This window comes from Calonectris borealis, chromosome 5 (genome assembly GCF_964195595.1).
Source record: "Calonectris borealis chromosome 5, bCalBor7.hap1.2, whole genome shotgun sequence".
Taxonomy (NCBI): Eukaryota; Metazoa; Chordata; class Aves; order Procellariiformes; family Procellariidae; genus Calonectris; species Calonectris borealis.
In genome coordinates, this window is record NC_134316.1 from 51,465,085 (window position 1) to 51,609,263 (window position 144,179).

General features: G+C 48.3%; 1 protein-coding gene and 3 pseudogenes across 1 annotated transcript; 3 read left to right on the plus strand and 1 right to left on the minus strand.

Annotated features, from left to right (window-relative positions):
- Positions 1 to 13,546: 13,546 nt before the first annotated feature.
- LOC142083287 (olfactory receptor 14A16-like) lies at positions 13,547 to 14,459 on the plus strand (annotated as a pseudogene).
- Positions 14,460 to 43,190: 28,731 nt separating this feature from the next.
- LOC142083288 (olfactory receptor 14A16-like) lies at positions 43,191 to 44,398 on the plus strand (annotated as a pseudogene).
- Positions 44,399 to 55,577: 11,179 nt separating this feature from the next.
- LOC142083308 (olfactory receptor 14C36-like) lies at positions 55,578 to 56,549 on the plus strand. The gene has a single exon (XM_075152545.1). The coding sequence runs from the start codon at positions 55,593 to 55,595 to the stop codon at positions 56,547 to 56,549; it is 957 nt and encodes a 318-aa protein (XP_075008646.1). The 5' UTR covers positions 55,578 to 55,592.
- Positions 56,550 to 75,536: 18,987 nt separating this feature from the next.
- Positions 75,537 to 77,010, minus strand: LOC142083309 (olfactory receptor 14A16-like; annotated as a pseudogene).
- Positions 77,011 to 144,179: the final 67,169 nt, after the last annotated feature.

A 144,179-nucleotide genomic window follows, 5' to 3' on the forward strand; every position in this document is an offset into this window, starting at 1 on the left:
GCTGCGGCATGCTGGGAGGTGCCATCCCAGGGGTGAAGGAAGGCAGCCTTGTCTCTCCCCCGGGTCAGGCACTGGTGGGACTGTCCCCTCTGGCGTGCCCAAATGGCCTCCAAGGCCCGGAAAGGCCTGAGGGAAGGGCCGGACCCAACTTAGTTTAGTAAAACTAAATTAGTAAACGCAAACTGAGGCTTTGGACCCTAAAAATTAGGCTTGGTACCCTAAAAGGAGGATTAAGACCCAACAAATGAAGCTTTGGACACCGAAAATGAAAGTTAAAATGCTACAAATGAGTCTTTGGATTCTAAAAATGAAGATTTGGAACTGGTTTTACATTTTCTCGACTGTTTTCTAGCCAAAAGCTGTGTCTTAAACAATTGAAACAGGCTGAATTACTGGGTATTTTTCATCCCTACACAATTCTGTATTGCTATGGACTTTCCCAGGTGTAGTCATGGGCTCTGGGCCTGTCTTGTAGTGAGGTCAAAGCAGGTATTCAGAAAATAAGAAGTGTGTTTTTCCAAAACGCTTACAAGATAGAAGGCAACAGCTGGCTGTAGGTAGGTGTGAATACACAGAAACGGGCACTGTAACTCAGCGTGAGGAGCAGTGATATGGGTACAGCCGTAGTGTGACAGTTCTCATAGCCTTGAGCAACACAGCAGGAATTTTCAGGCAGCAAGGCAGAGGAGAAGACAGTGCTGTTCCTGTTGGTGTGTAGCAGGGGACAGTCAGTCCTGGCTGCTCTCAGGGCCTGTAATTAGGAGCTGGTACTTGGTGGGAAAAAACATGAGGGAGGAGGCTAAGTCATGGGGGCTCACATTAACTGTATGTGTGAAGTGACGGAAACAGCTTCAGGGTCTTAAGGAGACCGTTAGTTGTGATTGAGGCAGTAAGTGAGACGATCCTTGTAGGAGCTTTCTGAGTGGGTCAGAATGGGGCAAGACTGCACGTAAGGACAGAAGAGGCTGTGGCAGTAATTGAGCTGATCTGCCCAAATCTGATCTGATTTGGGCAATATATAGGGAAGGCAGCATCTTCTATGTGTTGCACAGACTGCGTAACACTTGACCGCTGGCAATGAGGACACTCAGAAGGGTTCAAGGTAAATGGGCAGGTGTTAATGAGCACGAGGGTAATCTTGTGCTGTGCAGTGATTAAAAAAACCCAACAAAACCCTTGCAACTTCCTCTGAAATTAAAGGTGGGTGAGAGACATCAAATTTTTTGCCTTTTCCGCTATCTTCCTTTCTCTTGAGATGTGCTTGTATCGTTATTCTAAATTCTTTCACTAGAGCCAAGATAACATGAAATTATTTTTTTTTTGTGACAGATCATCTCCTGTCAGGCAGAGATATCCATGTAGACGTGCTCCATCGCATAGGGCTTGCTGCAAAAGGACTAACAGATGGGTGTGTGGTTAGTGATGGTTCTCCCTTATCCACAGTGCTCCCTTATCCAAGTGCCACAGATCGGCGGCAATTACAGAATAATACCATAATTATTACTGTGATAGTCTGAGGGTATGAGGGAAACAAAGATTTGGGGAAGAGAGGATACTTTTAATCAGCAGTTAGATTTTTTTTCAACACAGCTTTTGTGGGTCAATAACCGTAACCATGGATGTGGTGGCTGAGATTGTGTAATGGAAATTCTTTTGTTTTGGAAATTGAAGCCCAAGTAGCTCTCTAACAGTCTTAGACTACTGAATCTGGAAATATAGGGTTTCTTTTCTCAGAACTGAGGATAATTCAGTTAGAGGGAGAGCCTGTTTGGAGGTTTTAGTAGTTTGGCGGCAGAGACCAGTTGGGGGCTGGGGGCCTTAGGGGTGGGGAATGTTTCTGCCCTGTGCCCTTGGTCTGGCACTCACAGATGGGAACGGACTTTCCCAAATCCTGCGGGAAGGAGCCAGACGTGCCCACCCCCTGGCATGGCCGCAGGGTCTGCTGCCAACCTGCCTTCAAATCAGCTCTTCCCAGCGGGACATTGTCCAGGAGTTAGTTTGCGTGTTGCTGGTCTCCTTCAGGAGAACGCATTTTTCTGTTCAAGGGTCAGTGTATTGCCCGTGTTGTCCCCGGTCGCTTACCTTCTGTCCGGCAGAGAAGCAATTGTGGTGCACCCAATGAGCTTCCTTTCAGCTCCTCAAAGATCGGTCGGGCTATGTCAACCAAGCTTCATGCCCCACTTTGGGCGCCACTTGTGGCATATTGTTCAAAAGTAATCAGCGCAACGCTCCATGGAAGTAGCAAAAGATCTTTACTCTTGCCCATCCGCACAGCTTATATACTACTATCTACTTGTCGTCTACGTGCTACAATACTGTCTATGTGTTAGCCCTTGTTACAATTTTTTGCATCTCATGACAAGCAGCCAATCTTTGCATTACTTTATTTCCAAGGCATCAGTCACGGGGGTTTCGGCCACCTGCCTCACTGTTTCCATTTTGGTTTCAGGATCAGCAATATTCACTCCCTTCTTGCTGTTCTCGGTGCCAGCAAGGCTTCAGCGCTTGGCCAAGGTCTTTCAATGATACAAAGTCAAAACCATCCACTGTTACTCTTATCCCTACTGCCACAGAAAGAGGGACCACAACTTATTACATCAGTCTCTTTCCCAGTAGGTTCCCCTGGAGCCCCAGGGACACCCAGAGGGAGCCCCGAGGGGGCAGAGAAAGTGTTGCCTTGGGCTGGTCCTCTGCTGCTGAGCTGGGCTGGGCTCCTGGGATGGAGGGAGCTCATAGCAAGTGGTCGGCGCTGCAGAGAGACAGCCCTGCCCAGGAGCAGCTCCTCTGCAAAGCGCAGCACAGCTGAGGGCACTGCCTGCAGGCCCCGAGGGGAGAGGATGAGGCAGAGAAAGGTTAGAGGCAGTGTGGAGTGGGAAGATGTTGAGAATTAACAGGAGGAGAAATCTTCACAGCCCTTAACATGGTAAGTCTCCAGCTGCAGGGCAAAGAAGCTGCAGTTCCTGGAGAGATCTCCAAAAACTGGCACATCCCACAGCCTATGGGACATTTCAGAAGATCTCTCACACCTTCTCTGGTGTGGAGGAGGAGGACATGCTTTGGAGGAGGGCTTCCCTTCTGTAGCATTCGAGGGACAGAGCGTGTTGGCTGCCTTCTCCTGCAGGTGTGTGAAGGTGGGTGTGCAGCCAGGGGTGCCCAGGGCTGTCCTTCTGAGCAGGGTCCCTGCACCCCAGGGGCTGTGTGCTGGGGCAGGGACTCTGCTGACTGCCAGGGTCAGCACTCAGCCTGCCCGGGGAGCTCCCCACAGTGCTGTGATGAGAAGCTGGGGGTGGAAGGAGCGACCCCGGCAGGGCAGGGTCCTTCTGCTGTCGAGATGGTGCTGCGTGGGTCAGGTTTGCTCACAGCTCCAGCTCACGTCCAGGCATTTCCAAGGGGACTTTTCAAGATGGAGTTCCCTGTAAGGGAAGGTGTCTGTCTTTTGAGGTTTCTCATCTTGGTTGGCTGGGTGGGCAGTGGGACATTTCCAAGGGGACTTTTCAACTGGAAGGTCAAAGGAGGGATCACTGTATGGATAAGGAGCTTTCCTGAGTTTGTGTTTTCAGTTTCCAGCTCTGGGGGCTACAGAAAGCACCAACATCCCCTTTCCAGTCTCATTAGGGATTGTGTGACATGCTCTTTAGGCCCTGCACACATGGAGAGGCTGCAGGGCAGAGCCGGGCACGCAGGGGCTGAGACGACGTCTCTGAGCTCTGGCAGGGAAGAGACGTGGGGCCAGAGAAACAGCTCCTGGCAGGGACAGCTCCAGGCAGGAGAGATGGGCAGGAAAGGAAGGAAGTGCTAATGGAAGCCCTGTTGCAAGGGAGATATGGGCACCTCCTGGCCACCCCTGCAGTGCAGATGCCTTCCCTGAGCAACCCCCTTCATCTCTCCCACCCACCACAGCCCTTGGCCCTCATGGCCCATGGGGTCTAGGGTGGGAGTCACCTCTCTGTCCAGCAGACCAGCAGAAGAGGTGAAGGGCATCCCTCCTGCCGCGTGCTCATTTCCCGCTGATCAGCAATCGGCCTGAGGGCAACTGTCCTGCATTATCACTGTCTGGGAGGTGGCATGCACAGCTGGGTAAGGATAATGCTGTCCTGAGTGCCCAGCTGCCACTCCCCTTGCCTCGCTCAGCCAGACTCTCATTGTATTTTTCCTTGTTTCTCCACTCGCCTGTTTTAAAGTTATCCTTTTATTGCTGTCAGACTCCCTGGGGATGGGAATTTCAGCTGCAGAGTCACACACTGATCTTGTTCATCCATTCATGCGGGCATGTCGACGGGAACAAGTGTCCCAGATTTCCTCTACCCTGTGGGGCTGTGGGCAATGCAGCCTGTGGGGCTGGGAAATGAGTCAATTTTCTTTTACTGAGATGCCAACATTAGGACACTTGGCTATCTCCTTGGGGTGTCCTTCCAAGCTGTGAGCTGCCTTCCAGCATGCAAACCTGTCCCATAGCACCGTTGTGTTATCTGAAAGCCCCATGGAGAAATGCAGGGACTCTATGCCTGAGGAAATGCTGTTGGGTTGGTGTATACGGAAGGGTTAAAAGATGGGATTTTGGTCCATGGATGGACACTGGGTGAGAAATAGATAGCTAAGAAAACCGTAGTCAGCATAGAAAATAGACGGTTTATTGTCTATTGTGTGGAAATGCTGAATACAGGAGGATAAGGAAGGTTGAGAAAATGTTAGGGGAGGATGTGAAGGATGTGAGAGACATGCAATAATGAAGAAATATAAACTACAATGTATAATTTTGCTTGCTTTGTTACATTGTGCTGTTGGCATGAGTATAGGTTAATACGTAAATGTTGGACTATGGTAATATGTTGCGTGAACAAGGCCTACGAACCAATAGACGGGGTGGCTACAGCTTGTGCAGCGCGCCTGATCAGCGAGCTCAGGTGCTATAGGCTCCCTATGTTCCAATCGAGGCGCGTTTCGGCACCCGCTGGCCACGTGTGTCGGAACCCGTTTCCTTTGCAAATGTATAAATACCGGGATTTTCCCGAAGAACAGTGGGCCGGTGTACAGCGAGGTCACCGTTGCCTCCGTGGGGACGCCCACGTAAAGCTGGCACCTACCAACTGCTGGGCTGAGTTCGTGGCACAAGACGATACAAGAATGTACAGATGGTTCATCTTTCTTCTGGGCCTCGGGTTGGTAAGACAATCGCTTTGCTAAATACCCTTAGTGTAATGCATGATTATATTTAATAAAGTGCTTGCTTTTTTCCCCTTCCTTATAGTCTGTCTATGTGTGCTCACCTTCTAAAGGAATCCTCGAAACCCACTCTAAAACATAAATTGGCGACGAGGATGGGATTCCTGTGTTGAAGGAGGCACATAGACAAGTGGGTGGGACGCGGATAGTGGAGTCGATAGCTATCTGTCGGTTGCACCACTCAGATGCGGGAGGGTCGGTTGAATGGGATGTTTTCTGCATGAATCTGCAGAGTTAAAATTTGTTAACAAGGCTCACCGCTAGATGGAGTTTTTGTTGTTTGTATAGAATTGTCCGTGCTTTGTTAATTTATATTGTGGTTTATACAGGTGGTAATTTAGTGAATGAGCGACCGTTCAAAAGTTTGATGATAAGGTCTATTGCTGGTCCTTGTTCTTTTGTGTAAATAGTGTGTGTGTTTTGTTAAGTAGTGTAGGAGACACCTTTTGCCCCGAGACTTGAGACTAGATAAAGTCTTGGATTTCTTTTGTGATTTTTTTTTTTGTCTGTTTGCTGTGGGATGGTTCCTATTGCCTTAGGCACGATTAGCATACTATTATTGTAATTTCTACTGAAAGTCAATTTTTTTTTTTTGACTACCCGGTATGGCTACTTTTTGGAAATCTGGATCAGGGACAGGTGGGTCCTCACAGGCACCCCCAGTTGAGCGATCAGGTTGGACCCTGGAACCTTGGAATACTCTTTGGGATAAGTGGGAAACCTGTACTAAAGTAAGCCCAGAACCATGGACCAATGAATCTCCTATGGAGGTTTTAAAGTATTGGGAAGGGTTCATAGAAACTTCACATACAAAAAGGAAGGACCGCCTTAAGCATGCTGGGCGAATGGGGGGAGCCCTCTTATCTGCTTATAAAGTACAATGGGGGTGAACACAGGAATTAGAGGCAGAAGTTACACAGCTGAAGAATCAGTTGTGGGAGCTTAAAGCGACTACAGTCGTACAACAACAAGCTCTCCTTAGTGAAACAAATCAGCGGGAGGAGTTGGTGCAAAAATGTGCCAATCTTGCTACCCGTTTTGCGGTGCGAGTAGCCCGACGGAAGAAAAAAGGATCCTGAAAGCAGAAGGGTGGTCCTCATGTCCGGGCGATTGTAACTGACCCCGGGTGGGATCCAGAGACATGGGATGGAAATATATGGGGAAGTAGTGATGATGATTCCACAGAAACCGAGGGGAAGGAGGCAGTGCCCTCAACCCCTGCAGTACCAGAGTTAGGGAAGCGAGCTGCCCCCGTAGTAAAACGAAAGGCGGTGGCTGACCCTACCGGTGTATTTATCCGGCAGGACCAGATGGAAGATTATTCCCCTGAGGATGTTAAAAACCTTTTAGAGAAATATAAACAGAAGTCAGGAGAAAAACCACAAAACTGGCTAGTACGACTTATGGAAGAAGGGGGAGATACAGTATTGTTAGACCACGAGGATGCTAGAAAATTTTTGGGGCTTACCACCGACTCCTATGTCCAATCGGCTTTACACCGTATTCCTCCGGGAAATAATGTGTCCCTGGTTGCAGTAGTGGCCGAGGGGTTGGGAGACCGACACACTAATGATGGAGCCTGGCCCCTGGGAGCAAAGAGCTGGGCTACCTTACAACAAGCTCCTGCTTTACTAAAAGCAGAAGGAATGAAACTAGCAGTATCTATGGGGGATCCCCGTCTATATCTTGATCAGCCCTTGCTCCCAGGCAGCCGTAATGCTCTCCTTGAAGGATGTCCGACATGTTGGAAACCCTATTTGATTCCTCTTTTAATGTCAGAGCAAGGAAATCCCATATCGCAGGTAATAGAGAAACTGAGCCAAATGGGGGACCTGCCAGGTATTGTGACAACAGAGAATAATACTCCCCGACCAAACAGGCGAGACTCTCGTCCTGAACAAGGACAGCCGGGAGAACGAAATCGTTTATTTAAACAGCTGTTGGAGCAAGGTGTTTCTAAAACAGAGATAGATGGACAGCCTCTATCTGTGTTATGACGCCTGGCCAACCAAGGAAACCAGCAGCAAGTCCATAAACTCCAGAGTAATATGCCTGGTTTTGATGATCAACCCCATCCCGAACTCGGGCCTTCACTGGCTCCACAATATCCATGGAAGGATTTAGACAAAACCGTAGCCCAGTTCCACCCACAATCCGAATGAGGGTCAGACCAAGCCCCGGGTCTGTGTTGCCTTGTACAGCGTCATGACCCGCGTCCCTTTGTAGCTTGCACAATTTGGTGGTCCCCTACAAATAAACAGCAAGTGCGAGCTCTAGTGGACACCGGGGCAGAGGTCACGATTATGCATGGCAACCCAGACAAACATAAAGGGGAAACAAGCCCCGTATGGGGTTTGGGAGATCAAGCAGTTATTGGACGCTTAACGCATGTAAAATTGCAAATTGGGGAATGGCCCCCCAGGTCTTTTAAAATCATGATAGCTCAAATTGGAGAATATATTATTGGTATGGACATACTCCGGGGCCAAATTCTAGATTTACCCGATGGTCTGTGGGCTTTTGGTTCTGCACGACGACTGCATATTCGGGCTATCCAAGTAGGAAAGATCCCTGATGAGGCAAATATACCTGTGGCTCACACAGTGGTACACTTAAAGCAATACAGAATTCCGGGAGGGAAGGTTGAAATTGAACAAACAATACAAGATCTGCTACAAGCAGGTGTAGTGCGTTATACGCACTCTCCATTTAATAGTCCTATCTGGCCAGTAAAAAAGTCAGATGGAAGCTGGAGAATGACTGTAGATTATAGAGGGGTAAATAAAGTATCCCCACCGATAACCGCTGCTGTTCCAGAAGTAGCCAAATTGGTGCATCAGATCCAGGTGCACCCAGGCACCTGGTACGCTGTAATTGATGTGGCCAATGCCTTTTTCACTGTTCCTATTCCTGTAACCGCTCAGGAGCAGTTTGCCTTTACCTGGGACGGGACCCAGTACACTTTTACCAGATTACCCCAGGGGTATATACACAGCCCAACATTTTGTCACCAAGCTATTCACAGAACCCTAAAACAGGCCAGTAGGGAACCTGAAACCCAAGTAGTACAATATATTGATGACATTTTGATTCTTGGGACCATCCCAAGAGCAAGTGCAACAACAGCTTGATTGTATCCTAGACAGACTGAAACAAGATGGGTGGGTGGTGAACCCCAAGAAAGTCCAAGGACCCTCAGACACTGTTAAATACTTAGGTATTATGTGGCATCAAGGGAAACAACAAATTCCTGAATCTGTGTTGAAAACCATACAGGAATGGCCACAGCCAACCACTAAAAAACAGGTGCAACAATTTTTAGGGGTATTTGGCTTCTGGCGATCATACTTGCCTCGCCTAGCTGTTATATTGAAGCCCCTGTATGTTGTGACCCGGAAGAAGGCCCATTTTCAGTGAGAACAAGCACAACAGGAGGCTTTTGAGCAAGCAAAACACATAGTCCAAGAACATTTGGAATTACACCCTGTCCAAGACGGGCCTGTCGAGCTACATGTTTCACTAGGGCGAGATGTGGCTCTCTGGAGCTTATGGCAGCTACAGGATGGTCGCAGACGACTTTGGGGTTTTGGTCCTGCCGGCTTACTGGGGCCGAATTGCGGTACACTATATTTGAAAAACAACTAGTTGCTGTATATTGGGCCCTTCTCCATACTGAAGCCAGGACCCTTGGACACGATGTCTTAGTTCGGACTGAAACACCTGTAATAGCTTGGGCAATCACCCCATCCACAACACATAAAATTGGTCATGCACAGGAAGCCACAATTATAAAAATGCGGTGGTATCTACAGGAGAGAGCCAAGCCAGGTCCAAAGGGTACACACCAACTTCATGAAGCAGTGAGCAATGGGGTGTTCGAGGAAGGGAAAACCGCTAACGATGTGGTAAATTATCAGCTGGGTTTGTGGGGTGGGCCATATGAAGAGCTCACAAGAGAACAGAAAGAGTTAGCCTGGTTTACTGATGGCAGCTGTTCTGCAAAAGGCCACTGGAGGGCCATCGCCTACATCCCTGCCACTGGCACGACTCTCAGTACTGAGGGTGAAACAGGCAGTGCTCAGCTTGCAGAATTAATAGCAGCTTGGCAAGCTATAGATGCCACCCCACCCAATCATATCTGTTATCTTTATACTGACTCTTGGGCTGTAGCCCAGGGACTTGTACATTGGTTGCCCAAGTGGCATGCCGATCAGTGGCACATTAGAAGTAAGGACGTATGGGGCCGTCCTTACTGGGAGCGCATTTGGGCTCTCCTTCAGGATAGAGATGTCCGTGTGTTTCATGTGGATGCACATACAAAAGAACAGTCTGAGACACATTTGGGGAATGCACAAGCCAATGCCCTTGCAAAGGTTCAGGCAGTAAAACTAGAGGAACAGAGTAATGCTGCATTGGCACGGTGGGCTCACGAAAAAGCTGGCCATGGGGGAAGGGATGCCACCTTAGCATGGGCTAAGGCTCGAGGTGTTCAGCTATCAGCCAAAGATGTTCAAACGTGTATTGCCCAATGCGAAACCTGTCAGTTACCGAAGAAACATCCTTATTTAGATCAGCCAGTAGGGCGCATACGACGAGGCACAAATGGAGGTGAAGTATGGCAGATCGACTATGTTGGACCGTTACGGGAACATAGGCGACAACGTTATATCTGTGTAGCTGTAGATACATATTCAGGACTCGTGGTAGCAGTTCCTAGCCGCTATAGCAATGCATACACCACAATTAGATGTCTAGAAATAATAGAACTCTATTATGGTACCCCTGTAGAGATCCAATCTGATAACGGGACGCATTTTAAAAATGTCAGGCTAGCGCAGTGGGCCAGTGACCGAGGAATTACATGGACATGGCATCTCCCTTACCACCCCCAGGGTGCAGGATTAGTAGAGTGCACTAATGGATTATTAAAGGAGCAGCTAAAACGCTTGGGAGGTGGCACATTCACGAGGTGGGTAGACCATCTGACTGAAGCAGTACGCATCGTAAATAATCGTATCATTGGTCAGAGCTCGACTCCCATCTTACGCATGAAACAAGGGCAGATCAGAACCACAAAAGTGGCAAATCCAGGAATACCCATCTTACAAGGGACGGCCTATACGTATCCAAGGAGGTGGATACGCGGTGCAAAGAACTACAGATATAACCATGGCTAGTCAGGAGACGCGGTGGTTTCGTACTGATGTCACGCTGTATCCAGCCTCCGGCAACTGTCTGCGTTTACTGTGCTTAACCCCAGGGCTCCTGGCCCAGGGCCTTGTATTACTAAACCCAACTCAGGAATCGGGACAACGACCACTCATATTTGGGATTAAAAATACCTCCTTGCGGGCGGTGGTCTTGCCTGCCGCTCCATGGGTTTTAGTATATCATGTCCTGAGTACACCACCGGTACAGAGACCACGCGGTGGTTTGCTGGAGCGCGGGTATGGTATCGACCCCCGTTGGGACAGCCAGTTGCGGCTGAAGTTATAGCCGCTGATGACTCACAAGCTGTAACTATTGTAGTGCAGGGAGAATCTGCGTGGCGGCGTGTGCCAGCACAGCATTTATCGAGGCGGGAGTAGGGTATAGTGTTTTTCGCCCCCCCCTCTTGTGTTCACAGATGGACGCAGTCAGGAATACTGCCGCAACCCAATGAAAACGTCTGGGTAACCCTGGCTAACGTGACCGGACAAAATTCCTTGTGTCTCAGTACCGCAACACCAAACAACCCCTTTTCCACGTGCCTAATAGGAGTTCCGTTATCATCAAAGGAGTTCAAAGGTTTGTCAACAACTGCCGTACGAATAACCATAAATTCGATGGATTGAAATGCCTGGTTCTCACGAATCAGACACTCGCCTTCATTGTCGCCCCAGGAACTGCAAACTTTAGGATCCATGAATGCAGATTGGTGTACCTATTTCAGGAACGCCAAAGAGGAGGGTGAGTCGTGGTGGGTTAATGCCACCCTACCAGGATATTCCAACGCGTCACGATGGTGTAACACCACCTCCAAGACTGTTACGAGGAGCTTTTCCACGCATATGTCTTTGCCATCAGGACTGTTTCTGATATGTGGTGACTGAGCTTGGCCAGGGATACCACGGGCCATCAAAGGTGGACCCTGTACCCTGGGCCGACTCACCTTACTAGCCCCGAACATCACCCTTGCGATTTGGATGCAGAAAAACTGTAATCGGAAAACATGGCAAATACATGCTTTTGCTCCTAACTGCAAGGACAACGTGGAGTTTTGGAAGGCTCCACAGATTATTGCAGCATCTATATTCTCACCTAGAGTAGCAACTGCTGCAGCTCTATCTCAACTAAACAAACTGGGATGTTGGCTAGCCAAATATAGTAATGCCACTAGTTTAGCATTATCTGACTTATTGTTAGATGTAGACAGCATTAGACATGCAACCTTACAAAACAGAGCTGCAATCGACTTTTTATTACTTGTTAATGGACATGGTTGCCAAGACTTTGACGGACTCTGTTGCATGAACCTGAGTGATCACTCCAAATCTATTCATGCACACATATAGGAGCTACAAAGACTGAATCACCAACTTGTTGGACAAACAGGTTGGAACCCCTTTGCTGGATGGACATGGGGTGGCCATGGTTACGACAACTCATTTTAGGTTTTGTTATTTTATGTCTTGTGTTTCTATGTATCATGTGTTTTGTCCCTTGCATTATCCAACTAATACGACAAATGATTGATGCCTTGCTGCACCAACATGTAGTACAAATGGTAGAATATCGTCATGTTCCCACCACGGACCACGCGGTGGCATGTATACGGAAGGGTTAAAAGATGGGATTTTGGTCCATGGATGGACACTGGGTGAGAAATAGATAGCTAAGAAAACTGTAGTCAGCATAGAAAATAGACGGTTTATTATCTATTGTGTGGAAATGCTGAATACAGGAGGATAAGGAAGGTTGAGAAAATGTTAGGGGAGGACATGAAGGATGTGAGAGACATGCAATAATGAAGAAATATAAACTACAATGTATAATTTTGCTTGCTTTGTTACATTGTGCTGTTGGCATGAGTATAGGTTAATACGTAAATGTTGGACTATGGTAATATGTTGCGTGAACAAGGCCTACGAACCAATAGACGGGGTGGCTACAGCTTGTGCAGCGCGTCTGATCAGCGAGCTCAGGTGCTATAGGCTCCCTATGTTCCAATCGAGGCGCGTTTCGGCACCTGCTGGCCACGTAAGTCGGAACCCGTTTCCTTTGCAAATGTATAAATACTGGGATTTTCCCGAAGAACAGTGGGCCAGTGTACAGCGAGGTCACCGTTGCCTCCGTGGGGACGCCCACGTAAAGCTGGCACCTACCAACTGCTGGGCTGAGTTCGTGGCACAAGACGATACAAGAATGTACAGATGGTTCATCTTTCTTCTGGGCCTCGGGTTGGTAAGACAATCGCTTTGCTAAATACCCTTAGTGTAATGCATGATTATATTTAATAAAGTGCTTGCTTTTTTCCCCTTCCTTATAGTCTGTCTATGTGTGCTCACCTTCTAAAGGAATCCTCGAAACCCACTCTAAAACAGTTGGTGAAATGAGCCATGAGTGTCCTGGGCTAGAAGTGGGGTGCTGAGATCTTGAGAAAGGGTGACACATTCAGTGGTCTGCACTGGATCCCTTTGCTCTCAGCAGTGTCTGGTTGCATAACAGAACATAAGAATGTGATCACCCTCCATCTCGTAAAGGTGCAAGCCCAAGACAGCTGGGAACAAGACTGGGGGACAAACCAGCTCCCCTCACTCCGCTCTAAGCCACAGGCAATCCTCTTGCCTTGTAGGACTCACTCTGTTCTCCTTGAGTGCAGCAGAAATGCTGAGGGTTTCTGACATCCAAGAACAGTCCGCTGGGGAGATGGGGGGAACTGTCAAAAACCCCAAGGCTCTCAAACTGCCTTCTGCCATCTCAGTTCCTTAGCATGGGGAGTGCAGATGCTGACAGGCGCTTCTGCGTTACGAGCGGTTTCATCTGACAAAGTCAAACCCCAGGACTGGCTCCTGCCCCCACTGTTCCCATGAACCCACTGCTGCAGAGCAGGGCTGACTCCTCAGCAGCCAGTGGGCAGAGGCCCTGCTCCTCATGGCACATTCAGCCAGCACCCACCAGAGCTCCAGCCATGGAGCTGAGGAAGATTTCCTGGAAAATGAAAAGGGGGTGTGTGCAGCAGGGGCAGAGTCTATGGGAAATGGCTTTGATTTTGCTCAGAGAAGTTTCCCCTAACTTCTTGTGTCTTCCTCCCCGAACAGGTTCCCATGCCCAGAGGGACCAAATGTCCAACAGCAGCTCCATCACCCAGTTCCTCCTCCTGCAGCTTGCAGACATGCAGGAGCTGCAACTCTTGCACTTCTGGCTCTTCCTGGGCATCTACCTGGCTGCCCTCCTGGGAAATGGCCTCATCATCACCGCTGTAGCCTGTGACCACCACCTGCACACCCCCATGTACTTCTTCCTACTCAACCTGGGCTCCATCTCAACCACTGTCCCCAAAGCCATGGCCAATTCCCTGTGCGACAGCAGGGCCATCTCCTACTTGGGATGTGCTGCACAGTTTGGTTTTTTTTCTTCTTGATCATAGCAGAGTATTCTCTCCTCACTATCATGGCTTATGACCGCTATATTGCCATCTGCAAACCCCTGCACTACAGGACCCTCCTAGGCAGCAGAGCTTGTGTCCACATGGCAGCAGCTGCCTGGGCAGTGGGTTTCTCACCGCTGTGCTGCACACTGCCAGTACATTTTGCATACCACTCTGCCAAGGCAATGCTCTGGACAAGTTCTTCTGTGAAATCCCCCAGATCCTCAAGCTCTCCTGCTCACACTCCTACTTCAGGGAAGTTGGGCTTATTGTGGTTGGTGTCTGTTTAGCATGTGGGTGTTTTGTTTTCATTGTGGTGTCATATGTGCAGATCTTCAGGGCCGTGCTGAGGATCCCCTCTGAGCAGGGACAGCACAAAGCCTTTTCCATGTACCTCCCTCACCTGGCCATGGTCTCTGTGTATGTCAGCATTGGCATATTTACCTACCTGAAGCCCCCCTCCATCTCCTACCCAGTTCCAAATCTGGTGGTATCATTTCTGTAGGCAGTGGTGCTTCCAACAGTGAACCCCCTCTTGTACAGCATGAGGAATCAGGAGCTCAAGGATGCCCTATGGAAACTGACCCAATGGACACTGTTACACTGACAATAACCTGCCTTCTGTTCTCTGCACATTTCACAGAGTTTCTCACAACAAGCAGAATTGTGAGATAAAAATATTAAAGACCATTCCTCTCACACTTTCTCCCAGGCTCAAGTTACTCCATTGTTCCCAATTCATCTACCCACCCATACCCCAAGAGGAGCAGGGGGGATGGTGAAGAGGGTGTTAACAGTCAGTAAAGAACATTTCTGCTGCTCCTTCCTCCTCACACTTCTCCCCTGCTCCAGTTTGGGTCCTCTCCATGGGATCCCACCATATTTGCAGTCAAGGCTATGTGTTGTTCATTTCTTTCTGTTTTACATTTCTCCTTTATACTCAGAGAATCACAGAAATGTTGAGATTGGAAGGGACCTCTGGACAACATCTAGTTCAACCCCCCAGCTGAGGCAGGGTCAGCTAGAGCAGGTTGCTCAGCAGCTTGTTGAGGTGGCTTTCGAATATCTCCATGGATGGACACTCCACAACCTCTCCGGGCAACCTCCTTCTAGTGATTGACCACCCTCACAGTCAAAAAGTGTTTTCTTGAGTTCACATGGAATTTTGTATACATTAATAAGATCCCTCCAAAACTTTTCTTCTCCAGATTGAACAGTCCCAGGTCTCAGCCTTTACTGCTATGAAAGATGCTGCAGTCCCTTAAACCAGCTTTGTGGCCCTTTGCTGGACTTGCTTAAGTAGGTCAACAACTTTCTTGCACTGGGCAGCCCAGCACTGGACTCAGCACTCCAGATGTGGCCTCACCAGTGCTGAGGAAGGGTCACCTCCCTCCATCTGCCAGCAATGCTTTTCCTACTGCAGCCCAGGACGCTGTTGGCCTTTGCCATGAGGGTGCATTGCTGGCTCATGCTCAGCTGCTTGTCCTCTGGGATCCCAAGATGCTTTTCTGCAGAGCTGCTATCTAGCCGATTATCGTGGTTTAACCCCAGCAAGCAACTAAACACCACACAGCCACTCACTCACACACACACACACACACCCAGCAGGATGGGGGAGAGAATCAGAAGAGTAAAAGGGAGAAAACTCGTGGGCTGAGATAAAAACAGTTTAATAGGTAAAGCAAAATCTGCACATGCAAGCAAAGCAAAACAAGGAATTCATTCACTACTTCCCATTGGCAGGCAGGTGTTCAGCCATCTCCAGGAAAGCAGGGCTCCATCACGCTTAACTGTTACTTGGGAAGACAAATGCCATAACTCCAAATGTCCTCCCTTCCTTCTTCTTCCCCTAGCTTTATGTTGCTGAGCATGACGTTATATCCCTTCGGTCAGTTGGGGTCAGCTGTCCTGGCTGTGTCACGTCCCAAATTCTTCTGCACACCCAGGCTACTCGTTGGCAGGGTAGTATGAGAAGCAGAAAAGGCCTTGACTCTATGTAAGCACTGCTCAGCAATAATGAAAACATCCCTGTATTCTCAACACTGTTTTCAGCACAAATGTCCTTCACGGAGATCAGCTCCACCTCTCTCAGAGGCCCCACAGTGCTGCAGAGTCACCTGGGACACAAACCCCTCTCCCGCCAGGGCTGCACAGCCCAGGCCTGTTTTCCTCTGGCCTTGGGGACTGCAGCTTTTGCTCTCTTTGTGGGAACCTCATTCATCATTCCCAAGTAACTAGTGATAGCATGAGAGGAAATGGCCTCAAGTTGTGCCAGGGAAGGTTTAGATTGGACATTAGGAAAAATTTCTTTACTGAAGGAGTGGTCAAACATTGGAACAGGCTGCCCAGGGAAGTGGTTGAGTCACCATCCCTGTAAGTATTTAAAAGACGTGTAGATGTGGTGCTTAGGGACATGGTTTATTGGGCATGGTGGTGTCGGGTTGACGGTTGGACTCGATGATCTTAGAGGTCTTTTACAACCTTAATGATTCTATGATTCTATGATAATTATGTTGCCACCTGCCATCCACTTCAGCATGCCTCTGCTGGGAAACAAAGCCTTTCCACACCAGGGGTCCAATCTCTTTTTACTAGGTTTCCATGTGACAAGTCTGCCCTTGGCCCTGGTGCCTCCTCTGAGGTGCTGCAGCCCAAATGGGCACCAAAACCCACAGCCTGGGGCACAGACAACAAGAGCCCCATTTGCCACAGAGCTGTGACATGAGTAGAATAAGAGCTGAGGTGGGGAAGGACAACTCCCACAGCTTATTTGGTGGATGGAGATACAACTTCTTTAGGAGAGACTGACAGGGAAAATGAGAAGTGGGGAATGCATTGTGTGATGTCAGGGCAGCTTAGATATATGGAGGGTCTCTATGGGACACATAAAAGTATAGATGGCGGCTTGTGCGTGGGTCAGCTTCTAAATGGGCCACCCAGTCTTCTGCTCACCTGGATCTGGTACTCCCAAAGGAGGAAGAGCTGGTCAGGGATGTGTCAGCCTTGGCCGTAGTGACCATGAAATTGTGGTGTCCCAGATCCCCAGGGACATGGGGAAGGACAGTAGGAGAGGGCAGACCCTGGACATCAGGGAATGAGAATTTGGCCCAGTGAGGGCACTGGCAGATGGGGTCTAATATGGCAGTGTCAGGGCCCTGAGAACATCCATAGGCCTTCATGGCCCTGAGCAGCATCACCTGGGGCCTCCACCTGCATCTCTGTCCATAAGCCCAGGAGACCATTGAAGCCCAGGCCTGAGTTTCAGCCTCAGCTTGATCTATGCTGCTGTACAGGTCTCCAGACAGTGTCATAGACACAGCCTTGCCTGTCCATGGACTTTGTTGATTCAGACTTGCAGAGTCATTCCCCAGCTTGATTCTTTATGGGGTGTCCAATGAAATGACACCACCACCCTCCAGATGCCAGACCCCAGCTGATTCTGCTGCCTTTCCTCCCATTACTTGGTCAGGTTTTGGGAGGAGAGGAAGGAAAAGCAGCTGAGGTTTCTGGGTGCCAATGATTGAAAGGGGGGAGCAGAGCCCTCACATGTGAAATGATCTAAAGGCTATGCTAGTTCAAAACTGTTATCTTCAGCTCCTTTCTCAGAAGCCTTAAATCTTCCGCAGGAACCTGGAAATGCTGAGATCCCTCCATCTCCCTCTCTTGTAGCAATTAAGTTGATAGTACTCAAGTCAGAGGCTTTCTTCCAATTCTTTTTACAGCCTAAAGCACCCCATGGTCTTGAGATATGCCAGGAAACTTGCAGAAGAATCCCACTCCTCTGGACAAGATGGTGGATGATCCCAGGAATCTCAGGAGGCATGGTGTCCCCATAGCTGTGTTCAGAGAGCTGGTCAAACACCTCATCTCCATTTCCATAATGGTGGCTTAGATGCCTGGTTCATGTGTAAACTCTCTCTGTGGATGCTGACATTTACTGAGTAACCTGGTCTGACCTCAGAGATTGCCCTGCTTTTTGCTAGGTGTTGGACTTGAGACATCCTGAGCTCCCTTCTACCTTGAATTGTCCTATGAGCATATGATGTAGAGACTCTCACCTCCAGCTTAATGTTTTCTCATAGGACACGTGGGCAAGGCACAGGCTCATGGAAGGACTGGTGGGAAACAGACTGCTGAGTCTCTAGTCCAGCCTCCAGGCTGGCTGTGACTTTGCAGAGCAAAGGAGAGCTCCAAAGGTGGAGATCAGAGCAACACTCCTCCTAGGCCATTTTATTTTTCCTAAGGCTCAGCCTAAAGCTTCCAAGAGGCAATTTGTGTCTGTTGCCTCTGTCATATCATTGGCCACTGCAGAAGAGAGCTTGGCCCCATTCCATCATCTCTCCAGGTAGGTTTAGGCTCTTACTAGGTTGCCCCATGCCTCCTTTAGCAGCCTAGAGAGGCCTAGTTCCCTCAGACCCTCCTCACAGCTCGTGCTTTAGCCCCCTCACTCCATCTTGGCAGACCTTCTCCAGCCTCTCTCCAGTTTCTCCACCTTCCTTTTGAAAGGTAAGGCTCACTGGCTCATATGGCATCGTCACGGTACACAGGTCTTTCTCCTCACGGCACTCCTTAGCTGGCCAGGTCTCTACCCATGCTGCTGCATGCAGTTGTTGTGCAGCTTGTGTGTTGAGATAAAAGCAGATAATAAGGGAAAGAAAAAAGATAAAAACAAACATAAACTAAAACCAACAGGCGACACAAAGGAAATCACTTACCACCTCCCACAAGCAGACTGATGCCCAGCCAGTCCCCCAGCAATAGACACCTTGAACAACAAAAAAATCCTCCTTCTTCCTCTGCCCCAGCTTTTATTGCTGAGCATGATGCCATATGGTATGGAATATCCCTCTGGTCAGTCACGGTCAGTTCTGGCTGTGTCCCGTCGCCAACTTCTTGCCCACTCCCAGCCTACTCACTGGGAGGGAGCAGAGTGAGAAACAGAGAAGCCCTCGACACTGTGCAAACACTGCTCAGCCAAAACACCGGTGTGTTATCAACAGTGTTTTAGGCACAAATGCAAAACATAGCACCATGGGCGCTGCTCTGAAGGAAGTTAACCCCCTCCCAGCAAGAGCCAGAACACTTGATCCAGGGGCCCAGAAATGGACACAGTAGTGTACTGGTGGCCTAACAAATGATGAGCAGGGGGAGACAATCACTTCCCTCACTCTTTTGGCGAGGCTCCTCTTTACACACTACAAGACACTGCTGGCCGCCTGTGTCACCAGGTCACGCAACTGGATTTTGTTTTGCCTTCTGTCCCCTACACCACTAGGGCCTTTTACGCAGGGCTAATCCCCAGCCAGGCAGTCCCCTTCCCCTGCCACTGCAGGGTGTCAGTCTATCCCAGGTGCAGGACCTGGTCTTTGTCCTTTGTCTATTTCATGAAGTTCCTGACAGGACAGTCCTTCCGCCTGTCAGGTTTCCCCTGAAAGACATCCCTAAGGCACAGGAATGGTCCTCTCAAATTAGTATCATTGAAAAATGTGGTGAGAGTTGCCTCCTCCATGTCATGGATACAGGTGTTAAACTGCACAGGGCTCAGGAGGGTCCCCTGTGCCACCTCATCAAAACCCAGTATGTCCTCTGCCCTCCAGGGGCCATACACGGCCCCTTCACCACTGCTTTCTCAGCCTCATCATCCAACTGGTAGTTTACCCATCCGTTTGTCTACCCGTCCAGACTGTAATGGCCTACTTGGGTACAAGAATATTGAGGGAGACCATGCCAAAAGTCTTGCTGAAGTGGAGGTAAATGACATCAACTCTTGTCCTCTCATGCACAAATGCAGCTAGTTCATCATGAAGGCAACCCGGTTGGTGAGGCATGATTTACCTTGGTAAGTCCACACTGATGCTCTTCTCTTTTAGGTGCCCAGAAATGTCACCCAAGAGCACTCATTCAATGGCTCACTCCTCACCAAAGTGAGCTTGTGCAGCCTGTGGTTCCCTGGGTTGCACTTTTGTCCACTTCCAAAGATGAGTGCAACACTTGCCTGTCCTCACTCACAAGAGACCTCTACCAGTCCAATGATCTTTCAAAAGGGATATTTCAAAGAAATTTCAATCTTGCCCTGTAACTTCTTCCTGTTATATGGTGTATTTAATTTCTTTAATCTTTCATATAATTTCACCTGTCATATAATGTCATCTTTGCAGATGCAGACTCTCTAGACAAAGGCCCATTCCATTATTTGCCAATTTTCTCCTCCCATTATTCTTTGTTCATTCAGATAACTCTCACCTACCCAGTTGCTACTTTGAGCTTCAGGGAGTTAAAAGCTTGCCTGTCTTTCAGTAGTCTAATTATCTCTTTAGCCAATTCTTTAATTATGTTTAGATCTAACTTTTTTTGTATCTATCTAAAACATTTCTCATAAGATTATCCCTGTAGAAAGGCAACCTCATTATTAACAGCTTGTACTTAACATATGGTTGAGGAGTGTATTTTACTGTTTACAAAACTTTATCATAGTTTTCTTTTCTTTGCTTGCAAATGGGAAAAATTCTTATGTGGGCTGTGTGCAGCCAGTCCTCTAAGGAAAACAGGTGGGGTTTGGTGCAATGGAGCTGTAACATTCAGCTCCAGAGTTCAGTGAAGTCTGATGTAAGAAAAACTGATGCAAGTCCCACGGGGCCAATGAGAAAAATGGTGGGGTTGGAGAGGTGAGGAGCAGAGTTGTTGATACTGTGTCAGACCTCAAAGAACTGCTTTTCCTAGCTGCCCAGACCTCCTGAGGAGATCCTCTGCATCAATATCACTTGGAGAATGCTTCTATCACCTCTTCTCTAAACTGGAATGTAATAAAATAGAAACTTTAAATTTAAAAATAATTTTTATTAGATGCACTTTGAAATCTTTCTCTTTAACTACACTATGAAATTACTCCAATTAGCTATACAAGCCTGGAAGACCTGAAGAAAACTACAGGAAGAGAAATAGCTCGTTAAGGCTTTCTGTATTTTAATGAGACCCATGTGTATTTGGTGCTGAGTCCTTGAACCTCCCATGAACAAACCTCTCAAGAAGTCAAAGTCAGAAGCAAAACTCAGAGTACCTTGAAGTACTAATGGGTCCCACTGAGGACCATTACTGACAAAACTTCCCCATGGACTCGTTAGGGCAGATCATTGGAGGCCATGATTGCAGGTAGGCAAAGGCACTGTGCAGGTGGCTGAGAAAACCCTTGGTTTTTTTCAAAAAGAAGAAAGGCCAAGCCCTCACCCCCAGGCCCTGAAAAGGCAGACCCTTTCCCTCATGCATGGCTCAGGGCTCTTCCTGGGGGCAGTGGGGTGTGAAGCTGAGCAATGCCAAGTGTAGAAAAATTGTATAACACCTCCCAGCCCCCCCAAGCAGGGGAAAGGAAGAAATGAAGTCCAGAGTCTCAAAAGAAAGTTACTCCTTGTAGGCCTCCATGGTAGAGACAACTGCCAAGGGAACAAAGACCTCAGTCTTGATGGGCCTTTCAGCCGTGCCAGTGGCCGAGGCCATCTTTACTGCAGGCTGTCCTACACTGTCCCATATCTGCACCTCTTCCTCTTCAGGCTGTTGACACCCTTCTTGCTTTCCCACCTAGCTCTTACCCCAGCATTTCTATATCTTCACTGATGTCTCTCCACCCATCACTGGCTTTTCCTTGAAACACAAAGCCATGTCATGATCCAGACTCCCTCTGGGTGACCTCTTGCACAACAAGGCTACCCTTTGAGTGAGACTTGCTTTTTCCTCACCTCCAGTCTGAACCTTCCAAGCTGCACTTTGTGGAGTTTTCCTTCTCTTCCCACTACAAAGAAGAGCTCTGAACGTCTACTTCACCAGGCTGAAGAACCCCAGGTCCCTCAGCCTCTCCACAGAGGCCCCAAACCACATGCTGGCAGATGTCCTCTGGGGCCGCTCCAGTTCTTCTCCATTCCTCCAGACCAGGGAATTTTCCATTTCTTTTATCCAAGAAGAAATTCTTTTCCTTCCTTTCCTTTCCTTTCCTTTCCTTTCCTTCCCTTCCCTTCCCTTCCCTTTCCTTTCCTTTCCTTTCCTTTCCTTTCCTTTCCTTTCCTTTCCTTTCCTTTCCTTTCCTTTCCTTTCCTTTCCTTTCCTTTCCTTTCCTTTCCTTTCCTTTCCTTTCCTTTCCTTTCCTTTCCTTTCCTTTCCTTTCCTTTCCTTTCCTTTCCTTTCCTTTCCTTTCCTTTCCTTTCCTTTCCTTTCCTTTCCTTTCCTTTCCTTTCCTTCCCTTCCCTTCCCTTCCCTTCCCTTCCCTTCCCTTCCCTTCCCTTCCCTTCCCTTCCCTTCCCTTCCCTTCCCTTCCCTTCCCCTCCCCTCCCCTTCCCTTCCTTTCCCTTCCCCTCCCCTCCCCTCCCCCTTCCCCTTCCCCTTCCCCTCCCCCTTCCCCTTCCCCTTCCCCTCCCCCTTCCCCTCCCCCTTCCTCTCCCCCTTCCCCTTCCCCTTCCCCTTCCCCTTCCCCTTCCCCTTCCCCTTCCCCTTCCCTTTCCCTTCCCTTTCCTTTTCCATTTTCTTCTAGCCAGGAATATATGGGAATACTGTAATTGCGTCTTCCCAAAGCCTTCTCTTCTCCTGCCTTTTCACCAAAGGCAAACAACGGCATCCTGGGCTGCATTACGAAGAGCACTGCCAGCAGGTGGGTGGAGGTGATCCTTCCTCTCTACACAGCCCTGCTACAATTTGTCTTGCTTACTTCCTTCAAGGTTTTCTACATTACCACAACACTCACACTACAGCCAAAGCTGCCCTCCACATATTCCACCAGTTCTGCCTTGCCTTCTTGTGAAAAACAAGTCCAGGAGAGCATCCCCCCATGCCGGGTCAGGGATTACCTTCCACCTTCCCTCTAAGTGAGGTCTTCTATCAGAGGTCCGTGGTCCTCAAAGTCCCCAGTGACTACCAGGTCCTAAAATTGTGTCCATTCTTCCAGTTGTCTAAACGAGAATTCATCCTTTTCCTAACCTTCCTCAGGCAGTTCAGGTGTCCTGACCATAAGAGCATTGTACATGGAAGAGTTAGTGATCCAGATAACAGTAAACCTGAGTAGGCTCAAGCCTGTACTGTGCTGTGCTGTGCTGTGCTCCATGTACAGCTTGGTCTTCAGGTTGTGTTGTGCTGTGTGGTGATGCATTTCCCCCTGCTCTCCTGGGCCACTTGTTGATCTCAGAAATTCCCGTGAAACCACAGCCTTGGTGTACTGAGTCTGGCGGTTGAGCGCTCCTTGGCCGTATCAGAAACTCTGCAATAGCTGAGGCTGGGAACATGCTCCTACTGCCTGGCCCCTCCGAAGAGGCCTGAGGAACTGCACCCTTTAAGTTCCTCTTATGAACACCTCCATGTGTTCAGGAGAGAAAAGCTGATGCCTGTTTGTGGCCTTTTAGAGACATAGGAGTGGATTTAGGAGTCACCAGTCGGAGTCTAGTGACAGGTGAGATGGTGAGTGTAATTGAGGGACACACCCAGAGCTTTCCCATGGGTAACACTGAAGACATCCATCCTCTAAGACAAGAATCTGGAGCTGTCTGGAGCGCACAGTGGTTCTCCAGGGTCAGCATGTTCCAGGGGTTGTGTTGGGATGGAAGAGGTCGGCAAAGATGGGGTTTGGGGCCTTAAATACAGGACATGTGCAGACCTCCTCCTGGCACTCTCCAGTTCCTCCCTACCTGTCTAGAGCAGGAATTCCCACAGAGGGACACACTAGTCCAAGTGTGGCCACACCATGGCTCACGGAGCCCCCCACCACAGAGGGGGATGAAAACTCAAGATGTCTAGGTGGCCATGCTCCTCATAATATATCCACCTGTGCAGCTGGCCTTGTTCGTGGTGAGCATGCACCACTGGCTCATATGGTGTCCTTCGTAGTGCCCAGACCATTGTCATCAGAGTCACTGCTCAGCTGGTCAGGTTCCCTGATATATGAGTTATTCTTCCCCCCCGATGCAGGAATAGCCACTTCTCCTTGTAAAGAGGTTTTTGTTGGCCAAACCCCAGATTTTCCAAAGGTCCCCCTAGATTGAAGTTCCATTTTGTCAGCTGTTAATGTTTGCATGCAGGCGGCTCACCGTGGTTGTGATGCTCCATCACCACAAGATAACAGCATGAGAAGTTGCAGGACGCTGCAGCTAATTGAAGGAGTTACTAGTTTTGTACTGACCAACATAGGAATCAGCATGACAACCCTCTTAGAAACACTATACGAGGGCACAAAGCAAGTTAAGCCAGGGCCAGTGGGGAAAGAGCAGTGTTGGGCTGTTTGTAGAGGAATGGATGAGGATGATTAAAGAGAAGAACTTGGGAGGGGGAAAGGGGGAAAAGGAAAACCAAAAGTTCAACTCAGGATATGATGCTGGTTTGGGGTAACCTGCCTATCCGCCTTGAGTCAATTAATTGAGTGGAACAAAAAAGCCACACTTGAGTGGATCAAACTTATGTCTGCTTACTTCTATGGTCCTGGGGAACCTGAGTGTTCTCCCTATCATCATCGAGGGAAGACCATGACGGAAGGAAATGCACAATCACTCATCCTGGAGGGATCTCGGGAGGTCTCTAGGCCAAGCCAAATCACAGTCTGTGGAGAAAGGGAAATGAAGGTTGGGCTGTTTACATGCTAAGCTTTGTTAGCGTAAGATGGATACATCTTGTGTATAGACATATGTCCTGGTCTCGGCTGGGATAAGAGTTAAATTTCTTCCTAGTGCTGTGTTTTGGATTTAGTATGAGAAGAATGCTGATAACACACTGTTGTTTTTATTTGTTGCTAAGTACCCTGCTAGTCAAGGACTTTCAGCTTCCATGCTCTGCCAAATGCCCAAGAGGCTGGGAGGGAGCATAGCCAGGACAGCTAGCCCAACTGGCCAACGGGGTATTCCATACCATGTGATGTCATGCTCAATATATGAATGGTAGGCGTGTTCCAGGAAGTAGAGATCTCTGGGTTTTTTGGGGCATTTTTCAGTGAGTGGTGAGCAATTGCATTGTGCATCACTCATTTTGTATATTCTGTCATTATTTTTTTTCCCCCCCTTCCTTTTCTGTTCTATTAAACTGTCTTTATCTCAACCCATGTGTTTTTCTCACTCTTACCTTTCCAATTGCCTCCCTGTCCCACTGGGGGGGGTGGAGGGCGGAGAGTGAGCAAGCGTCTGTGTGGTGTTTGGCTGCCTGCCAGATTAAACCACGACAACACACACAGACAATACAGATCCCTCCAGGAGCTGGTCTTTGACCTTCCATCTGTCTAGGAGCTGGCCTCAAGATTGCCTCATCCCTCCAGTTCCCCCATTCACAGACAAGCACACACACACACAAATGGCTCTCTCCAGCACAGAATCACAGAAGCGGAGGCTGGAAGGCAGCCAGCTTCCCCCTTCTCTGTGCTTCCTCTTCATGCTTGATGTTAGTCAGGAGCTCCTTTCTCGTCCATGCCATTCTCTTGCCACCTTGGTGTGACTTCCTGCATGTTGGAAGCAGAACCGTTCTGGATCATGAAGAGTTGATCCTTGACCATCAAATAGCTCTCTGCAGAATCCACCTGGCCACAAACACACCCTGGTCCAAGGTTATGAAAATTTCCCTCCCTAACTCTTATGCCAATTAGTCTTTATGGGATGAAAATGTATTAACTTAAGATAGCTGACATTGTATACTGATTTATCATGATTGACTAAGCAAACTAAAGGACATCAGCTCATCACAAGGACCAGAAGAACAGCCCTGCCCTGGAAATAAGGACTTTGATTCTTGGAATCTCAGAGCTGTCCATGAAGGATGAAAGATACCCCTGGACAACAAAGATAACACCAGGATTCTAGTCCCTCTAACACATCTTTGAAACTCTCCCAGTGTCTAGCATCATAGATAAGTAACTATCAATAGACGAACTCCAGAGATGGCTGGATCAATAGATAAGCAGCGAGAATGCTCATGGCTGATGACGCTGCAGAAATACAGTTGCTTTGCGAAGTTTTACTGTCATAGTACTGTATGTGTTAACTAGCGATTAGTCAAGTCATGTTGTACCTGAATGCTTGAACGGTATAAGAACCCCATGTAAAACCACATTTGATGTACCCCAACTTAGCTCGGACACCTCATATGCACGAATAAATACTTATCCTTGTAATTCTGTACTTTGTGTCCTAGCCTCTCTCCTCAGCACGGGCCAGTTGCAAATTTTCATAACACAGGTGACTGATTGCCACCACTGCAGTGTGGCAAGGTCTCTCCATTCTCCATGCAGTAGATGTAGGGCAGTCCAGGAACACAAGGCACATCTCACCGGGGTCTCCAGTCATGTGCCTACACTCTCAAACTGCTGTTTTTTCTCTTCCCCAACCTTTACTCGCCCCCTAGATAATGCAGTCAAGGAACAGACAATTTTCATAAGAGGCCTGACAGCAGCACCTTGTTGTTCATGGAGATCGCCTTCACCTTCGTCAAAGGCCTCAGGGGCAGCAGAGACACCACTGACAAAAAAACCATTTCTTGCCAGGGCTGCCCTTCCCAGCCCTGTTTCTCTCTGGCCTTGGGGACAGCAGGATTTGCTCACTCTCTTGGCATCCAATTTCAGCTTTAAGTTTCCAGATGCCGTCCACTTGGCCATGTCTCTGCTCTGAAGCAAAGCCTTTGCACACAGAAGGACTTCGACACTTGGTACGAAGTTTCCTTTAAGACAAGTCAGAGCTTGGCCTGGAGCTACACCTGAGGTGCCACAGCCCCAATGTGCACCGATGCCCTCAACCAGTGGAACAGGCAAGTTGACTAAGAGCCTGTGCTTTTTGACATGGATAGAGTAACAGCCAGGCGTGGTGGGACAAGTCACACAGCTTGGAGTGCCGCAATGGATGGGTATCAGCTTTTCAGGAGAGACAGGCTGGAAGGATCAGGAGTGGGATTCCTGAAAGTGAGACTTTCACTAGATGTGTGGAGCTCCTCTGTGGGGCAGGTGAAGTGTTTGGTGAGCCCTTGTGAGGGAGGGTCAGAGGAGAGGCCAGTAAAAATGGCCTCTCATGGTGGGAGATAAGAACCTGCAGTGAATGACCAGGCAAGATTCCCGTCCCTGGACTGGTGAAGCAGAAAGTCAGAAGGATGGGTTACAGGTGGAAAATCAAATGTGGAGGTGGCTTTGAAAACCTTTGATGCATTTCATCAATCAAGAGAGCAAAGCCCTGACCCCTGTTGTCTGCGAAAAGGGATTCTTCCCTCATGGGAGTCTCAGGACTTTTCCTGGGGGCAGTGACAGGTGGGGGTGTGTAATGTTGAGTGCAGGACAGTGGTAGGACACCTCCCAGCCTCTATGGAGATGAGGAGGCCTCAAGGCACTGGGAACATCAGGAACTGCTGTCCTCTCATGGCCGCAGTGGAAAAGACAGGAGCCATAGCTGAGAGGACATGGATCTCAGTTCTGTTGGGGGGGTGTGCCAGTGTCACCATGGCCCTTGGCTGTCCTCACCACCGGCTGTCCTACACTGTCCTATACCTGTGCCTGTTTCCTTGAAAACTTTAACCACCCCTTTGGTTCCCTGCCTCACTCTGATGCGGGATTTCTCAAGCTTTACTGCTGTCCCTCTATCCTCACTGGTTATGTCTCCAAACACAAAGTTTTCTTTGGATTTGCCAGTGCCTGTGAGTTTCCAACAAGTCACTCAGCTTCTTGCAAAACCCTGCTAATGCTCCCCTAGCACCCAAGCTGTCCTAGCCCACAGACTTTCTTGGATCTTTACTCCATATGCCAGCACTGACCTGCACATCCTCCTTCTGCTGCCTCAAATTAAAAAAATCAACTTATTTCAATTCAGCATGACTCCCCCGTCCCTTACTCATGGTTGTGCACACCTGAACTGAGGCAAGTGGAATCCCACCTCCTGTGGGTTGTGGTCTGCTTGGGAGGGACATGAGACCCCCTTCTAGCCCCAGGACTACATATCCATGATGAGATGTCTCAATTGACTCTGCTGAATCCCTTCCCTCAGCAGGAGTAAAAGAGATCCTTCCCTGTCACTGTCTGGGTATCCTGCCTAATGGCAGGACAAGAAAAAGTGATTACAGGATCTAAATCTGTCTCTGGTAAGAGAAATGACACAGCTGGAAAGATGTGTCTCTCCCTAGCTGAGGGAGGGAGCATTAGTGACTCCTTCAGCCTGTTTCACAGCAGGTTCCCCTGGAGCCCCAGGGACACCCAGAGGGAGCCCCGAGGGGGCAGAGAAAGTGCTGCCTTGGGCTGGTCCTCTGCTGCTGAGCTGGGCTGGGCTCCTGGGATGGAGGGAGCTCATGGCAAGCGGGCAGTGCTGCAGAGAGACAGCCCTGCCCAGGAGCAGCTCCTCTGCAAGGCACAGCAGGGCTGAGGGCACTGCCTGCAGGCACCAAGGGGAGAGGAGTGAGGCAGAGAGAGAAGGCAATCTGGAGTGGGAGGAGAGCTCAGTGTTCACTGTGGGAGAAATGTTCACAGCCCTTAACACAGTAAATCTCTGGCTACAGGGCAACACAGCTGCAGTTCCTGGAAAGATCTCCTAAAGCTGGCACATAACCACAGCTTATGGAATCTTTCAGGAGGACTCTCAGTATTTCTCTAGCAGAGATGAGGAGGATGTGTTCCAGAGCAGGGCTTGCCTGCTGCACTGTCAGAGGAACAGTGCATGACGTTTCCCTTCTCCCAGGGATGGCTGCAGAGGTGCAAAGCTGGGTGTGCAGCCATGGGTGCCCAGGGCTGTCCTTCAGAGCAGGGTCTCTGCACCCAAGGGAGCTGTGTGCCAGGGCAAGGGACTCTGCCGCCTGCCAGGGTCAGCACTCAGCCTGCTCGGGGAGTTCCCCATGGCGCTGCAGGGAGAAGTTGTGGGTGGAAGGAGTGACCCCTGGCACAGCAGGGTCCTTGTGCTGTTGAGAAGGTGCTGCATGGGTCAGAGCGGCTCACAGCTCCAGATCATTTCTAAGGCATTTCCGAGGAGACTTTCAAGGATGACATCAAAGCCCCTTTCCTGAAAGGGAAGGAATGGTTTTGGCTGGAATTCAGGAAAAAAAAAGGAGAGTTTATGAACATTGGAAGAAGGGGCAGGCAATTCAGGAGGACTACAAGGACGTCGTGAGATTATGCAGGGAGAAAATTAGAAGGGCCAAAGCCCTAGAGCTTAATATGGCTACTTCCATAAAAGACAATAAAAAAATGTTTCTATAAATACATTGCAAGAAAAGGAGGGCTAAGGAGAATCTCCATCCTTTATTGGATGTTGGGGGAAACATAGTGACAAAGGATGAGGAAAAGGCTGAGGTACTTAATGCCTTCTTTGCCTCAGTTTTTAACAGTAAGACCAGTTGTTATCTGGGTACCCAGACCACTGAGCTGGAAGACAGGGATGGGGAGCAGAATGAAACCCCCATAATCCAAGGGGAAATGGTTTGCAACTTGCTATATCACTTAGACACAAAAGTATGTGGGGCTGGATGGGATCCACCCAAGGGTACTGAGGGAGCTGGGAGAAGTGCTCACCAAGCCACTTACTGTTGGAGTGACCCGGGGTCGGAATAGGAGAGCGTTCCCGGAGTAATGAGGAGTCCCAATGTGGGTATGGTCATTCTCCTTTATTTCAAGATATTGTGCTACTTTTATAAGCTAGCCACACTAACACGCTCACCTACGAATTGTCTATTGGTTTACAGTCAGCAAGCACACAAATCTTAACATACACAGATTGGTCAAAAGCAGGTGTCCACGCGAACGCTTCCTGCGCCTGCATTCCGTTACATAATCTACTGATATTTACATTCCTCAGCCTGTTTTTCTCTATTCTACTATCACTTCATAGACTCTAAAACTACAATTGCTCTTTAGCAGCCTTATACTATAACTAACAAATCCTCAGTGCTTGGAATGTTCATAGGATGACCATTATTTAATAAAAATCCCTCCACAAATTCCCCCTTTTTGTTTTTGAACAATCCAAGCCTGATTTACTACTTTCGATACAGCCTTTTTTATACAACTAAAAGCAATACAAAAGCATACACACAATATTAAGATGATAATCAATATACGCAAGCCTTCTTTTAACAAAGCTATCAGCCATTGCAGCAACTCTCTAAAAATATTCATGAGCCATTCATCTAAAATGCCATGATTTTGTGGTATCATGCTTACATGGTTTTTTAACCATTGTAATTGTTTATGTGTACACTCACCATGATTGGATAGGTTCATGCAACACATAAACTCTCCTACCCAGAAACCAGGCACACCAAACAGGTTCTGAAAGGCTCAGTTGCCGTAGCAAGAGACAAAACAAAACGCAGATTGATCTGTTTTGTTTGCCCAGGTAACCTCTTCTTGTGAGAGTGCAGGCTTCACCGCTCGGCTAGGCACCCATATTGGTCCCTTATCTGTGGAAACACACATGTATCCTCTTCCATTAAATATTACCGAAACTGGGCCCAGCCACATGCCAGTGATTGGGTCTCGATACATTACTTTTAGTTTCAGAAGTGTTGGGTGATGTATTATAATCGATGGCTCTTCTCTGTCTCCCATCAGACACAAATAATTTAGGGTAAATAGTACTTTATGCAGTCTCATTTGCGGGTCCTTTTCTTCCTCCTTTTGCTTTGTTAGATAGTCCTTCAATACCTGATGCGTGCTGTTGGAGAAAGTTAGCCAGACTAGGCCGCGGTGGGAAAATTCTGAGTCATGCTGACAAGGGAGAAAAGAAAGTTATGCTGACCTTGCTCTGTGCAGATAAGCAACTTTGAGAAAGTACAGTATAAGGAAAACAGGATGGAACCCGGACCACGTAGCAGTAACCGAAAGTAGGAGGAATATGATAATGTAATTTTTAGAGCTAAGCCAATGATTGTGAGACAAGTATGCATAAGGTAGAACTTAGTGTATAAATATGTGTAGGGTTTTACAATAAAGTGGAAGCTGGCCTTATCACTCACATTGAGTCGACTGCCTGCCTTCCCTCGCTCGTCGCAAGTGGCGCCCGAACAGGGACCCCCCATCCCTGTTTTCCACCGGACAGCGAGATCGGAGAAGCACTGGTAGCAGCGACCAGGGAGCAGAAGATCAGTAGACGCTGTCGCGGCGTGCCTGATCCGTGCTTGAACCCAGGATAATTAAGAAGGGGTTCGCCGTCCGATAGAAGGCTACCCGTGGGAAAAGGCTGCAAACGACCGGATAATTAAGAGGGTCAGGAGAAGCGCGCAATGGAAGTAGAGGTAGCCTTCGATATTTTAAAATGCTTTTTAGAAAAGCGGGGAGTAAGCCAATTAAAAGACCTGGCTGGTTTAATTGCGTTAGGAAAAGCGAAAGGGTTTTTTAAAGACCCTGAAAGTATGTTTGAAGTAGACGAGTGGCGTTCTTATGGAGATTGTTTGTGGGATCTAGTAATTGATGATGATAAATCAGCAAGAAAATTAATGAAATCTTGGAGAGATGTTATTAATTGTATAAAAAGATATTAAACTGAAAGGCGAATAGCTACAGCCGCCTCAGATCGGCTTGAGCAGTCCGATCCTGCCGCTGGACGTCTCACAGCAGGGGGTGACTACTTTTCACCTCCGCCTTCGGGAATTCTTGTTCCCGTTGTTCGCCGACCCTCTCGTCCCCCTCCTGATCCGCCGACAGAAAGGGCTTGTCCCTCCGCACCGCCGGGGGAAAGGGAGGGGGAGGGTCCAAGTGAAAATGAGAGGGTAGACGGTAGTGGACAGGAGACTGCTCAAGCTGAAAGTCTTCTAAAGGCCTCACCCCCCCCCCACCCCCCCACCCCTCACCCCCCCCACCCCCCCGCCCCCACCCCCCCCACCCCCCCCACCCCCCACCCCCCCCCCGTCCCAAGCTTATCAACAGCCGCGTTTAGTGCGGGTTGGTTGGGACAAAATAGCACGAGAAGCTGTTGAGCAAAAAGATTTTGATTTATTAGATCAAATTAGCCCTCAAGCCTTCCCGGTAATCTACCAGGTAGATAACGCGGGGGCTATGACTGGGGTGCATCAGGCCCTAGATTGGAAAATATTAAATCAATTGCGAAACACGGTTAATGAATCGGGAGTGCATAGTGAGCCTGCAAGGCAAATGCTAAACTATATCTGGGGTAGCGAAATGCTATGTCCAGAAGATATTAAGAACATAATGAGGCTTATTTTGAAGCAATCACAACAATTACTTTGGCAAGCTCACTGGCAAAGACTTTGTGAAATATCTGCGCACTCGCCCCGAGCCCCAAATGATCGTTTAGCTGGAGTAACTGTAGAACAACTAATGGGTATAGGTCCTTTTGCCTCTGTAGAAATGCAGATGCAAACTGGCCCAGACGTGTTGTTAGAATCTATGAAATTAGCACGAGAAGCCTTGCAGAAAGTTAAAACTACACCAGCTCCTCCCTCATATATGTCAATTAAACAAGGAAGAGAGGAGCCTTTTGCATCTTTTGTAGATAGAGTCACAGACACTATTGACCACGCAGATATGGCAGATTTTATGAAAGGACCTTTGCTGAGACAGTGTGTATTAGAGAATTGTAATACTTATACGAAGGGCATCCTTGTCACCTTACCCTTAGACACCACCATAGAAGTCATGTTAGAGCGAATGAGTAGAGTTCCTGTAGGAGCTCAAGCCACGTTAGTTGAAACAACCAGAGAACTAGGGGAAAAATTACTCAAGGCGCAGGGACAGGCGTTTGCAGCTCTTGCCCCACTGAAGCCTCCGGATGCCCACCAAAGTAAGACGACTGGCCGACGAGAGTATAAGTGCTTCCGATGTGGCTACCCAGGACATCTGCGTCGACAATGTCGGGAGCTGCCAGAACTGTCAAATGAATAATCATAATACTACGGTCTGCCGGCATTCGGGAAACGGGAAACCGAGCGCCAAAAGCCGCAGCGCGCCGACACCAATCGCGGCTCCGGTCACCTTCAGACCAACGGCAGCCCCCAACCAAATGACAGTGCAGAGATACCAGACGCCATTGCCCAGCTTCGACCAGCAACCCAACTTCGACCAGCAACCAGGGGGAGCCTCGGACTGGATCTGGCAACAGCAGTAGATGTCACGCTAATTGACGACCGGCCGTGAAAAATTGCTACAGGAATTAAAGGGCCCATAGTTATCAATGGACAATCTCATGGAGCGTTGTTGTTGGGGCGATCATCCAGTGGTCTCTAAGGACTTTTTATATTACGAGGACTTATCGATTGTGATTCAAAAACTCAGTACCCACATCGTTGACCGAGCAGTGGATCGTATTGACCCTGACTTACCTGTGGAATTAACCGTTTTGCACGGCCCCACACATTTTATTGGTGCACTCACGCAGTGCAAAAAGAAAAAGGGGGAGACTGTGAGAGTATTAGAATGGATATTTACTGGAATGCAACCAAAGACTACAATTCAAGATAACGACACGTTTGATTGGAATGTGCTAGATTGAATTTATAGCTGTTACTGCTGTTTAGCTATTAATTCGCAGGCTCTTGTGCTTGCCATGGGGCTTGCTTGCCTTAATGTGTATTAGAGTCTTGTGCTCATTAGTGGCTGCTTTTTTGCTCTTGCTGCTTGCTGTACTGCTGCACTGCTTATCGTCTTACTGTGCTGTGCCTGGGAACACTCTGATAACAGCAATGGGGATGCGCCTGGGCCGGCAGATGGCCAGGGCATCGCTGCTGCTTCTGTGCTGCTGTGCTGGACAGGCTGGAACTGCAGCGTGAACTCGAATCAAAGGGACTGTGACCTGTGGCTGAGTCCATGCGGGACAGGACGCCCCGAGGCGTCTGTGACTGTGGATAAGCCCATGCCCAAGCAGCAGGAACCACCTGAACCAACGGAGGACAAACTTTACAAGAAGGAGCGCAAGTGCAGCAGTGACCCGACCTGAGCCGGCTTTGGTGCCCAGTAACTCCACGCAACGCACCACCTCTGCTGACCTGAGTGACCACCATAACAGATGGAACCCAAAGTCATGGACTAAATGAATGCAGTGGACATTTTGTGTACATTTATGGATATTTTATGGACATTTTACAGGGGATTGTGCGGGCCTGTCCTACGTGTAGCCACCATGGGCCTGGTCTCGGAATCGGCGTGAATCCCAGGGGACTCGAGGCCAGAGAATTGTGGCAAGTGGATGTGACTCACGTTGCTGACTTTGGCAGACTGAGATATATACATGTTACGGTTGACACCTATAGCAAATTTATATGGGCCACGGCACAAACAGGAGAACGAGCACTCCACGTAATGCGACATTTGACTAGTTGTTTTGCAGTTATGGGAGTGCCACAAACGATAAAAACTGACAATGGCCCTGCATACACAAGCGCCAAAGTGAAACGTTTTTTCCAAACATGGGGAGTGCGACATACTGCTGGTATTCCGCACTCACCCACGGGACAAGCTATCATTGAAAGGGCGCATCAAACGCTGAAACAATATTTGCAAAAATTTAGGGAAATCTCAGATGTACAAGAAAGACTTGTTAAGACTCTTTTTGTGCTAAATCATTTACGTATTTTTGCAGATCAGAAAGAGCCACCAGCATGGGTGCATGGTTATCCTAAAGAAAATAAGGATGACAAGCCAGTTTTCGTTATGTATAGAGATCCAGCAACCGGACTGTGGAAAGGTCCAGCAGAAGTGAAGTATATGGGTAGAGGTTATATGTGTGTACTTACTCCCACAGGGCCGAAGTGGATTCCAAGCCGCTGGACCAAAGCTGCTGTTGCTGATGATGATCAATGCAGCTCTGTCTGTACTGATCCCAGCGATGCCGTTGCCCAGCCGTGCGAACTTATGGGTGGTGTGGGCGAATAAAACTGGGACGACAGACTTTTGCCTGAGTTCAGCTACGGCAACTGAGCCCTTTAAAACATGTCTGATAGGCTTTCCTGAAATTATTGCCAGAGATTTTGATAATTGGACGTCTGTAACAGTTAATTGTATAAATGTTACTGTAGCAGATTGCTCGGTACAACTAATAAGAGCCCTAAATCACACTCTCCCTTGGGACCCCCAAGAAATTGACCTTTTGGGGTCAGAAAAAATTGGACATGCAACTGATAATGTTACTACTCAGACATGTTTTGTGTTTGGCAGCTTTAGCCGCTTTGCCGCACAGGCCCAGACCTTTCAGTCATTGATCGGCATAAGCAGCCGCACTGATGATAACAACCCTTTTGTTAATACCACCGGTTGGACTGTTGTTTCACCTTTTACGAAAGGATTCGAAATAGGCCAATATTGTGGGAATTATAACGCTTCCAAAACATTCAGTGCCTGTGGACGGAGTATGAAGGGAACCAATAACTCTTTGTGGAACAATGATATGGCCAAAGCTCTTCCCCCCGGATATTTTTTGATCTGTGGGGATCGAGCATGGCCTGGCATTCCAAAGAACGCCTTTGGAGGGCCTTGTTATGTAGGTAAATTAACTCTGCTCACAGTTAGCCGACAAAGTTGGCTTAATATAACTACAGTAGCGACAAATCGACACAAAAGGTCTATACATCAATTGCAGGCAGATTGTAACGACAATATAGAATTATGGTCAACCACAGCCAATGAATTTGCTTCCCTAGTGCCTAACATAGGCACTGCGCAAGCGCTGGCTTGGTATTTTATTAACCATTATAGTTATAGTAAAAATAGCATATCACTTTATTTTAGATAATGTTGTAAAAATGAACCACAATGTATTGGTGGTCCAAAAAGAAAAAGGGGGAAATGTTGGAGAAAGTTAGCCAGACTAGGCCGCGGTGGGAAAATTCTGAGTCATGCTGACAAGGGAGAAAAGAAAGTTATGCTGACCTTGCTCTGTGCAGATAAGCAACTTTGAGAAAGTACAGTATAAGGAAAACAGGATGGAACCCGGACCACGTAGCAGTAACCGAAAGTAGGAGGAATATGATAATGTAATTTTTAGAGCTAAGCCAATGATTGTGAGACAAGTATGCATAAGGTAGAACTTAGTGTATAAATATGTGTAGGGTTTTACAATAAAGTGGAAGCTGGCCTTATCACTCACATTGAGTCGACTGCCTGCCTTCCCTCGCTCGTCGCAGCGTGCGTTCTACAAGGCTCTGCCCCGTCGGTGAGTGTGGGATGCCAGTAATATGCTTGACCCCCCATCTCATCAGAAAGGTTCTCAACTTCTGACTGGTGTAAGCAGGGCCATTGTCTGTTTTCAGTTGTTCTGGCACACCCAACACCGCGAAGCAAACAAGGAGGTGCTTACACACATGATGAGCCTTCTCACCCAATAAAGCCGTGGCCCATATTACTTTAGAAAAGGTATCTATGGTGACATGCACATATTTGAGCTGTCCAAATTCAGCAATGTGAGTGACGTCAGTCTGCCAGAGCTCTAAAGCCTTGAGACCTTTTGGATTAACACCCAGTCCTATTCCAGGTCCATGATTTCCACACTTGGGACAGGCCTGTATGATAGAGCGAGCTTCGTTTTCTGATAACCCATATTGCCTTCTTAAACCCTTTGAGTTTTGATGAAATATTTCATGACCCTGCCTAGCTTGTAAAAATTTATCTACAGGTGGTACATGACACGCTGGACTGACAAGATTGTCCGCTATCTGATTGCCTTGTCCTAAACCCAACTCCCATTGATGGCTACGGATATGAATGACACAACACGGAGCCACTCGCTGAGAGATGGTTGATCTTAATTGAATAAATAGTTTCCCTAGCGGAGGATTATTTGTTTCCCTAATCAGTGCATCTTGAATTCTTGGTATAAGCCCAGCTACATATAGAGAATCAGTCACCACATTCAAAGGATGATCAGGCCAGTTCCCTAATGCCCATACCACCGCCATTAATTCTAAAGTCTGTAAGGTATCTCCAGCTTGCCCTTGCAAAATCTTTTTGCACCATTGATCTGTTTCCCACCATACGCATGCAGCTTGTCTAGAGCGTTTTCCCGCATCTGTGTATACCGTCAATCCCTCGAGTATCGGGCTATCAACCACTTTAGGTTTTTCTAGCCACTGATTTCGTTTTAGAATCTGCCACAATTTCCCTTGAGGTTGCTGAGAGTGCACCTTTCCGCTAAATCCTAACAAAGATTCTTGAATGGCCAACATGTGGCGTATCCACCACTCTAAATCTACAGGGTTAACAGGAATACTGATGTCTGCTGGTTCCTGTCCTGTCAGCTCTATAATTCGCGTTCTCCCTTTTCGGATTAATTCCCCTACGGCTTCAGGATGAGTTTGTATACTGAAACGTGGTTGTACCCATAAGAAAACCCATTCCAAAATTTGAAAAAGGGAGGAATTTGGCAAGTTATCATTACTCTTGTTGTCAATGGCGATCACGGAGTTCATTCCCTGTTGTCCCTTCATCTCCCCCTTCTTGTTTTACCATTGACATATAATGGCAAAAGGTGATTCTTCGGTGTTACAGATAAGCAAAGAAAGTGGCAGTTCAAGAATTCTTCTTGCAGTCCAGGCTATAGTAAGTTTGTTTATAATGTGCTGTAAGGCTACGTGGTGTTTGTCCGTCATATGAATTTCAGCTGCAGGCTGAGTGCCACGCAGTAATTCAATTAGTGGTTTAATGTCTGCATTGGTAATGCCAGCGCAATTGCGAACCCATTGGATGTCGCCTAAGACCGTTTGCACATCAGCCAATGTTTTAAGAGGAGTTTTTAGTGCTATTTTTTGAGGACGAATTTTTGCCTGTTCAATGATCCATCCTAGGTATTTCCAAGGTGGAGACCTTTGGATCTTTTCTGGTGCAATTACAAGTCCCTTGTCTGCTAGCATGGTTGTTAATTGTTGTATATGATGCACTTCAAAAGGAACTTGTTGACAACACAAAATATCATCCATATAATGATAGATGATAGTGTCAGGCCATTTTTCTCTTATCGGTTGCAGTGCCCAGGCGACATATAATTGACACAATGTAGGAGAGTTTTTCATCCCTTGTGGATGAAATACCGCTCTGCTGGTGCTGCTTTATTTATCGAGGGTATGGAAAATGCAAATCTCTGAGTGTCCTGAGGGTGCAGTGGGATTGTGAAAAAACAGTTCTTTAAATCAACTATAAGTATATGCGAATTTTCAGGTAACATATTAGGTGATGGCATTCCAGGTTGTAAGGCTCCCATAGGCAACATTTGGTCATTTATTTTCCTCAAATCACGTAGTAAACGCCACTTCCCACTTTTCTTAGGGATGACAAAAATAGGAGTATTCCATGGACTGACAGATGGTTTGATATGTCCCTCTATAAGTTGTTCGGATACCAATTGTTTAGTTATTTGCAATCGCTCTTTAGTCATGGGCCACTGGTCAACCCAAACAGGGTCATTGGAGATCCATGTTAACGGTGGGTTGGGCGATTGCTCCCCAGTGCCCATGACTAAAAATGCTTTGTAGTCAGCATTGCCCCGATCTGACTGAGAACATCACGTCCAATTAATGCTTCCAAATTTCCAGGGAGTGACAAAACATGGACCTTCAGTGTTGCCCTCTGGCCTTCTGGAAAACTCACTTGAACCGGTTTACTACTTATATATGAGGCTGAGTTCCCTCCCACTCCTGCGATTAATGCCTTTGGGGTTTCTATTTCCCACTGCAACGGCCAATTTGCTTGATTTATAATAGTTATGTCGGCCCCAGTGTCTAACATTGCATTTATTCTTATTGAAAGGTTATCCTGAGTCAAAGTCACAGTTTCGAGTGGGCGATGGTCTAATTTTGTAGTGAAACATACAGCAGGTCCAGTAGAACCAAATCCTTTACACCCACGTTCTTCCCAATCTTGGTTTGATTGACTTAAAGGATTTTTAAAAGCTAATATATGGGCTATCCGACTGCCTTTTGGGATGAAGAGAGGAGGACTTATTGTATAGGCCATAATATGAATTTGACCAGTATAGTCTGCATCAATCACTCCAGGAATTACGATCAATCCTTTTATTCCTGCAGAAGATCGACCTAAAAGGATTCCACCTATCCTATTACTATCAGCTACTAAAGGCCCTACTGCATTGCTAGGGATTTTGCACACTTCTGTATTGGTTAAAGTGAAATCTATTGTTGTTTCCAGGTCGACTCCCAAACTTCCTTTGGTGGCAGCCGAGTGTTTTTGTAAAAACCCTGATTGCTGCTGTTGTTCTGAGGGGGCATTTGTTTCTGCACGTGGCCTCTCCCCGCGCTCGATTTGTAGTTTCCCGAACAGGCCTTAGTAGCATGGGTATTTTTTTGACACCTATCACACCATACGGGAGCACGACAATTTCGCTTGCTATGCCCCTGTTCCCCGCAACGATAGCAGATGCCTTTAAAGGGCTGAACTATTCCTGGAGAGTATTTTCGCCTAACAACAGCTGCCAATGGTTGTACTACTTCTTTGACAGCACTTTGCAGCACAGCTGCCATCGACTCATTTTGTTGTTGAACTCCTGCTCTTTCCACCCAAGAAAGCATTTCTTCCACTCCTGCCCCTTTGGGCAGACTGGCTAGAATGGCCCTGGTAGTGTTATTGGCGTTATCAAAGGCTAAAATTCTAAACATTTGTTGTTTATTGTTCTCTCCCAAATCTGGGTGGTTCATTACTGCATCCCAAAGCCTATCAATAAAGTTGCTATACTTCTCAGTTGCACCTTGCGTCACCGAGCTGAAAGAAGGGCCTTCCGATCCTGGTAAGGAAAGAAACGCATCTAAAGCAAGCTTAGAAGATAACTGTAACATATTGACAGGAAAAGTTAGTTGAACATTTATATCCGCATAACGTCCCCCACCAATGAGCATTTCTGCTGTGATCCCATATAATGGATCCCCTGGCTGTTGATGTTGGGCAGCAGCATTCACTGCCCTCTGAGACCATGACGATCCCCACGACAAAAACTGTGTAGGTGTCAACAGAAGTCTCATCAGACTTTGGCAATCATGGGGACACATCAAATCAGCAGAAAAAATCCAAATAACAATTTGTCGCGAGGCTTCCGATTTAACACCATACTGCGATATAGTATTTTTAGCTTGTTGTAGAATCTTCCAATCATGCGGTTCCCATTTTCCTTGACCGTTGTACTGTACCACCGGAAAAGCCATGGGGCCAATGTTGGATGCAACTCCCCACTGTCCATCCAAAATAGCATCCCGAACAACTCCACTCCATCGGCCAGGATGGTAGCCGCGGTAGGTCTGGAGAAACAGGGTGGCAAATTGTCTCTCGAACCGGCGGTTGACCAAGGTTCTCCTTTTTGCTGAGTCTGTGTAGTCAAGTCCTTTAGTTGTTGCACAACGTCTTTTAACAGCTGATTAATACTTTCTGTTGAATTTTTCTTTTTTCCGCTAGATGGCGGTGTGGCAGCACCGGAGGAATCATTGGAGAGTGGCAAGGGCGGGTAGAGAGGAGGGGCAGAGGGAGGAGGGCGGCACCTTTCCCCGCCTTGAATCGGGGGAGTGGGAGTAGCTGGCCACTCCTCCCCCTTCATGCCCAGCGGTTGCTCTTCCGCTTTTGCCTCACACTGCTGCTGTGCTTTAGCCCCGGCAACTTCCGGCTGCTGTGGCGCAGATGATATTGTCGGGCAAGATGGCGAACATAGACTGTCGGGCGTTTTTAAGTCCTGCTCAACTTTATCGCGCAACTCGGCAACAGTCTTACAGGTGGACCCCGTCATACCCTTCACAGCAGGCAGCCCAAAAAATCGCGCGATCGGTCCCGCCTTGGATTCCATGCTCTTAGACTGTTCCGGCATGGGGTCCGGAGCCAGCATCTGAACAGCCGCACACGCCACCTCCCGTTCAGCTTTCATAGCTTTTAAAGTGTCTAGTACATCTCCCCACAAGTCTGACACAGACTTAATGTCCTTCTCAAATTTTTTATCACCTCCAGTAAGCTTCTGCCACATTAGTTCTCCCAGCTCCCGCCATTCAAGCACAGAAAACAATGTGTGAGTGTCTTTAAAATGTCCCAAACGTTGTCCTAACTTAATTAGCTTGATAAGCTGTTTCACCGTTGTCTCGATCCCTCTCTTAGAGAGTAGTCCTGTGAGCAACGTAGCTGCTGCCTCATTCTCCGTAATAGCAGTGCACCCTCTGGGAGGCAGTTGGCCACTCTGCACCGTTATCTATTCTATTTAAGCGACAGAATAGTACAACTCCCAGTCGCTGGTTTCCCACTCCCCTTCTCTCGCTGCGCTTACCGCAGTCTCGAAGAATTGTAGTCTCTGCTACCAGACCTCTGGGTTACGAGCCCAGCATGTTTCCGCATCCTCTGCTACCAGATGTTGGAGTGACCCGGGGTCGGAATAGGAGCGCGTTCCCGGAGTAATGAGGAGTCCCAATGTGGGTATGGTCATTCTCCTTTATTTCAAGATATTGTGCTACTTTTATAAGCTAGCCACACTAACACGCGCACCTACGAATCGTCTATTGGTTTACAGTCAGCAAGCACACAAATCTTAACATACACAGATTGGTCAAAAGCAGGTGTCCACGCGAACGCTTCCTGCGCCTGCATTCCGTTACATAATCTACTGATATTTACATTCCTCAGCCTGTTTTTCTCTATTCTACTATCACTTCATAGACTCTAAAACTACAATTGCTCTTTAGCAGCCTTATACTATAACTAACAAATCCTCAGTGCTTGGAATGTTCATAGGATGACCGTTATTTAATAAAAATCCCTCCACAACTTACCATCATTTCTCAGCAGTCCTGGCAAACCGAGGAGCTCCCAGTTGATTGGAGGTTAGCAAATGTGACGCCCGTCTACAAGAAGGGCCAGAAGGAGGATCCTGGGGACTACTGGCCTGTCAGTCTGACCTTGGTGCCAGGGAAGAATATGGAATAGATCATCTTGAGTGCCATCACGTGGCACATACAGGACAACCAGGTGATCAGGTCCAGTCAGCATGGCTTTATGAAAGGCAGGTCCTGCTTGACTAACCTGATCTCCTTCTATGACAAAGTGACCCTCTTAGCGGATGAGAGAAAGGCTGTGGATGTTGTTTACCTAGACTTTAGTAAAGCCTTTGACACTGTTTCCTACAGCATTCTCCTGGAGAAATTAGTTGCACATGGCTAGGATGGGTGTATGCTTCACTGGGTTAAAAACTGGCTGGATGGCTGAGCCCAAAGAGTTGTGGTGAATAAAGTTAAATCCAGGTCACAAGTGGTGTTCCCCAGGGCTCAGCATTGAGGCCAGTTCTGTTTAATATCTTGATCAATGATCTGGACGAGGGGATCGAGTGCACCCTCAGTAAGTCTGCAGATGACACCAATCTGGGCAGGAGTGTTGCTCTGCTGGAGGGTACGAAGGCTCTACAGAGGGATCTGGACAGGCTGGATCGATGGGCTGAGGCCAATTGGATGAGGTTCAACAAGGCTCAGTGCTGGGTCCTGCACCTGGGTCACAACAACCCCATTGCAATGCTACAGACTTGGGCAAGAGTGGCTGGAAAGCTGCCCAGAGGAAAAGGACCTGGGGGTGTTGGTCGACAGCTGGCTGAATATGAGCCAGCAGTGTGCCCAGGTGGCCAAGAAAGCCAACAGCATCCTGGCTTGTATCAGAAATAGTGTGGCCAGCAGGACTAGGGAAGTGATTCTCCCCCTGCACTCAGCGCTGGTGAGGCCACACCTCGAATATTGTGTTCAGTTTTGGGCCCCTTACTACAAGAAAGACATTGAGGTGCTGGAGCACATCCAAAGAAGAGCAACGAAGCTGGTGAAGGGTCTAGAGCACAAGTCTTATGAGAAGCGGCTGAGGGAACTGGGGTTGTTTAGCCTGGAGAAAAGGAGGCTGATGGGAGACCTTACCACTCTCTACCTGAAAGGAGGTTGTAGCAAGGTGGGTGTCAGTCTCTTTTCCCAAGTAACAAGTGATAGGACGAGAGGAAACGGCCTCAAGTTGTGCCAGGGGAGGTTTAGATTGGATATTAGGAAAAATGTCTTCACCAAAGGGTTGTCAAGCATTGGAACAGGCTGCCCAGGGAAGTGGTTGAGTCCCCATCCCTAGAGGTATTTAAAAGACGTGTAGAGGTGGTGTTTAGGGTCATGGTTTAGTGGTGGACTTGGCAGTGTTAGGTTAACAGTTGGACTTGATAATCTTAAAGGTCTTTTCCAACCTAAACAATTCTATGATTCTATGAAGCTGTGCTTTCAGTTTTCCCCTCTTCGTGGGCTGGGTGGGCAGTAGGAAATGAGAATCTATTTCTCCACTCTGGAGACCCCAGTTCTGGTTAGGACTTTTCTGAGCTGCTCCTTAGATCCTGCACACACAGAGATGCCCCTGGCTGGTGCTCTGCTGCCAAGAGGGGTCTGCAGGGCAGAGCTGAGCAACAGCAGGTTGGATGGAGTCTGTGAGCACTGACAGGGATGAGACATGGGGACAGAGAAACAGCTCCTGGCACTGACAACTCCCGGCAGCAGATATGGGCAGGGAGTGAGACGGGAGCTGCTCCCAGAAAAGCCGGGGGAAGGTGGATTAGGGCACCTCCCTGCCATCCCTTGCCGTGCCCTGCCATGCCAGAAACCTTCCCCGGTGTAAGCCCCTGGTCTCCTCTCCCACACAGCAGAGCTCTAGGAAAAATAGCATAGATTTTGTCCAGAGTAGCCAAATGTAAAAAGTTTACTGTCTTTTCCTCCACGGACAGTGCTGATGCCCAGCAGGACCAGATCTCCAACGGCAACTCCATCACCCAGTTCCTCCTCCTGGCATTCACAGATACGCAGGAGCTGCAAATCTTGCACTTCTGGCTCTTCCTGGGAATCTACCTGGCTGCCCTCTTGGGAAACAGCCTCATCATCACTGCCATAACCTGTGACCACCACGTCCACACCCCCATGTACTTCTTCCTACTCAACCTCTCCCTCCTTGACCTGGGCTCCTTCTCCATCCCCAAAGCCATGGCCAATTCCCTGTGGGACGTCAGGGCCATCTCCTACTTGGGATGTGCTGCACAGGTCTTTCTGTTTGTCTTTTTTATGTCTGCAGAATTGTACCTTCTTACTGTCATGGCCTATGACTGCTGTGTTGCCATCTGCAAACCCCTGCACTATGGGACTCTCCTGGGGAGCAGAGCTTGTGTCCACATGGCAGCAACTGCCTGGCATTGGGTTTCTCAATGCTCTCTTGCACACTGCCAATACATTTTCACTACTGCTTGGCAAGGGCAATGCTGTGGGCCAGTTATTCTGTGAAGTTCCCCAGATCCTCAAGCTCTCTTGCTCAGACTCCTACCTCAGGGAAGTTGGTGGTGTTGTGGTTAGTGTCTGTTTAGCATTTGGGTGTTCTGTTTTCATTGTGCTGTCCTATGTGCAGATCTTCAGGGCCATGCTGAGGATCCCCTCTAAACAGGGATGGCACAAAACCTTTTCCACATGCCACCCTCACCTGGCCGTGGTCTCTGTGTATGTCAGCACTGGTATATTTGCCTACCTGAAACCCCCCTCCATCTCCTCCCCAATTCTAAATCTGGTAGTATCATTTCTGTATTTAGTGATGCCTCCATCAGTGAGCCCCCTCATCTACAGCATGAGGAACATGAATTCGAGGATTCCCTGAAGAAACTTGTGACTCGATGTTTTTAAGCAGCAATAAACTGCCCATCTTCTTCTGCACATTTTGTTGCACTCGTAATGTAACTCATTATAGACTGAGACTTTCTTTGGTAGCTTGTTTTTAGCTTTTCCTAGTTGTAATAATGCTGTCCACAAAAAAAGTGTCCTTCTTCATGCTGCTTCTGTTTCAGTATCCACCTGTTTTTTATGATCCATGGACTGTGTAAATGAGGAGCCGTGCTCTGTGTGTTTAAACAAAATAAAGGACCCTGCAGTGACTTGTTTGTCTGAGATCCTTCCCCTGAGACCTTTGTAAAGCTGCAGGTGAAGAACCTTGGTGCAGATGTGGAGAGGAAAAACAGCTCTGGCACAGCAGCACTGCCAGGGAGCACCAGTTTCTGGTCTTTCTCAAGCTGCTCTCTTTCCACTCCCACACTCTTCTTCTTAGCCCTTCTGTTGTTTGTCTGAGTGCTCTGGGAGCTTGGTAACAGTCCTGTGGGGTGGCAGTCCTGTGACCACAGGCAGGGACAGGCAATGGGCATTTCTGTGACAGAGCTGGCCTCCATAACAGCATTTCCATCATCAAAATGGATCTTCTCAGGGCAGTGCCTGAAGGCTTAGGTCTTTTTTCGCCCAGAAAATTGCCCAAGAGAGGAAAACACTTGTGAACAGCTAAAGTGTGTGAGTGTGCAGGTTTGGGGCACACAGCAGTGTCATGGACGTTCATGGGAGAGTTCAATCATTGGCACCCAAGAATGTCTCCTTGCACAGCCAGGCCTCCTAGGAGAGACATGAAGGACCAGCAGAGCAGGGTCTGCTCTGTGCCCATGTGCACTGGACACCCATCCAAAGCACACACCATATGCTGCTATGAAGAAAATTAACTCTATCCCAGCCACACCCAGTACACCGAATCTCCCCTCCCACGGCATTCCTGGTAGCAGTTCCATCTCATTCCCTGCCCAGTGCAGACCAACTGTTTGCAATACAACTGTGGTCACCAAATGAACTCCTCCCGAGCCTTGCACAAGCATCAAAGAGTGAAGAGGTGACTCAGGGAGGTCCTTCCCTCACACACCTTGATGTGCTTCCTCAGCCGGTCTTTTTTGGATCCATGAATAGTGAATGGTGAAACATGGTCATCCTCTGAGGATGAGATGGAAAGCCTTGAGAGCTTCTTAACTTAATAAATACTACTTATTATTTTTATGCTAACAAATCTAAACAAATTGAATACGATGTAAATATTTTTCAAGAACATGTCCATATCTTACACCAAATAGCTCAAGAGCAATCTCTGCTCAGGGGTCTGTCAGCTGACTGGTCATGGCTATGGTCTTAGGTACCAGGTCTTGGAGCTTGGGCATAGCACAGTTTAGTGATACTAGCTGTGATGAAAGGGTAAACTGCTGAGCCTAGATTGCCAGATAAAAATCCCGAGAAGAGACATGAGCAGGATGCTCTAAGGAGAAGGAGAATAAAAATTAACCTGTGTTTGGCAAACAGAGAGGAATATCTGGACCTTGCGCCCTTGGGGCCAGCATCAGCCCTGGGGCTGGTGGGGAAGCTGACCCCCCTCTCTGCCCCCCCAGGAGCTGCTGTGCCCTTCAGAGGGCTGGGGCTGTGGTTGAGTGCCCAAAGCTCTGCAACACCCTGCAGTGGACACTACCATGGGGTCCAGGAGGTGGAGAGATCTGGGAAGGGGCTAGGCTGGGCAGGAAAAGGCCTGGAAGAGGAAATGCTGAGAGCTAATCTGTGTGAGTGTGCAGGGTGGGGGCACATAGCAGCATGCTCAAGGTGCAGAGCCAGACGTCATGGTGAAGGAAGCAAGTCACCAAAGGTGCAGAAGAGAGGGGCCTGGTCTGTGCCATATTACCTTGACATCCCAAGGAAACTGCCTCAGGGAAATTGTCCCAGACCAGTCCCACACACCAGCCATTTCCATCTCTGCCATAGGTCATGGGTCAAGATAAGGACAGGGAGATCACTTACTGATTACTGTCACAGACAAAGAAGACGTGACATTTATTGCCAATTAAAAGAATTTGGATAGCGAGAAAAGGTAACAAAAATATTAAAGACCATTGCCCCACACCACTCCTTTTCCCCAGGCTCAAATTACTCCTTCATTCCCAATTCTTCTACCCACCCCAACCTTAAGAGGCACAGGAGGGGTGGGAAATGGGGGGTTTCAGTCAGTACATAACGGTTCATCTCTGTCACTCCTTCCTCCCCATACTTCTCCCCTGTTCCAACGTGGGTCCTCTCCACAGGATCCCGCTGTATTTGCAGTCAGGGCTACATGTTGTTCACTTCTTTCTGTCTTACTTTTCTCCTTTATGCTCACAGAATCACAGAAATACTGAGGTTGGAAGAGACCTCTGGACTTTCCCTTTCCCTTTGTGAACCCATGTCAAAGAAAAGTCCTGTTTAACTAATTTGATATCCTTCTATGATAAGGTCACCCACCCAGTGCATGAAGGGAAGGTAGTAGATCTAGTTTTTCTGACTTTTAGTAAGGTTTTTGATAGTGTCCCTCACAACATCCTTCTGGACAAGTTGTCCAACTGTGGGATGAGCGGGTTCACAGTGCACTGGGTGAAGAACTGGCTGAAAGGCAGAGTTCAAAGGGTTGTAGTGAATGGGGTTACATATGGCTGGCGACCGGTCACCAGTGGTGTTCCTCAGGGCTCAATCCTAGTCCCAGTTCTGTTCAATATATTTATCAATGACCTGGATGCAGGAGTTATGCATTAGCAAGAAGACCTGGATGGACCATTAGCAAGTTTGCTGATGATACCAAAATGGGAGGTGCTGTGTACTGTCTGGAGGGACAAGACACCTTGCAGAGGGATCTAGATAGATTGGAGCATTGGGCTATGATTAATGGGATGAAATTTAATGAGTAAAAAATGCCAGATTCTGGACCTAGGCACAAATATAAATTGGGAGAGGAATGGATGGGGAGCAGCCCTGCAGAAAGGGATCTGGGGGTGCTGGTGAGCAGCAGACTCAATATAAGTCAGCAGCGTGCCCTGGCAGCCAAGAGGGCAAATCGCATCCTGGGGTGCATCAAGCACAGCATAGCCAGCCGGTCAAAAGAGGGGATTATCCCACAGTATTCAGTGTTGGTGCGGCCTCACCTTGAATACTGTGTGCAGTTCTGGGCCCCACAATTTAAGAAGGATGCTAAGGTCCTTGGATGTGTCCAGAGGAGGGCAACAAAGCTGGTGACAGGGCTGGAAGGCATGTCCTCTGAGGAGCAGCTAAGGACTCTGGCCTTGTCTAGGAGGCTGAGGAGCAACCTCATTGCTCTCTACAGCTTCCTGAGGAAGGGACGTGGAGAGGGAGGTGCTGATCTCTTCTCCCTGGGATCCAGTGGTAGGATGCATGGGAATGGTTCAAAGCTGCGCCAGAGGACAGTCAGACTAGATATTAGGGAACATTTCTTTACTGAGAGGTTGTTCAAACCCTGGAACAGGCTTCCTAGAGAGGTGGTCAATGCCCCAAGCCTGTCAGCGTTTAAGAGGCATTTGGACAATGCCATTGATAACATGCTTTAACTTTTGGTCAGCCCTGAAGTGGTCAGGCAGTTGGACTAGATAGGCATTGTAGGTCCTTTCCAACTGAACTATTCTGTTCTGTTCTGTTTTATGCTATGCTATGCTATGCAATGCTATCCTATGCTATGCTATGGTATTCTACTAATTTAATCCAAAACCATCACAGTTCTGTGACAAGACATGGACCTACAGCTCTCCCTGGCTGTGCACATTTGGGCTGCAGCACCTCAGCTGTGGCACCAGGGTAGAGGACAGCCTTCTCACAGGGAAACCTGAGCAGTTAGTGCTGTGCTGCACGTACAGTGTGGTTTTCACGCCTGTGCTGTGCTGCACAGATCACTTGGCCGCAGGACAACCTCAGCAGCTCATTGTCCCAGAGGAGCTGCAGGCAGCTCACACTCTGTACTGGCCATTATGCCACCTGCCTGGCTTTGCCTGTACCTAACAGTGAAGCAACAAGTTCTCATGAGAAGATTGTTTCTGTTGGACTGTAGAAAGGATAAATCATAGAATAGTTTGGATTGGAAGGGACCTTTAAAAGTCATCTAGTCCAAACTGCCTGCTGTGGGCAGGGACATCTTCAACTAGATCAGGGTGCTCAGAGCCCCATCCAGCCTGACCTTGAATATTCCTAGGGATGGGGCATCTACCACCTCTCTGGGCAACCTGTGCCAGTGTTTCACCACCCTCATTGTAAAAAATTTCTTCCTTATATCTAGTCTAAATCTACTCTCCTTTAGTTTAAAACCATTCCCCTTGTCCTGTCGCAACAGGCCCTGCTAAAAAGTTTGTCCCCATCTTTCTTATAAGCCCCCTTTAAGTACTGAAAGGCTGCAATAAGGTCTCCCCGAAGCCTTCTCTTCTCCAGGCTGAACTGGTGACAACTCTCAGCCTTTCCTCATAGGAGAGGCGTTCCATCCCACTGATCATTTTTGTGGCCCTCCTCTGGACCCTCTCCAACAGGTCCATCTCTTCCTTGTGCTGAGGGCTCCAGAGCTGGATGCAGGACTCCAGGTGGGTCTCATCAGAGCAGAGCAGAGGGGCAGAATCACCTCCCTCGACCTGCTGGCCACGCTTCTTTTGATGTAGCCCAGGAGACGGTTGGCCTTCTGGGCTGCGAGCGCACATTGTCAGTCATGTCCAGCTTTTCATCCACCAGTACCTGCAAGTCCTTCTCGGCAGGGCTGCTCTCAATCCCTTCATCCCCCATATTGTATTGATACCGGGGGTTGTCCTGACCCAGGTGCAGGACCCTGCACTTGGCCTTGTTGAACCTCATGAGGTTCACACGGGCCCACTTCTTGAGCTTGTCCAGGTCCCTCTGGATGGCATCCCGTCCCTCAGGCGTGTCAACTTGCACCACTCAGCTTGGTGTCGTCTGCAAACTTGCTGAGTGTGCACTCGATCCCACTGTCTATGTCATTGAAGAAGATATTAAACAGTACTGGTCCCAATATGGACCCCTGTGGGACACCACTTTTCACCTATCTCCATCTGGACATTGAGCTATTGACCACTACCCTCTGGATGTGACCATCCAACCAATTCCTCATCCACCGGACAGTCCACCCATCAAATCCCTCTCTCTCCAGTTTAGAGAGAAGAATGTTGTGGCGGACCGTGTCAAAAGGCCTTACAGAAGTCCAGATAGATGACATCTGCAGCTCTTCCCATGTCCACCGATGTAGTCACTTCATCAAAGAAGGCCACTAGGTGGGTCAGGCAGGACTTGCCCTTGGTGAAGCCATCCTGGCTGTCTCAAATCACCTCCCTGTCCTCCATGTGCCTTAGCATAGCTTCTAGGAGGATCTGTTCCATGACCTTCCCAGGCACAGAGATGAGACTGAGTGGCCTCTAGTCCCCCGAGTCTTTCTTTTTTCCCTTTTTAACAATGGGCATTATGTTTCCTCTTTTCCAGTCAGCAAGAACTTCACGGGACTGCCACGACTTCTCAAATATGATGGACAATGGCTTAGCAACTTCATCCACCAGTTCCCTCAGGACCTGCAGATGGATCTCATCAGGTCCCATGGACTTGTGCACCTTCAGGTTCCTTAGGTGGTGTCGAACCTGGTCTTCTCCTACAGTGGGCGGCTCTTCATTCTCCCAGTGCCTGCCTTTGCCTTCTGTGGCTTGGGCAGTGAGGCTTGAGCACTTGCCGGTGAAGACCGAGGCAAAAAAGTCATTGAGTACCTCAGCCTTATCCGTATCCCAGGTCTCCCGTTTCGTTCTGGAGGGGACCCACATTTTCCCTAGTCTTCCTTTTATCTCCAACATACCTATAAAAGCTTTTCTTATTGCCCTTGACGTCCCTGGCCAGATTTAATTCTATCAGGGCTTTAGCTTTCCTAACCTGATCCCTGTCTGTTCAGACAATTTCTCTGTATTCCTCCCAGGCTACCTGTCCTTGCTTCCACCCTCTGTAGGCTTCCTCTTTGTGTTTGAGTGTGTCCAGGAGCTCCTTGTCCATTCATCCAGGCCTCCAGGCGTTTTTGCCCAATTTCCTTTTTGTTGGGATGCATTGTTCCTGAGCCTGGAGAAGGTGATCCTTGAATACTACCCAGCTTTCTTGGGCCCCTCTTCCCTCCAGGGATTTGTCCCATGGCACTCTACCCAGCAGATCCCTGGAGAGGCCAAAGTCTGCTCTCCTGAAGTCCAGGGTAGTGAGCTTGCTGTGCGCCCTCCTTGGTGCCCTAAGGATCTTGAACTCCACCATTTCATGGTCACTGCAGCCAAGGCTGCCCTTGAGCTTCACATTCTCCACCAGCCCCTCCTTGTTGGTGAGAATAACGTCCAGCATAGCACCTCTACTCGTTGGCTTCTCTACCACTTGGAGAAGGAAATTATCATCGACGCATTCCAGGAACCTCCCAGAATGCTTACACCCTGCCGTGTTGTTCCTCCAATAGATATCGGGGTGGTTGAAGTCCCCCATGAGGACCAGGGCTTGTGAATGTGAGGCTACTCCTATCCGTCTATAGAGGCCCTCATCCGCTTGGTTTTCCTGGTCAGGTGGCCTGTAGCAGACCCCCACCGTAATGTCACCTATCCCTGCCCTCCTTTGAATCCTGACCCATGAGCTCTCAGTCAGCTCCTCATCCATCCCCAGGCAGAGCTCCATGCACTCCAGCTGGTCATTGACATAAAGGGTGACACCCTCTCCTCGTTTCCCCTGCCTGTCCTTCCTAAAGAGTCAGTTTGTTATAGTATTCTTTCCATGTAAGAATCCTATAGTACCTCGAACTACCAAACCAGGAGACTATTCTATGGATAGGGTCTGCATACTATGCTGTGTGTGGTCGGCAGCCCATTCAATGCTACACCACCTGGGGTTTCCACCATTTAGAAGGACATAAGATTAGCTATATAATTCTCTCTTTATGGTGTTAGCACTAACGAACAGCATTTTAAAAGATGCCTTACAGAGTCTGAGGGCCTTTCTTACTGGGATCATAACAGACCAGCACCTCCTGGTGAAAACCTCTCTCAGCACCCTTGGATACAGCCCCTCTGGTCCCATGGATTGATAAGGGTGTAGTTTGCTCAAGTAACCCCTGGTTTGATCCCCATCCACCGCTGGATTTTCCCATCCTGAGTCCTGCCTCAAAGCACAAAGGCCTGCGAGACCTCTCTGGTGGTAACTGAGATCTACCTACACCTACTCTTTCTAAATTTAGCAGTGGTCCCACAGTATCTCTGTTTCTTCTTTAGCTGTTCCTGAAGTACCAAAAGCTCATCTTGGTGCCTTTGAATTCCCTTTCAAGTTTCAATTGAGTTTTGATATGGACTGTTGCTGTGCTTGTAGGATGTCATCCTTGAAGACAAGATGTATCCAGGCATACTGTGAAAATGATTGGTGTGTTCCTTGACTGTATCATCAAGGGAGTGAGTAAAGACCCCAGTGTGATGTGCTTTGTGTTCATGCAGTGCCTGCAGCTGTTGGGTAGAGAAGGGACAGACCTTGCCTCTCTGATGGCATCTGATGACTGATGCCTCTGACGGATGGCATCAGTCAATGGCACACAGGCACCAAATCACACTGTCTGCGATGCCATCTGGGATGTCTATCACGCAATCACCTGAATGGGAATTGCTTTCCTGTAGGTCCTGTGCTGTCCCTGCCAGCCCTGGCACCTCATGCAGGTCTGTGGGCCTGGATTTGAACATGAAATGGAGTAGATACCCTGAATTCTGTAAGTCAATATGGGGCTGAACATGAGGCAACTGCCAATGTAGTCAGTGAAGATCTAGTAAATACAGTAGAAGGAGAAGAGAAAGACTGAGCTCTCCCTATGGCACATGACTCGAATCATTTGGGTGAATAATTCTATAGGCCACCCTGAACATAATGACTGGGGACAGGTTCAGTTGCCCTCATTTTGGGCATCAGCTGTCATTTCAGTTGGCCAAAGGAAATTCCCAACAGCCTCCAAGAGGATGCCCACAGATATTGCCCTGTCACTATGAACTGGAATTTGAGTTTGCAGGTACTTGCACATACCTTTAGACCACCATTGGCATCTCACATGTCACCAGACATTTGCACCTGAACACCTCCCTCCTGGCCTCCATCTCCAGTTATTACCATGGGACCTTAGAAAAGGAGCTCACATGCAGGTCCCTATTTTGTGCCCACCTGAAGTGAGGCAAGAGGAATCCCACCTCCTGTGGGTTTGTGGCAGGCATGGGAGGGAGGTGAATCCCTTTCAGGCCCCAGGACTACAAACCCAGGATGAGATGCCTCGACTGACACAGGTGAATTCCTTCCCTCAACAGGGGTAAAGGAGATCCCTGCCTGTCCTGATCTGGCTGTCCTGCCTAAAGACGGGCCAAGAAAAAGTGATTCTTGGAGCCAACTCTTTTCCTGATTGGAGAAATGTCACTGCTGAAATGAAGCGTCTCTCCCCAGCTGAGTGATTCCTTCAGCCTGTTTCACAGCAGGTTCCCCTGGAGCCCCAGGGACACTCAGAAGGAGCCCCGAGGGGGCAGAGAAAGTGCTGCCTTGGGCTGGTCCTCTGCTGCTGAGCTGGGCTGGGCTCCTGGGATGGAGGGAGCTCATAGTAAGCGGGCAACGGTACAGAGAGACAGCCCTGCCCAGGAGCAGCTCCTCTGCAAAGCACAGCGGGGCTGAGGACACTGCCTGCAGGCACCGAGGGGAGAGGATGAGGCAGAGAGAGGTTAGAGGCAGCCTGCGGGGGGAGAATGCTGAGAGTTGACTGGAGGAGAAACCTTCACAGCCCTTGACACGGTGAGTTTCTGGCCGTAGGGATCTCCTAAAGCTTATACATCCCACAGTTTACAGGATCTGTCACGTCTCTCACAGTTTCTCTGTTGTAGAGGAGAAGAACATGCTCCAGAGCAGGGATGCCCTGCTGCACTGTCAGAGAGACAGGGCATGACAGCTGCCTTCTACTGGGGATGGCTGCAGGGGTGTGCAGCTAGGGGTGCCCAGGGCTGTCCTTCGAGCAGGGTCCCTGCACCCCAGGGGCTGTGTGCTGGGGCAGGGACTTTGCCGCCTGCCAGGGACAGCATCTCAGCCTGCCCGGGGAGCTCCCCATGGCGCAGCAAGGAGAAGTTGTGGGTGGAAGGAGTGACCCCTGGCAAGGAAGGACAGGGTCCTTTTGCTGTTGAGAGGGTGCTGTGTGGGTCAGGGCTACTCACAGCTCCAGATCATCATGAGGAACCTTCCAAGGGGATGTTTCAAGGGGAAGGTGACGGCAGGGTTTACTATAAAGATAAGGAGATTCCATGAGTCTGTGTTTTCAGTTTCCTACTCTGAGGGCAGGGGAGAGAAGAGGCGCAGTGGGGGAGGGAAAGGGAAATAGAGAAGGACCTGTCAAGATTGAACAAGTCATTGAGACTCCTGAACTGTATCTCTGAGTGGTCAGTAGGTCTGCTAATAGCCTCCTAAAGTGCTTTCAGCCACTCCCCTGCCTATGGACAGCACCAGCATCACCTTTGCTGGACCCATCAAGCTGTTCTGACCTTTGAACCTCCAAACAGGAACATGTGCCTGGCCAGTGCCCTGCAAACAGGCAGGTTTCTGTAGGGCTGAGGTGAGGGCACAGAGGTTGCCATGGGGTCTGTTAGCAGGGAAAAGACATGGGACAGGGAAACACCTCCCAGGAGAAAAATCTCCCAGCAGCAGGGATATAATCAGGGAATGAGAGGAAACTAAACCAAGAAATATTGTGGGAGGGGGAATGCAGAAATCTCCTTATCATCCCCTCCAATTCAGACCCCTTCCTCTGAGCTAGCCCTCTTGCCTCTTCTCCCACCCAGCAAAACCTCTGCCCTCAGGGCAGTGGGGTCCAAGGCATGAACCACCTCCTCTACAGCCAGAGCTCCAGCAGAGCTGCAGTGCTGCTCTCCAGCCACGTGCCCAGATCCCTCTGCAGAGCACAGGGGCTGACAGCAGCTGCCCAGCAATTTTGGTGTCTGGGAGGTGGCGTGCACAACTGGGTAAGGGTAACGCTGTCCTGAGTGCCCGTCTGCCTCTGCCCTTGCCTCTCTCAGCCAGACCCTCACTGTATTTTTCCTTGTTTCTCCACTGTGTTATTGTTATTGTTATCTTGTTCTTGCTGTCAGGCTCTCTGGGGATGGGAGTTTTAGCTGCAGAGTCACACACTGAACTTGTGGGTCCTTTCATGCAGGTGTGTCCATGGGAACAAGAGTCCCAGCTTTCCTCTAACCTGTGGGGTTGTGGGCAATGCTGTCTGTGGGGTTGGGGAATGAGCTGATTTTTCCCTTACAGAGATGCCATCATTAGGACACGTGGCTATCTCCTCAGAGTGGCCTTCCAAGCTGTCAGCTGCCCTCCAGGATGCAAACCTGTCCCGTAGCAGCTTTGTATTATCTGAAAGTCCCATGGAGAAGGCAAAGACTCTGCGACTGAGGAAATGCTGTTGGGTTGGTGAAATGAGCCATGTTTGTCCTTGGCTAGAAGTGGGGTTCTGAGACCTTGAGAAAGGGTGAGACATTTCGTGGTCCGTAGTGCATCTCTCTGCTCTCAGCAGTGTCTGGTGGCTTTTCAGGGTAACATGGGAGTGTGATCACCCTCCATCTCTGAAAGGTGTAAGCAGAGGAAAACTGGGAGCTAGGTGGAGGGGCAGACCACATCCCCTCACTCTGCACTAAGCCGCAGGCAATCCTCTTGCCTTGAAGGACTTGCTCTGTTCTCCCTGAGTGCAGCAGAAATGCTGGGGGTTTCTGACATCCAAGAAATCTCCCCAGGGGAGATGGAGGGGGAGTTGTAAAAAAAAAATAGAACTTTTAAACTGCCTTTACCATCCCGGTTCCTTAGCACTGGCAGTGAAGATGCTGACAGGCCCTTCTGCGTTAGGAGCAGTTTCATCTGACAAAGTCAAAAGCCAGGACTGGCCCCTGTCCCCACCTTTCCTATGAACCCATTGCTGCAGAGCAGGGCTGATTTATGAAGAGCCCATGGGCAGAGGCCCTGCTCTTCATCACACGCTTGGCCAGCATCAAGCAGGGCTCCAGCTACAGACCTGAAGGAAGGTTTCCTAGAAAAAGAAAAGGGTCTGTGTTTGTGAAAGGAGGAGGGCCCATGGGAAATGGCTTTGGTATTGTTCAGAGTAGTCTCCTCTAACTTGTCACTGTCTTTTTCTCCCATGACAGTGCCCCATGCCCAGAGGAGGAAAATGTCCAACAGCAGCTCCATCACCCAGTTCCTCCTCCTGGCATTTGCAGACACGCGAGAGCTGCAGCTCTTGCACTTCTGGCTCTTCCTGGGCATCTACCTGGCTGCCCTCCTGAGCAATGGCCTCATCATCACAGCCATAGCCTGTGACCACCGCCTGCACACCCCCATGTACTTCTTCCTCCTCAACCTCTCCCTCCTCGACCTGGGCTCCATCTCAACCACTGTCCCCAAAGCCATGGCCAATTCCCTGTGGGACACCAGAGCCATCTCCTACTTGGGATGTGCTGCACAGCTCTTTCTGTTTGTCTTTTTTATCGCAGCAGAATTTTATATTCTTACTGTCATGGCCTACGACCGCTATGTTGCCATCTGCAAACCCCTGCACTATGGGACCCTCCTGGGGAGCAGAGCTTGTGTCCACATGGCAGCAGCTGCCTGTGGCATTGGGTTTCTCACTGCTGTGCTGCACACTGCCAATACATTTTCACTACCCCTCTGCAAAGGCAATGCTGTGGACCAGTTCTTTTGTGAAATCCCCCAGATCCTCAAGCTCTCCTGCTCAGAATCCTACCTCGGGGAAGGTGTGGCAGTTGTTTTTAGTGCCTGTTTTTCATTTGGATGTTTTGCTTTCATTGTGCTGTCCTATGTGCAGATCTTCAGGGCCGTGCTGAGGATCCCCTCTGAGCAGGGACGGCACAAAGCCTTTTCCACGTGCCTCCCTCACCTGGCCGTGGTCTCCCTATTTGTCAGCACTGCAGCATTTGCCCACCTGAAGCCCCCCTCCATCTCCTTCCCATTTCTGGACCTGGTGGTGGCAGTTCCATACACGGTGGTGCCTCCGGCAGTGAACCCTCTCTTGTACAGCATGAGGAACCAGGAGCTCAAGGATGCCCTGAGGAAAATGATGACTGGATATTTTTCAGAAGCAATAAACAACCTATTTTCTTCTGCATAGCATTCATAATGTAACTTATTGCAGCCCCAGCCTGCATTCTAAATTTTTGGTGGTGGGGGTGGTGGTGGGGTTTCCTTGTTTTTCTTGTGATAATGTTGGGCACATGAAAGGTTATTATTCATTCCACTTCTAATTTACTGTCTACCTGTTACAGACTGTGTAAATGAGGAACCGTGCTCTCTGTGCATTTAAACAAAATTAAGGACCCTGCAGCAACTTGTTTGTCTGTGACCCTTCCTCTGAGACCTTCTCTGGAGCTGCAGGGCAATTCTTGTATGCAGAGGTTGCTGTTGTGTACTCGGTGGTGCCTCCAGCAGTGAACCCCGTCATCTACAGCATGAGGTACAAGGATCTCAAGGATGCAGTGTGGAAACTGGTGACTGGATGGGTTTAAGCAGCAATAAACTGCCCATCTTCTTCTGCATATCACTCACAATGTAATTCACTATAGGACGAGCCTGTCTTTGGTAGTCGGTTTTGTTTGGTTTGGTTTGGTTTTTAGCTTTTCTTAGTTGTAAAAATGTTGTCCACAAAGAAATGTCAGTATTCATACCATTCCTAATTCAGTATCTACCTGTCTTGTGTGGCCCAGAGATTGCATAATGACGAGCTGTGCTCTCTGTGTTTTACAACAAAATAAAGGACCCTGCAGTGACTTGTTTGTCCAAGATGCTTTCTCCAAGACCTTCTCCGGAGCTGCAGGGGTAGTGCAGGTGTGCAGAGGTGGAGGGGAAAAGAGTCCCAGTACAGCAACACTGTCAGAGAGCACCAGCACTTGGTCTTTCCCGAGTGCTCACTTTTCACCTCCACACTCTCCTTCTGAGCCTTTGTGTTGGTGTAAGGCCCGCAAGCACCGGCAGCTTGATCATAGTCCTGCTCTGTGTGGCAGTTTGTGCCGGTAGGCAGGGACAAGCAATGGGCACTTCTGTGACAGAGCTGACATCCAAAACAGCATTTCCATCACGAAAGGGGATCTTCTAAGGGCAGTGCCTGAAGGCTTAGGTCTGCTTCTAATGTTGTTCTCAAGAACATGCCCAGGAAAATACCACGGAGACAAAACACTTGTGAACAGCTAAAGTGTGTGAGTGTGTAGGGTGGGGGCACACGGCAGTGTCCTTTCATAGCCAGGCTTCCTAGGAGAGACGTGAAGGACCAGCAGAGCAGGATCTGCTCTGTGCCAGTGTTCGCTGGGCACCTGGAGGAAGCTGCCCCAGAGCAATTGTCACTGACCAGCCATTAACAACCACCATTTCCAGCACTGGCCTCTCACCCCAGCTCAGAGAGGTTATTTGTCCCTCCATGGCGGGACACTGAATGACTAGGTCAGAAGTCCGTGCTTGCATTGTGCAGATAAGACTTAAGTATGCACATCATGTACATGTGTTGAGATGAACCCAAATGAGGACTGAATGCCATCAGCTATTCCTAGTGTTGCCGTGAAGGCCTGTGGGACAGACAGTGTCTTGAGGTCATTTTATTTTGAGAGTAACGTCCTCTGGAAAACCACCTGAATGCAGCACTGTGATGTGCTTCCTTGAACCGAGGTCCCCGTGTCCATTCTTCAAGGGGCAAGGGGCCAAGGGGCATCTCAGATGAGTGCAGAGCAGGGCGACACCCCACAGGGCTGAGGTGCCTCCCAGCCTCTGGGAGTGGCAAGAGGAGGCCAGAGAGACACTATGATTGCTGCATTTCACTGCCTCTGTGTGTGCAAGGGAAGGGCTCCTGCCTCTGAACAGCCCAGTGTGTAAGATGAGTGCACAAGGCCAGCTCAGCTGTGGACAACTGACAGAACCCTGGCATTTCTGTGTGCGACTCCAGGAACAACCCCCACTGTCCCAGTGAATTTTCTCTCACCCACTTTTGACAGGTTCATTAGAAATGCTCCTGTCTGCTTCCTTGGCTTTCTGGCCTATCCCTTTCATTACACACTATGAAAGAAGCATACCTGTGGAGCATCTCACCAGTGCAGTCAGAAGGGGTTCTGCAACCATGAGGTACACTGCTCTCTGGAAGGTGGCATTTCTCACCTTTCACAAAAGACAGAGAACATTGAGGGTGTTTGTTTGAATGCACTCAGAACCAGACGCACCTCCATGTTTCATCTCTCTGAACTTCCTTCACAATGTCTTTAAGCAACTACCAAAGAAACAAATGTTCTTTCTTGCAGGTGTCCTACAAGGAGAGAGGGGACAAGAAGGACCTAAAACCTTCTGTGGAGAAAGGGCAATGGAACAATCAGAGATCGTCGGTGGAGTTTCCCTTACTGCAAATGGGGAATGTCTCTAACTCTTAGACAAATCTCTTCCTCCTCTCTCTCATGACCTGCCCTGTGATTGGGCTTGGGAACATCCTCATCATTATGCTGGAGGCGGAACACTTGAACACTTGAACACTTGCTACAGCTCCACCACCATGCCCCAGCTGCTGGCCAACTTCCTATCTGGGGACAGCACCATCTCTGCTCACAGAAGTGTTAGTACTATTTTCTGCACCTTTTGCAGGTACGGCATTTCTCCTGCTGGTGGCCACATTCTACGATCAGTACTGGGCTGTGTGTTACCCACTTCTCTTTTTGCAAGACGCATGAACTGGAAGGTCTGTCTCCAGAAGGCAGCTACACTTTTGTTGGGGGATTTTTCTCATCAACAGTGATCACTTCATTCTTGTCCCAGACACAGTTCTGTGTCCCCAGCGGAGTGGACCACTACTTCTTTGATTCCACTGGAGCTCTCCTGCAGTGACACTGACACTCATGCTCTTTGCTTTCATAACCTGCTTTTTAGAGCCAGTCCTTCCCTTCCTGTTCACACTGGTATCCTGTGTGTGCATCAGAGCTTCCACCCTGGGCCAGCTCTTCTGTCCGTTGTGGGCAGGCAGGCGGCCTCTTCCACCTGCTCTTCTCCCCTATTTAGTGTTACTGTTTTCTACAGCACCCTCATCCTTGTCTGTCTGTGTGATGCCCAGAACAACCCTCCTGAGAAAGTTTGATAAAGCCCTTTTTCTACACCATCCTCAGGCCCCCTCATCTACAGCCTGAGGACCAGAAAGTTTGGGGGCAGGCAGCACTGAGAAAAATGCTCAGGAAAGCTGTGAGCTGCACAGTGGGGCCATTGAAGTTTTGGGCCTGCAGGAAGAAATCACTTCTGGTTCTCTTCTGAACAGGCCCTGGACAGGAGTGTGCTGCATCCAAGGCACTCTTCTGGAAGTGTGGGATATAGAGGAGGCTTTTGGTGTGGGAAGGAGTAGAGATGTGCTGGTGTAGCTGGCCAGTGTCATCATGAGACCTCTCTCAAACATCTTGGAAAAGCCAGAGCGATCAGGGAAGTTCCAAGGTCCTTGGAAAAGAAAAATATCAAACCCATCTTCAAGAAGGGCAAGAAAGAGGATTGGGAGAATTACAGGCTGGTCAGCTTCACCTCAGTCCCTGGGAAGGTGATGGGGCAAGTCCTCCTGCAGCCATCTCCAGGTACTTGAAGGAAAAGAAGAACATTGCTGAACCCACGTGGAAGGGGAAAGTGGGCAATGTTGTGTGCCTAGATTTTAACAAAACTTTAGACATGGTCTGCTTTAGTCTCCTTATAGCCAGGTTAGTGATATCAGGACTGAAAAAGTAGATGATGAGGTGGGTGGGACTTATGTTGGATGAACAGGCTCAGATGACATCAGTGGTATGGAGTCCTCCCGTCACTTTTGGCATTCATCTGTGACCAGCACTTGGGCCAACACTGTTGAACATCTTTATTATGTCCCTGTATGATGGGATGGAGCTCCTTTGTAGATGAGGGCAAGCTGAGGGGAGCCTTTGAGATACCTCATCTAGGTCACTCTGCCTCGAGCAGGAGAGTTGGACAAGATGATGTTCAGTTCTCTTCCAACATGAGTTATTCTGTCATTCAATGAGTCTTTCCCTTGGAGAGCTCACTGAAGATAGAATAGGCAGAGGAAGGAGAAAAGACACAGAGGCAGAAGTAAAGAGAGAAAATGTGCCAATATAAATACAATAGTTCCTCTGAGCAATATTTCTTCATTTGAACCATCAGTAAGAAAATTTATTTTGATAAGTGGCTGCAAAAAACTATTCACGTAGTGAGAAAGAGCATAATCAGCTAGCTAGTACATACCCTTGGTGCTGTTAACAAAAAACTATAAAAAACATTCATGAAAAGTCATAAGAATTTAGCAATGCTGGAAATGAAGACTTTCAAAGAGTTCTTTTCTGCAGAGGTTTCAAGTTTGTCCTAGAATCTAGATTGAGGGCTTGCTTCAGTTATGCACACAGAGGTGGCCACTGCCTCCAGGATGCTCTGGGGTAGCTGAAGCACCCATGTGGGAAATGTGTCCCAGGAGATATGGGAGCCCTTCTGGAGCATGAGCTGGTATGCAGGCAGGGTACCTCAGGGGTAGTGGAGGGCATTACCTACCTCCAGTACTGCTGGAGTGGCTGAGCAGAGACCTCTTCAGCACAGCAGCACATCGTGTCCCCTTGGGTGCTGGCTGTGAGGTCACTCTGACTCACCAGCAATGGGGAGACAGATATTTGGAGGTCTTGAAAGCCATTACAATCCTGCCCCCAACAAGATGAAAGATTTGGGGAGGTCAGAGGTAGCTAGGACAAGGGAGATGGCAGATTTGGGGGAGGAAAGAGGAGCCTGGCCAAAAGAAATAAAGATTTTGAAGAGGTAAGATCCATTCAGGTTATTTTGATGCCACTGTGACACTGACTGTGAAAACATTCGTGATAGGCCTTTACCCTATTTCTAACCAGTAACCTTAAGTCCTAACCCTACCCGCAAATGCTACCTCTCACCCTGAAAGAATCCACTACTCTAATCCCTCATCTCAAAATTTGGACCAATGTCCAAACACATAACCCCTTACCCGTACTCTTATCCTATTGATCACCTTAATCCCTTGCCCATACCCCTAGCATTAAAATGTTGGCCTTAACCATAGACCTCACTGCAGCCCTAAACAAAACCCTAATCCACAAAGGTAGCCCATACCCTAAACACTAACGAGACAGCCTCAGCAGAACACCAAACCTACCCTATAAACCTTTACCTCATTCCTAATCGTGAAAGGCGAGCTCTAATTCCTAAACGTTAACCTGAGCACCAAAGCCCCGAAGCCCGTCTTTCCTGTGCTCTAATCCCCTCACCTTCAACCCTTTCGTAACCCTAACTTAAGCTGTTTGGCCCCTTGGGGCAGGAGAGGGACCGTGAGGTCCCAGAAGAGTCGCATGGCATTGGAAGAGGAATGTGAGGTTACTCATCAACTCGCAGGCCACAAGGAGGAGATGGGCGGGAATGCTGTGGTGAGGTCAGTTGTGCCTCAGGATCTCATGGGACAGCAGGAGGTACAAGGCCATGAAGGTGGCAATGATTTCACTTCTGTCTCTGGAGTTGATAGGCCAGTAGCAGAAACTTGGCTGGGAAAGGGACTGTGAGGTCACTTCTTTCTGAGGTAGTTGATAGGTCAGCCCTTGAATCATGGCTGGGATATATGCTTTTAGGCTCACATCTGCCAGTGTCTCTGATAGGCTGGCAGAAGGCACATGGTTGGCAAGCTGATTGTGGGAATTCCTTTCCCTAAGTACCTGGTAGGCCCATCCAGGAAGAGGGCTTGGATATGGGTTGTCATGTTCTTTCCATCTGAGTACCTGATGGGACAGCAGCACGTACACGATTTGGCTGTGTTTATCCGAGAAGCTGAAAGGCCAGCAGTGGGCATGTGGCTTGGAAGATCACAGTGAGGTTATTTCTGTCTAGTCAGCTGGTGCAGCAAGTCTTGCAGATCCTGTCTGTAGAAGGGTTATCTCATTTTTCTATTGTGATCACTTTCAGTGTTTTCTTAGAAGGAAGAAAATTCAAGTCATCATTTCTACTGCCCCCAACAGAGGCTGTTCACATGTGAATTTGTTATGGCAGTTTCAGATAAACATAAGGACATGCAGTTGGCCTAATCACTGGTACCTGCAGACTTCTCATTACAATCAAGTTTATCCTGCAACCCAGGAACATGCTCAGCACAACACAATCTGAAGGCCAAGCTGTATGTGGAGCACAGCACAGCACAGCACAAGCCTGGGTCTACAGGTTTACTATTACATGGATTACTAACTCCTTGATGTACAATGGTCTTCTGGTCAGGATCACTGAAGTGCCTGAGGAAGGTTGGGAAGAGCATGAGTTGTCCTCTAGACAGCTGGAGGAAGGGACACAGTTTTAGGCTGTGGTAATCAATGGGGACTTTGAAGACTGTGGACCTCTGCTAGAAGACCTTGTTTAGAGGGAAGGTGGAAGGTAATCCCTGACATGGGGGTGGCTCTCCTGGACTTGTTTTTCACAAGAAGAGAAGGCAGGACTGGTGGAAGATGTGGAGGGCAGCTTTGGCTACAATATGAGTGAGGTGGTAATGTAGAAAACCCTGAGGGAAGTCAGCAAGACAAATTGTAGCAGGGCTGAGTAAAGAGGAAGTATGACCTCCCCCAACCTCTTGGCAGTGCTCTTCCTAATGCAGCCCAGCATGCCATTGTCCTCCTTTGCTGCAAAGGTGCAAAGTCAGGAGAAAAGAAGGCTTTGGGGAAACCTAATAACAGCCTTTCCATATCTTCTTGGGTATCGGAAAGAAAATGGAGCCAGACTCTTCACTATTGTGCATGATGGGAGGATGAGGGCCAATGGGCATCAGCTGAAACAAGGGAGTAAAAATTTTCTCCCCATCAAGACACTCAGGCACTGAAGGAGATTTCCCAGAGAGCTTGTGTCATCTCCATCCTTGGAGCTTTTCAAGCCCAAAATGAATAAACTCCTGAGCAACCTGCTCTGACCTCATAGCTGACCCTGTTGAGAGCAGGAGGTTGGCCTAGAGACTTCCTGAGGTCCCTTCCAGCATGAATGATTCTGCATTTCCATCCACAACAGATCTTCCCTTCATGATGGGCAGCAAAACACTCAGGTTACTGGTGACCACTGAAGTCAGACAGAAAAAAGTTTGGTAAGATGATCTGTGACTTTCTTGTCCTACTCCAGGCATTGTTGCTCAGATGCAGGGCTGCTTGGCAGGCACCCCCGAAAGACCCTGATTCTTTCCTTTGCTTCACCTTTTCTTTCCTTTTTCCCTCTTTTCCCACTCACAATTTCTTCCCTTTGACCATCCCTGTACCTTCCCATGCAAACAGCACATCTCCGTTTACCCTTCCCTCCCTGGCCCTAGTTTGCCTTCCTTTGTACCTTCATTTGGTGTTTCTGAGCTTGTCACCAGGGCAATTCCTACCTTGGTCAGCAATTCCATTAGACTAGTACCTCCTTCTATTATCTGTAGTGTCCTGCAATTCCTCATGCTGTTATCTTGTCAGAGGCACCACAAATCTGGTGGGCCACCTGTACGCACACATTAACAGCTGTACAAACAGAGCTTCGCTCCAGGGGCACCTTGAGAAACTCTGGGATTTGGCAATCCCATTTAAGCAAGTGGAAACCTAAATGATGTAGTGGTCTACATCAAGGTCTGCCCTTGATGACAATAGGGAAAGTTCTCAGGTTCCTCGTGACTATGGAAGTAAGTAAGTCAGGTGTTAGTACATTGGACTAGCTGCAGCTTTCTTGTCTTGCTCCAGGCAGTGTTGCTCAGATGCAGGCCTGCTTGACAGGTATCCTCAAACAGCCCTGATCATTTCCTTGGCTTCACCATTCATCCTCTTTTCATTATTTCCCCACCTCTCCAGTCCAACTCTTTAACCATACTTATCCTCTTCTATGCAAAAAACCAATCCCTTTTAACCATTTCCTCACAGGCCCTGCACTCACTCACTTTGTACCTTCCTTTGGTGTTTCTGAGATGGTTATCATGGTGCTTTCCACCTTGATTACCAACTACATTACACTAGTACTCTTTCTCATCTATAGTGTCCTGTAGCTACTTAAGTTATCGCCTTGTTAGAGGTACCATGGCTCAGGATGAACAGCAGCACACATACTTTCAGTGCTGGACTGTTGGAGGTTCAGTCCAGAGGGACCTTGACATACCTGGGGATTTGGCCAACAGAAACTTGAAGGTTTAGAGGAGAAGCTGCAGAGCAACTCCATGCCGCAGCATGGGCAGTGACCTGAGGAGAAGGGCCTGGGAGTAATGATGGCTGCCATATGAGCCAGTGGGCTTTGCATTTCAAAAGGAAAATTGGGAAAATGGAGAGCATCCAGAGGTCTGCCAAGATGGAGTGAGGAGCCTAAAGCACGAGCTGTGAGGAGAGTCAGAGGGAACTGGGCCTCTCTGCTGAAGGGAAGGCATAGGGCAACCTAATAAGAGCCTACACCTACCTGGAGAGATGATGGAGCCAAGCTCTCTTCTGCAGTGGCCAATGATATGACAGAGGGAACAGCCACAAACTACCTCTTGGGAGCTTTAGGCTGAGCCTTAGGAAAAATGAAATGGACTAGGAGGACCATTACTATGACCTCCACCTTTGGAGCTCTTCAGGTTTCAGTTCCACAAAGCAACAGCCAACCTGGAGACTGGACTAGAGTCACCCAGCAGTCTTTTTTCCACCCTTCCAGGAGCCTGGGCCTTGACCATGTGCCCTATGAGAAAACATTAAGCTGGAGTTGACGGTCTCTACATCATATGCTCATAGGACAATTGAGGGTGGAAGGGAGCTCAGGATGTCTCAAATCCAATGCCCAGCTCAAAGCAGGGCCAGCTCTGACGTCAGACCAGGTTACTCAGTAAATGTCAGAGAGAGTTTACACATGAACCAGGCATCTAGGCCGCCGTTACGGAAACAGAGACAAAGTGTTTGACCAGCTCTCTGAACACAGCTATGGGGACACCATGCCTCCTGAGATTCCTGGGATCATCCACCATCTTGTCCAGAGGAGTGGGATCCTTCTGCAAGTTTCCTGGCATATCTCAAGACCATGGGGTGCTTTAGGCTGTAAACAGAATTGGAAGAAAGCCTCTGACTTGGGTACTATCAACTTAATTGCTACAAGAGAGGGAGATGGAGGGATCTCAGCATTTCCAGGTTCCTGCGGAAGATTTAAGGCTTCTGAGAAAGGAGCTGAAGATAACAGTTTTGAACTAGCATAGCCTTTAGATCATTTCACATGTGAGGGCTCTGCTCCCCCCTTTCAATCATTGGCACCCAGAAACCTCAGCTGCTTTTCCTTCCTCTCCTCCCAAAACCTGACCAAGTGATGGGAGGAAAGGCAGCAGAATCAGCTGGGGTCTGGCATCTGGAGGGTGGTGGTGTCATTTCATTGGACACCCCATAAAGAATCAAGCTGTGAAGTGCATCTCCAAGTCTGAATCAACAAGGTGAATGGACAGGCAAGGCTGTGTCTATGGCTGTGACTAGAGACCAGTACACCTACAGCATAGATCAAGCTGGGCTGAAACTGGGCATAAAAGGTCTCTTGGGCCCATGGACAGAGGTGTGGGTGGAGGCTGCAGGTGATGCTGGTCAGGGACATGAAAACCTATGGATGCTCTCAGGGCCCTGACACTGCCCCCGTGGGTTCCCAACTGCCAGTGCCCTCACTAGGCCAAATTCTCATTCCTTGATGTGCAGAGTCTGTGCTCTGTTATTCTCCTTCCCCATTTCCCTGGGGATCTGGGACACCACAATTTCATGGTCATTACAGCCAAGGCTGGCACGGGTCTTCACATCCCTGGCTGCTCTTCCTCTTTTAGGAGTACCAGTTTCAGGTGAGGAGAAGACTGCGTGACCCATTTAGAAGCTGACACACACACAAGCCCCCACCTAACCTGTTGCATGACTGAGCCAAAGGCAACATATTGTATCTCCACCAGCTCTTGCTAAATTATGCAGTGGCCCCACACAGTCTTTCTTTCTTCTTTAACTGTAACTTCAGTATTAACAGCTCATCTTGGTGCCATTAAATTCCCTTATGAGAGTCAACTGAATATCCCCATGGACCACTGCTGTACTTGCAGGAGGTTGTCCTCAAAGACCAGCTGTGCTGAGCTCTGCTACCTATGAGTACTCCTGCTCATGAGATCCCTTCTGAAGGTCCCCATAACAGGCCAAAGTCTGCCTCTCTGAGATCCCAAGAGCCCATATATGCGAAGGCTTTTCTTCATAGCAGAGACGTGCTTGGAGTATATGGTAGATGGCAATGTAAATGATGATATCAGATGTAGATGTAGATGATGAGGTAGGTGACATGACGTGCCCACAGAATGAGCAAAGCCTGCTCTCACCAATGCCAGAGATAAGCAGGGCTGTGCAGCCCTGACAGGAGACAATGAGACATTATAGTCAGTGCAGATCTAGGAAATACAGCTGATGGAGAAGAGAAAGAAAGAGACTTAGCCCTCCCTATGGCACATGGCTCAATTTGGTCAGATGAATATCTCTATAGGCTACCCTGAACATACTCATCATGGACAGGATTCTTTGTACTAAATGTCAGCATCTGCTGTCATTTTAGTCGGCCAAAGGAATTCCTCAACAGCCTCCAAGATGGTGCCCCCAGGTGCTGCCTTGTCCCTCACAATTGTTCCATTACAGCTTGCAGTCACCTGCACATGCCTGGCACCATCTGTGGCACCTCAAATTACACCAGGTGTTTCCACCTGAGCGACCCACTCCTGGCCTCCATCTCCATTAACTAGCATGGCAACTTAGACATAGAGCTCATACCTATTTTGTCCATGTTGAGCTGAGGCAAGAAGAATCCCACCTCATGTGGGTCTGTGGGGTGCACGGGAGAAGCTGAATCCCCCTGCAGCTTTAGGGTTACGGGTGAGAGCTGAGATGCCTAAGTCAGCTGAATCCCTGCCCCACACAGGTGGCAATGATCCTCTGCCTGTCACTGCTGACCTGTCCTGCCTGACAGAAATAGAAGTTTCCAGAAGGGAACATTGACACCTCCCATAGACCCGCACACCCTGGTAGAGCAATTTCCATTGCAGGAATCAGGCTGTCCAGTGTTTAGAGAGGGACAATCAGTGATTACTACAGAGCACTTCAAATTGTGTTCCCCATGTGGGACCCTGCTGCCTTTCAGGAGCTGTCAGCCCTGGAGAACCAGGAATATCTCCAGGGAGCCAAGAGGGGACAGGGAGGGGGCAGAGAAAGTGCTGCCTTGGGCTGGTCCTCTGCTGCTGAGCTGGGCTGGGCTCCTGGGATGGAGGGAGCTCATGGCAAGTGGTCAGCGCTGCAGAGAGACAGCCCTGCCCAGGAGCAGCTCCTCTGCAAGGCACAGCAGGGCTGAGGGCACTGCCTGCAGGCACTGAGGGGAGAGGAGCGAGGCAGAGAGAGGTTAGAGGCAGTCTGGTGTGTGAGGAAATTTGAGAGCTCACTGGAGGAGAAACCTTCACAGCCTTTCACATGGTAAGTGTCTGCATGAAGGGCAATGTATCTGTAGTTCCTGGGAAGATCTAAAGCTGGCACTTACCACAGCCTACGGGATCTTTCAGGAGGACTCTCACAGTTTCTCTAGTGTAGAGAAGTGTGATGTGCTCCAGAGCAGGGCTTCGCTGCTGCACTGTCAGAGGGACAGAGAATGATGGCTGCCTTCTGCGGATGGCTGCAGGGGTGTGCAGCCGGGTGTGCAGCCAGGGGTTTCCAGGGCTAGCCTTTAGAGCAGGGTCCCTGAGCCCCAGGAGGCTGTGTGCTGGGACAGTTCCTGTGTGCAGAGGTGGAGGGGAAGAGAGTCCTGGCATGGCAGCACTGCCAGGGAGCACCAGCGCTTGGTCTTCCAGAGCTGCTCTCTTTCCATTTCCACACTCTCCTTCTGAGCCCTTGTGTTGGTGTAAGGTCTGAGTGCTCTGACAGCTTGGTCACAGTCCTTCATTGTGGCAGTCCTGTGATTACAGGCAGGGACAGGCAATGGGCACTTCTGTGAGAGAGCTGGCCTCCATAACAGTGTTTCCGTAAAGAAAGATGATCTCCTCAAGGCAGTGCCTGAGGTCTTAGGTCTTCTTCCAAAATTACTCTCAAGAACATACTCAGGAAAGTGGCCCACAGATGAAAACACCAGTGTACAGCTAAACAGTGTGAGTGTGCAGGGTTGGGGCGTGCAGCAGTGTCCTTGTACAGCCAGGCCTCCTGGGAGAGACCTGAAGGACCAGCAGAACAGGGTCTGCTCTGTGCCTGTGTTCACTGGACACCCTGGGGAAGCTGCCCCAGGGCAATCACCACAGACTAGCCCCTCACAACCACCATTTCCAGCACTGACTTATCACTGCAGCTGGGAGAGGTTCTTTGACCCTCCACAGAGAAACACTGAATTACTAGGTCAAAAGTCCATGTTTGCCGTGTGTGGGTGAGATATAAGCATGCACATCACGTGCATGAGGTGAGATGAACCTGAGTGAGCACAAACGCCATCAGCTATTTGTAAGGTTTCCCTGCAGGCCTGTGAGACAGACAGCATCTTGAGGTCACTTCACGTTGGGAAAAACATCTCCTGGGAAACTACTCGAATGCAGCACGGGGATGTGCTTCCTTGAACTGAGGTCCCTTTGTCCATTTTTCTTGCCTTGGGGCATCCCAGGCGAGCATAGAGCAGGGCGACACACCACAGGGCTGAGGTGCCTGCCAGCTTCTGGGAGTGGCAAGTGGAGGCCAGAGAGACACTGTGACTCCCGCAAGTGCACTGCCTCTGCGTGTAAAAGGGAAAGAAAAGGGAAAGACTGTCTCTGAACACCCCTGTGTGCATAAGGAGTGCACAAGGCCAGCTCAGATGTGCACCCCTGACAGAACCTTGACATTTCTGTGTGTGACTCCAGAAACAAACCCCACTGGCCTAGTGAGATTCATCTCAGCTGTCTTGGATGGGTTCATTGCAAGTGCTCCTGTTTGCTACGTCACCCTTGCCTGTGATTCTGGATTGTGCCCTCAAAAGTGCCAGAGCAATCAGAGAGGTTTTGGCGTCCATGGAAAAGGCAGATGTCAAACCCATCTTCAGGAAGGGCAGGAACGAGAATTGGGAGAATGACAGACTGGTCAGCCTATCTCCATCCCTGGGAAGGAGATCTCTCAGGTGACAATTCCAGGCACTTGAAGGACAAGAAAGGGATTGCTGAACCAAAATGGGCAGGAGAAGGAAGGGCATGTTGAGTACATGGAATTTTGCAAGGCCTTTGACATGGTCTACCGTCGTGTCCTTTTAGCCAGATTGGTGCTATCTGGGCTGAAGAAGTAGACGTTATGGTAGGCGTGAAGTTGGCTGGATGATCAAACCCAAATGTCATCAGTGGTACAAAGTCCTCTGTGCAGCCAGTTACTAGCGGCATCCCTCAGTGACCAGCACTTGGGCCAACACTGTTGAATGTCTTTATTATCCTCATGTATGATGTGATGGAGTGCACTTTCAGCTCCTTTGTGGATGAAGCAAAGCTGGGTGGAGGCCTCGAACAACCTCATCTAGTTCAACCTGCCTTGAGCAGGAGAGTGAGACAAGATGATGTTCAGGGCTCTCTTCCAACCTGAGTTATTCTGTGATTCAATGAATCTTTCCCTTGAAGAGATTTTTGAAGACAGAATAGGCTGAGGAAAAGTTAAAAAAAAGGAGACAGAAGAGGAGATATAAAATCTGCCAACAGAAATACATCAGTTCCTGTGAAGAATGTTTCTCCACTCAAATAATTGGTAGGAAATATATTTGATAAATTTGATAAAACAAACATACTTTTATCCAGTCTGGTCCTGGGCCATAAGAAGGGTGATGGATGGGTACAGTATTGTGAGGTTGATTGTGTCTCAGAAAATGATAATCCAGCAGGAAGTATATGGCTGTGAAGGGGACTGTAAGGTCAGTTCTGTCTCTGGACTTGATAAGCCAGCAGCAGGAACATGGCTGGGAAAGTACCTCTGCCAAAGTACCCCATAGGCCCTATCCAGAAAGAGGGCTTGGATAGGGGTTGTCATGTCCATTTCACCTGAGTACGTGATGGGACAGCAGCAGGTACATGGTCGTATCTATCCGAGAAGCTGAAAGGCCAGCAGCAGTCCTGTGGTTTAGAAGATTATGACAAGGTTACTTCTCTCTGGTCAGGTGAAAGACCACAAGAAGGCTAATGGGTTGGGTTCCCTGCTTGATGGGTAGCTTCTGAGATGGTCGAGCTTTCCTTGTTAGTAGGAAAAAGCAGGAGAGAGAAAAAAATGTTGCAAAGTGCAACTTGGAAAGTGGAGACTGGATATCAGGAAGAAGAAATGTCACTCGAAGGGTAGTGCCATGGTGCAAGAGGTCACACAGAGGGAGTCTGGATCAGCCCATGGCTTTGTGTTTCAAGGAACAGCCAGTGAGGGTGGAGACACATCAGTGAAGGTATGGAAATGCTGGCATGAAAGCAAGGTGGGGAAGCAAGATGGGTCCCTCAGCCTGCAGGGAAACAGAGGCAGCTGTAGGACAGTGTATGAGTGTCCGTGGTGGAAATGGCAAAGGGAACTGACAAGGCTGGAAGGCACCAACAGTACCTAAGTCTTTGTCCCTTTGGCTGCGGCAGTTGTCTCTGCCACCGAGGCCTATGAGAAGGCATGTTGTCCTCACGGCACTGCGGCCTCATTGCCTCCTCGCAACTCCCATGGGGAAGCTGGAAGTTGCTGTGCCATTGCTGTCCTTTACTTGGCCTTGCACACCCCATGTCCCAGGAAAAGCCCTGAGCCATGCGTGAGGGACAGGACCCTCCTCCCTATGGGCTGGAGGTCATGGCTTGGTCTTTCTGCTTCATAAAACAAACCAAAGGGTTTTCTCAGCATTACAACTGCCTGCACAGTGCCTTTGCCTACCTGCAATCACAGCCTCCAATTATCTGCTCTAATGAGTCCATGGGGTCAGTAATGGCCCTCAGTGGGGCCCATTTATACTTCAAGGAACTTTGGGTTTTTGCTTTTGCCTTTGACTGCTTGAGAGGTTTGTTCAGTCTCTTCTCAGTACCTGTGTTCATGGACTTAGCCTCAAATACACCATGGGCTCATTAAAATGCCAAAAGCCCTAGCAAGCCATGACTCTTCCACCATTTCTTCAAGTATTGAAGACTTGTATAGCTACTTAAAGAGGTTTCAAGAGAGTAGGTAAAGAGGAGGTTTCCAATGAGCACTTTGAAGAAGCAGTACAAGAATTCTCCAGTTGATATTGATGCAGAATGTCTCCTAAGGAGGTGTGGACAGATAGGAAAAGCAGTCGCTTGAGGCTAGACATGGTATGGACAACCTTGCTCCTCACCTCTCCAATCTCATTATTGCTGTCATTGGCCCCCTGGGAATTACATAATTTTTCTTTACATCAGACTTCTCCACTGAAGGCTGCATCTGGTTGTTACAGCTTCTTTGCAGCAATTCCTACCCGCTTTCCTTAGAGAACTGGATGTAAACAGGCCCAGAGGGTGTTTTTTTTTAATTGGGCAAAAGAAAAAAAGAAGAAATAGTAAAACACAATAGAACTTAATCAACAATGAAATACACTTCTCAACTGTGTGGTTAGTTTAAGCAACTTCCAATGAGGGCCACTGCCACAATTGAAGAGTTGTCTAGAGGGAGTATGAGAGAGACTACGGAAAGACAATCAAGCTTTATCTCCCTGAAGCTCAAAGCAGGGTGATAGGTGAGAGGGATCTGAATGACCAAAGAGTAAGAGGAGGAAGACCTCTGGGAACAAGGGAAAGTGTATATGTCTAGACAGGCTTCTGAAGAGATGACTGCAGACATGGTGAGTTTAATAAGAACAGGTAGAAACACCTGGAAGGTTAGGGAGATTAAATACACAGCATGATAGACAGAGTACTGGCAAGGCAAGCACAGGGGAAGGTCAACACTTCTCCCACAGTTAATACACATTCTGAAAAATCATATTTTGGCAGGGTAGAAATTCCATGGACATTTTATTGAAAGTATTGAATCATTTCAGCTGATGAAAAAGTGGTTGTTTTGGTTTTTTTTTTTAAGTACCGAGAGCAGTTCTCAGGTTTCCAGGCAGAGGTCCGTGGTCTGACCGCAAGCACCCAGTGCAAACCTCTAGAGGCCCCTCGTGTATCTATCTGAGGTATTTGCCTGGGACTGGCAGTTATCAGAGAAGACTGATAGAGTCATGTCTTTTCCATCATTTACATCTAGTCTTCAAGACTTGTACACTTAATTAGATAAGTTTCAAGAGTGTAGTTAAACAGGAAGGTATGTAAAGAGCACTTGGAAGAAGTGATAGAAGAATTATCCAATTGATATAGATGCAGAGTGTCTCCTTAGGAGACGTGGACAGGTAGGAAAAGCAATCTCCTTGAGGTCCATCACTGTGTGGACAACCTTGCTCCTCACCTCCCCAACCCTGCCATGTGTTTCTGTTTGTATGGTTAGCTATGTTAGTGGGAAATCTATATTTATATGACACACATAGAGTTTAGATCCCTCCCAGAGCAGGTCTTAGATTTGCAGCCTATCCAGAAGTTGACCTTGGATCCCTCATCTCCCCAGCTACCCCAGAATCAGACAAACACACACACACAAATGGGTCCAGGATGGACCATTCTTGAGCTTGAAGGTCATAGAATCATAGAATATCTGAAGTTGGAAGGGACCCATAAGGATCATTGAGTCCAACTCCCTGCTCCTCACAGGACTACCTAAAACTAAATCATATGACTAAAAGCATCATCCAGACGCTCCTTGAAGTCTGGTGCCATGACCACTTCCCTTGGGAGCCTGTTCCAGGGACCAACCACCCTCTTAGTGAAGAACCTTTTCCTAATGTCCAATCTGAAATTCCCCTGATGCAGCTTCATACCATTTCCACGTGTTCTATCACTGGTCAAGAAAGAGAGGAGATCAGCACCTCTCCCTCCACTGCTCCCCTTGAGGAAGTTGTAGACTGCAGTGAGGGCCCAGCCAAGCCCCAGCCATGTCCCATGCAGAGGTCTGCAGACAGCCCTGTTCTGGGATCTGCCAAGGTCTGGGGAAGCAGAGAGGCCAGGCAGGGCTGGCTGTTCACCTGACGCAGGCACCAACTCCACCAGGAAGAAGAAGATGGCCAGAGAGCAAACCTAACCCATAAACTGGGGTGAACAGCCAGTGCTGGAAATGGCAATGTGAGACAAATGCCCCAGGCACCTTCCCAGTCTGTCCATACCACCAAGGGCACAGACCGGCCTCCTCTCTCGTGCATCTGCATGTCTTGGCTTTGCATCTCACACCCACCGGGGTATGTCCTCACCCTGCATGGTCACACAGCTCAGTCAACATTGGTGGTGTCCTCTCCCAGGCACTTTCCATCTCAGCCCAGGCCCTCCCCAGCAATCCCCACAACCCTGCTTTCCCTCCAGCCCAACCCAGCAGAGCAGCCCCGTCTGGGCTGGCAGTGCCCACTGCAGGGTGCTGCAGAGCTCTGGGCACTCACCCCACAGCCCCAGCCCTTCTGAAGGACACAGCAGTTCCTGGGGAACAGAGAGGGATCTCAGCCTCCTCCGCTGACCCAGGGCTGCAGGCTGGACATGGCACAAGGAAATGGAGATCAGTGAAAATCCAGGATTCCTGGTATCAACTCCAGGAGATGCCCACCACAGACAGCCTGTGCCCCTCAGTGCCAGCCCCTCTCCTCAGGCCAGCACAGGAGTCCTGGTCCAGCAACAGAGCAGCCCGCCCTGAGCGGGTGCCTGCAGAAAGACCTTTCTCTTTCTCATTGATTCCCCCCTGCAGGCACATAAATACTCCCTTGCTCTTCTCCAGGGACATCCCTGCTCCCCAGAGAGCCTTCCCCCAGGTGAACGTGTCCGCGCTGGCCTGTCCAGCCACTCCTAGTTCCCTCTTTATGCTCCCTGCAGGACACCGAGCTGGCGGTGCTGCTCTGCAGAGCAAGGGAGCTGTGGTGCCCTTTGGCCACGGGGTGACCCTGCACTGGCCATGCCAGACAGGGTGCTGAGCAGACCGAGCCGAACAGGGTTCACTGTTGCTGAGCCCTTTTCCATCTTCCCTCATGGCACAGTAGCCAAGGATGGCACTGGGCAGGACCATGGTGTGTCTCTAATGGCACAAAGGGCAGGGGAGGGCTGCACTAGATCCAGCCCTTGGGCTTTCCAAGAGGGTGTTCTGAAGCACTCTCCAGTCTTACATTGCTTTGCCTGCTGTCTCCTCACAGCCTCTTCTGGCATTGCAGGGCCCTCGATAGCCCTTATACTCTTCAGGTTCCCCTTTTTCTCTGGGATACTATACTTTGGATGGTCATTCATTATATGAAGTGCCACTCACTCCCCACCCAGACTCACACACTGTCCCTGGAAATCCCCTGGCAGCTCCTGATTGCTCTCCAGGATGGCATCTGCCATCAGCCCCACTGCGGGTGGGACAGCAACCGTCAAAGACTAGTTGCTGGCTGCATGGACATGTGCCACCAAGAAGGCTGCTCATGGTCCAGCCCTCGGTCCCTAATGATTGTCTCATGGGATGAGATTGACTCCCTGCATCCATGGAGAACCCCAGAAGGCCAAGAGGCCTTCTCAGGAAGCAGCTTCTTGGGGGCATCCCTGATACCAGCTTTGGAAGTACCCACCCAGCTTTCTGCCCCTGCCTTGAGGAGCCCCTTTGGTGACAGTGGTGCTAGCAGGGAGGCCAGCTCTGACACAGTGGTTCACATGGCCTGCTCCTGCCCAGAGCCACAGAGATGGCACTGTAGAGACAACAGGACTGTCATAAGTTACCTGAGACCTTAGGGGTAACACAACTGAAAAGGAAAGCAGCACACAGCATGGAAATGAAGAGAGATCAGCACTGAAAAGACAGACCAGGTCTTGCTGCTGTCCTTGGCCATGGTTCCAGGGGAGAAGCAGCCCCAACTCGCAAGTGGCAAAGAGAGAGTGCTCACCGAGGCAGCGAGGAGCAGCCCCAAGGAATACCAGTGTTGCTCCTCCACGGGGCAGCTGAGCATTTGCCTCCTGAACGCCTCCTGCATGCTGGGGCTGCTCCCCCAGCTCCAGAGGAGATATAAGAGATGGGAACGGAGACAAATAATTTTCTACTGGTTTCTTTATTGAGTTTGTCTAAACAGGGAGCCTGGATCCATATGTACCTGAGGTCTGCTGTTAAATTAAAAATAGGAAGGAGGCATAGAATAATATTATCATAGGTATAAACCAAAACAAAACAACCCCCTCACAAAAAAAAAAAAACAGAAAAAAATAAAGACACTTGTGAATAAAAGTTAGTCTTGACTTTTCCTGAGATACAGTAGGAGCATTAGTGGGATAATGGGCACCTTATTAATCTGATGTAGCAGGTATCCAAATAGTTTCCAAAGGGCATCCTTGAGCTCCTTGTTCCTCATGCTGTAGATGAGGGGTTTCACTGCTGGAGGCACCACCAAGTACAGAAATGCCACCACCACATCCAGGGACAGGGAGGAATTGGAGAGGGGCTTCAGGTGAGCAAATACACCGGTGCTGACATAAAGGGAGACCACGGCCAGATGAGGGAGGCATGTGGAAAAGGCTTTGTGCCGTCCCTGCTCAGAGGGGATCCTCAGCATGGCCCTGAAGATCTGCACGTAGGATAACAAAATGAAAAGAAAACAAACAAAAACTAAATAACAACTTAATATAAGAAGCCCGACTTCCCTGAGGTAGGATTGTGAGCAGGAGAGCTTGAGGATCTGGGGGGATTTCACAGAAGAACTGGTCCACAGCATTGCCCTTGCAGAGGGGGATTGAAAATGTATTGGCAGTGTGCAGGAGAGCATTGAGAAACCCACTGCCCCAGGCAGCTGCTGCCATGTGGACACAAGCTCTGCTCCCCAGGAGGGTCCCATAGTGCAGGGGTTTGCAGATGGCAATGTAGCGGTCTTAAGACATGACAGTGAGAAGGGCACACTCTGCTCCAAGCAAGAAGAAAAGCAGAAAGACTTGTGCAGCACATCCCAAGTAGGAGATGGCCCTGGTGTCCCACAGGGAATTGGCCATGGCTTTGGGGACAGTGGTTGAGATGGAGCCCAGGTCGAGGAGGGAGAGGTTGAGGAGGAAGAAGTACATGGGGGTGTGCAGGCGGTGGTCACAGGCTATGGCTGTGATGATTAGGCCATTGCTCAGGAGGGCAGCCAGGTAGATGCCCAGGAAGAGCCAGAAGTGCAAGACCTGCAGCTCCCACGTGTCTGCAAATGCCAGGAGGAGGAACTTGGTGATGGAGCTGCCGTTGGACATTTGCTGTTTCTTGGCATGGGGGTACTGTTCAAAAATAGAAAAAACAAGGAAAAATTATGACAGACTTCTCTGAGCAAAGCCACTCTGTTTTTCATAGAAATCCACCCCCTTAAAAAAAAAAAAAATTGAAATGCATTTCCTTTCTCTGGTTTGTGCTGGCTGAATGTGCTGTGAGGAGCAGGACCTCTGCCCAGGTGCTGCCAAGGAGCCAGCTTTTCTCTGCTGCAATGGGTACATGGGAACTGGTTTGTGACAGCTCCAATGTTCCCAAGGGATGTCAGATGTAATCCGTCCTTAATGGAAAAGATCAATATCTGCACTCATGACTCTCAAGAGCGTGGGCTGCAGAAGAGAGGCTTAGCATGTCCTTGTAAGAATTTTGTCTGTGTTTTTTATTTTCGACCATCACATCTGGTGAGTGGGTGTTTTTAGGGGTAGAAATCCTCATTTTTATGACTGAAAATGTGAAGAGTCTTGAGACAGGACAGGCAAAAGGGCTCAGCTCTCTGTGGCTTAGTGCAGTCAGGTGAGCTGCAGTGTCTATTAGTCTGTTACCCAGCTGCCCTGCTCTTTCGCTTGTGCTGCCTCAAAGATGACTTCACACCTAAATTACTCATTAAAAAAAACCCAACAAACTGGACTCTGATGAAAGCAGGGGAGCACTGTTTCAAAGGGCAGATCTGCAAACTCTTCTCTTTCCCACCCCAGAGGTGGAGTTGTGATGGAGAGAACATGATATGACCCCTCATGGAGAGAAGCATAGGACTCTGAGAGGAGAGTACTGACCTCCAAGGAAAACCTCAGCACTCCCTAGGATCCTACAGAAGAGCTGTGCCTTTCTGGAATGCAGCTCACAACCCAGCAGGATAGGCAAAGCAGAGAGTCAAGTGTGCCGAAGATGGGATGTCCTAAAGGGAGAGTCAGCTCATTGCCCAGCAGACAATGACCAGAAGACATCTCCAGTGAAGGACCAAAAGAGAGCTGGCTGAATGTGCTTGTTTGCAGTTTCCTCCCACCCTCTGCCCATATCTCTGCTGCTTGGAGCTGTCCCTGCCAGGAGCTGGTTCTCTGTCCCCATCCCTCCTCCCTGTCAGTGCTCACAGACCCCATCCCTGTGTGCTGTGTGCTCAGCTCTGCTCTGCAGACACCTCCTGGCAGCAGGGCACTGTGCAATGTCTTCTCTATGTGCAGGCTCTGATGGGAACATCAGACCAACCCTGATGAGGCGGGAAAAGTGATATTCGTGCTGTCTGTAAGCCACGGTGTGTTGATTTCTGATACTCCCTGCTTTATTCACCTCTACGAATAACAGATTTGGAATTTCAGTGCCTCCTCCTGAAATGAGACATTAATTTCTATGTTCCTTTGCCCACCCAGACAACCCAGAGTAGAAGATTGAAAGAACAGGATCCTTCCTTTTCAGGTAGCCCCTGCCTCGCTGTGCTTCTTGAAAAGTCCCCTGGGAATGTCCTGTAATGATCTGAAGATGTGAGCAGCCCTGACCCATGGAGCACCATCTCTACAGCAGGACCTTGTTCTGCTAGGGGTTGCTCCTTCTACCCACAGCTTCTCCCCACAGCGCTGTGGGCAGGCTGAGTGCTGACCCTGGCGGGTGGCAGAGTCCCTGACCCAGCACACAGCCCTCCAGGGTGCAGGGGCCCTGCTCTGAAGGACAGCCCTGGGCACCCCTGGCTTCACACCTGGCTGCACACCCCTGCAGCCATCCGCAGAAGGCAGCCATCATTCTCTGTCCCTCTGACAGTGCAGCAGCGAAGCCCTGCTCTGGAGCACATCACACTTCTCTACACTAGAGAAACTGTGAGAGTCCTCCTGAAAGATCCCGTAGGCTGTGGTAAGTGCCAGCTTTAGATCTTCCCAGGAACTACAAATACATTGCCCTTCATGCAGACACTTACCATGTGAAAGGCTGTGAAGGTTTCTCCTCCAGTGAGCTCTCAAATTTCCTCACACACCAGACTGCCTTTAACCTCTCTCTGCCTCGCTCCTCTCCCCTCGGTGCCTGCAGGCAGTGCCCTCAGCCCTGCTGTGCCTTGCAGAGGAGCTGCTCCTGGGCAGGGCTGTCTCTCTGCAGCGCTGACCACTTGCCATGAGCTCCCTCCATCCCAGGAGCCCAGCCCAGCTCAGCAGCAGAGGACCAGCCCAAGGCAGCACTTTCTCTGCCCCCTCGGGGCTCCCTCTGGGTGTCCCTGGGGCTCCAGGGGAACCTGCTGTGAAACAGGTTGGACTAATCACTGATGCTCCCTCCCACATCTGGGAAGAGATGCTTCTTTCCAGCAGTGTCATTTCTCCTATCAGTCACAGATCTACGCCTAAGACTTAGCTTGCCTTGTCCCATCATTAGACAGGTGTGGTGGGTTGACCTTGACTGGATGCCAGGAACTCACCAAGCTGCTCTACCACTTCCCTCCTCAGCTGGACAGGGAAGAGAAAATATAACAAAAGGTTTGTGGGTCGAGATAAGGACAGGGAGATCACTCACCAATTACCATCACAGGCAAAAAACAGACTCGAGTTGTGGAAACAAATTTATTTTATTGCCAATCAAATCAGAGTAGGGTAATAAGAAATAAAATAAAATCTTAAAACACCTTCCCCCCACACCTCCCTTCTTCCCGGGCTCAACTTCACTCCCAATTTTCTCTACCTCCTCCCCCTGAGCAGCGCAGGAGGACAGGGAATGGGGGTTGCGCTCAGTTCATGATGCGTTATTTCTGCTGCTCCTTCCTCCTCAAACTCTTCTGCTGCTCCAGCGTGGGGTCCCTCCCACGGGAGACAGTCCTCCACCAACTTCACCAATGTGGATCCTTCTCATGGACTGCAGTTCTTCACGAACTGTTCCAGTGTGGGTCCTTTCCCATGGGGTGCAGTCCTTCAGGAATGGACTGCTCAAGCAAGGGTCCCCCATGGGATTACAAGTCCTGCCAGCAAACCTGCTCCAGTGTGGGCTCCTCTCTCCACAGGTCCACAGGTCCTGCTAGGAGCCTGCTCCAGTGCAGCCTTCCCACAGGGTCACAGCCTCCTTTGGGCATCCACGTGCTCTGGCGTGGGGTTGTCCACGGACTGCAGGTGGATAGCTGCTCCACCATTAACCTCCGTGGGCTGCAGGGGGACAGCCTGCCTCACCATGGTCTTCACCACGGGGTGCAGGGGAACCTCTGCTCCAACACCTGGAACACTTCCTCCCCCTCCTTCTTCGCAGACCTTGGCATCTGCAGAGTTGTTTCTCTCACATATTCTCACTCCTCTCTTCCGGCTGCAGTTGTGCAGCAGTTTTTCCCCCCCTTCTTAAATATGTTATCACAGAGGTGCTACCAGCATTGCTGATGGGCTCAGCCTTGGCCAGCAGCGGGTCCATCTTGAAGGCAGCTGGCATTGGCTCTATTGGACACAGGGGAAGCTTCTAGTAGCTTCTCAGAGAAGTCACCCCTATAGCCCCCCCTTACCAAAACCTTGCCACGCAAACCCAGTACAAAAGGACAATCAGACTGTGACCGGGAGGGATCTCCTTTAGCCCTGCTGAGGGCAGGGATGCAGCTGAGTCAACTGAGGCATCTCATTTGTGGGTTTGCAGTCCTGGGGCTAGAACGTGACTTAGCTCCCTCTAATGCAGACCATAAACCCATAGGAGGTGGGATTGCTCTTGCATCAGGTGTTCAGGTGTGCACAAAAGAGACACCTGCATGTGAGCTCCTTGTCTCAGCTCCTATGCTGATTAATGGATATGGAGGGCAGGATTGGACTGTTCAGACACAACGCTTGATGAAGTTTAAGGTGGCAGGGGTGGTTGAAGATATGTGCAGGTAACTGCAAGCTCAAATCGAGCAGTTCATAGAGACAGGGCAACATCCGAGGGCATCCTCTTCGAGGCTGTTGGGAATTTCCTTTGGCCAACTCAAGTGACAGCTGATGCCCAAAATAAGGGCAACTTAACCTGTCCCCAACCATTATGTTCAGGGTGGCCTATAGAGTTATTCATCTGAACAACTGGAGTCGTGCCATAGAGAGAGCTCAGTCTCTCTCTCTCTCTTCTCCAAGAGTATTTACTAGGTCTCCACAGAGTACATTAACAGTTCTTCCATGTTCAGCCCCACATTGCCTACCAGAACTCAGGGCAGCTACACAATTTAATTTTCAAATCCAGGCCCAATGAGCTACATGAGTTGCCAGAGCTATCAGGGACAGCACAGGACCTACAGGAAAGCAATTCTCATTCAGGGCGGGTGCGTTACAGACACCCCAAAGAGCATTGCAGAGAGTGGATTTGGTTCCTGTGTGCCTTTGACTGTTGCCATCACTCAGAGACATCAGTCGTCAGATGCCATCAGAGAGGCAAGGTCTGTCCCTTCTCTACCCAACAGCTGCAGGCATTGCATGAACACAAAGCACATCACACTGGGGTCTTTACTCACTCCCTTGATGATACAGTCAGGGAATACACCAATCATTTTAGCAGTGTGCCTGGATACATCTTGTCTTCAAAGAAGACATCCTACAAGCTCAGCAATGGTTCAGATCAAAACTCAATTGAAACTTCAAAGGGAATTCAAAGGCACCAAGATGAGCTTTTGGTATTTCAGGAACAGCTAAAGAAGGAAGAGAGATACTGTGGGACCACTGCTAATTTTAGAAAGAGTAGGTGTAGGTAGATCTGAGATAGTCTATGTCCTCTTTGCCTCAGTTACCACCAGAGAGGTCTCGCAGGCCTTTGACCTTTGAGGCAGGACTCAGGATGGGAAAAAACAACAGTAGATGGGGATCAAGCCAAGGGTTACTTGAGCAAACTACACCCTTACCAGTTCATGGGACTGGAGGGGCTGCATCCAAGTGCTGACAGAGATTTTCACCAGGAGGTGCTGGTCTGCTGTGATCCCAGTAAGAAAGGCCCTCAGACTCTGTGAGGTATCTTTTAAAACACTGTTCATTAGCGCTAACACTATAAGGAGAGAATCCTGCAGATAATCTTCAGTCCCTTTAGATGGTGGGAACCCCAGGTGGTGTAGCATTGAATGGACCTCTGACCCCCACACAGCATGCCTTGCAGACCCCACCCATAGTATAGATGCCCCTGTTTTGGTCATTTAAGCTACTATAGGATTTTCTTACAGCGAAACAACTCCATTCATCATCTCTGCAGTCAAACAGAAACGATATTCTTATGAGAACTTCCTGCTGCACTGTTAGGTACAGGCAAGGACATGCAGGAGGAGGTACTGAGTGTGAGCTACCTGCAGCTCCTCTGGGACAATGAGCTGCTGAGGTTGTCCTGCGGCCAAGGGATCTGCGCAGCACAGCACAGGTGTGAAGGCCAGGCTGTACGTGCAGCGCAGCATGGCTTGATGTACAATGGTCAGGATCGGTGCTCAGGTTTCCCTGTTAGAAGTCTGCACTCCACCCTGGTGCCACAGCTGAGGTGCTGCGGCCCAAATGTGCACAGCCAGGAAGTGGATGGCAGGCAGGAGGAGCTGGAGCCCAGTGGTTTGTCACACAGCTGTGATGGTTTTGGATTAAATGGGATGTGGTGGGACAGCTTGTTCACATGGGGTTCTGCAATGGAGGAATACAGCCTCTACTGGAGAGACTGGCAAGAAAATTGAGTATGAGCGATGCCCCCTGTGTTCTCCTCCTGTGAAGGCGGACAACCAGCAGTGGATGGGGATCAACTCAAGAGTAACTTGAGCAAACTCAACCACCATTACAGAAATGGAGATGGGTGTTTTGACCAGACCCTTGAACACAAGTATTGGTATGCCATGACACCTGAGATTCCACTTTTTGGTCCAGAGGATTGTGATGCCCCTTGAGGTGTCATGGAATATCTCCTGACCCATGCGGTGTTTTAGGCTTTGGGGAGAATCAGAACAACACCTCTGACTGGAGTAATTTCACCTTCAATGCTGAAATAAGGGGTAGATGGAGGGACTTCAGACCTTCCAGGCACTGGAAGGTTAGGTCTTCAGAGATCCAAAATGAAGATAATGGTCTTGTAGCAGTGTCCATCACGTAAAAATTTGGCCTGCTTTCTGCTTTGCACCAGTTTGGGATCTGTCCCTTGACATTTTTTGGTGAAAAAATAAACTTCTCACACATATGAACACGCACACACACTAGACATAAGGGTAAAATATAGAGAGCAGAAATGAGTTGGGGCAATATTGTCTGAGAGATGTTACCATGAAATGATAACAAAGAGTTAACGGTGAGAGGAAAAGCACTGTTCTAAAAACTTCATGCCAGAGGCTAAATACTGTTAAGTTATACCTGTCTTGTCAAGTAAGAATGAATGACAGGAATAAAATTAAAGAAATTAAGTTTATCATCATCAAGAAGAAGAAATTTTAGAGCATGGTACTGTTACTGTTTTTAGTGAAAATAGAAGTAAGTCCATAATATGGCCGCTAAGCCCCCACCCAGCCGCTCGTTCACTCCCCTCTCCTGAGGGATGGGGAGAGAATCGGAATGGCAAAGTGAGAAAAACTCATGGGTTAAGATGAGGAGACTTGAATAGGTAAAACAAAAGCTGTGCCCAGAAGCAAAGCAAAATAAGGAATTAATTCATTGCTTCCCATCGGCAGGCAAGTGTTTAGTCATTTCCAGGAAAGCAGGGCTCCATCATGAGTAATGGTTACTTGGGAAGAGAAATGACATAACTCCAAACATCCCCCCCCTTCCTCCTTCTTCCCCCAGCTTTTATTGCTGAGCATGATGTCATATGGTATAGAATATCCCTTTGGTCAGCTGGGTTCAGGTGTCTTCACTGTGTCCTCTCCTAACTTCTTGCCCACCCTCAGCTGACTCACTGGCAGGGAAGCATGAGAAATAGCAAAAACCTTGGCACTGTGCAGGCACTGTTCAGCAATAGCTAAAACCTGGGTGTTATCAATAGTTGTTTCGTAATAAATCCAAAACATTGCACCATACCTGCTGCTATGAAGAAAATTAACTCCACTCTAGCCATACTCAGTAAATTGAATCTCCCCTCCCATGGCATACCTGATAGCAGTTCCATCTAATTCCCTGTCCATTGCAGACCAACCATTTGCAATACAATTGTGGGCACAAGACAAACTCTTCTTGGAGTCTTGCAAAAACACTCAGGTCTCAAAGAGCACAGAGGTGCCTCAGGGAGGTCCTCTTCTCCCCAAAATGTGCTTCTTCCAATGGTGTTTCTCAGATCCATGAATGGTGAATGGAGAAGCATGGTCATCCCCTGAGGATGAGATGGAAAGCCTTGAGAGCTTCTTAACTTTTCAGTTAGTGATTAGGCAGTGATTGGCAGTGTGTAGGGATGCGAGAGAGAGTGGAGGGAAGTCAGCAGGAAGCAAGGTGATGGTTCAGGGCTTTAGTACATCCTGACAACCATGTCCAAGCCCAGAAATGGAAAGAAGTTGATGTCTGAGGGTGGAGGAGGAGTAGGTGTGCCCTGGGAGTGTTGCTGAAGAACCCTGCACAATGCAGGGGTTATTTGAGAAGTTTCCATCACGTGAGCATGCCTCAACCTGGGAGACAGGGAATACCCACTGTTGCAAGTGGCTGAACACTGCTCATCACGAACTGATCTTCCTGTCTTCCTCTCCTTCACTACCTAAACTTGCCTGGAATTCAGGAAACATCCATGAGCCCGGAAAACACATGAATCTCCTGGCATGATGTCCCATTACTGTAGGGGAAGTGTGAAGATTCTGTGAGACACGTGAGAATGCAAAGAGAGAGCAGTGTGTGCATAGCAGAGGGTGTGATACAGGCCAGAAGAGGACCTGAAATAGCAAGGGGCAGTCATGCTCATGTGGAATAGTTCAAGTTGTGATTTTAAGGCAGCAGAGGAAGAAGGAGGATGTGCAGTGCAGTGCTGGGATATGGAGCTAAATTGAGGGTGCAAGCAAGTCTGGGACTGGGACATCATAGGTGATTGAGGAACATTAGCCTGGCTATGAAAGAAGCTGGATGGGTTTTTGGGAACTCACAGGCATTGCCAAATTCCCAGAAAACCACAGCTCTGTGTTTAAAGCAACAGAATCTACCACCAACCTGCACTCCCCGACACACATTCACAATCACAGAGCCCTAAGCAATGCATGAGGGAGAAGACGTCCTGTACCAGGCCCTGGGGGTCAGGGCTTGGCCACTATGGTGATAAACAAACACCAAGGGCTTACATGGCATCAGACCCACCAGCACATTCCCTTTACCATCTGCAACCAATGTCTCCAGGATTTTGCTTAATGAGCCCCCAGGGACCAACATGTTGACTGGTCATTCCCTTCATGGCTTTGTGAGTGTTGGCCCTCAGTGAGGCCTGCAACACCCTCAGAAATGTGGGTTTTTTCTTCTGCCTTCTGCTCCTTCAGAGGTCCGTTCATTCTTTCAGTATCTGCAGTTCAGGAACTTGGCACCAGAGGGCTCATTAACATGCAAAACACCCTAACAAGCCAAGTCTGTGGGCATAATTTTCCCTAATTCTTTAAGTTTTCTGTGGCTAATTTGAGAAATTTCAAGAGTGTGGCCAAGCAGAGAAGATTTAAATAATAAGGAACAATAAATCAGGATTTCTTCTTTTTCCACTTTTCTTTATTTTTCTGCTTACAGAACAAGTGATATCAGCCTTGTCCAGTCCAGAGCATCTCCTGATGAAGCCTGAATATGCAGGAACGGTAAGATCATTTCTGTCAGACACTGCATGGGCCATCTTTGTCCTGTGTCCTATCGTCACATTGGTCATTTCTCCCAGTGGCCACCTGGGACTTGCATCTTGATTTCACAAAGCTAAGCTTTTTCCACTAAAGTCTGTAGCTGAATGATTCAGTCATTTGCACCAATTCCCACCTGCTGTATTTGGAGAACCTGCTGCACACAGTCACAAAAGAATGTTTCTTACCTGCCAATAAAATATATATATATACATAAAGATAGCAAAAAGAAAGAAACAGTTCAGTAAAAAATAATATATGAAGTCCAAGTTTCCTCCACTGAAGTCCACTTTCCGCTGTGGCTAACCTTAGTGGAACACTTTCAGTGAGATACATAGGAAAACAGGTAGAAACACAACTGAGGAGCTGGCTAAAGAGTCCACCAGGCAGACTGCTGAAAGACAAGGCAAGCTTTAAACTGCCTGAAGCTCAGGGCAGCACCCGGGTAGCTGACAGGTGTCTGAATGGGTGGAGACCAACGGGAGGAGGAAAGCTGGATGGACATTAGAAAATACACACGCCCAGGTAGTCTGCTGAAAAGATGCCTTTAGAAGTGGTCAGTTCAAGCAGGACATGTGGAAACGTGAAAGAGTGCTGAGAGTAAATACACAGTATACTAGGCAGAGCAGTGTCATGGATGTAATAGGGGAGATCGGTATTTCTTCTCTTAGTGTAGTACAGGGGCTGGAAATGTCCATGTTGGCATCATTGGAAAATATTGCCTGTGGATGAAAATGTTCGATGCATTTGAGCTAATGAATGAAAAACCTGCTCATATTTTTCTTTAAATGTTGAGAACCGTTCCTCATCTTTCCAGGCAGGACTCAGTACCCAAGCACAGGCCTGTCACTGCAGTGGTTGTACAGCTGGGCCCAGAGGGTGCTCTGCGATAGAAATGTAGGCACCAAAGGAGCTCCACCCTGAGCCTTGCACAAGCTGTTGGAACTCAAGGATAGATGTGCTTCAGGGAGGTCTTCCTCTCAACAAAATGCACTTTCTCAACTGGTAGTTAGGGGTCCATGAATGTTGAATGGAGAGACAGGGACATTTCTGGAAGGGGAAATGGAAAGCCCTGCTGAGAAACCTGGCTGCTGCCTGGTGCAGGTCCAGAGAATCAGCTGCCAGGGAAGTAGGTGTTGTTCAGGAAAATGTCCGAACCAGGTACCCCACCCGGAGAGCATGGGGTAGCTTTCACCCAGACCCAACCATCCTTTTGGCTCTTTTCAGCCAGCTCTTGATTCAGAACATTGGCTTTCCTCATTGCTCTCCAATAGCATTTAATTTTCTTTATTGACAGCACCAGTCATTAATCCATGCTGTGGTTTAACCTGGCAGGTGGCCAAACAACACACAGCTGTTCACTCACTCTCCGCCTGCAGTGGGATGGGGGAGAGAATCGGAAAAAAAAATTTAAAATCATGGATTGAGATAAAGACTGTTTAATAGAACAGAAAAGGAAGGGAAAATAATGATAATAATAATGATGATGGAATATAGAAAATAAGTGATGCAAAATACAGTTTCTCACCCCCTGCCAACCGATGCCCAGCCAGTCCCTCAGTAGCGATCGCTACCTCCCGGACCATGCCTCCTAGTTTATATACTGAGCATGATGTCATATGGTTTGGAATATCCCGTTTGCCAGTTGGGTTAGCTGTCCTAGCTATGCTCCCTCCCAGCTTCTTGTGCACCTGGCAGAGCATGGGAAGCTGAAAAGTCCTTGACTTGCGTAAACATTACTTAGCAACAACTAAAACATCAGTGTGTTACCAACATTCTCCTCATACTAAATCCAAAACACAGCACTATAGCAGCTATTAGGAAGAAAATTAACTCTATTCCAGCCAAAACCAGGACAGTATCCACCCCTTATTCTATACCATCTACGTCATGCCCAGGTCTCATTTTTTCTAAAACATTCCAATTAATCACCACCACTTTTCCTGCCTTTTGATTATATACACACAGGTATCATTCCCTTAGTCCATGGGCCATCCCTCTAAAATGTCCATTGAGTTCATTTAGTCCATGACTTTGGGCTCCATCTGTCATAACAATCTTTCAGGGCAGGAGAGATGGTGTGTGGTATTGGATTGTTGCATGCTGAAGCCAGTTCTGATTCCATTATCGCCGCGCTCGTCTGGTTCTATCATCACTGCACTTTGCTTGGTTTCATCAAAGTTCATTCTTCATTAATCTGGGTGATACTTACTGCAATACCATTGATATGGCATATAGCAACCATAGAAGTGATGACATGCAGTATTATATAGCAATTAACATCATACAATTCATATGTTCATAGTTCATTGGCTATTTTCACTCAAAATCAAATCCCCTTGAGGTACACACCAGACTTCCCCATCCTTTTGCGTTACCCACCAAGTGCACCCAGGTCCTTGAGCAAAAGCAATCTCACAAATGGGTTTTCCCTTGCCAGAGGCAGGAGTAACCCAGACTGTCTTCCCCAGCATATTTCTTATGTGCACGACAGGGACTTTATCCTCTTTTAAAGTAGGTAAGGGTTTTGATTGGGCAGGGCCAGCTCAAGTGAAAGATCCTCTAGTGTTGACTAACCAGGTGGCCTTTGCTAAATGTGTGTCCCAATGCTTGAATATCCCACCACCCATTGCTCTCAGCGTAGTCTTTAGCAGTCCATTGTATCGTTCGATTTTCCCAGAGGCTGGTGCATGGTAGGGGATGTGATATACCCACTCAATGCCCTGCTCTTTGGCCCAGGTGTCTATGAGGGTGTTTCGGAAATGAGTCCCGTTGTCTGACTCAATTCTTTCTGGGGTGGCATGTCGCCACAAGACGTGCTTTTCAAGGCCCAGGATGGTGTTCCAGGTGCTGGCATGGGGTACAGGATATGTTTCCAGCCATCCTGTGGTTACTTCCACCATGGAGAGCACATAGTGCTTGCCTTGGCGGATTTGTGGGAGCGTGATATAATCAACCTGCCAAGCCTCCCCATATTTATATTTCAACCATCGTCCACCATACCAAAGAGGCTTTACTTGCTTGGTTTGCTTGATTGCAGCGCGTGTTTCACATTCATGGATAACCTGTGCAATAGCGTCCATGGTCAAGTCCACCCCTCGATCACGAGCCCATCTACATGTTGCATCTCTTCCTTGATGGCCTGAGGTGTCACAGGCCCACCGAGCTATAAATAATTCACCCTTATGTTGCCAGTCCAGATCCACCTGAGCTACTTCAATCTTTGCAGCCTGATCTACCTGCTGGTTGTTTTGATGTTCTTCAGTGGCCTGACACTAGGGTACATGAACATTTATGTGACATATTCTTACAACCAGGTTCTCCACCCGGGCAGCAATATCTTGCCACAATGCGGCAGCCCAGATGGGTTTACCTCTGCTGCCAGTTGTTCTGCTTCCACTGCTGCAACCACCCCCACAGGGCATTTGCCACCATCCATGAGTCAGTATAGAGATAAAGTACTGGCCACCTTTCTCGTTCAGCAATGTCCAAAGCCAGCTGGATGGCTTTCACCTCTGCAAACTGACTCGATTCACCTTCTCCTTCAGCAGTTTCTGCAACTTGGCGTATAGGACTCCATACCACAGCTTTCCACCTCCAATGCTTTCCCACAAGACGACAGGACCCATCAGTGAACAGGGCATATTGCTTCTCGCTTTCTGGTAGTTTGTTATACAGTGGGGCCTTGTCAGCACGTGTCACCTCCTCCTCTGGGGATATTCCAAAATCTTTGCCTTCTGGCCAGTTCGTGATCACCTCCAAGACTCCTGGGCGACTGGGGTTTCCTGTTCAGGCCCGTTGTGTGATCAGTGCGACCCACTTACTCCGCGTAGCGTCGGTTGCATGATGCGTAGAAGGGACCCTCCCTTTGAACATCCAGCCCAGCACTGGCAGTCGGGGTGCCAGGAGGAGCTGTGCTTCAGTACCAACCACTTCCAAAGCAGCTTGAACCGCTTCATATGCTGCCAATATCTTTCTCAGTTGGAGTATAGCGTGTCTGGGATCCTATGTATCCCTGACTCCAAAACCCTAAGGGTCGACCTCGAGTCTCCCCTGGTGCTTTCTGCCAGAGGCTCCAGGTAGGGCCATTCTCCCCAGCTGTGGTGTAGAGCACATTCTTCACATCTTGTCCTGCCTGGACTGGCCCAAGGGCTACTGCATGAACTATCTCCCGTTTAATTTGTTCAAAGGTTTGTTGTTGCTCAGGGCCCCATTTGCAATTGTTCTTCTTCTGGGTCACTTGATAGAGGGGGCTTACAATCAGGCTGTAACCTGGAATATGCATTGTCCAAAAGCCCACAACGCCTAAGAAAGCTTGTGTTTCCTTTTTGCTAGTTGGTGGAGACGTGGCTGTTACTTTGTTGATCACATCTATTGGGATCTGATGACGTTCATCTTGCCAATTTACTCCTAAAACCTGGATCTCCTCTGCAGGTCCCTTGACCTTACTTTGTTTTATGCCAAAACCAGATTTCAGAAGGATTTGGACTATTTTCTTCCCTTTCTCAAAAACTTCTTCTGTTGTGTTGCCCCATACAATGATGTCATCAATGTATTGCAGGTGTTCTGGAGCCTCACCCTGTTCCAGTGTGGTGTGGATTCAGTCTGTGGCAAATGGTAGGGCTGTGTTTCCACCCCTGGGGCAGTCGGTTCCAGGTGTACTGGACGCCCCTCCAAGTGAAAGCAAACTGTGGCCTGCACTCTGCTGCCAAAGGGATTGAGAAGAACGCATTAGCAATATCAATTGTTGCATACCACTTGGCTGCCTTTGACTCCAGTTTGTATTGAAGTTCTAGCATGTCCGGCACGGCGGCACTCAGTGGCGGCGTGACTTCGTTCAGGCCACGATAGTCTACTGTTAGTCTCCACTCTCCATTGGACTTTCGCACTGGCCATATGGGACTGTTAAAGGGTGAGCGAGTCTTGCTGATCACTCCTTGGCTCTCCAGTCGACGAATCAGCTTATGGATGGGAAGCAGGGAGTCTCGGTTGGTGTGATATTGCTGCTGGCGCACTGTTGTGGTAGCCATTGGCACCTGTTGTTCTTCAACCCTCACCAACCCCAAAACAGAAGCGTCCTCCAACAGACCAGGCAAGGTGGACAGCTGTTTAATTTCCTCCGCCTCCAGGGCTGCTATACCAAAAGCTCCCCAGTACCCTTTTGGGTCCTTGAAATACCCTCTCCTGAGGTAATCTCTGCCAAGGATGCATGGAGCCTTTGGGCCAGTCACAATGGGGTGCTTCTGCCACTCATTCCTGGTTAGGCTCACTTTGGCCTCCCACACAGTTAACTCTTGGGATCCCCCTGTCACTCCAGAAATACAAATGGATTCTGCCCCTTTATAACTTGATGGCATCAGAGTACACTGTGCACTGGTGTCTACGAGAGCCTTATACTCCTGTGGCTCTGATGTGCCAGGCCATCGAATCCACACAGTCCAGTAAACCCGGTTATCCCTTTCCTCCACCTGGCTGGAGGCAGGGCCCCGCTAGTTCTGGTCATAGTATCCATTTCTCACTTCTTGCAAACGTGAGTCAAGAATTTCTTCATTACAATTACAATCCAAATAAGATCAGCCCTTCTACTCTGTCTGGGGAAGTGTTCACTGGAAACTGGACTGTCATGAGACAGGTTTCTGCTGAAAACTGGAGCAGCATTTTTCCTGGGAGAACACCTTTGTGACACTGTTTTTCCTTGTAACTCACGTAGCCGTGCCTCTAGGGTCAAGGTAGGTTTTCTATTCCACTGCCTCATGTCCTCTCCGTGGTCACACAGGTAAAACCACAGGGTGCCCCATGGTGTGTACCTTCTATATCCTCTCTCTTGAGCAGGAAAACATTGACTTCTAATGGCTGAGAGACTGGACTGTGCAGGTGGAGAATAGGACATATAGTCCTCAAATTGCTGGACCTTCCAGGACAATTTCTCCACAGCCGAGACAAGGGAGGAGGAGACAGTTTCTTTGTATTCCCGGAGTCTGCTAACCACGTCATCCACTGTTGTGCTTCTTCCTCTTTCCAGGACAGTACTGCCAACGAATTGGCATACAACGCTGGTTCGCTCCGTACCAACTTCTGCCACAGAGGTCGTGTGCACTGGACTTCATCTGGATCTCTGGGCGTTTGGTCTTTGTCCAGGTCACTATAAACCACCTCCAGCATGCCTAATTCTCTCAGGTACTGGATACCTCTCTCCACAGTGGTCCATTTGCCTGGGCGATATATAACATCTTCCTTGAATGCCTGACAGCAGTCACCTCCAGAGGCTGAGGACCTGTGTCCCTTTTCCAATTGCTTTGTCAATGCCCCCTTCCCTAGACAGGGATCCCAGCTGTTGTTTGGCTTCCTTCCCTGCTAATTCCACGCTACTGGCCCCATTTTCCCAGCATTGGAGCAGCCAGGTAACAATATGCTCGCCTGGACGATGGCTGAAATCTTTCCGCATATCTCGCAACTCACTCAGGGATAGGGATCGGGTGGTTTCTGTCTCATTTATGAGTTCTTCCTCTTCCTCCTCCCCTCGTTGTGATGGCCCTGCTTTTCCATCTCCCTTTCTAAATGACCTGACTTCCGCTTCAAGGATTTCTTCTTCTGTACAGGGGCAACGGATACCAGCAAGGGTTGGTCCTCTGGTTCAGCTGTAGTAACTGTTGCTGGGGTTTGGGTAGCTGCAGTGACTGTTGCCGGGATTTGAGTAGCCATAGTGCCTGTCGCAAGGTTTGGAGAAGCTACAGTGCCTATGACAGGGGTTGGAGTAACTGTAGTGACTGTTGCTGGAGTTGATCTCTGGACAGTATTCCTAAATAGTTGTTTAATCCTAAACAAGACCTGAACCACATTCAGGAGACATAGCAATATGAACATGCTTGTCTGAACATCCCAAGGATATTCAAAATTCTCAGGGAATATTGTGGATGTCTTCATGAAGAGGATAGAAGAAAAAGGAGTTTCTAAAGATATGGAAGGGAAGATAAACAAGTGGGAGAAAGTGTCCCATCCTGTCTCCCCCCTAAATTCATTCTCCGAGACGAAGAGGTAAAAAGTATAATTATTAATAGTTTCCAAAAGCTGGCTCCCGAAGAACAGGTATGACGGCAGTGCTGAATACAGGCTCGTGACCAATAATTTTATCATAACATAAATTCATGTGACATCATGCTCAGTATAAAAACCAGGTGTGTGGGGTGACATGCGTGTCGGCAGTCAGTGAGCAGTTGCATTGTGCATTGCCTGCTTTGTATATTCTGTTATTGTTGTTTTTATTGTTATTATTACTGTTCTAGTTCATTTTATTTCAATTATTAAATTGTTTTTATCTCAACCCGGGAGTTTTCCTACTTGTGCCCTCCCGATTCTCTCCCCCACCTCACCGGAGATGGGGGGGTGAATAAGCGGCTGCGTGGGGTTTATTTGCTGGCTGAGGTTAAACCACGACAAGAATCTCAGCCACCACATTTATGATTGTCTTGTCAGTGACCCACAAACGGTGTTGTAAAAAATCTAACGGCTAATAAAAAGTATCCTCCCCTCCCCAAATCTTTCTTTCCCTCATACGCTCTGACTACCGCAGTAATAATCATACTATTCTTCTGTAATTACCACCCATCTGAAAGCTCTCCAAAGCATTATTCCCTGACATGACTGACAGCACTGTGGATAAGGGAGAACCACCACTAACCACACACCCATCTGTTAGTCCTTTTGCAGCAAGGCCTCTGTGACCAAGCACATCTACATGGCTATCTTTGCCTGATAGGAGACGACCGGCCCGAAAACAATATGTTATGTTGTCTTGGCTGTAGTGAAAGTTTAGAATAATGATACAAACAAATTTAAGAGAAAGCAGGATAGTGGAAGAGGCAGAAAAGGTGATGCATCTCACCCAGCCCTAATTTCAGAAGAAGTTTTAAGGTTTTTTTCTTTTTTTTTTAATCAATGCCCAACACAACTGAAAAAACACACACCTGCTGTTTAAGAAGAACTGAAAACTACAAGAGTAAGACTGTTAATGTTAATCTTAATCAACATTAATCTTCAAAGTGTTATCATCCTGTGTATAGCTCTCACCCAGAACTGGGTTAAAAGACCAGTTAATAAGAAACCAGAATGATGAAGCTAGTGAGTGGGTGTTTGATTGGAGGAGATCAAGATGTATGTGTTTTAATTTAAGAACACTATGGTGATAGATAGTTTAGTTTGTTGTGGATTCTATATTGCTCGCTTCTGTAATTTTAAACAATGAAGACTTGTTGCTTAGAAGTTAGATAACTAACAGGTGTGTGTTTGTAATTGTGTGGAGTAGTAATTAATTATAAGCTGTGTGTTTTAGAGGAGGTGAGCTATGGAAACTATAAACAGACGTGGTCCAAGCATGGCTTAGGGACAAATTGCGACCCTATAAGGTAAAGAGGAAATAAGTTCATGAAGAGTTCACTAACCTGCTGACCACCAGAGACCACCCGAGACCCCCAAGAAGACCCTAAAGGCTTTAGTGCGCATGTGTTTAAGAATGATGCAATATTATAATTAGTTCTCGGAAATGTAATGAATATGTAACAAGGAAACTTAAAATATGTATGAGAAGCATGGATATAAACAGACAGGTGACTAGACCAGGTGTGCTTGATTTGTGGCAAGTCCACCGAGCACCCAGGCCTGAATAAAACAATATCTCTCCTGAGCGTGTGGAATTGGTTACTTGCACGCCGGGCACGAATCCGCTTTTCGGACAACAGTTTTTGGCGACCCAGGTGGGACTGCTGTGAAGCCTTGCCCGGATCGACTTGCCAGCTCTTGGTGGGGAGACCCTGCTCTCCGGACTCCAGCGCGCACCGACCTTTTGATCGGGGACTCCGTGAGTATTCTCCCCGACCAGAGCAGGTGAGCGACTCAACGGTGCAACGCTAAGGTAAATGAGATATTGTTCTGGAGTATAAAACTGTGCATGCATTTGGTAAGGAATTGTGGCCACAGGTAAAGAGGTATATTCATATGCGTTTGACAGTGACGACTGGAGTATATGAAGTTGTAGGCGCCAGGGGTAAACCGGTATATTCATATGCGTTTGACAGTGACGACTGGAGTATATGAAGTTGTGGTTAAGAACGTTCTTTTTTGGTAAAGATATGGGAGCTCAACCAGCAAAAGTAACACCTTGTTCCCCCTTAGGATGCATCATTAAACATTGGGGAAAATTTGGGGGTGATCCTTTGAGAAAGGATAAATTAATTGAATATTGTACTAAATGGTGGACAATGTATAAATTAGAAGATGAGGAAAAATGGCCAGAATTGGGAACCTTGCAATATAATACTATTTTACAATTAATGTTATGAGGTACCTTATGTAATTTGTTTTTTTTTCTTTTGAGAAATGATCATGAAATTCGGAAAAAAAAAAAAAATGTAAACTTTTAGGTTTAGATTCTAATGTGATGATGATGATGATGGAAAATAAGGAACCAAAAGTGCACTGTTGTTCTGCATGTAGCATAGGAAAATGATGTTTAAAACTAGGAGAAGAAGAGGAGGATACACAAATGTTAGTACCACCAAGTAAAAATGAAACTTCTGAAACCGAAGCAAGAGGAAGCAATACTTTTAGTCCGATAGCTGGCAGGACTAGAACCCAGCAAGGGTCTGTATTGTTAGCACCCCTTCGCCAGGCAGTGGGCCCAAGGGGGGAGCTAGTATTTGTGAAAGTACCATTTACAACTTCTGATTTAATAAATTGGAAAGAATTAGCAAGATCATATAGAAAGAATTTTGAAAAGGAGTATAGACCTTTTCAAACAATTATTGAAAATCATAATCCAAATTGGCAAGATATTAAAATTCTTTTGAATAATTTGTTTACTCCTGAAGAAAAGAGGGTAATATTAGAAAAAGCAAATATAGAAAATGAGAGAATAAATGCAAAAGAAGACCCTGCTCATTTTATGCTAACTCAAGACCCAAATTGTAATCCTAATAGTAATGATGGGAAATTGATGATTAAACAGTATCAACAATTAATTTTGTATGGAGTAAAGAATGGAATATCTCGCCCAAAGAATTTGGCGAAATTGACTCAAATAATTCAGGGAAAAACAGAGGACCCATCCACCTTTTATGAATGATTATGTGAGGCAGCTAGGAAATGGACAGACTTAGATCATGAAAGTGATGAAAATAGAGCAATATTTACTACTTTGTTTGTAAGGCAAGCTGCTCCAGATATTCAAGAAATTGCAGAAAGTGGATGAAATTACAGGAATGACTATATTATAATAATAGGGAAGAGGAGGAAAAGAAAAATCAGGAAAAAGAAAAAATAAAGGACAGGAAACAAAAAGCTGCTATTCTAGCAGCTGCTTTTGTAAATGCCCAAGGATCAGCTGGAGGAAGAGGCAGAAGATATTTGAGAGGTAGAGGTAGAGGGTATTTGAGAGGAAAAGGCAGAGGAGGTAGAGATATGTTTAAACAATATACCCCATTAGGATTTAATCAATGTGCTGTATGCAAGAAACAGGGACACTGGAAGAGTGAGTGTCCAGAGAACAAAGAAGCAGTTGTGACTCAGTCACAGCAGATACCACCTGAAGCTGATTTACTTATGATGGGAGGAGACTCTGAATGATGGGGACCAGGGGTAGAAAATGATATTTTCCCAGCTGAGCCCCTGGTTCCAGTAAAGCTGGGAGATGAAGTAGTTGATTTTTTAGTAGATACTGGAGCAAAATATTCTGTTATAAATATATGTAAAGGACCAATGAGTAAATTTAATGTATCTATTGTTGGGGTCACGGGAAAGAAGGAGATAAGGCCTTTTTTGAAACCTTTAAAATGTAAAATTGGAGGAAAAACACTGATGCATGAATTTTTATATATACCGGAATGCACCATGCCTCTCTTAGGATGGGATTTATTGAATAAATTGGGAGCATAAATCAACTTTAAAAAAGGAAGAATCCAAGTTCATTTTCCTGAAGCTAATGCCTGGCAAGCCCAAGTTTATTTATTACAGACAAACACAGATGAATCTGAAGAAATTCCAGAAGAGATTAAAGATGCAGTTTACCCTGTTGTTTGGGCAACAGAGAAAACAGGAAGAGCGAAAAATGTGGAACCGGTAAAAGTTGAATTGAAAACAGGAGCTCGACCGGTAAGAAAGAAACAATATCCTATTAGTATAGAAGCCAGAAAAGGTTTGGAACCAATAATAAATAATTTTCTTAAATACGGACTTCTAAGAGAATGTCAATCTGATTATAATACTCCTGTCCTTCCAGTGAAAAAGCCACATAACCAAGGATATAGGCTGGTTCAAGATTTAAGAGCGATAAACCAGTTAGTGGTGGACATTCATCCAATAGTCCCTAATCCATGTACGCTGTTAACAACTATCAGTGAATCAAATGCATATTTCTCTGTTATAGATTTGAAAGATGCTTTCTTTTGTATACCTCTGGAAGAAAACAGCCAAAAGATTTTTGCTTTTGAATGGAAAGATCCGTCGACTGGGAGGAGGACTCAGCTCTGCTGGACCGTGCTGCCACAAGGGTTTAAAAATAGCCCAACCATCTTTGGAGCAGCTCTGAATAAGGAACTGGAACAGTGGTCCGGTAAGGAAGATCAAATCACCCTCCTTCAATATGTTAATAACATCCTATTGGGAGCAGATACTACTGAGATCTGCAAAGAAAAGACTGTTAGCCTCTTAAATTTTTTGGGAATGGCTGGCTACAGGGTGTCAGAGAAGAAAGCACAAATTGCAAAACAAACTGTAATTTATTTGGGGTTTGAGATTTCCCAAGGACAGCGAAGATTGGGAAATGGTAGAAAAGAAGCCATTTGCAGGATGGCACCCCCTCAATCCAAAAGAGAGTTGAGAGGATTTCTAGGAATGGCTGGATGGTGTCGCCTTTGGATTCCAAATTATGGTTTGATGGCAAAACCATTGTATGAGGCAACCAAAGGCCCTGAAGAAAATCCTGCCTCTTTAATGCCAAGTGAAAAAGAGAGTGATCTTAACCATGATTGTTTATAAGTCATTGAACAGGTATATGCCAGCAGGCCAGATTTGAAAGAGGTCCCTCTCCAGACTCCGGATGAAGAATTATTTACTGATGGAAGCAGCTTTGTTGTAAAAGGAGAAAGGAGGGCTGGCTATGCCGTGGTAACTTTAACTGAAGATCGAGAAGTAAAAGCATTACCTCCAAATACATCCGCCCAGAAAGCAGAAATTATAGCCCTCACAAAAGCCTTAAATTTGGCTAAAGGTAAAAGAGTTAACATCTATACAGATTCTAAATATGCTTTTGGAGTTGTGCATGCTCATGGAGCAATATGGAAGGAGCGAGGACTTTTATCTGCTAGCGGTACCCCTATAAAATATGGAACCGAGATTTTGAATTTGTTGGAAGCAGTACAGAAACCTAAAGAAGTTGCGGTGATTCATTGTAAAGCTCATCAAAAAGGGGACTCAAAAGTAATACAAGGAAATCGAAAAGCAGACGAGGCTGCTAAGCGTGTAGCATTAAATACTATGATTTATGTTTTAATTCCATCAAAAGAAATTCAGGTGGAATCCCCAAATTATAATGAGAAAGAAAATAAATTAGCTATGTTATTACATTGTAAGAAGAATGATCAAGGATGGTGGATAACTTCACATGGACAATGTATAGTAACCCCTGAAATTATGAAGAAATTAATGGTCAAAACCCATGCTGAAACACATATGGGAGCAGAGGCAATGGTGGAATCAGTAAGACGATACGCAATAGGAACCAAAATGTTATTGATTGCTAAAAGTGTGAGTAATAAATGTGAGATTTGTCTTAGGAACAATCCGAAAATACAAATCCGACCCCCTCCTGGAGAGGTAAAAAGAGGCATAACTTCCGGTGAGTATTGGCAAATAGATTTTTCAGAGTTACCGCGATGTAACCAATACCGATATCTATTGATATTGGTAGATACCTTCTCTGGATGGCTGGAAGCTTTCCCGTGTCGAACCAACAAAGCAAAAGAGGTTGTAAAACATTTGTTGAAAGAAATAATTCCAAGGTTTGGAGTCCCTTTAGGAATATCCTCAGACAGAGGTCCACATTTTGTAGCAGAGGTTGTTAAAAACATGAGTAAGACATTAGGGATTAAGTGGGATCTCCATACCCCTTGGAGACCTCAATCTAGTGGGCAGGTGGAAAGGATGAATCAAACATTGAAAAGACAAATTTCTAAAATATGTCAGGAAGCTCAATTGAAGTGGATCGAAGGCTTACCACTTGCCTTGTTGAGAATTAGGGTGACCCCTAGAGCTAAAGAAAAAGTGAGTCCATTTGAAATTTTATATGGAAAACCTTATAGTGTTAATTTGACAGGAGGATCAGAACAAATGCATGTAATAGGAGAAAAAGTATTAACTGAATATCTTTTATCTTTGAGTAAGGTGTTGAATTCTTTGCATAAGTATGTCCTTTTGAAGACACCTTTACCTCTTGAATTTCCAGTACACTCATTTAATCCAGGAGATCAAGTTTATTTGCGAACGTGGAAGGACGACCCTCTTGGAGAAAAGTGGAAAGGACCTTTCCAGGTGCTGTTAACAACAAACACTGCTGTGAAACTGGAAGGAATAGATTCTTGGATTCATTATACGAGGATTAAGAAAATTCCACCTGGACTGTGGACATCTGTATTTAAGGAACCATTGAAGTTAACTTTGCGGCATGTTCAATGAGATACTGAAGATGCTGCTAAATTAGTGTAACAATTTGATTTTGAACAAAATTAAATTAGAGAGAGAGGGAAGATGTGGAATGTGTTGTTGTTAATAATAACGATCAGTCAGATTGATTCTCAATTTTTGTTATAGAAATCGAAATATCTGGGAACTTTTAGCCCGAGAAGTAACCAACATGTCTTCCTTTTGTATTGCAGCCGAAAATTCTGTGGGAGAGATGTATAGTTCTTGTTTGGTAAGAAAAGATATAAATTATACCTCCCAAGCACTTTCGACTATTGGTATGGAAATGACACAAATAAGAGAAGCCACACTTGAAAACAGGGCTGCAATTGACTATTTACTTTTAAGACACAATCATGGCTGTGAAGAATTTAAAGGAATGTGTTGTTTTAATTTAAGTGATAATTTACAGTTAGTAGAGAAGAAAATCCAACAATTAAAAGATTTGGCATATGGGTTTAAAGAACGGGAAGGATTAGATTTTTCTTGGTTGTTCTCGTGGCTTTTGAATTTAAATTGGCTTAAACAATTATTTTTGTTTGTGGTACTGATCGTTATTTTAATTATGATTACATGTTGTATGATTCAATTTGTATCTTTTTGTAGAAAATAAGTATTATGAGACTCATGATGCTTAACATCATAAGTCTCAAAGGGGGGAATTGTTAATGTTAATCTTAATCAACATTAATCTTCAAAGTGTTATCATCCTGTGTATAGCTCTCATCCAGAACTGGGTTAAAAGACCAGTTAATAAGAAACCAGAATGATGAAGCTAGTGAGTGGGTGTTTGATTGGAGGAGATCAAGATGTATGTGTTTTAATTTAAGAACACTATGGTGATAGATAGTTTAGTTTGTTGTGGATTCTATATTGCTCGCTTCTGTAATTTTAAACAATGAAGACTTGTTGCTTAGAAGTTAGATAACTAACAGGTGTGTGTTTGTAATTGTGTGGAGTAGTAATTAATTATAAGCTGTGTGTTTTAGAGGTAGTGAGCTATGGAAACTATAAACAGACATGGTCCAAGCATGGCTTAGGAACAAATTGCGACCCTATAAGGTAAAGAGGAAATAAGTTCATGAAGAGTTCACTAACCTGCCGACCACCAGAGACCACCCGAGACCCCCAAGAAGACCCTAAAGGCTTTAGTGCGCATGTGTTTAAGAATGATGCAATATTATAATTAGTTCTCGGAAATGTAATGAATATGTAACAAGGAAACTTAAAATATGTATGAGAAGCATGGATATAAACAGACAGGTGACTAGACCAGGTGTGCTTGATTTGTGGCAAGTCCACCGAGCACCCAGGCCTGAATAAAACAATATCTCTCCTGAGCGTGTGGAATTGGTTACTTGCACGCCGGGCACGAATCCGCTTTTCGGACAACAAGACTATCGAGTCTGTGTAATTACTCTTCTTTCCAGGACACATTGGTCTTTTGATTTTTTTTAAATCACAGTGGAGAGCTTTAACTTAAAATCACTGAGTTCTGATATGGGAATAGCAAAACGTACTCTGTAAATCTTTGAAAAGAACAGTACGTTGAAGGAAAACTATTCATATAAACTGTAAATGACACGTTTCTGCTGTCAAAGGTTATAACGCTTTTCAGTATCTTTGCCATCCTTATCTTCTTTCTCTTCACCTGTACTTCAAAATAACATTAAACTGTTCAAGTACTCTTGCAAATCATGTAAAATCCAAAATGCCCTACACAGATGCCTACAGGTTTTGCTATTACCATCACGTTAATGACACAATCGGTCCTGCTAAACCTACAACCTGCAAAACCTGAAGACAATCAGCACACAGGCACATATGTATCTATCTTGTTCTGTCCTTGCCAAAACTGCTGGTGACTTGTCATCAGCCTCCGTGACTGACAGCAGGCAAGACTCTCTCATCTGGCTTAGCTCTGATGCAGTTCCGAGGAAAACGGCTATTTTAGAAAGTCACGCCTTGTTATGTTGGGAAAGTGCTTCAAGGAAATGTTTTTAATACTCTGGAGTGGTAAGACTAAGCATGGTAATCTCACTCCAAGTCCTAGCTCTGCCACAGATAACCTCCTGCTCATTAAAACGGATTAAATTTTATTGCTTGGAAAGCACTACCTTTATTTTTTTCTTTTCACCAAAAGGGTGGCACTTCTTTCCAAATGCAAGACGAGTCACATGGGGTATACAGACAGCCCACAGAAAAATGAGAAATGAGTCTGTGATCACTTCTATCCCCATTCCTTGGCACTCCAACATTCCTATCACACTCCTGTCCTTGACAGCGGTCAAGTCACACAGTCTGCACAACATGTACAAGATGCTGACTTTGCCAGGTATTGCCCAAATCATCTATTATTCGAAATCTGATCAGCTCAACTACTTCACTTCACACATACAGTTAATACAGCCTTTCATGACTCAGCCTCCTTCCTCGTGTGATTTCCCACTGAGAACCAAGGTGACAGCTCTTAATTATATGTCCTGCGAGCAGCTTCCACCGACTGTCCCCTGCTACACACCAGCAGGAACAGCACTGTCCTCTCCTCTGCCCATCTCCATGCTCAGGAGGAGCTGTTCGTACACCCCTGGCAGCCGGCTGTGCTGCCTAAAAATTCCTGCTGTGCTGCTCAAGGCCATGAAAACTGTCACGCTACAGCTGTACCCACATCACTGTTCCTCATTCTACATGACACTGCCCATTTCTTTATATTCCCACCTGTCTGCAGCCACCTGTTGCCTTCTCTCTCATAAGCATTTTGGAAAAGCACCCTTTTTTTTTCTGAGTACTTGCTTTTACCTCACTACAGGACAGGCCCAGAGTCCATGACTATGGCTGCTGAAGTCCGTAGTAATACAGAATTTTAAGATAGAACAGAAATGTTTTAAAACAGAAATGAAAAATACCCAGTAGTTCAGCTCGTTTCAATCGTTTAAGACAAGGCTTTTGGCTAGAACACAGTTGAGAAAATTTAAAACCAGCACTAACCAACACTCCTGCCTTGACTGGCAGCTCTTTCTTCATCAGTTCTTTGCATTTCTTTCTTTCCTTGGGAGAACAGCAAGATTTTCCTCATTAAAAGAAACAAGAAAGATCAGTCACAAATATGCAGAAAACCTGACATCCACATGCCTGGCGTCTACACAGTAACATTTTCAAGGCCCTGCATATACACAAAAGATTAAATTAATGTACAGTTTTCCCACACAGGAATTAAGGATCAACCGAACACTACCATCTGTTGTTACCTATTGTCACACGTGGCATATGCTGCTTCAGCTTCTATCTTTCAGTCTGTTACCTATGAGAAAATGGAAGCATGTTTTATTGTAAGAGGAAATCCTGAATTGGAAACTTGGTTCGTGGCCTCATTTACCTCTCTACGCACATACCCAGACAATAGCCCAGGAAACATTACAGAAGCGATTAGCAAAGCAAACCCAGGGCACCTCAAAAGACCCCATAACTACAGGAGTCTGTCTTTCCTTTTCACCGCCGAGTTCCCAAAGCACCAAGGCAGGAGCAGGCAGGGCAGTCGTGCGCTCGGGCCGCACCGGGGAAGAAAGAGCAGGAACAGCACTTAGGCACCCAGGATTAGTAACAACGATTTCTGCTCTAAACTGGAGTCTATGTGCAAGTACAGTACTGATCCAGACATGAAACTGAGGGGGTCAGTTAATCCCAGGGGCCATGCACACTGCGCCTCCTTCCATCACCTCCTCTCGATGAATTGTTTTCCAGGCTCTTCCATCTCATCCCAGCTCAGATACCTGCACTCTGGCTCAGGGCTGACTGGGGGCTGGCGATCCTCAGGGCAGCAGCAGGAGCCGCTCTGACCCTGGCTGTGGGGTTGTCCCTGTGGCTGAGCAGTCGGGCCCAGGGCTGGTGAACTGGGCCATGGCGGCGCCCGTGGGCGGTGAGGTCTCCAGGTCCCTCCCTCCAGGACCGTCCACACTGGGAGATACCTGCTCCTGCGCCTGCACCACCCCTGGGCCTGGCCTGAGCCTGGTCTGGGCCTGGGCCTGGGCCTATCCCTACCCCTACCCTTATCCCTATCCCTATCCCTGTCCCTATCCCTATCCCTATCCCTGTCCCTATCCCTATCCCTACCCCTATCCCTATCCCTACCCCTATCCCTATCCCTATCCCTGTCCCTATCCCTATCCCTATCCCTACCCCTATCCCTACCCCTACCCCTATCCCTACCCCTATCCCTATCCCTATCCCTACCCCTATCCCTACCCCTATCCCTATCCCTATCCCTATCCCTATCCCTGGTTCTCCCCAGCGCTGGCTGCTCCCAGCCCATCTCTCACCCGTTTCTCCTCATGCCGCTCAGCCTCTTCCCCCTCTGGCCCCGCCCCAGGCCTGCTGTGACTGACAGGCTGCCTCCAGCTCCACTGATTGGCTCAGCCATGGCCAATGGTGCTGCTGTTGCCGGGCGGGCAGGGGGAGCCCGGGCCTCTCCTCACAGAGCCGCCCTCTGTCCACTGCCCCCCGGCGCCGCCACAGACCCCAGGGCTGGGTCCTGGTGATTTCGGACAGCCACGGCCCCAGGCAGGAGGAGCTGCCTGTTATTATTCTGTAGCTTTTCTGGGATTTAATTCAGGCATCTTCAAAGGAACAAAGTCAAACGCCAGCAGCTTCTGTCCAGGCCCTCTCCAGAGGAGACAGGCCATCCTGGAAAGGGCCCTGACAGGGCACAGGCCTCATCCTGCTGCGCTCACCCAACCCAGCCCGCCGGCCGCAGCATCTCACCCCCTGACCACAGCTGCTCCTCAGCCAGCCAGCCTGCGGAGAGACAGCCTTCAAGAAGGGCCATTGCACCTAGAGCTCTTCTCTCAGCAGTGCAAGGTGTGGGCACAGCTCTGCCATCCCTTGGTCTGCTCATGGGGTCTGGGCCTGCTCAGGGAGGGAGGGGAGGGAAGGGGGAGAAGGGGAGGGGACATGACAGGAGGCGAGGGGACAGGAGGATTTGCTCTGGATCGGCAATCTTTCCCAAAATGTGTGTCTGTCTGTGCTGCCAGTCACAGCCCTGGGCAGGAGGAGCTGCGGGACGGGAGCTGCTGGTGTCACCCAGGCTGGCACCTGGCAGGAGAGCCCCCGGTCACACCGCCCGTGCTGAGCCCAGCACCCAGGGCCTTCCTCAGGCCTCACCTTCCCTCAGGTGCTGAGGAGAGATGCCCTCTCCTGGCGTGGCCCTGGGCTTCCTTCTGCAGCCAGAAGAAAGGACAGAGCCCCGTCACTCTCCCCACAGGGGCTGACCACTGTCCTTCACGTCTCTCCCTGGGGCTCTCCAGTGCTGGCAGGCTCCTCAGGGCTTCAGGGCGAAGCAAACGCCGGTATTTGACTGTAAAGTGGTATCTGCAATGGTATCTGCATCTGCAATGACATCTGCATCTGCAAGGGCACCCGCAACTGCAATGGCATCTCTAGTGGTATCTGCAATGGCATCTGCATTTCCAGTGGTATCTCCATCTGCAATAGGATGTCACCTGCAATGCTAACTCTATTGGTATTTGCACCTGGAATGGCATCTGGTGGATGAAAAGCTGGACATGAGCCGACAATGTGCGCTCGCAGCCGGGAAAGCCAACCGTCTCCTGGGCTGCATCAAAAGAAGCGCGGCCAGCAGGTTGAGGGAGGTGATTCTGTCCCTCGACTCCACTCTGGTGAGACCCCACCTGGAGTACTGGAACCCTCAGCACAGGAAAAACATGGACCTGTTGGAGGGGGTCCAGAGGAAGGCCATGAAAATGATCAGGGGGATGGAATGCCTCTCCTATGAAGAAAGGCTGAGAGAGTTGGGGTTGTTCAGCCTGGAGAAGAGAAGACTTTGGGGAGACCTTATTGTGACTTATCAATACTTAAAGGGGGCTTAAAAGAAAGACGGGGACAAACTTTTTAGGAGGCCTGTTGCAATAAGACAAGGGGTAATGATTTTAAGTTAAAAGAGGGTAGATTCAGACTAGATATAAGGAAGAAATTTTTTACAATGAGGGTGGTGAAACACTGGAACAGGTTGCCCAGAGAGGTGGTAGATGCCCAATCCCTGGAAACATTCAAGGTCAGGCTGGATGGGGCTCTGATCTAGTTGAAGATGTCCCTGCTCACTGCAGGGGAGTTGGACTAGATGACCTTTAAAGGTCCCTTCCAATCCAAACTATTCTATGACTCTATGAATTTTTAATTTTTCATGAAATTTCAGTTTCTTTAAAACATTTCAATGCAAATGTGGTTTTTATCTTATTTATTACAAAAACAAGTATGTCAATAGCATTTACTAGTGAATGCACACATGCTAGCAACTGCATCTGTTGCCCATAAGCATAAAGCACCACAGAACAAGCAGGCCTCCAGTAGACGCAGCTTGACTGCTGCGCCTGCTGCTGTTTGTCCAAGATGCTTAAGCACTGCAAATGCGCCACTGGTATTTTGTTTCAGGAGTCTGCTACCCATACTCCCCTGAAAACACTCGTTCCAAGTGTAGCAACCCACAGGCCAAGAGGAACCATACGACACGACTATTTGCTTATGTACACAGTCAAACTTCTTCCTTCCCTGCCATAAAACCAAGCAGTAAAAAAGCCTCCTATGATCTATCCATTATATTTATTAAACACCAAGCAGGAGGTTTTCTCAATGTACTATGGGAGTACACCAACCCAAAGGCTTACAAATAACGTATTTTTAAGGCCTGTCTTTTGCTTTTTCAGTGGGTTAGAAACAACGTATTTTTAAGGCCTGCCTTTTGATTTTTCAGTGGTTTGTGTCACTGTTTATTACTGCTTTTCTTCTGCTTCTGTATTAGTTAAGATGTCTGTGCCTCAGCAGCAGTGTGGATTGTACCAGAGACGCATATTGATCTTGCCTCTGAAGGTCTGAGTCTCTACACTGGTGTGAAATATATAAGCATGCTGCTTGCATGTCTGAGCACTCATTTGGTTACTTCAGGCCACTTCACTGGTCAGATTCTCCCAGGAATAGCCAAACTTGGGATTTAGTTCCCAATATCACTTAAATTTTCCACAGTTTGACCAGCTGCCTTATGTACCTTAGTTTGTGGTGTCAATTGAAGCAGTTTGTTTGCCAGTGGCGCCTACCCAATATGCCATACGAAAGGGCACTATTTTGCTTAGGAGAAGCGATGTGAACAAGGAAGCTGTGTGAAACCTCTCCGCTCCCCGAGGCAGGCGCTGCAGGCCCACACCTGAATTCTGCCCACACACCATAATGGAGACCAGAGCTTCCTTTTCCTATCTAGGGGCACATCCACATGAACGTGCCCGAGCTGACACAGCACAAACCAGCTCTGATTTGAGAGCCATTGACCCGTGCCACCCCAGGAGCACTGTGCTGGAGTAGAGAAGCCCTCCCAAGAGGGGCTGTTACAACTCGGCCTCTGCAACACCAGCACTGTAAGGCGCTCGCTCCCTTTGTGGGCGCAGAGAGAGAGGACGAGCCTTCTCATTGCCTCTGAGGCCACGTGCTGGGGCCCGTTCACCTTGCAGTACAGGAATCACAAGCTGGGAGATGTGAAGCCCAGTTTCTTACATCTTTGTGTGTAAAGGACAGATTTTTGGTGCCCATTAAGTAACTCAGAGGTGATTTTGTGCTTAGAACAACCATACCTTTCCTATCAATTTCTGTTATCTTTAAAAGGTTAATGCTGTTGCCTTTGCTTGACAGAAGCACTCATTTGAGCTTGTTTCTTCTACTCAGCTGCTCCCCCGACACTCCCAATTTCTGGGAAATTTATTACCTCCAGGACTTCTAACTTCTGCCAGGCTGAACCTGATCAAAGCATTAAAATAATTACCAGAGAGAGTGGATGCCCAGATAGTGCCATTGCATACGTCTCATTTCCTGCCATAATAAAACGTCCTCAAGATCTCATTTCTTCTCCTCTTTCCTCCTCCCAGCTTACCCTCAGTTGCACTGAGAGATTTTTCACTTCTAATTTACACCCTGGGCAATACCGCTCTGCATAGACCCGGCATTGCATGCAAGATAACCTTTTGTTCTCAAAGAGAAGGTAATCACAAGGATACTGCCTCTGTAGCTTCCCTTTCCCTTGTAGGTTACCCTAACCTGCTCTAAAACGGATCATGCCAAATGAAGGTGAAGGACAGCCCCTCGCTCACCTTCCACACTGACAGATGCGAGGCTATAATGCCGTCCTGATGTGCAGAGCAGCGGTAAGGGGGAAACTGTTAGAGGAGCCAGGTTTTGGACTACACAACAAATCCTGGGATTTCTGGGCAATAACCTACAAACAGGCCTCTAGGTGCTGCTGTAAGACAAGCAAAGGGCCTGACGGGCATATAAAAATGGTGTATGTATTTTCCATAATTAAGCAACTACTGAACCTCTTCACTGACAATAAATAATGCAACAGTTACCTAAGTGCACCATGCCAATAACAACTCTAATGCAATGTAACTAAAAAACAGCCAGTGAAGAGGAAAGCCACTTACCAATTCTGCAATTAATTCTTGAGCTTTTCTTACTGAGCCTGTCATACCACCTCCTAGCATGTTCTGCTAACCTCCCAAACACTGGTTTGAGCGTGAAACTGTTCCCCCAAGCATAAGCATGGAAATCCAAGCACAGGCTGTCCCATAGGCATGCAAAGATGAACATCTTGCATCTCCTCTGTGTCACAGATGGAGTAAGAGGGAGAGATGCACTTCACTTGTAAGAGAGAAGTAGCAATATGTTTATTGATGTAAGACAGCGATTTAACAAAGTTTAATAGTAAACGCAACAGTGAGTTAACAAGATTCGATGGCAAGGTACACTTGATTATTTACTGCATGGAGGACAGGGTCAGACAAACCTGTCAGGGAGACCCTCCTGTTGAGTCATGAGGTTCAGAAAGGACTCCCTTGCTTTCTAAACTCCTTCTCAGAGAGGAGTCTAGGTACGGCTGGATCCAGTCCTAGTCCCAGACTTGGTCAACCGTTTATGTCTAAAGGATTATATATGCGCAATCAATCCCTTATATCACTTAGCTAAGATTTCCAAGTTTAGCATGCTATTAGTCACTTACTCGTTGGCCAGTTTGGGTCAGCTGTGCTGGCTATGCTCCTTCCCAGCTTCTTGTGCACCTGGCAGAGCATGGGAAGCTGAAAAGTCCTTGACCAGGGTAAACACTACTTAGCAACAACTAAAACATTAGCGTATTACCAACATTATTCTCACACTAAATCCGAAATACAGCACTATATCAGCTACTAGGAAGAAAATTAACTCTATCCCAGCTGAAACCAGGACAATGGAAAGCCAGAAGTGCTGTTCAGTTACCCACGTCTAAACAGGTTCAGTATCTTTACTGCATTTGGGAAAATATGTCTAAGAAATATTTGCTCCGTATCTAATCACCACTGAAACAAAAGGAAGCAAAGGAGAATGGAAGACACACCAGGTCTGCCAAGCAAAGAAACTGAGGAAGTTTCTCAGTGCACAGAATCACAGCTGGAGACATAATTCCTGCTGATACGGTGTCAGGAGGATTGAACTTCATCCATTTGGGTCCCTTTGAAAATACCAAGCACCCAGATTCTTCTGGAGGATGCATTTTACATAGGGGACCCTTTGAAAGAATCAAAGATGTGTAGTTTTATTTCCTGGGAAAGCACTCTGATACTTACCTGCTTCTCAGATAGCATAGGGCAATTAAAATACAGTAACTCATTAGTAAGTACGGGCTAATTTCTGGCCCATCATTATTCTAACAACAGCCAACAAATCCCTTAACTAGTTTTGTTCAGACTGTATTTATGACAGTTATTTTGCTCTACATTTTGGGGGAAAGCAGATTACACAGCTTGCCTCTCTGATGTGGCAAGGGTTTCAAAAGAACACTACAAGCCCAAAAAAGCACTGCATAGTACAGCTTATACATAAAGTAAATATTACATCACAAGCCATATTCCATGCTTCTATCAGAGAAAATGGGGTTTATGTAGGCATATGGGAAGTGGGTCTTTTGCTCAAAAAAAAGAAAATCCTGATTAAAAGAAGTTCACTTACTAAAACAATCACAGGACATCCTTATGATGTGTCTCTAAATCCACATGTAGATTTCATCCCTTCACTGCCATCTGAAATCGTACTACTTGAGGCACTTTTAATGTAAAACCAAAGCAGCTCAACTCAGAAGGCAAAGACTCTTCTTAATGGAACTGAGCATCTGTGACTACAATACACCTTCCCCCTCATGTAAACATAACAGCATAATAAAACCAGTTTTTAAATTCCAAGCGGAGAGTTTCAAAGTTTGAAAACTACATGACATTCTCATTTTAGCTCAAAATAATAAATTTATTTTCACTTCTCTGCCAACCTTACCCTACCATTTCTTATTTTTCATGCTACAGCACAGAAAGCCAGTACTCAAATCTGCACAAAGATTTCCACTGCTCAAACCACTGCGCAAAGGATTGAGGAGTCTTGGCTCAGTCTTGGCAGTACAGGAGCAATCCATCTCAAATGCACTACACATTTTGCATTTGGGGGTATCACACATAGATAGTTAATTATTGCTTCTCCTCCCAATAACAGCAAAAAAAGAAAAAAAGAAACCCTCCTCGCTTCCACAGCTCTTCTTTCCTGGCTAGAGGGCAGTGACTACCTATTTTACCTAACATACAAGCCACCTTTTGAACAATTTTCAAAGCTGACCCAAAAAATAGATCATAAATAATAATCAGCCTAAAGAAAGACCAGAGATCTCTGCACTACTGGAGATATGCAGGAACACTTATTTACTAGACTCCTTTGTAAAAACAAAATGTTTTTGATGGCAACTGAACTACTTTTTAGACATAAAGACTTAGTGAATAGGAATATCCTGCAATACTTCGACTGCTTGTTAGCACTTGCATGGTTTCAGAATGCATACATAATGACACTGTATGGAAATTATCAGGTATTAATTTTGCTATTAGTGCCCAGGCCACAGCTGTGTGAGGCATTACACAAGCACATGAAATCCTTGCCTAAAAGAGTCTGCAAACCACCTGTTGTTAACACAGTCACTGTATTTCAACCTTTCCACCTGTGACACTATCCTCTCAGGGGGCAGACTTGCCTGGTCTGATCAAATATTCAGTCAGCAGAGTTAATATTGAACCCATATAAAAACTGGGCCCAATGTCTATGTTCACGGTTGGGATACAAGACTCCTATCACAGGGCTCACACTTCAGATCCACCTGAGATATGTACCTTAAATTTGATTTCCCACTGGTCAAACATTCCTCTTCAGAGCTCTCTTTAAACTGAGGGCTCGCGGTAAGGGAGAGAAGAGAGTTCCTTACCTCTTGTGCAGTCAGGGCATGTTCCCCTGCTAAAAGCAGCCTACTCAGGCCTCCCATTTCTGTAGGAGCTGTTAAAAGAGTAAAACCAAGTCTTATGTTTATTCATTTGCTTGTTTAAAGAACCCACCATGTGCAGCGTTAAACCCCCGGAAGACTACTTGCCACAGACACTCTAAGCAAGCTGTCATAAAAGTCAGTTCAAGAGAATCACAAATAACCATTTCTGTACCCTCTGGGAGAGGCTTTCAAAGCTCTTTGAAGGATTTAATTGGATTTGTGTGCTCAACACCCCATTGCGTAGATTTACAATTTTACTGCCAAAGGTTTTATGTACTACAGAGATGGGTATCTTTAAAACAGCAACTGTAATGATATCATGCATAAATATACACAAAGATGCTCTGGTGTCATGCATGCTTATAACTCAATGGATGCTCCTACCAAGGGAGTGGTTCCTTTCCGTAGCCACTGAACAAGTAAAAGGATGGAACCAAATGACACGGTCAAGATCTGAAGCAAAATTTCTATTTTCATTTAGCTTTAATTTAGAGCTGCATTTAGTGGTGAAAAGTGCCAGCCTGACAGCTCTGAAGCATAAAGTGCTTGATCCTCTGTGCCAGAACCGCACAGGCACTGGCCAGGCAAGCTGCGTGCCTACTTGTTGCCCTGCCAATACAATCTATAATTGAGGAAAGTAAAGCGGAGATATAAATGTTCTTCCTCCAAGTATTTGATGCTGACAGCTTCTTGCCTCCAGCCTTCCTGCACCTCAGGAGCTTGGAAAACAAAAACAAGAAGTGAAAGCAATGAACACTGGCACTGCATTACTCATGGAGTGGCTCTTCCACTCGGAACAGTGGTTGCTCTTCATCATTATGAAGACTAATTGTCTGGGTTTGGGAGAGTGCCTTGGAAGCAATGCAGGGGCCCAGTGTAACAGGGTGTCATCTAGAGAGAGGGAGACAGTCTGTGGCCCAAATGTCTCGCACAACAGCCACAGCGTGACAGAAAGGGAAGCATTATCCTTGCTGTATTGCTGAGACACCAACTTCAGTAATGATGAGACACCGAAGATGAATAACTTTCCCCCAGGGCTCACCAACCATGCACGCAGGTTTTCCAATTTCCTTTCACTGAACTATACAAAAACTCTCTCTACAACAATAAATTACACGTGCCTGGGACCATTCCCTGGAATGGAGGCCAACAGGCACAATTACCCTTGTCCATTTGGTTGTGTTTTGTTATGCAAAATTTGGATGCAGAATAGCTGCATCCCAAATGCCCACTGGGAAATCCCCTGGCCCATTCCCACTCATGAGCGGCGCTGAGGAATTTGTTGAGCTTTTCAGCTGACATGGGCCAAACCTGTACCTGTAAACCTCCAAACGATTTAGCACTCCAGATGATCAAGGTCCAGTTCATGGGAATACTCACTGGTGCTGTTTAATTCAATACCACAGATGCTGCCAAAAGGTCTCCCTCAGGCAGCATCTCACCCTAACATACACAGGGTAGGTTTTTTCAATACTCTCTTACAACAGCAATAAAGAGAAGCAGAGAAAAGCAATGTGAATAAACCAAGCTCATCCACTATCTCTAGGATAGAGGAGTGGCTCATTATCTTAAGAATACACCCTAAAGAGCATCTGGCTTCAAACCCAGTGTTCAACTGGAATTAATTTTTTCCCTTACGGTGATGAAAAGGTAGAAGGTGTGTAGGGGGGTTTTGTTTGGTTTTGTTTTTCTTTTTAAACTTCTTACTTTTAAATAAAAAAGGGAACAAAAGGTATTAAGCGTCTACAAAAAGACAAGGCACTATCAGAAGTGTAGGATCTAGTAACAAGAAGTGACTGAAGAAATGGAGACAGAAAATGGGAAGGGTCAGCAAGTACCTAAGCACAATTCACAAGTGAAGCGATCCTGTCAGGGTAGCACTTTTTGCCATCAAAATACTTGATCAGCAACAGTTCAGTCCTTCAAACAAGAGGACATCAGAGCAATTAAAAAGTGAAAAGGGAACACATATCTTGAAAGACAATGCCTGAAGAGGCAGTTAATTTGGAGGAAGGAGAGATTGGAAGAGATCTCCAGGCCCATCATAAACTTACTGAACTCCATATTAAGCAATAAGGGGTTGGCTGGTTGCTTTCTACTTACTTTATTTCCATTGGAAGTGTGCTGCAGAACCCAAATCTTCTAAGCATTAAGAGTTTTCTTCCAGTTTTTAGCTTAAATTTACTCAGGGCCAGGTGGCACACATTTTTTTCTGGTGCCCACACTTTCAAGCTTAGTAACTGTTCTCCCTAAATGGCATTTCCCTCTTCGGCATTTACAGAAGTCACCCCATGTCCTGGTTTCGGCTGGGATAGAGTTACATTTCTTCCTAGTGCTGTGTTTTGGATTTAATGAGAGAAGAATGTTGATAACACACTGATGTTTTTAGTTGTTCTTAAGTACCCTGTTAGTCAAGGACTTTTCAGCTTCCCATGCTCTGCCAGGTGCACAAGAAGCTGGGAGGGAGCATAGCCAGGACAGCTAGCCCAACTGGCCAACGGGGTATTCCATACCATATGACATCATGCTCAGTATAGAAATAAGAGGCGTGGTCCAGGAAGCAGCGATCGCTGTTTGGGCATTGCTCGGCAGGTAGTGAGCAACTGCATTGTGCATCACTCATTTTGTATATTCTATCATTATTGTTATTATTATTATCATCTTCCCTTCCTCTTCTGTTCTATTAAACTGTCTTTATCTCAATCCATGAATTTTACTTTTTTCTTCCGATTGTCTCCCCCATCCCAATGCGGGGTGAGGGGAGCGAGCGAGCGGCTGTGTGGTGTTTGGTTGCCTGCCGGGTTAAACCACAACACCCCACTCTTCTTCCACTTGCTTTTCTAGCCTAAGCAAATCAAGAACTGATGTCATCACACATGTCCATCTCCCACATCCCAGCAATCCCTGCAGCTCTCCTCTCCAATTATTCCAGGGGGAGTTCATCTTTCTTGTATGTGAAGGACCAGCAGAACAACCACGTCAGATGAGCTGTGCATTGTTCAATGGCATTAACTCTTCTCTACAGTTCCAGAAAATAAAACTTTGCCTGACACACTGCAGTGTAGCACTTTCTTATCCCCACATCACACTGTTGGCTCCCAGCTGCTCACTTGTGCTTCCCTTTAGCTACTATAGGGTAGTTCTTCGCCCTCCTCAGTTTTGGCCAGCTGAAGAACATCCAACTTACGGCTCTAAAATTCTTCCCCCTCTTCTAAATATCTTCTTGGTGGTCTCAGCTTTCTACCCTTCAAATAAACAGCTTATCATAATAGGACAAGGATAGCACTATTTTTTCGCCAAATAAGCAAATACTTAAAATGTTTATTTAAATATAAAAATTAAGAGAAAGGAAAAAAATGACAGCTAAGTGGAAAGTTTAATTTGGTGCTTAAGCAACTTCAATATGCTGTATTCAAAAGGGGCTGTAGCAGAGGGCTGCCACTTAGATGTCTGATCATAATAAAACCAAAAACCTTTCCAATAACGTTTCAAATTACAAAATAACTTCAAATAAGGGAAGACAAAATGTATATATACAAACATTGCCATATGTTTATACTGCCTTCTCAGCACAACATTTCTCTTATAGCACCAAGAACTTACTGGTATGAAAAATTATGAATTTTAAGTACTATTTTAAAGCAAGTTACAGTTAAACTAAGAGTACTGAGAAAATAGGCAAGGATTTAAACTTGCAGAATGGGAGATGATTCGTGCCATTCTAAACAGCTTACAACCATCTCACTATTTGGGAATGACATACTTTGTTAGTACTGGTCTGGTTAGAAACTCAGCAGGCTGGCTTGTTCGTCACAGCAATTTTTCAGAGGAAGGAAAGAACTAAGGAAGAACTAAGCAGAAAGAAGGCCAGCAGGTACCAGTTTCAACTAACTTTCACTTGGGTGAAAGACTACAGAGGGGGGAGGACAAAAACAACCCAAAAATGCCCCAAGCCTCACTCTGGTCTCCACCATTGGGGAAGACTGGGCAGCACACACGTGTCAGCATCGCAGGACCGGCAGTGCCAGCCCCATCCCTTCCCCTTGGACAGGAAATTCATCTCCCCAAAAAACTATCGTTGGGATGGGAAACCACGGCGGGGATGGGAAATCAGCATTGAGGACACGAAATCATCACCAGGATTGGAAATCATTGAGATGGGAAGTTGTTATGGTATGAAAAATCAAATCATCGCAAGGCTGGCTGAAGCAGGTGCTGTCATAATGATCACCATGGGGACGGACCCCCCAGAACGTTCTTTGCCCCAAACAAATGCCACACTGACCAACCGTCATGGCAGGTACAGCAGCAGGCTCCCACTCCTCGTGGTGCTCCTGCCCTCCGGGTAGCCCCCCAACCAGCTCTGCTGCCTCTATCTCACCCCATCATCCCTCCTTGCTTCCCCCAACAGAGAGGCTCCCTCTCCGGCTGCCGATGGCCTTGGAGGTGTCCCGCGTGAGCTTCACCACGATGGCCATGCCGCCAACGCTCACTGCCGGCGCGCTGCCTTCTGTACCTGGGCTGCCACTGTCCTATGAGCCTGCCCAGGTCCATCCCATCGCCTACAAGCTGACACAGGCTAGCGTCTGGCATGGGGTGCCAGGGCTCCTGGGGGCCCCGGGGCAGCTGGTGCACTCCCTCGTGGGGTGCAGCTCCCTGCCGTGGTGCAGCTCCCTCCCAGGGTGCAGCTCCCCCGCGGGGTGCAGCTTCCCCACGTGCCTGCTCCGTGTCCCCCCGCCTACGGCTGTGGACAGCAGGTGGTGACGGGGACGCTGGTGCCCAACCAGACGATGGGGCTGCGGCCGTGGGCTGTGGTGCAGGGGGAGCCCCTGTACCCCACGGGCTCCTGCCCGCTGCACCTCCCTGTCCACCCCAGTCCCCCGCCACACCGCCGCCCCGCAGCTCAGCATCGGGTGCAGGGTCCCCCTGTGCTCCTCCACACCCTGCCCAGCAGCGCCCAGAAGCCGTCGCAGGCCTTTAAGAAGGATGCAGTGGCCTTCGAGGACAGCGTCCCTGCCGCCAGCCCCCACCAGCCAGCCCTGGCTCCACCGACAGAACCGGGCAGAACCACGACAAAGCCCAAGGGTGAGTTTTGGGGGGTGGCAGAGCCCGCAGGTGGGCGGCCACACTGAGGAAAGCTTGCATTGCCCTGCGGTTGGGTTGCCTTTGTTTGCTTTTGCAGCAGTGGTCACCACCCCGGCAGCCCCGGGGAAGCCCACGGATCTGCCCGAGCAGGGGCCAGCCACCTTCGCCGAGGCCTTTCCTGAGCAGGCAGAGGACACCACCATCAACCGTACGCTCGACTGGCTCAACACCGCGGACGGCGAGGACACCGTCCCAAATGTCCCCAACAGCCCCAGCTTGACCGCCTTCCTCCACGAGCTCCCCGACCTCTCCGAGTATGTGGCGGAGGGCGGCAGCCCCAAGGAGCCAGCAGCGGTGGTGCGGCTGGGGGACAGCGAGGACACCGTCCCTGATGTCCCCGAATTGACTGCCTTCCTCAGTGAGCTCCCCGACCTCTACGAGTACGTGGCGGAGGGCGGCTGCCCCAAGGAGCCAGTGGTGGGGGGGGCCTGGGGGACAGCAAGGACACCGTCCCTGATGTCCTTGATTTCCCCAACAGCCTCGCTAGTCCCGCTTTCCTCAGTGAGCTCCACGACTTCTCAGAGCACGTGGCGGATGGCGACTGCCCCCAGGACCAAGCGGTGGTCACGCAGCTAGCGGACAGCGAGGACACCATCTTGACTGTCAATGTCCCCAGCTTGACCGCCGCGGTCCTCGATGAGCTCCCCGAACTCTCCCTGTACGTGGCCGAGGGCGACTGCCCCAGGGAGCAAGCGGTGGTGGCGGGGCTGGGGGATGGCAAGGACACCGTCCCCGATGTCCCCAATGTCCCCAGCTTGACCACCTCCCTCAACAAGCTCCCCCACCTCTTGGAGTACAGGGCAGAGGGCAGCTGCAACAAGGAGCAAGTGGCGGCGGTGATGCTGGTGGACGGCAAAAACACCTTCCCCAACGACCCCAACAGCCTTGCCAGCACTGCCTCCTTCTACGAAGTCCCCGACTTCCTGGAGTACAGGGCAGAGGGCGACTGCCCCAAGGACCGCCTGGCGGGGGCGATGCTGGGGGACACCGACCCCTTCTGGGGGGTGGCAGCCTCCCCCTTGCAGGACCCCAAGGGGAAGTAGGGTGGGGTGGCAGCAGACCTCCCTACCTGGCTGATGACCAGTCCCTTGGAGACTTCCGAGGAGAGCTCTCTGGAGAGTTCTCCGGAGAGTTCTCCAGAGACTTCAGAGGACAGTCCTCTGCAGAGCCCCCTGCTGAGCCCCCTGCAGATTCCGCTGCTGAGTCCCCTCGCCAGCCCCCCGCCTGCCCCCCAGCATCATCCGCCCCACAAGGCCCAACTGGTGGAGGAGGCGCTCTGGAGGCAGCCCCGGGCGGTTGTGACCCGCTTGCTGCTGCCGCCGGCTGTCCTCTCTTGCCGGGTGGCGCCCAGATCGGGCAAGGTGGGCGGCCAGCAGGCCAAGCGCCCCGCACCGGCTGGCACTCCCAAGAAACAAGAGACCTCCCCATGGGACACCACGCCACCCAAGAAGAGGAAGAAGATGGTGGTGTGCCGGACGGTACAACACTCAAAAACACCATGGGAGGGGAAGCCGGATGGGGATGGTGCGGCGGCAGGCAGGGGCAGGCAGCAAGTGGGCAGCAGCAAGCGGAGGGCATCTGACGGCAACAACATGCCCACCAAGTGAGCCAGAACCCTGAGGGACGCCACAGGACAAAGGGCTCCACGCCCCCTGACCGCTGTTGACAGGTTGATAGAGAAGGTGTGGAGCACGGATCCCTGCAACATGTGACCTGCACCCTCCCACTCCAGCTCCAGCCCTCTCCCATCTCTCTCTTTCTTTCTTAATTCATTAAAGGTTTGATGTTCGTTTCACAGCGCCTCTGCCTGACGTCATTCGTGCAGCGGGAAGTGGGGGGTTAATGCAGCCCCTGCGTTAACACATGCATAGATCTGACCCTCCACCTCTTCACTACAGTATATGAGGACCACCCCATGATTCAAGATGCAGACCTTTAATCAGAACCTTAATTCCCGGACTTTCTGACCTCTTTAGTTGGGTACCATCCTTAAATTTGCAAAAAATAGTAACGAAAACTCTTTAGGCCATCAGTAAATTTTGTTTGGATTGTGATTAAGCTTTGCTTTGCCGTATGTCATAGAACCAAACGATGGACCACACCAAGAGCGACTCATCTCGCGTTTGTCCCCTGCTTGGGAAAGTCCTCCTCCTCCTCCACCACCTCTCCGTTCACGCCCAGCCATTTCGCACGTGGAGAGGCAAGAGAGGCTCGCACCCGCATGCTGCAGGGCTGCTACCCCAACCACTGGACCACGCCGTTACCCACGCCATAACGGGTGGAGCGTGGCGAGACGCTCCTGGCCTCAGGTATGGCATGGGACAGTGGAAAGCCCTTACATAGCGTGCTTGCACTGCTCGCACAGCTGCACGGACCCACTCGCACACAGAAACCTGTGACCAACCGCGTACAACTACCCGAGGATCACCGACCCTTTTGAGACACGTCCAGCCTTGTACGTAAAGGACGTGTCTACGTCAACCTGTTAGTCATACGACCCATAAATAAGGTGCCCCAATGCTAACTCGGGGTAGCTCTCGTTGGCTGGTCCAGGGGTGCTACCCAGTAAAGGAGATGTCCTTACGTCATGACGGAGAACACGACAGGTCGACAATTTCCCCGACTACCCAAAGAACCCTTGTCGTGTGACAGGCATCACCTCTAATGGAAGTTTTAAGCAATAGCCCTTGTTCAGCAAAGAAAGCTGGCATGAGAAGCACCGGGGTGTACACAAAGAGAAAGCCCAACAGAAGCTTTGTCTGCCGATCTAAAAACTGAAGAGAAAAAAGGACTCAAAAACCAGAGCGGCCTTTTCCATCACCCCGATTTAAAGCAGAGCAAGCAAGGTTTATTTTAACACTGTTGAACAAATCCCTAATAAGGCCTCCTTCAGAACACTGCTTTGGGGTTCAGGAGACTCAGCGAGACCAGATTAAATGCTCAGAGCTACCACCACAGAACAGGGAAATGAAGAAACTATTATATAGAGTAAAATTTTACAAGGAAAAAATAATTCCGCTTTTTCATGATTATAACAACTGTGATGTTTACTTCAGAACAAGATGGGAATGAGGGAAAATACCCTGCCTAGGTTGAAGGTAGAGCATGTCCAGTTAATGAATGAGCAGGGATTACTCCATCCAGAGAGGGGAGGAAAGACATCCCAGGATAAGGGTGAATTTTACTTCTGATGAAACAGCATCAAAACCCTGGCAGCGTGAAGGCTACAGAAGACTCCTGAGAAGACTGCAGTCCCAGGCTTTTTGTGGGACCGTTATCCTGCAATGGGCTTTGCCTTGGCAAAGCGACGGCAAACCAAACATTGCCACTTGAGCACTCGAACCACAACGTCACGATCCCAAGGGGCTCAAGTCTGTAAGACTCGGATAGACTTAGCTGAGAAAATAATGAGTCCAAATGAAACCTATCTCCAGGAGATAAAACTGTCGGCAGGAGCTGGCTCATCCTGGGACTCGCTACCACTCAGGCACGCGACCTGCAGTCCCGAAGTACCCCTGAAAAGACCTCAACGGCCTGCATCAGCACACTGGCACGCACCTGAGATGTAAACACTGCCAAGTCATCTCTTATTTGCATCACATACTGAGGACCCAATTTAGCAAATTGAGCCTTACTTCTGCTGACACTTTCCTTACAGACAGCTCACTTGCTGTCTTCGTAAACTGTGGCAAAGACCTGTTCTAGCGCAAAGGCTCGAACCCTGCCGACGGCGAAGAAGCCGTTTAGACCAGCCCCAGTTTTCCTTCCTCGCACTGCTGTCTCGCTTCCCACAAATCAATCAACATCAAAAGCTCCGCATGAAGACTGCATAAAAAAGCCAACGGCAAGTGCCTTTACTTGTTACTATTTTTGTCAGGCATCGTTCTAGGAGGAAAGTACCTTTTCCTGCTTGCTTTGCTACAGCTTCATTACCTTTAAAGACGACACTTCTTACCTCTGCTACTACAATTACAGCCTCACAGCCCAGCCAAATCATCCTGCAGGTAGGAAACCTTCACCCTGCAAAGATGGGCACGCTACAGGAACGCGTTACTCTCAAACAACAGGCTCTTTCAAGCACTCTTCCTCTTACTTACCAAAGCTCAGAGCATGTTAGAAAACAACAGCAGAAAAGCAGGCTTCTCCCTCATGTTTTACGGAGCCCATTAGATCAGCCGTTCAACATTAAGTCCAACTCCAGTCTGAATCCCAGAATAAGAAATGCCGTCTGAAAGATTTCCAGAAAAAAGAAGGGCTTTGAAGTGGCAAGAGCAGACAATGTTCACAAAGGCGCCGTCACGCAAGTACACATCCCCGGTCACAGACCAATTGCACCGTTACCTAGGTAAGAGGTGTTCTCTGCTAACTGGCAGCCACTGACACCTGGAAAATAGCTCAGGGTCTCCTGTCTATTAGTGCCAAGCATGTGGATTGGAATTGGAGCTGGGGAAGAAAACCATACGCAGTCAGTCTGCTTTCATTCAGACTGAAAAAGTGAAACCATTTTTTCTGCTGGGTGCAGAATGAAGCTTCTTTCTAAAAACAAAAACTGCATCTCCATCAGGATATTGGCTATTCTAGGGAGTGTCTTTTTTCCACCCTTTGCCTCGCTAAAAAGCGTTTTGGCCCAGATGCTTCCCCCTGATGCAGAAATGTGAAAGCATTGGGAATCTTGCACATTTGCATAGGAAAGCTGTTGCCCACTTAGCTCTGTCGCTGTGAGGGTAGATGCTGCAATGGTCACGTTCACCTGCAAAGAGCGGTTGTCTTTGCCTTACGCCCCAACATATCACAGGTGAGCCACGTCATGAGAAAAACATGCTCCATTACAACTTCCCGGCTGGGTGAGCAAGGACACCACTAGTGGGTCTGCAGGTCAGAAGCCCAGTGCTGGTTTCCACACTCATGAAACAGCCAGCCTTCATCGGCATGAGGACTGGAGTGAGACCCCTGTGAATTCCTATGCTCACTGACTCAGTCTGCAGAAAATAAACAAATCAATAAACAGTTTTAAGAAAAAGCACAAAAGAGGGCCTGCTTCAGAAATTAATGGCTCTATAGATAAAACAATGGATTAGATTAGTTTCTAATTAATTCTTAAGTCCTCTGTCCTCTGCTTTGACAGGTGTTGATTCAAGATCTCTCTGTACTCAGAAGCTCTACGGTTGGATATCCCAGCAGGAGCAGTGGGGGACAGCAGCCAGATAGACCAAGACCTACTACTTGTTCTTCCTGTTAAGTCAATAAACCCTAAGGAGCATAAAAGTTACTCCTCTGATAGCAGAACGGGATGAAGGGGCTTGAGATTTTTAGACCTTTATGTTGATCGCATTTCACAGTTCCTTCGTAGCCAGAAGGAATTTCATTAGAGGAATTTTCATATCGCTAAACTGGCAAAAACGTATACAAGACTTTTTATCCCTTTTTATCCTTTCACACTTGTTCCATGAAACCATTTTCCACCCTCCAGCTCACGATCTCTCTAAGCAGAAAAGTCCTGTCTGCCACACGCTTGTCATAAACTAGGTAGGATATGACAAACTTTCAAATACATCACTATTTATGAAATTAGGAACTTTAAAAGGAAAAAGGGTGGTGGGGGAAAAATTATTTTCTACCTTGACCATTAGGTTCTCAAGCTGCCAGTATCCAACATCTACGTCTCTGCATTTCAAGGTCAGGATTGCAACAGTTGCTATTTGCAGGTAGCAGTGAGAGATTATCTGCCTTTCACCAGTTCAGGCGCTCCACCTGCACTTATTCATGGATTTGATTTCTTATTTACTTCTTTTTTTAATCTTTAGAAGGTTAGAATCTGCCCCTCCAAGGTATAACGGGCAAAAGAGCACATTTTAAGTGAAATTAAATTACGCTTCTCTTGTTTTGAATACAAGAAGTTAGCGCCACTGGTACATTCATCCACAAGAACGTTAACACCTCCAACTCCATAGACACCTATAAATGACATTTGTAAAGAGCAAATTACTGAACATAGTACAACACTCTATGAAAGGGAAAAAGAATGCACACAATCAGCATTTTCCTTTTTGACTAGACAATGAAATCCGTAACAGCAGATAAACCCAAATTAAAAATCAACCAAATCCGGACCCCAAATGGGGTATGGGTTACCATATGCCACATATCTGGACTCGACTCTTGAAAGCAATCATGCACTAAGGAAAACTTTAGGTTCTTATGCAGAGGTTTAACGAGAGTCTTGGCAACTTAATTTGGGACATGAAAGGTATTTGCACTACAGTACCATGTGCAGTAAAGAAAACTGGTCTTGCGGTTCGATTCCAACGCCGCATCCTCATACTAAACAAGGCTACTACGTTTGAGGAACATGGATGGAAATCTCACCTCCCATCCCGAAGTTACGCTGTGGCATTTCTTCACTTTTTGTCACTTTCCTCGGGCTTCGTCAATCTTTTGCAGAGTCTGAAGCAAACGCCCATAGCTTTTTCCTGTTTGTAACAGTGGGTGTCTGGGTTTTCACAGGGTGGTTTGTTGTGGGGCACCACCTGTACCCTGGATTCGCCTCCATAAATGCATCCTTCTACTAGAAGAGACAAGGAAAATTACCAGGCATGCCAGTCATGCCATCATACTATCCACAGGGCAATAGAGCGCACTGCTTGTAAGAGCATTTGAAACAGTAAATAATCCCTAAATATCTTGATTTTTTAACAGTTTAATCACGTGCTTAGAGTCTGACCGCCAACACAATCTAACAGGAAGAAATATTAAGATCAGTAGAGCTGTATTTAAAAAAGTGGGGTTTCTCTTTCCTCTCCCACGGGTTTATCACCCAGAGCAGGCTGAAGTTCTGATCCTGCAAACTGCTCCCAGCTGCTTGTATGCTCAACTCTGGGAAACAGAGACAGCTATTTGAATTCTTTTGCAGGTACAGTCTCTGTTTACTTTCTAGTTTGAATGACATGAAAACATACATTTAGCAATAAATGCAGCATGATGCTCCTTACCTTGCACTCATTTTTCTCTAACAGTTCAGTATTTCAGAATATTCTTTCCCAAACCAGGCACAGAAAATAAACCACTACCGGTATCATCTCATTTTCAGTAACTTCTGATACATGACTCCAGCGGTCCTTCCAAAATGTACCATGCTGCACGGCCACATAAAATAAACTGGGACCGTTTAAAACTTTCTTTGGCCTGGAGCACACAGCGCACATCTCAGTTGTTTGCTATATTCTCGGTCTGAGGCAGCAAAACAAACGAAGCCAGGCTACACATAGGGGAGTAGGGGGAAAAGGCCTGGATCCTACACAGTTTGGGGGGTAGCGCGAAGGACGGGAACCTACTTTATTCTCAAAATGCAACAGTGATGTTTCCCAAATACCTTGCTGACCAGACCAAAACAACATTTTTGAACCTTAACAGCAATAAAAAGAGCACATTTCAGCATTTTAAATGTGTTGCTACGCAAGGTGGAGAATGGACAAATCAGAGGAACATGCCACACATTCCAGCTGCAGATGTCTGCCTCACAACTAACTGATAGGGGCGTACAGCACTGGCTGCTGTGGGAAGCTACCCAGTACGGACCAGTGCTGACCACAGGGAGCAGGAACCCGACACCTTCCCATGCACTCGGTAGCTCTCGATGGCAGCAAATGACCAGAAGAAAAAACGACCATGTTTTAGCCTGAAGGACATGGCAGGGCAGCGGCAGGAAGTTTCCTCCGTGATTGCACATGTTCCCACCCACCCAGCTGTCATCAGTCCAAGTTACGGCGCAGAGAAACACCTCTGTTTCATGCACGTGCCTGCACAGAAACACGCGCAGAGGGAAAAAAAAGCCCTTGGGTATCAAATACAGAAATAACCCTGAAAACCTTGTCCTCTGATAGAGTCACTGCAGTGTTTTCCCAGATCAATAAACAGCACGCTTTGTGGCAGGATCACCGTCGCATGTGTATCGCTTGCTTTCATTTCCGTCTTAATCTATCAGCTGGCACTTGCTACCTCCAGACCGTAGCAAGGATAAAACCGATTCAGTTTACAAGAAGCACAGCACCGTGTGAACCCGCTGTGTGAAGTCCTGCATTTATAGAAATGGCTATAAATAATAAAAATCTGCAGGGACTGCTGACCCACAGACGCGCCGTACTAAATCTACAAACTAAGGACTGTGACACCTCTCCCCTTGCCCTTTGCTCTTTCCCTCAGTTCGGTGCAGGAGCTCGTTTCACCACTGAAGGTACACCACAAAAATAGCCTCACAGAGGGGAAGGGAGGGGAGGGGGTAAGGGAAGAGGCGGAAAGGAAATACACGCAGCAGCAGCTTTGCCTTCCCTTGTTAAAGCCACAGCCCACTCACCAATCGTGTTTCCAGCCTGCAGAGTGAAAAGCACAGAATCGCTAGAAATGACGTACGTAAGCTCTTCATATCAGCATCGCTGCTTGGAGTAATTGAATTGTTCTGCAGAGTAATTGGACAAGCCGACAGGCTGCCCATCAAATGAGAACCAGAATGCATGCCATTTGCGAGATGAGGCAGCAATAAGCTTCTAATCGGTTTCCAACAAGAGCAATTCAAGTGAGGTGGTGTATTAATGGATTCAGCCCTCCGCAAAGCCAAGAAGCAAACATTAACCGCACTCCCCAAAGGGGAGGGAGCAAACTGAGGGAGGGCAACTCATCAGCCCCTTTCAGAGTTTCAACGCTCAAGATAAACAAAAAAAAAACATGTAAAAAGTTAAACAGTGGCCAAGAAGCAGCTTTCTAAAATGCATATAGGGCCTGATCCAAATCTCAGAAAGGCTTTCAGTAGTGATTTTCGTGACTATTAGACCACGGCCTAAAATCAAGTGATAGCTTCCGCTTGCCAGGTCATGAGAAGATAACTTAAATGAGCTACACAGTAAAGAGGAAATGCCAAAGGCAATAGCGCAGCTTACTGTTTTCCTCCATTCGACCAACTGTGCAGTAAAACAACTTAACACAGCCAGCCTAAGGACGTCTCTAAAGTCACTTAAAAAAAAAAAAAAAGCTAAGTTCTTATCCTGGAATGTAAAGACACCATCTTGGTTCCCACGCAGAGCAGCAGAGACGGCCCAGCAGGGTCGTGTCCCAACGTTCCAGGCAAGATAAAAAAAGCACAGGATATCTTTGTGGGGTCGGTTTGATGTATCCTTTCCGTTTTGCGAAAGCCTGGGGAAGGATGCGTTATGCGGTAGGACCGGTGCGACTTTAGATCTGAGGTTAAAAAAGGTGCTGCACTTCAGTGTAGTTCTTTTCATCACCAAATAAAAAAAGATTTGCTTCCTCCACTGTGGTGGGAACAGGAGCTCACAAGTGGATTCCAGCTACACCTCAGGGTAGCAGTAGCAGTTAGCACGTGCTTAACTTCAAATGTATGCTTAAATCCCACCAACTGCCTATTAAAGGTCACAGGAATCCCAGAGATCCAACAACAACAAAAAACTCCCCAGAAAATATTACACTCCATTTTTCACTCTTGAAGGATGCCAGGTTCGCACTACACGTTATGGTCCGTACCTCACCCAGTGAACTTGCCAGACTCCAGCCGGGAAGCCAGAACATTCATCCCCTCCTAACCCGAGGCGGCTGCCAAAGCAGCGGCAGGGCAAGGACAGCAAGCTCCCAGCCGGGCTGACTGTACCTGCGAAACCACTGGCCGAGCACTTGCGGGGAGAAGTGTTCAGCTCGGCCTCTGAACGGCAGCAGCCTGGATTCATCACGCTGCTCCCTACAGGAAACAATCCCGGCTGCCTGGATCTTCCCGATGCAAGGACGTATTTAAAAATGAAGTATTTTCTAGCGAGGGAAACAAGGCTTGAACAATAATAAGCTGGCTGGCGATTTTCTGACGCAGCTGGCTATTCCCAGTCCCTGAACAGGCCGGTTGTAGTGAAAGTCCTGTAAGGGTTAACAGAAAAACACACTACTCCTATTACTGCAGTAACTACAAATGTTGGGGCGGCTCAGGGGGACTCTGGGAGTTGGGCTGCCCGGTGCCTGAGCCTGGGGGGGTCTGTCTCCGTCTCCTTCCCTTCCCCAGCTCTCGGGTCACCCCCAGGCCTGCCCCGGCCGGCCCGGCTCCAGCTGACTGGGACCCCATCACACCGGGCCGTTTGGAGCTCTCCCCCACCACCCCCGGGGCGGCCCCAGCCCTCACCTCAGCCGAGCCGCAGCTGGAGCAGAGGCTGCGCCGCCCGAGACCAACATGGCTGCCGGGAAGCTGAGTGCTCCCGGCATGCCCTGGGAATGAACACGGCCGCCTGGCAGCCCCGTGCCTCAGGACTACAGCTCCCGGCCATACAGCCAGGGAGACGGACAGAGAAAGACAAAAATAGCGACAGTCTATAGGACAGAGAGGATGGGATTAAACAAATAAGCTCAGGGAGCCGGACAGAGAGAGATGGAGAAAGAAAAAGTAGTGATGGGCTAAAGACAGAGAGGGAGGAATTAAAAACTGGGTGCAGGGACCCGGACAGAGAGCGATGGGGAGAGACCAAAAATGGCAATTATGGGCAACTGCCCCATTTCTTGAGCACTCCCCAGGAACTGCATTACTGGGAGCCTCAAGAAATGGGCTGCCTGCAGAAGCCCTGCCTGGGCCCAATCCTGCACCCTAACATTGGTGACGATCATCACCTTGCAGAGTGCCCAGGACTGGGGTAAAAAAGCCCAGCTGGGGGGGTGAAATCTCCCAGCTGTTTTTTGGTTTGTTTGCTTGATGGTTTTGCTTTTAAAAAAACACTATTTAAGCTCTAAATACAACCCCCAGGGAAAAAGGAACCAGCCGTACCGGGCTGGACGCATTTAAAGCCCAAACCCATTCAACAGCTGCACAAACCACCCCTCGCTGCCGCTGCGCACATGCCACCGCCTGCCCGCAGGTACAGGCAGCCCCCCTGTTTCTTGAGCGCTCCCAGGAGCGGCACCACAAAAAACGTGCTGCCGGCAAAAACTTGAGTACAGCTTCATTGTGGGCAGTTTCTCCTCTTTTTAGGCCTGTTGAGGGGCAGGCATGAGTCCTAGGACTGGTCGATGTCCGGCAGCCGTCAAGAGGTGACTCAGGGCATGCCAGGGCCGGTGGTGATCGGCAGAGGGGCAGAAGATCAGATCCCGGGGCCAGGTATGTGTGCGGGGTGTCAGGGTCACCCCCGCCTGGTTTTCCCAGCGAAGCCCCACCTGGTGCCGGCCCCGTGCTGCAGCCTGGGGGCCCCGGGGCCCAGGCTCAAGGAGTCGGGCATTTCTGCGGGCACAGCACCCTGCCGGGCGCCACCGCCCGTATCCAGCCACCCAGCTCTGAATACAGCTGCCCGGAGGGCTGTCTCAGGGTGGACGGGGTCATCTGCCTGGTGGCTCTGACACAGAAATGATGAGCTGAAGCCCTGTGGACATGGCTGGCCGGTTCAACATCTCCGTGTGCCTCTCTCCCAGGAATGTTTAACCTAAGCCCTTTTTCAGGGCGCGACAGATGATGTCAAGATGGATGCTGGTGACGTCCTGGTGGCTCTGTCCCACTCCCACTTCAAAGTTGTGATGTCCGAGATCCAGGGCCACCTGAAGGCCCTGGCAGAGACCCCCAGGGACTTTATTTTCAGGACTTACTGAATAACCTGTAACGTGGTTCCTGTTCGGATTATATGAGGACCCATCTACACATAGTTCAAGATCAGGATCTGGAAATCCCTCCAAAAAAATAAAAGAAAAAACAAAGAAAAAACAAAGAAAAAAAAACCTCGAGAAGTGGGCCCGTGTGAACCTCATGAGGTTCAACAAGGCCAAGTGCAGGGTCCCGCACCTGGGTTGGGGCAACCCCCACTAGCAATACAGGCTGGGGGATGAAGGGATTGAGAGCCGCCCTGCCGAGAAGGACTTGCGGGTACTGGTGGATGAAAAGCTGGACATGAGCCAACAATGTGCGCTCGCAGCCCAGAAGGCCAACCATCTCCTGGGCTACATCAAAAGAAGCGTGGCCAGCAGGTCGAGGGGGGTGATTCTGCCCCTTGACTCTGCTCTGGTGGGACCCCACCTGGAGTACTGCGTCCAGCTCTGGAACCCTCAGCACAGGAAAGACATAGACTTCTTGGAGCGGGTCCAGAGGAGGGCCACAAAAATGATCAGGGGGATGGAACTATTTTCTCCTTCTCCCTCCGCAGCTCTGTGGGGTCATGTCGTGGTTTAACCCCAGCCAGCAAAAATAAACTCCACGCAGCCGCTTGATCACAGAATACACAAAGCAGGCAATGCACAATGCAACCGCTCACCGACCGCCGACCGCGTGTCACGAACGGGGGGCGAGCTCCCCCCCCACACCTGGTTTTTATACTGAGCATGATGTCACATGGTATAGAATACCCCATCGGCCAGCTGGGTCCACCACCCCGGCTGTGCTCCCCCCTCGCGGTGCAAGCATCACCCAGCAACAGCCAAAGCATCAATGGGCCATCAACGCTCCTTTCACACCGAACCCAAAACACAGCACACCCCCCAAGCTACTGGGAAGAAAGTTAACCCTGTCCCAGCTGGAACCAGGACAATATCCACCCCTTATTCTATACCATCTACATCATGCCCAGGTCTCACATTTTCCCATACATTCCAATTAGTCACCGCTACTTTTCCCTGCCTTTTGATATATGCACACACAGAGATATCATTCCCTTAGTCCATGGGCCATCCCTCTAAAACGTCCGTTGAGTTCATTTAGTCCATGACTTCGGGTTCCTCCTGTCATAACAGTCTTTCAGGGCAGGAGAGATGGTGTGTGGTGTGTGAAAGACTGAATTATAGAACTTTTGTCTCAAAGACTGCTTATCTGGGCGAGGGTTCCTTTGGCTGCTGAATATGATAAGATCAGCTGCAAGGCGTGAAAGATCTGGGCGAGGATTCCTTTGGCTGCTGAATATGATAAGAATGGCTGCAAGGCCACAGAGATCTCCGGCTAGTAAGGTGTGAAAGATCTCCGGCTGGCACGTGCTTGGACAGTCAAGACTCAGGAATGCGGAGACATGTCGTTGCCATGGAAACTGCAGCCCTTGAACGAGAATAAAAGGGACTGCCAAGAGGACCCCAGTGCGATTGCCGACCCTGCCGAAACACCGCGGACCCCGGAGCGACCGCCCACCGCCGGAACACCGAGAGACTTGGACCCCCGGGACGCCACGGATCCATGGTGGGGACTATTCTTGCAAATCTATCCTGAATACCTGCTTGACTTCTGTCTTTTTACTCTATTCTATCCTATCGCTACTAATTTTCTACTTTTGATATTAAAAGTTGCTGTTTGGGGTATACGGCATTTGATCTCGTTTTGTGTCTTAATCTCGCTCTTGGGATCATATCGAAACCTCCCCCGACTTCGGATCGGGACATTCCTGACATCGGATCGGGACATTAAATTGGCGTCACGGACAGGATCCCTTGAGACGAGAGTGCCGTACTATTTCCCAACTACGTGAGACCTCTCAGGAAAGTAAGGGGTGCGGGTCTGTGTTTGCTGTGTTTGAAATTTACGTGCTGCCTTCCTGAGACGACCGCTTCCCCGCTTTGTCTGTGTTTAAAACTTACGTGCTGTTTTGTTTTCTAAATACGTGAGACCTCTCGGGAGAGTGAAGGGGTGCAGGGCTGTGTTTGTAACTTACGTGCTGCCTTCCTGAGAAGACTGCTTCCCCGCTTTGTTTTGCAAATACGTGAAACCTCTCAGGAGAGTGAAGGGGGGCGGGTTTGTGTTTGAAACTTGCGCGCTGCCTTCCTGAGATGACCGCTTCCCCGCTTTGTATAAAGATGAGTGATACTAAAACTGTCCCTTCGGGGAGAGAAGTTTTGTTTGAGTTTTTGGAGAAACATAATGCACGACCCTCTGTACCCGGAATGGATTGGGCTCAGGGAAATTGGTATAATTTGCAGAGTGTGGTTGATCGGACGAGTGCTTTGCAAAAGGATGCGAGAGTGAGATCTGGAAGAGGAAAAGCGATTGTTTGTGCTGTTCTTGGTGCCAGTTTAGCCGCTGCTGTAGAGGCGAGAGAACGTTGTCGCGTTGAGGAATCCCTAATTGTTGAATCCCTCCAAAACCTCGTTCGGTCCCTTCAGGGGCAAGTGGCGGAATTAAAGGAACAGCTTGAAGGAGAGAGAGACCAGGTGAAATATCTGCAGATTGCTCTTAAGGAGCAACTCCTTGCGGGCACTGCCCATGAGGAAATACCCCCAAGATCGGAAACTGGTTATCCTCTTAACGACTTGCAGGCAGCAAGAGAAAAAGTAGAGAAATTGGAACCGCCCTCGCTGCGACCCTTGGTTAAGAGCGAGTATATTTATGATGATGAGGAGGATCAGTTCCCCCAGGTTACAACCAAGGAGGTCCCCTATACTGCCACTGAATTGGCGAAGCTAAAAAAGGATTTTGGCCGAACCCCTAGGGAGTCGGAGACGGAGTATGTGTGGAGAGTGTCGTTATCTGGGGAGGATCAGATTTTGTTAAGTGAAAAGGAGGCGGAGGGGTATTGGGGACCGGGAGTATTTTTAACTACCGGGAATTACCGCGCCCCTTGGTCTTTAACCCAGCGGGCAGCCTATTGGGCGGGGGGATTGAACCCCTTGGAGAGGGGGGATCCCCTTGCAATCACGGGGACTGTTGATCAGTTGGTGGAAAGTGTGCATAAGGCAGCTTGCTTGCAGATGATGTATGATCGGAAGTTGGAGCCTAGGCAGGAGTCCCCGATGATGATGCCTGTAGATCCTGAGCGAATGACTCCCCTTATAAGGGGACTTCCCGATTCCTTAAAGCCGATTGGTATACAGTTACAGGGGAAAATACAAGCAATACCTCAGGGCGAAAGAGTTGCAGCTGCTTTAGAAGGACTTACACCCGACCGGCACTGCCGGTCCCCGGATAGGAAGATGTGGACTTGGGGGGAGGTCGCCCAAGAATTGATCAATTATGGGCGCAAGTATGGCCCTGTAAACCTTCCAGCCACTAAAACAGACTCTAGAGGCCTGAGGCGAACTGAAGTAAAAATGGTTCCACGCCCTGAGGGCGATGGAAAAACACCCCTCTCTAAACCACCTGGAGGGAGGGACATCCCAAATAAGCGCAGCAGTCTGTGGGCAAAGGGATGGCAAAAGGGGATCCCACGTGACTTAATGGATGGATTGCCGACTGACAAGTTAGAAAAACTGGTGTCTGAATGGCCCGATAAATCGGCAGATAAAGACACGGATTCTAAAAATATAACCCCGAGTGCACCCTCTTTAATTGACTTATCAGAAACAAATGTCCCCCGATATTCGGCGGGAAACTAGATGCTTCGTCCTCTGATGGTGAGCGGGGGGGCAAAGGCTGGATGTACATCAGACAGCTCACCGAGAACGGCCAGGGTGATTTACTAATTACAGGTGTTGTGGGTCCAAAACAAGTCCCGGTCACGTTTTTGGTAGATACTGGGGCTCAAATTTCGGCTATTAAAACAAAAGATGCTACTAGCTGTGGGGTTAAATTTTCTAAACAGAGACTGTTTGTAGCAGATGCATTTGGCAATGTTCAACCACAGGCGTTAGCAATGGTCAGCCTACGATTGCCGGGAGAAGATATTGCTACCATGGTAACAATGGTTGTGGGAGATTTTCCACTCAACCTCCTGGGACTTGATGTCCTGAAAGGGAGGACCTGGATTGATAATAAAGGGAGACAGTGGTCGTTTGGCTCTCCAACAATAAACATTCGACTGCTACAAGCTGCGCCGCCACTTCCCCCTTCGAAGCTTACGAATGTTAAACCTTACCCGATACCCTTGGGGGCCAGAGAGGGAATAACACCTGTGTTAGAGGACTTAAAGGGACAGGGCATCGTGGTTCCGACCCACTCCCCTTTTAACTCCCCAGTGTGGCCAGTACGAAAACCCAATGGCAAGTGGAGACTAACTGTGGATTATCGTAGACTTAATGCAAACACCGGTCCACTGACAGCCGCAGTACCGAATATTGCTGAGCTTATAGCTACAATCCAGGAACGAGCCCACCCGATCATGGCGACGGTGGATGTTAAGGACATGTTTTTCATGGTCCCCCTACAATCTGAGGACCAAGACCGTTTTGCTTTTACTTGGGAAGGTCAGCAATTCACTTTCACCCGACTCCCACAGGGATACAAGCATTCCCCAACATTAGCCCACCATGCATTGGCGCAGGAGCTGGAAAAAATCCAGGTAGAGGAGGAGGTCAGTGTTTACCAATATATCGATGATATACTTGTGGGAGGGGATAAGGTAGAAAGGGTTCAGACAACCCAAGATAATATAATTTCCCATCTGGAAAGTTTGGGACTGAAGATTCCGCCTGAAAAAACACAAACACCCTCGAGTGAAGTAAAGTTTTTAGGGATCTGGTGGAAGGGAGGAATGACATGTATCCCACCTGACACCCTCTCCTCGCTAGATCAGATTAAGATGCCAGAGTCAAAAAAGGACTTACAGCATGTGCTGGGGCTGCTTGTGTTTTGGAGAAAACACATTCCTGATTTTTCAATTATTGCAAGACCCCTGCATGACTTATTGTGAAAAGGGGCACAGTGGGAATGGACTGAGCCTCATGAAGAGGCATTGCAGTTGTTGGTGTTTGAAGCAACTGCCCATCAAGCTCTGGGTCCTATTCACCCTACAGACCCAGTCCATATCGAATGGGGATTTGCCAAAACTGGGCTATCGATACATTTGTGGCAAAAGGGCCCCAAAGGACCCACTCGACCTATTGGATTCTATTCTCGCAGTTTTAAAGATGCTGAAAAAAGATATACAGCTTGGGAAAAGGGTTTGTTTGTGGTCAGTTTAGCCTTGAGAGAGGCTGAACGAACTATCCGACAACAACCAATAGTGCTCAGAGGCCCATTTAAAGTGATTAAAACAGTTTTGGCAGGAACTCCACCCCCTGACGGGGTGGCCCAGAGAGCTTCTGTTCGAAAATGGTACGCCCAGATAGAACATTACTGCGACATCTTCACGGTATCTGAGGGAGCCACAAAGATGTTAACCATTCAGGAGGAGATGGGCCCGGATAGGGAAATGAGTGAGTTCCCTCCCGTAATACAAGTGGCCCCTCCATTTTCCAGGCAGTTACAGAATGTTTGGTTTACTGATGCGTCTTCCAAGCGGGAAGGAAAAACCTGGAAATATCGAGCCGTGGCACTCCGTGTAGACATTAATGAACAAATAATTACTGAAGGGGAAGGTAGTGCTCAAGTAGGGGAACTAGTTGCAGTATGGAGTGTTTTTCAACATCAGGCCCAATCTGCTTCTCCTGCCTATATTTATACTGATTCCTACGCTGTATTTAAAGGCTGTACTGAATGGCTTCCGTTTTGGGAACAGAACGAGTGGGAAGTCAATAGGATACCTGTGTGGCAGAAGGAGAAATGGCAAGACATTCTAACTATTGCTAGGCAAGGAAAATTTGCAGTAGGCTGGGTGGCTTCCCACCAACAAGATGATACTCCTGCAAGCCAGTGGAATGGCAAAGCTGATGAACTAGCCCGATTGGCTCCCCTGCAGAACACCCAAATAACTGAAGATTGGGAACGGTTGCTAGAATGGCTACATGTAAAAAGGAAACACTCAGGGGTTAAGGACCTCTATTGCGAGGCCCAAGCCCGAGGTTGGCCAGTTACCAGGGAAGAATGTAAGACTTGTGTGTCCGCTTGCGAACAATGTCGTACCCGCTTAGAAAGACATCCCCTGGAGGATGACCCCCTCCACTTGAGGGAGGGGAAAGGCCTATGGGAGGCCTGGCAGGTGGACTACATCGGCCCTTTCCGGAAATCAGAAGGTAAGAATTATGTGTTGGTTGGAGTAGAGATAGTGTCGGGGCTAGTCCAGACCAAAGCATTTGCTAGAGCAACGGGGGAAAACACGGTAAAAGCTCTGAAGGAGTGGTTTGGTACCTTCCCCAAACCGCAATCAATTCAATCAGATAATGGCTCCCACTTTATTGCCAGAGTAGTCCAAGACTGGGCAATTCAGGAGGGAATTTCATGGGTATTTCATACTCCGTATTACCCACAGGCAAATGGGATTGTGGAAAGAACAAATGGCTTGCTGAAGCGCTTCCTTAAACCACACAAGCCAGGCTGGGCCGAACGGCTGTGGGACGCAGTGACTAGTGTCAACAGTCGTTGGGGCATAAATGGGTGCCTGAAAATTACTGCATTTTGTCCGAAGGCCCCAACCATTATACCAGCCCCATACGGCCCTGATCATCTTAAAAACCCATCACATTTTCCCGGCCAACCAGTTTTGGTTGAACTCCCTACTGTAGGAGCTGTACCCCTGGTACTGGAAACCCCAGTAAATAAGCATGCCTGGAAGGCAAAAGATGCTCGTGGGAAAGAACACAAGATTAACACGAGGTGGATTGTTCCATCTTTCTAATAACGATCTGTCCGGTTCCTTAAAACGAACCGAGTCTGCTTTCTTTTCTTTTTCAGGTGGAGACTCTGAAGCCAACCAGAAGAAATAACTGAAGCCAAGGATCACCTGAATGGTTTTGTTATATCATTGAAAATAATGTTTTGGTTAATTATTTTTACTGTGTTTGGTGTTTGGGGAGGCTTCTGTGCCCCCCTTTTCGACGTGTCATGGCAAAATGAATTTATTGTTTTAGGTCAACAAGTAGCTGATACCTTTAACCTTACCAATTGTTGGGTATGTGGAGGACCCTTGGGTTTAGAAAGTTGGCCCTGGACTTCCATCCCTCTTTCTCCTAAATGGTTAGTGAGTAATTACAGTGAGATCAAAAATGATTCCTATTGGAGCGAGGATACGCAACCTTGGACGATACAATACCCGACCCGAGGTGAATATTGTCTAAATCGAACACAGGAGGGTGGTGTTTTTGTAGGAAATAGCAAATGTAATTGGACCTATACATATGGAAACCATTGCTTCATTGAGGGCTGTAAGACAACGCTTAACTACAATAATGAGCCTTTTGTACCTCGCGAGCTGGGATGGGCCTGGGTGAATGAGACCGGACACCGGAAAATGTTTCCTTCCTATTGGTCTCCGATCAATCGCACAAAAAGTATTAACGGTGTTGCTGAAAAATGTTCCTGGCGTAATGATACCGGTGCTTGGTCCTGTTCCATTTACAAGATACCTGGCAACAACATACCCATACTGTTAAACCATCCACTCGGAGCAGACAATACCACATATTTCCAATTACCACGAACCCCCACAGGTCTGTTTGAAAATGGTGCCTGGGCAATGAAAGGTCATTACTGGATCTGTGGACAGCATGCATACAAGCAATTGCCCAAAAATTGGACTGGGGTGTGTTATGTGGGGCTAATTCGCCCCTTGTTCTTTTTGCTCCCAGAGGATGAAGGTGACGGTTTGGGTGTTAAGTTATATGATGATCTCAATCGATATCGGCGGTCCATTGATACCTCTATAACAGGTGGAAGTGGTCAAACCTGGGGTAAAGATGAGTGGACCCCTCAGCGTATAATCCAGCATTATGGACCTGCCACCTGGAACCCCAACGAGTGGATTAGCGGTGCTCGAGAACCTATCTATAATTTAAACCGCATCATCCGGCTACAAGCTGTCCTAGAAATTATTACTAACGAGACGGCCCGTGCCCTGGATCTATTAGCAGACCAGGCTACGCAAATGCGAACAGCGATATTCCAACACCGCATGGTTCTCGATTACCTGCTAGCCGAAGAAGGGGGTGTCTGTGGTAAACTGAATGATTCCAACTGTTGCTTAAAAATTGATGACAGTGGTAAAATTGTTAAACAAATTACCGCAGGAATACGAAAATTGGCCCATGTTCCTGTCCAGACATGGAAAGGCTGGGATGTTGACTTGTTTTCCTGGCTCCCAGGCGGCCCATGGGTTAAGCGAGTTTTATTTTATTTGTTATGTAGTTTTGCCATGTTATTGTTCTTGCCATGCATTATTCCATGTTTTATACAGTTAATTCAACGTGTTGTAACCAATATGCAATTTGTAACCACCATTTCACCTGATGGTGTTAAACAAATACGCGCTGTGCGTCGAACCATGCCGTCAGTAGTGCGGATTGTATGAATTGCTCTTTTCTAGCCTTTTCTACATAACTATCTTTCTCAAAACCGCCATGGGTCCTGAAGCAATCTTTGAGCCACGGGGTGGTGTGAAAGACTGAATTATAGAACTTTTGTCTCAAAGACTGCTTATCTGGGCGAGGGTTCCTTTGGCTGCTGAATATGATAAGATCAGCTGCAAGGCCACAGAGATCTCCGGCTAGTAAGGTGTGAAAGATCTCCGGCTGGCACGTGCTTGGACAGTCAAGACTCAGGAATGCGGAGACATGTCGTTGCCATGGAAACTGCAGCCCTCGAACGAGAATAAAAGGGACTGCCAAGAGGACCCCAGTGCGATTGCCGACCCTGCCGAAACACCGCGGACCCCGGAGCGACCGCCCACCGCCGGAACACCGAGAGACTTGGACCCCCGGGACGCCACGGATCCATGGTGGGGACTATTCTTGCAAATCTATCCTGAATACCTGCTTGACTTCTGTCTTTTTACTCTATTCTATCCTATCGCTACTAATTTTCTACTTTTGATATTAAAAGTTGCTGTTTGGGGTATACGGCATTTGATCTCGTTTTGTGTCTTAATCTCGCTCTTGGGATCATATCGAAACCTCCCCCGACTTCGGATCGGGACATTCCCGACATCGGATCGGGACATGGTGTTGGGCTCTTGCATGTGGAGGCCAGTTCTGGGCGCTCGTCTGGTTCTATCGTTGTTGCACCTTGCTCAGTTTCATCGGAGTTCATCCTACATTAATCTGGGTGATTCTTACTGTAATACTGTTAATATGGCATATGGTAACCATAGAAGTGATGACATACAGTACTATGTAATAACTAACATCGTACAATTCAGTTCATTGGCTGTTTTCACCCAAAATTAAATCCCCTTGAGGTACACACCGGACTTCCCCATCCTTTCTCATCACCCACCAAGTGCACCCAGGTCCCTGAGCAAAAGCAATCCCACGGATGAGTTTTCCCTTGCCAGAGGCAGGAGCAACCCAGACCGTCTTCCCCAGCATATTTCTCATATGCCCGACAGGGACTTTATCCCCCTCCACAGTACGTAAGGGTTTGGATTGGGCAGGGCCAGCTCGAGTGACAGATCCCCTAGTGTTGACTAACCAGGTGGCCTTTGCTAAATGTGTGTCCCAATGCTTGAATGTCCCACCACCCATTGCCCTCAGTGTTGTCTTTAACAGCCCGTTGTATTGTTCAATTTTTCCGGCAGCTGGTGCATGGTAGGGGATGTGATATACCCACTCAATGCCGTGCTCTTTGGCCCAGGTGTCTATGAGGGTGTTTCGGAAATGAGTCCCATTGTCTGACTCAATTCTTTCTGGGGTGCCATGTCGCCATAGGACTTGTTTTTCAAGGCCCAGGATGGTGTTCCGGGCGGTGGCATGGGGCACAGGATATGTTTCCAGCCATCCTGTGGTTACTTCTACCATGGTGAGCACATAGCGCTTGCCCTGTCGGGTTTGTGGGAGCGTGATATAATCAGTCTGCCAAGCCTCCCCATATTTATACTTCAACCATCGTCCTCCATACCAAAGAGGCTTTACTCGCTTGGCTTGCTTGATTGCAGCGCATGTTTCACATTTGTGGATAACTTGTGCGATAGTGTCCATGGTCAAGTCCACCCCTCGATCACAAGCCCATCTATATGTTGCATCTCTCCCTTGGTGGCCTGAAGTGTCATGGGCCCAGGGGCTGTAAATAATTCACCTTTATGTTGCCAGTCCAGATCTACCTGAGCTACTTCGATCTTGGCAGCCTGATCCACTTGTTGGTTGTTTTGGTACTCTTCACTGGCACAACTCTTGGGTATGTGAGCATATATGTGACGTACTTTTACAGTCAGGTTCTCTACCCTGAGTGCAGCATGGGCCCTGCTTTTGTTCCTCGACAGCTGCTTTTTTTCATCGGGCTCTGGTTTTGTTCCTCGGGTTCTGGTTTTCTTCCTCGGGCTCTAGTTTTCTTCCGCGGGGTCAGGTTCTGTTCCTCGGGCTCTCGCTTAGTTCCTCGGGCTCTGGTTCTGTTCCTTGGGCCCTCCTTTTGTTCCTCGGGCTCTGGTTTTCTTCCTCGGGCTCTGGTTTTCTTCCTCAGGCTCTGTTTTTTTTCCTCGAGGGCTGCTTTTGTTCCTCGGGCCCTAGTTTTGTTCCTCGGGCTCTGGTTTTCTTCCTCGGGCTCTGGTTTTGATCCTTGGGCCCTCCTTTTCTTCCTCGGTCTCTGGTTTTCATCCTCGGGCTCTGGTTTTCTTCCTCGAGGGCTGGTATTGCTCCTGGGGCTCTGGTTTTGTTCCTTGGGCTCTGGTTTTATTCCTCCAGCCCTCCTTTCTTACCTCGGTCTCTGGTTTTGTTCCTCGGCCTCTGGTTTTGTTCCTTGAGGGCTGGTTTTGTACCTTGGGCTCTGTTTTTTTTTGTTGGGCTCTGGTTTTGTTCCTCGGGCTCTGATTTTCTTCTTCGGGATCTTGTTTTCTTCCTCGAGGGCTGGTGTTGCTCCTCCAGCTCTAGTTTTGTTCCTCGGGCTCTGGTTTAGTTCCACGGGCTCTGTTTCTTTTCCTCGGGCCCTCCTTTTGTTCCTCGGGCTCTGGTTTAGCTCCACGGGCTCATATTTTGTTCCTCAGGCCCTCCTATTGTTCCTCGGGCTCTGGTTTAGTTCCACGGGCTCTGTTTCTTTTCCTCGGGCCCTCCTTTTGTTCCTCGGGCTCTGGTTTAGCTCCACGGGCTCATATTTTGTTCCTCAGGCCCTCCTATTGTTCCTCGGTTTTCTTCCTCGGGCTCTGCTTTTGTTCCTCGGGCCCTAGTTTTGTTACTCGAGCTATGGTTTTGTTCCTCGGGCTCTGGTTTTGTTCCTCGGGCTCTGTTTTTCTCCCTCGAGATCTGGTTTTGTTCCTCGGGCTCTGGTTTAGTTCCACAGCATCTGGTTTTTTCCCTCGGGCCACACTTTTCTTCCTCGGGTTCTGTTTTTTTTCTTCGGGCTCTGGTTTTCATCCACGGGCTCTGGTTTTGTTCCTCAAGCTCCGCATTAGTTCCTCGGGCTCTGGTTTTCTTCCTCGGGCCCTGATATTGTTCCTCGGGCTCTCGTATAGTTCCTCGTCCTCTCGTTTTGACCCTCGGTCTCTGGTTTTGTTCCTTGGGCTCTGGTTTTGTTCCTCAGACTGTAGTTTTATTCCTTGGGCTCTGGTTTTCTTCCTCGGCCTCTGCTTTCGTTCCTCTGCCCCTGATTTTATTCCTCGGGCTCTGGTTTTGTTCCTTGGGCTCTGGTTTAGCTCCTCGGGATCTGGTTTTATTCCTCCAGCTCTGAGTTTTTCTACTCGGGCTCTGGTTCGGTTCCACGGGCTCTGCTTTTCTTCCTCGGGCTCTGGTTTTGTTTCTCCAGCTCTGTTTTTTTTCCTCAGCTCTGGTTTTGTTCCTTGAGGGTTGGTTTTCTTCCTCGGGCTCTGGTTTTCTTCCTCGCGCTCTGATTTTCTTCCTCGAGGGCTGGTTTTGCTCCTGGGGCTCTAGTTTTGTTACTCTAGTTCTGGTTTTGTTTCTCAGCCCTCCTTCCTTACCTCGATCTCTGGTTTTGTTCCTCGAGCTCTGGTTTTGTTCCTCGGGCTCTGGTTTTGTTCATCAGGCACTGGTTTTCTTCCTCGCGCTCTGGTTTTGCTCCTCGAGGGCTGGTTTTGTTCCTCGGGCTCTCGTTTACTGCCTCGAGCTCTGGTTTTGTTCCTTGGGCTCTGGTTTTCTTCTTCGGGCTCTGGTTTTGTTCCTTGAGGGCTGGTGTTGCTCTTCCAGCTCTAGTTTTGTTCCTCGGGCTCTGGTTTTATTCCTCGGGCTCTGGTTTAGTTCCACGGGCTCTGTTTTTTTTCCTCGGGCCCTCCTTTTGTTCCTCCGTCTCTGATTTTCTTCCTCGGGCTCTGGTTTTGTTCCTCGGGCCCTAGTTTTGTTACTCGGGCTCTGCTTTTATTCCACGGGCTCTGGTTTTTTTCCTCGGGCCCTGGTATTATTCCTCGGGCTCTCGTTTTGTTCGTCGTCCTCTCGCTTTGTTCCTCGGGCTCTGGTTTATTTCCTTGGACTCTGGTTTTGTTCGTTAGGTTCTAGTGTTCTTCCTCAGGCTCTTGTTTAGTTCCTCGGGCTCTGGTTTTGTTCCTTGGGATCTGGTTTTGTTCCTCGGACTCTGGTTCTATTCCTTGGGCTCTGGTTTTGTTCCTCGGCCTCTGCTTTTGTTCCTCTGCCCCTACTTTTATTCCTCGGGCTCTGGTTTAGTTCCTCGGGCTCTCGTTTTATTCCTCCAGCTCTGAGTTTTTCTACTTGGGCTCTGGTTTGGTTCCACGGGCTCTGGTTTTGTTCCTCGGGCCCTCCTTTTGTTCCTCCGTCTCTGCTTTTCTTCCTCGTGCTCTGTTTTTTTTCCTCAGGCTCTGGTTTTGCTCCTCGAGTGCTGGTTTTGCTCCTCCAGCTCTGGTTTTTTCCTCGGGCTCTCGATTTCTTCCTCGGGCTCTGGGTTAGTTCCAAGGGCTCTGGTTTTGTTCCTCGGACTCTGGTTTTCTTCCTCGGGCTCTGGTTTTGTTCCTTGGCCCTCCTTTCTTACCTTGGTCTCTGGTTTTGTTCCTTGGCCTCTGGTTTTGTTCCTTGGGCTTTGGTTTTGTTCCTCAGGCCCTGGTTTTGTTCCTCGGGCTCTGGTTTTGTTCCTCCAGGGCTGGTTTTGTACCTTGGGGTCTGTTTTTTTTCGTTGGGCTCTGGTTTTGTTCCTCGGGCTCTGATTTTCTTCTTTGGGATCTTGTTTTCTTCCTCGAGGGCTGATGTTGCTCCTCCAGCTCTAGTTTTTTTCCTCGGGCCCTCCTTTTGTTCCTCATACTCTGGTTTTCTTCCTCGGTCTCTGGTTTTGTTCCTCGGACTCTCCATTAATTCCTTGGGCCCTGCTTTTGTTCCTCAACAGCTGCTTTATTTCCTCGGGCTCTGACTTTTTTCCTCGGGCTTTCGATTAGTTCCTCGGGCTCTGGTTCTGTTCCTCGGGCCCTCCTTTTTTTCCTCGGGCTCTGGTGTTGTTCCTCGGGCTCTGGTTTTTTTCCTCGGGCTCTGTTTTTTTACCTCGAGGGCTGCTTTTGTTCCTCAGGCCCTAATTTTGTTCCTCGGGTTCTGCTTTTGTTCCTCGGGCTATGGTTTTCTTCCTCGGGCTCTGGTTTTCTTCCTCGGGCTCTGGTTTTCTTCCTCGAGGGCTGGTTTTGCTCTTGGGGCTCTAGTTTTGTTACTCTAGCTCTGGTTTTGTTCCTCAGCCCTCCTTTCTTACCTCGATCTCTGGTTTTGTTCCTCGTGCTCTGGTTTTGTTCCTCGGGCTCTGGTTTTGTTCATTGGGCACTGGTTTTCTTCCTCGCGCTCTGGTTTTGTTCCTCGAGGGCTGGTTTTGTTCCTCGGGCTCTGGTTTAGTTCCACGGGCTCTGTTTTTTTCCTCGGGCCCTCCTTTTGTTCCTCCGTCTCTGGTTTTCTTCCTCGGGCTCTGGTTTTGTTCCTCGGGCCCTAGTTTTGTTCCTCGGGCTCTGCTTTTATTCCACGGGCTCTGGTTTTGTTCATCGGGCCCTGGTATTATTCCTCGGGCTCTCGTTAGTTCGTCGTCCTCTCGCTTTGTACCTCGGGCTCTGGTTTATTTCCTTGGACTCTGGTTTTGTTCGTTAGGTTCTAGTGTTCTTCCTCAGGCCCTTGTTTAGTTCCTCGGGCTCTGGTTTTGTTCCTTGGGATCTGGTTTTGTTCCTCGGACTCTGGTTCTATTCCTCGGACTCTGGATTAGTTCCTCGGGCTCTCGTTTTATTCCTCCAGCTCTGAGTTTTTCTACTTGGGCTCTGGTTTCGTTCCACGGACTCTGGATTTGTTCCTCGGGCCCTCCTTTTTTTCCTCCGTCTCTGCTTTTCTTCCTCGGGCTCTGTTTTTTTTCCTCAGGCTCTGTTTTTTTTCCTCGAGGGTTGGTTTTGTTCCTCTTGCTCTGGTTTTGTACCTCGGGCTCTGGATTTATTCCTCGGGCTCTGCTTTTGTTCCTCGGGCTCAGGTTTTGTTCCTCAGGCTCTGGTTTTGCTCCTCAAGTGCTGGTTTTGCTCCTCCAGCTCTGGTTTTTTTCCTCGGGCTCTCGTTTTCTTCCTCCAGCTCTGGGTTAGTTCCAAGGGCTCTGGTTTTGTTCTTTGGGCTCTGGGTTAGTTCTCGGGCTCTGGTTTTGTTCCTCGGACTCTGGTTTTCTTCCTCGGGCTCTGGTTTTGTTCCTCGGCCCTCCTTTCTTACCTTTTGTCTCTGGTTTTGTTCCTTGGCCTCTGGTTTGGTTCCTCGGACTCTGGTTTTGTTCCTTGGGTCCTCCTTTTGTACCTCAGTATCTGCTTTTCATCCTCGGGCTCTGATTTTGTTCCTCCAGATCTGTTTTTTTTCCTTGGGATCTGGCTTTGTTCCTTGAGGGTTGGTTTTGCCCCTCCAGCTCTGATTTTGTTCCTCAGGCTATGGATTTCTTCCTCGGGCTCTGGTTTTGCTCCTCGAGGGCTGGTTTTGCTCCTCCAGCTCTGTTTTTTTTCCTCGGGCTCTCGATTTCTTCCTCCGGCTCTGGGTTAGTTCCACAGGCTCTGGTTTTGTTCTTTGGTCTCTGGATTACTTCTCGGACTCTGGTTTTGTTCCTCAGCTCTGGTTTCGTTCCTCGGGCTCTCATTTTCCTCCTCAGGCTATGGTTTTGTTCCTCGTGCTTTGTTTTAGTTCCATTGGATCTGGTTTTGTTGCTCAGGCTCTGGTTTTGTTCCTCGGGCTCTGGTTTTCTTCCACGGGCCGTGGTTTTCTTCTTCGGTCTCTGTTTTAGTTCCATTGGCTCTGGTTTTGTTCCTCGGGCTCTGGTTTTCTTCCTCGAGCTGTGGTTTTGATCCTCTAGCTCTGTTTTTTTCTCTCAAGCTCTGGTTTTCTTTCTCGCGCTCTGGTTTTCTTCCTCGACGGCTGGTTTTGTTCCTCGGGCTCTGCTTTTTTTCTTCCAGATCTGGTTTAGCTCCTCGGGCTCTTGTTTGCTTCCACAGGTCTCGTTTGGTTCCTCGGGCCCTCCATTTGTTCCTCGGTCTCTGGTTTTGTTCCTCGGTCTCTAGTTTTGTCCTCGGGCTCTGGTTCTGTTCTTCGGGCTCTGGTTTTGTTCCTCCGGTTCTGGTTTATTTCCACGGGCTCTGGTTTTGTTCCTCGGGCCCTGGTTTTTTTCTTCTAGCTCTGGTTTTGCTCCTCGTGCCCTCCTTTTTTTCCTTGGCTCTGGCTTTGTTCCTCGCTCTCTGGTTTTGTTCCTGCAGCCGTCCTTTTGCTCATTGGGCTCTGGTTTAGTTCCTCGGGCCCTCCTTTTCTTCCTCGGTCTCTGGTTTTGTTCCTTGGGCTTTGGTTTTGTTCCTCAGGCCCTGGTTTTGTTCCTCGGGCTCTGATTTTGTTCCTCGGGCTCTGGTTTTCTTCCTCACGCTCTGGTTTTCTTCCTCGGGCTTTGCTTTTGTTCCTCGGACTCTGGTTTTCTTCCTCAGGCTCTGGTTTTGTTCCTCGGGCCGTGGTTTTGCTCCTCCAGATCTGGTTTTGTTCCTCAGTCTCTGGTTTTGTGCCTCAGGCTCTGGTTTGTTTCCTCCGGCTCTGGTTTTATTCCTCGGACTCTGGTTTTCTTCCTCGGGCTCTCGTTTTATTCCTTGGTCCCTAGTTTTGCTCCTCCAGCTCTGGTTCTGTTCCTCGGGCTCTGGTTTGGTTCCATGTGCTCTAGTTTTGTTCCTCCAGCCCTCCTTTTCTTCCTCGGGCTCTGGTTTTGTTCCTTGGGCTCTGGTTTTGTTCCGCAGGCTCTTTTTTTTGTTCCTCGGGCTGTGGTTTTGTTCCTCAGGCTCTGGTTTTGTTCCTTGAGGTCTGGTTTTGCTTCTCCAGCACTGGTTTTATTCCTTGGGCTCTCGATTTCTTCCTCGGGGTCTGGTTTAATTGCACGGGCTCTGGTTTTGTTCTTTGGGCTCTGGTTTAGTTCTCGGGCTCTTGATTTGTTCCACGGGCTCTGGTTTTGATCCTCGGGCCCTCTTATTTTTCCTCGGGCTCTGGTTTTGTTCCTCGGGTTCTGGATTTGTTCCTCAGGCTCTGGTTTTGTTCCTCGGGCTCTGTTTTTTTTCCTCGGCCTCTGTTTTAGTTCCATTTGCTCTGGTTTTGTTCCTCGGGTTCTGGATTTGTTCCTCAGGCTCTGGTTTTGTTCCTCGGGCTCTGGTTTAGTTCCATTTGCTCTGGTTTTGTTCCTCGGGTTCTGGATTTGTTCCTCAGGCTCTCGATTTGTTCCTCAGGCTCTGGTTTTTTTCCTCGGGTTCTGGTTTTGTTCCTCGGGTTCTGGATTTGTTCCTCAGGCTCTGGTTTTATTCCTCGGGCTCTCATTTTGTTCCTCGGGCTCCCGTTTAGTTTCAGGGGCTCTGTTTTTTTTCCTCGGGCCCTCCTTTTGTTCTTCCGCATCTGGTTTTGTTC

Coding starts and splice junctions, on each gene's coding strand:
- LOC142083308 (XM_075152545.1), top strand. CDS start 55,593: ATGTCCAACAGCAGCTCCATCACCCAGTTCCTCCTCCTGGCATTTGCA.